Source organism: Leucoraja erinacea, chromosome 5, assembly GCF_028641065.1.
Source record: "Leucoraja erinacea ecotype New England chromosome 5, Leri_hhj_1, whole genome shotgun sequence".
In the NCBI taxonomy this organism is placed as follows: Eukaryota; Metazoa; Chordata; class Chondrichthyes; order Rajiformes; family Rajidae; genus Leucoraja; species Leucoraja erinaceus.
In genome coordinates, this window is record NC_073381.1 from 29,571,497 (window position 1) to 29,695,890 (window position 124,394).

General features: G+C 41.8%; 2 protein-coding genes across 2 annotated transcripts; one reads left to right on the forward strand and one right to left on the reverse strand.

Annotated features, from left to right (window-relative positions):
• Positions 1-17,320: 17,320 nt before the first annotated feature.
• nol10 (nucleolar protein 10) lies at positions 17,321-74,021 on the reverse strand. Its single transcript, XM_055635307.1, is given in 22 exon segments — positions 17,321-17,832; positions 25,490-25,549; positions 25,551-25,593; positions 29,805-30,037; positions 31,259-31,432; positions 33,389-33,475; positions 35,948-36,046; positions 36,311-36,390; positions 38,457-38,583; positions 38,825-38,877; positions 48,951-49,017; positions 51,521-51,670; positions 52,528-52,606; positions 55,885-55,970; positions 57,459-57,519; positions 59,603-59,668; positions 60,703-60,839; positions 61,016-61,053; positions 61,763-61,840; positions 62,756-62,854; positions 67,343-67,388; positions 73,832-74,021. Coding segments are annotated over 22 exon segments (2,049 nt in total). The 5' UTR covers positions 73,898-74,021; the 3' UTR covers positions 17,321-17,712.
• A 91-nt stretch (positions 74,022-74,112) lies between these two features.
• Positions 74,113-116,519, forward strand: LOC129697088 (V-type proton ATPase subunit C 1-B-like). Its single transcript, XM_055635308.1, has 13 exons — positions 74,113-74,413; positions 75,181-75,350; positions 75,679-75,746; positions 76,862-76,947; positions 88,680-88,774; positions 91,525-91,616; positions 94,337-94,435; positions 94,534-94,602; positions 97,600-97,692; positions 103,738-103,831; positions 104,453-104,550; positions 106,948-107,077; positions 114,895-116,519. Exons 2-13 carry the CDS (start codon positions 75,222-75,224, stop codon positions 114,988-114,990), a joined length of 1,149 nt encoding a protein of 382 aa, XP_055491283.1. The 5' UTR covers positions 74,113-74,413; positions 75,181-75,221; the 3' UTR covers positions 114,991-116,519.
• Positions 116,520-124,394: the final 7,875 nt, after the last annotated feature.

The following is a 124,394-nucleotide window of genomic DNA, read 5'->3' on the forward strand; positions in this document are numbered from 1 at the left end:
GGAGCCTTGTGTTTCTATCTCCACATATGCTACCTGAACTCCAGGGTATTTATGCCATTTTTTGTTTTCACTTCAGGTTTCTAGAATCTTCAGATTTGTTTTGCTTCAAATATAAATGTTCCAGATGGTTCTAACCCCTTACAGACTCAAAGGGTCTAACACCTATTCTCAAGCAGTCACTAGGGACAACTGAAAAACATTGGGGCCCTATTTTCTATTTTCCCAGATATTTTAGGTGTCAGGGAGCCACAAGATAGTCATGGTATTAAACTTGCCTTTAGTGCAAGACCCAAGCTTGGCAAATGTATGCAGCTACACTCTGGACATCAGTTCCCTGGGAAGAAATGAGCATGTGGTTAAATTAGCACTTAATTTTCACTGAAGAACTGAATGCCAACTTGTGGCTAGGGCTTCATGTAAGCAACCTTTTCCACCAAATTAAGCAATTGACAGTGAATTTTACAAGTGCTACTTAAAGCCAAGCTCAGCTTTCAGCTTGTTCACCGTTAGCAATCCACCGAGGGCACTGGATTTCCGGGACAAGTCTTTGATTACTTTGATTTCTTTTCTGAGGCAGTGTTAAGTGCAGATGGAGCCAAGTGGTTTTTGACAGATTCCCAGTTTCAGAAGATAAAATCTGGTGATCATTAGAAACTGGCCATAACATCCACCTATTGTGCCAGAGAACAAAGGAGATTGGGATTGAATTCAGAAAGCAAAGCGGTAGACGCGCCCCATTGACGGTGGCAATGTAGAAAGTGCCAAGTGTTTAGGAATAAACATCACTAGCAATTTGTTGTGGACCAGCTACATTAAACCTATGGCCAAGAAAGTACATCAATGCCTCTTCTTCTTTAGAAGGCATAGTTCAGCATGTCCCTAACAACCCTCACCAACCTCTACTGATTATCGGGATGGATCACAGTATTAGTAAACATGGTAAATCTTAGAGAGGAGACATAAATAAATGCAAATGTGGGAATCGTGCATAGAACACAAACTGCTGGAGTAATTCAGTCGGCCAGACAGCGTTTCTGGAGAATGTGGATAGGTCACAAGTAACTGCAGAAGCTGGAATCTTGCACAGAACACAACCTTAAGATGTTTAGTCACATTTATCTAAACAAAATTCAAAACTGTCATACGTGCAATGGCCAGTGATAAAGATGCTATGATATCTATGATTAAATGCAGGTTATGTTGTTGATTTGTAAAAGCGTTCACTACAATATTATTTTTACAATTTAAAATTACCAGGAAGAGCTGTCCTGCTTCGACCTTCCTATTTTAGAATAGTTGAACGTTAAAACTTTAGGTTGAAATGACTTTATCAGCACAATATATTTTCCATTACTGACTTCAATAGGTTTTTAGCAAAAGGAAGGCCAAGAATGTAGAAAATACTATTCATTCACTGGGCAGATTTCTCCATCCCCTTTGTGCCAATCTGCCTTAATAGAAAATTAGCATAAACTGTAGGCAGTATATTTTCTTTTTTGTTCACCCACTGTCAGTTTTCCAGTCCACTGTCAGTCTTAATTCTCATTTCAGTTACTACAGTTCAATTACAGACCGCAAAAGACCAGCATTTATGGAACCAATGGCCAATGTTTTCCAACCCCTCTCCCCCGGTATTTATAACACTCCTGGATTGAGCAAGCACACATCTTTTTAAAGAAAGATACTCTGACTAAATCAGGGAAACAACGTCAAATTTAATCAACTCCGTGGTTATTGTCCTGGATATTGAGTTTGTAACTTAGATAATTTAAAAAATCCACAAACAAGTTCCTCATATAAACTTTGCAAGCTTTACGAATCAAATATCCATCCATAATTAACATTTCTTGATGTTTTTCCATTTAATATTTCAAGTAATACAAGATATTTTTTAAATGGCATAAAATGTAGGCACATGTACACAACCTAGTCGGTTTTAAAAAACACTGGTGATGGAGAACTTCTTTCAAAAGCAATAATCCTCCCACTCTTTTTGTGCATCTGAATTCAATCCCAATCTCCTTTGTTTTACGGAGCACAAGTGTTTGAGAATGATCATAGAGGATGATTTGTCACCTATCCCCACTGATTGTGGTCTGTTACTCAGGAAGTCGAGGATCCAGTTACCGAGGGGAGTACTATGTCCAAGTTCCATGAGTTTGGAGATGAGTTTGGTTGGAATAATGGTATTGAAAACAAAGCTGTAGTCAATAAATACAAGTCTTACATTGTTTTTTATCCAGCTGTTCCAGCGATACGTGTTGGGCCAGAGAGATGGCATCAGCCTTGGACCGGTTGTGGCAGTAGGTGAACTGCAGTGGGTCAAGGTTGCTTGATAGAAGTTAATATCTGCTATAACTAGCCTCTCAAAGCACTTCACGATGGTGAATGTCAAGGCCACTTGACTAGTTATTAAGGCATGAGATCTTGCCTTTCTTTGGCACCATCTTTTTTGGCAACAAGTACATCAAGTTTTCATAGTCTGAAGAACAAAGATGACAACAAGCGATTCAATACAATTTCAATAGCTATGATGGTGTTGTTCGCGGTGACAGTATGCTGTGTCCGACACAAAACCTCTGAATATTCAAAGCACCTTTGCTGGGCCAGAATAATTTAAATGGATGGTCAAAAAGCTTCTAAGATAACATGGACAACCAAAACTGGTAGATACAAGGTGACTCTCTGGATTAACAAATATCCCAGTTATTCACAGAGCAAATATGCCCATGACCAAAAGTGACAAAATAAATCTGGTCTGGAAGCTTTCTTGATCTTTGATGGTGCAAAATAACTTAGATGAAGTTGTTTGCTGCCTGGTTTGATGTAACAAATGAACATAGCCTGGCATAGAAATACAGCAGCACGGTGGCACAGCTGGTAGAGCCGCTGGCTCATTGCCCCAGAAACCCGGGTTTGATCCTGACCTTGGGTGCTGTCTGTATGCAGTTTGCACATTTTCCAGTGGGTCCCCAGTTTCCTCCCCGTTCCTAAGACATGCGAGTTTGAGGGTTAACTGGCCTCTGTAAATTGTCCTAGTGTGCAGGAAGTGGATACGAAATGGAATGACATAAAACTACTACTGTGAACGTGTGATTGAAGGTCGACGTGGATTCGTTGGCTCAAACAACCCATTTCATGCTTATCTTTCAATCAATCAAAAGCCCCATTGTGTAACATTTGGCCGATACATACAAGAACGTCACATGATCAAGTTCAACAACTCCACTCTGATTCTCCTGCCACCCACCTACACCACAGTTAAGTTGGATTAACCAATTAACCTACCAACAAATCTTTGAGATGTGGGAGGAAACTGGGTTAGCTAGAGGAAATCTACATGGCAAAGGCTTGCACACACCACACGCACAGCATGGAGGTCAAAACCCATCATTGGAGCTGTGTGGCAGCAGCACTAACTCACAGCATCTATTGATCGTGCATTGGAGTCATTTTTATGATTTTACTTTAACATTTTTTCCAGCCTGAAGGGTTCTCCATCCACCGTATGGACCATACACTGGCATCTGGGAAAGGGAAAGGAGGGGGCGTCTGCCTCATGGTCAACTCTGCATGGTGCTCAGACGTGGCAGTCCTGTCCAACTCCTGCTCTCCACACCTCAAACATCTGGTGGTGAAATGCCGTCCTTTCTACCTACTAAGGGAATTCACCTCCATCATCCTGACCGCGGTCTACATCCCACCCCAGGCAGACAACCGTCTGGCACTGGAGGAGCTGCACGCTGTGGTCAACAAACACCAGACGTCTTACCCCGAGGTATATACCACCATTGCTGGGGACTTCAATAAGGCAAACCTCAAGAAATCGCTCTTTAACGTCCACCAACATGTCTCCTGATGCACCAGAGGACCTTGGTAAGGCCATCAAAAAGGCCAAAAGGGACTTCTGCTCCAAACTGGAGGATGAGACAGATGTTCGGCAGCTGTGGTGGGGCCTGAATGCAATCACCTCCTACACAAGGCGAAATCAGGAGGCAGCTCGATTGTCGGCGAAACATCACTCCTTGACGAGCTCAATGCGTTTTACGCACGCTTTGATAGGGAGAACACTGATGTGCCTTCCCGAGCCCCCATTCGGTATTTCAGTCACAGTCACAGAGGCCGACGTCAGGAAATCCTTCAGAGGGGTGAACCCTCGAAAAGCGCCTGGACCTGATGGTATACCCGGTCGTGTTCTAAAACCCTGTGCGGACCAACTGGCTGGATTTTTACGGCTGGGGTTTCAACCTCTCACTTCTGAGGTCTGAGGTCCCCACATGCTTTAAAAGGGCATCAATTATACCAGTGCCCAAGAAGAGCAAGGTGACGTGCCTCAATGACTATCGACCAGTGGCACTAACGTCTTTGGTGATGAAGTGCTTTGAGAGGTTGATCATGGCGCAAATCAACTCCTACCTCGACAAAAACCTGGACCCACTGCAGTTCCCTTACCGCCACAACAGATCAACAGTGGATGCGATCTCGCTGGCCCTCCACTCCACTCTGGAACACTTGGACAAAAAAACAAACTCATATGCCAGGCTGTTATTCATTGATTACAGCTCAGCATTTAATACATCATCCCCTCCAAGCTGGTTACCAAACTTACAGAACTGGGTATCTGCGCATCCCTCTGTAATTGGATCCTCGACGATGCAGTATAATGTGGACAAATGTGAGGTTGTCCATTTTGGTGGCAAAAACAGGAAAGCAGACTATTATCTAAATGGTGGCCGACTAGGAAAAGGGGAGATACAGCGAGACCTGGGTATCATGGTACACCTGTCATTTAAAGTAGGCATGCAGGTGCAGCAGGCCGTGAAGAAAGCGAATGGTATGTTAGCTTTCATAGCAAAAGGATTTGAGTATAGGAGCAGGGAGGTTCTACTGCAGTTGTACAGGGTCTTGGTGAGACCACACCTGGAGTATTGCGTACAGTTTTGGTCTCCAAATCTGAGGAAGGACATTATTGCTATAGAGGGAGTGCAGAGAAGGTTCACCAGACTGATTCATGGGATGTCAGGACTGTCTTATGAAGAAAGACTGGATAGACTTGGTTTATACTCTCTAGAATTTAGGAGATTGAGAGGGGATCTTATAGAAACTTACAAAATTCTTAAGGGGTTGGACAGGCTAGATGCAGGAAGATTGCTCCCGATGTTAGGGAAGTCCAGGACAAGGTGTCACAGCTTAAGGATAAGGGGGAAATCCTTTAAAACCGAGATGAGAAGAACCTTTTTCACACAGAGAGTGGTGAATCTCTGGAACTCTCTGCCGCAGAGGGTAGTCGAGGCCAGTTCATTGGCTATATCTAAGAGGGAGTTAGATGTGGCCCTTGTGGCTAAGGGGATCAGAGGGTATGGAGAGAAGGCAGGTACAGGATACTGAGTTGGATGATCAGCCATGATCATATTGAATGGCGGTGCAGGCTCGAAGGGCCGAATGGCCTACTCCTGCACCTAATTTCTATGTTTCCTCATTCACAGACCACAGTCTGTTTGTATTGGTGGAAATGTGTCAGCCTCGATAACAATCAGCACGGGATATTAAATATTAAGAAAGCACATCAGCGCCTCTACTTCGTGGCTTGGTTCGGTAACTTGAGCGCTCTGGAGCGGAAAAGACTGCAAAAAGTAAACACTGTCCAGTCCACCATCGGCTCTGACCTCCCTTCCATCGAGGGGATCTATCGCAGTCACTGCCTCAAAAAGGCTGGCAATATCATCAAGGACCCACACCATCCTGGCCACACACTCATCTCCCCGCTGCCTTCAGGTAGAAAGTACAGTAGCCTGAAGACTGCAACGACCAGGTTCAGGAAAAGCTACTTCCCCACAGCCATCAGGCTATTAAACCTGGCTCGGACAAAACTCTGAACATTAATAGCCCATTAACTGTTTATTTGCACTTTATCAGTTTATTTATTCATGTGTGTATTTAAATATATAATGGTATATGGACACACTGATCTGTTCTGTAGTCATGCCTACTATGTTCTGTTGTGCTGAAGCAAAGCAAGAATTTCATTGTCCTATCAGGGACACGTGACAATAAACACTCTTGAATTTTGAATCTTGAAGTTATCAACCTATTTTCTATACAATTCCTCTACCAGCTGCCTCAAATCCCATGCCCTTCTGTACCTCATCAAAGCAACCATTTTACCATGTGAGAGTATATAATGTAGTCTATGAAAAATGCTGACAGTGTACATCTCAATGGTTCAATTGTTTGTTATTGTCACATATGCACAGCAGTGAAATTCTTTTGCACAACCCACACCAGTTTGGCACTGTTTCCAAAGAAAAAGTCCAAACTCCAGGACTTCCCATATGCTTGGAAGCACTGGAGCGCCCTCGATCCAGGGAAGTACCAGGCTGATGCCAGCCTGTGACCCAAAATCCCTCTCGTTGCCGAATCACCTCTATCCCAGGGGGTGTGGGCTGCGACCGAACTTGAAGGCGCTGGAGGCAATACCCATGTCCATTTCCTACCAGTCCACTCCTCGCGTCTATCACCACCAGCGGATCACTATTCGACTCTCTGGTCTTTGGGGCTTCCGAGCTTCCCCTGCAGGCAGTGGCCATCCGGGCCCTTTCTGCATAGCAGCCCACCATGCCTTTCTTCTCATTGGCCGCTGGGTCCATTCTTGCCATCAGTGGCCGCTGGGTCTTTGTTATCGTCGACCACGGGGTCTGTCCTTGTTCTTGGTCGGCTGCCAGGTCCTCTCTTTTCCTCCGAGAGGGCACGAGCATCGTCTGTTGGCATCTCTTGTATCTCGTATAAAATACCCGTCTCCATTTATATTGTCTTTGGCACAGAATATTTTTCCTTGTTTAAAAAACATATCGTGCATCACATAAAAAACAGCAAAGTTTGAAATGGTTATAGTTTATACTGCAGTGCAAATTTAAGATTAGATGATTGAGCAGGACCAAAAGAGGGCCTGTTCTTTTATGTTTCAGAGGGAGCCGAGAAAATATCTTCTGGAAAGATCCGGTCCTACTGCCATGTTGCTGAAAGAACAATTTTACAAAAGGCTTCTGTGCATGACCTGAAATGATCTTGTGTTTGGAGTCGTTTATCCAAGTACGAAGTTTGTACTACACTAATTATATTTCAGTATGTATAATCCAGAGGATCAACAAGTGAACATGTGTTGTCTCAGATTTCAGTTCATGCTCAATTCATAAATATAATCACATGTTCGTGACTTTTTATGAACCATTAGAATTTTGTGGATGCAGTTTTTTGACTTGCATGGTTTGTAACGGGATCATTTGATGACAAAATCTTTAGGATACTTTTAATACAATAGTCATTAAACATGTGACAAAATGCTAAAGGCTAATTACAGAACAGAGAGGCCAATAACTCCAGGATGAATTACAGCAAGTCATTTGTTTTCAGATCACAAGTTTTAGATGAATTGCTTTTAGTTTGAGTTCAAGTTAAGTTTAACTGAAGATAATTTATTATAATTATGAATGAAAAAATGAATTAATGTTTTTTTTTCAAAACATGCAAAGGTTTTAAAGCAGATTTTCATCATTATAATTTTGGCTATCTGAGCAAGTAAAGGAGGCAAAAAACATTCAAAACCATCAAGGCCACGGAATCAGTTATTTTGGGAAGATGGAAGGAAACACTGTGTGTACTCTGGTACTAAATACTGCTGTTTAAAAGTAAAGTTTTAGCCTGCAATTACCAATTTCTAATTACAGTATGATTTGAATATTTCTGGAACTCTTAAAATGGAAGCTTATGTTTTTAGCCCTGGCGCACTGATTAAGAGTAATTCTCTGAGCACGGTAAATGTAGTCTGCACAGATACTTTTCTACTGAAGTATGCAGTGCAGTGATTGACCAGTATCATGTTTCAGTGTGGCTCAAAGACCAAGAGACTGAAGAAGCTGCAGCAGGGATTCCCATGTCGAAAAGCCCAGAATTCTGGAGGAATTCGAGTTTCACTGTACCTTCATTGGCACATGTGACAATAATCTGACCTTTGAACCCTTTGAATTGCTCAAAGTATTCAAAATAATTTAATAACTATAGACAATAGGTGCAGGAGTAGGCCATTCGGCCCTTCGAGCCAGCACCACCATTCACTGTGATCATGGCTGATCATCCACAATCAGTACCCCGTTCCTGCCTTCTCCCCATATCTTTAAGAGCTCTATCTCTCTCTTGAAAGCATCCAGAGAATTGGCCTCTGCTGCCTTTCGAGGCAGAGAATTCCACAGATTCACAACCCTCTGTGTGAAAATGTTTTTCCTCATCTCAGTTCTAAATGAGCATTCCCCTTATTCTTAAACTGTGGCTCCTGGTTCTGGACTCAGGAACATCTTTCCTTCCTCTAGCGTGTCCAAACCCTTAATAACCTTATGTTTCAATTAGATCGCGTCTCATCCTTCTAAATTCCAGAGTATACAAGCCCAGCCGCTCCATTCTATCAACATATGACAGTCCCGCCATACTGGGAATTAACCTTGTGAATCTACGCTGCACTCACTCAATAACAAAATGTCCTTCAAATTTGGAGACCAAAACTGCACACAATACTCCTGGGGTGGCCCTATACAACTGCAGAAGGACTGGCAATAGTCCATATACAGGCATAAAGTATTTTTTTATCTACAGTAAATGCCCATTTCCCTCACTGCAACTGGAAAGCAATCTTTTCTCCTCAAATTGCTGATATGTGCACAAATCTTAATGTCTTCCAGTGTTCCCAGTTAGTTGCCATATCCTGATCGTTAAATTGCAAAACTACACAAAATAAACAAAATACGATAAATTCTGAAAATTTGAAATAGAAATATTAAATGCAAATTATACAATATTGTATAACAAAAAAACAAAAGGACGCAAAGTGCTGGAATAACGCAGGTCAGGCAAAATCCCTGGAGAACATGGATAGGTGAGTTTAAAAGAGATAAGGAAAAATGAGGCAGCATATCAGGAAAAAGAACAAATTAGTGCTGTAACTGACTAGCTGCTTGTCCATTAAATAGATTAGCACTGTTGCAATCTCCTGACAGATGTATGGAATTCCCCAATGGCAGGGAAATCCCCAACCTCAATGGATCACACTTACAGTGAATAGAGTACCAGGAAACACTGGAGAGGCCTCCATTGTGTCCAAAAACAAGGTCAATGGGGTGGCCTGCAACTAACCCTGAAGCGCAGGGAACTATAAACCCCCAACCCCCTACACCTAACATTCTACAGGCCCAAGTACATTCCCTAGAAAATAAAGTTCTGGACTTAAGGGCTTTATCAAAGAGAGACGAGGGAATGCCATTTGCTCGGTTTCACAGAGACATGACTCACACCCAGCTCCCCAGACCCCGAACAAAGGTTTCTCTATTCATCACATGGATAAAATGGCAGCGTCGGGGAAAGGGAGAGCCAGTGGCATCTGCCTCATGGTCAACTCTTCGTGCTGCTCAGACGTAGAGGTCCTGTCCAACTCCTGCCCTCCGCATCTGTAAGTCCTGGTGATGAAGTGCCACCCCTTCTACCTTCCAAGGAAATTCACCTCTATCATTATAAACGCGGTCTACATTCCACCCCAGGCAGACGTTCATCTAGCCCTGGATGGGTTGCACGCTGTGGTCAACAAATACCAGACGGCATACCCAAACACCTTTCCTATCAAAGCCAGAGACTTCAACAAGGCTTACAATCACTTCCAAACTACCATTTGTCCATGTCCTGCAGCACCAGAGGATCAAGCACCATCACAGATACTTATCCCTCTGTCCCTCACGCTCACTTTGGGAAATCCGACAACCTAGCTGTGCTCATTCACCCTGCATATAGGGAGTGACTGAAGTGCGCATCCCAGTGGTGAGGACTGCACAGAGCAGGTCAGTGGAGACAGAGGATCAACTCCGGGACTGCTTGGAGTCGGTCGACAATCACAATAATACTTTATAAGCCAAGTATGTTTTGCAACATACGAGGAATTTCATTTGCCAAGTCAGTCGTACAAATAAAAAGTACCACGTTTTAACATAAACATCCATCCCAGTGACCCTCCACATTCCTCACTGTGATGGAAGGCGAAAAAAAAGTTCAATGTCTTCCCTTTGCTCTCCAGCGGTCGGGTGCCTCGAGTTCTCCGTTGACGTGATGATCTTGACTCCCGTGGGCCAGCGGTGAGTCCTCCGCGTCGAGGCGATCAGCTCTTGCATTGGGAGGGGGATGTCAGCTCCCCAGCTCCGGACAATCGAACCCCGCATCGGGAATGGTCGAACCTTCAGCGACATTGGAGCTCCTGACATCCACGGCCTCTCCCGAGACTGCGAGTTCTCGATGTTAAGTACATGCCTCCGCGGTGGGGCCCAAGGTCAGTGCAAGGCGGCCTCCAGCTCTATCGATGGTAGGCCGCAAAGCAACCTGAGAATGCGATCCAAAAATTAATCACATCTCTGGTAAGGTAAGAAACTGAGAAAAAAGTCCCCCCTCCCCACACATAAAACAAACCGGAGAACATTTACACAGAATTTTAACACACTAAAAATGAAAAATCCCCCCTAAAAATCAGACTGTTGGCGGGGCTGCCAATTGTGCAATCATATTTAGCGATGTTCAAGGACTTGTCAATGGACCTGAATGAATATGCCACAGTCGTTACCGATTTCTAATGGGATTACAAAATCAGTCACAGATGCTGGTGTCAGAAGATCCTTCAGGTATACCTGGTTGTGTTCCCAAAACCTATTTGCCTACTGTCATAATAGATCAACGGGGGATGCAATCTCACTGGCTCTCTACTCTGCACTAGACCACTTGGTCAATAAAAAACACATACATCGGACTGTTGTTCATAGAATACAACTCAGCATTCAATACTATCACCCCCTTCAAACTTGTTACCAAGCTTGAAGAACTGGGTCTTTGTGCATCCCTTTGCAACAGGATCCTTGACTTCCTCAGCAATAGAACACAATTGGTACAAATTGGCCATAACTCTTCCTCCTTGATAACCATTAGCAGACTGCCACCTCAAGGCTGCGTGCTCAGTTCTCTGCTCTAATGTAACCAGACACAGTTCCAACTCCATCTTTAAATTTGCCAATGACACAACCATTGTTGGATGAATTACAGAATCATTCAGAATATAGGATTGAGATTGATCGGATGATTGAAAGGTGCCAGAACAACAACCTAGCTCTCAACATCAGTAAAATCAAGAAGCTGATTGGTGACTTTAGAAGGGGAAGACGGAGGAGCCACAAAACTATTTTCATCAATGGGTCAGTGATGGAGGATGTCAACAACTTCAAGGTCCTGGCATGCATTTCTCTGAAGATCTGTTCTGGACTCAAAGGGGCCAGGTGATAGCTCTGGCAGATAAAATTAAAGAGAATGCAATTATATTTTATGTACATTAAGAGAAAAAGGGTAACTAGAGAGATAATAGTCCTCCTCAGAAGCCAAAATGGTAATCTATGTGTGGAGCTACAGGTGATGAACAAGGTCCTCAATGAGAATTTCTCCTCTGTTTTTACTGTAGAGAGAAACATGAAGGCTAGTTAACTTGGGACAGTTAATGGAGATGTCTTGAGGACAATGTGCTTACAGTGGAGGAGATATTGGATGTCCTAGGGTAGACAAAGGTAGATAAATCTCCAAGCCTGATCATATATATCCAAGGATGTTGTGGAAAGCTAGACAGGAAATTGTAGGAGCCCTGGCGGGGATGTATGAATCATTGTTAGATACAGGTGAAGTGTGAGATGACTGGCGGTGGCTAATGTTGTCCCTGCATTTAAGAAATGGCTACGAAAAAGCCTGGGAACTATAGATCAATAAGCCTAACATCTGTGGGAGGCAAGTTACTGGAGAGGATTCTATGGGATAAGATATATATGCATTTGGATACAGGGGCTGATTAGATTGTCAGCATGTGTTTATATGTGGGAGTGTGTCGTATGAATTCGATTGAGATTTTTGAAGACGTAACCAATACAATTGTATGGACCTTAGCAATTCCTTTGATAAAGTTCCACATTGTAGGCTCTTCTGGCATTCTGGAGGAATGTACAAGGCATGATTAGCAAATTTACAGGTGATGCTAAAGTTGGTGGTTTTGTACACAGCAGGCTGCCAGATGAGGTAGTTGAAGCAGGTACTATAACATAATATTAAAAAGCCTCTTGGACAGGTACATGAATAGGAAAGTTTTGTGCGGGCAAATGGGTCCAGCTTAGTTGGGGCATCTTGGTCAGCATGGATGCATTGGGCCAAAGGGCCTCTTTCTGTGCAATTCGTGGAAAAATCAGAAATTGAATTATCCAGTGCTCAGTATTATGATCGATTATAGTGCTCTTCCCACCATTTGAAGCCAAGTACAGTTACATCAGTATGGAATAAAGATTAAAATCCAGATGTCTTCCTCACTAAGGTTAATTGCCTTACTCAGTCAGCTAACAGGGAAGACACTATCAGTACATTTTCAACATCAAACTTCATCTCAAGATATATTTGGCTACATTAAATACTGTCACATCAACTTGGAACAATCGCACTTTCTTTTAAACTATGTTCTTTCTGATGCAGCTTGATACATTTGGCCCAATTTCAGTTTTCCAGACCTTGCTCTGCACATATTATACATTGTGTAAAATGATCAGAACCTGTGTTCCAAGATTAATACCTAGTATCGTCTCTAATCCTATTTGCAACTTTGTCTTTATTACATTGGTAAACTCGAAGAGATGTTATTTGTGCACTATAGTCATGCAGAGTTGCAAGGTCATTTAGTTTTGCAACACTGTCAAAATATAACAGCATTATAAACTCCTTCATCTGCCCAACTGGTTCCAGAGATTTATTTACAGGAGCAGCGTCACTGTCTTTAGTTAGTCCCTTTTTGGGCATAAATACAGCACTGAATGAATAAAGCACCATAGGCATTTGTTTTTATCTGACAAAATAGAGTATTATTTTTTTCACCTATTTCCAGCGACTAATCTGCTGTTCCATTAATCCTCTTCCTAATGAACATCTCTCCCATATATGCTGAAGCTAATAACCACTTTCTGCTCTTGCTACTCATCTTCAAACCTGCTACCATCATTCATATTTTCACAAAAGCAACCCTTGAAGCTTGCATCCTTGCAATTCCACCCCCTGCCTCACTTTCCTTTCCCAAGCCTTTAGAATTTGTGCTCGTATTTTGTTGGGACGTCCTTGTTTGAATTCCTTCAATCAGAATTCAGCCCCAGTTACAGTGTTGAAACACTACTTGCCATGACCACTATTTAGAACCTGCGCTGTTGGACTCACATCCTTCGCGACCTGTCAGCGGCCCTTGCGTTAACAAAGGCTAGGCCTCCAGTATATGTGTATATATAAATAAAAGAGGGACTGTCAAAGACTAGACAGCAACGCTTTAGAATGAGAGACAAATTTTAAAGATGTGCTGGGCAAGTATTTTTACACAGAATGGAGCCTGCTGTCGGAGGTGATTGCAGAAATAAATACAATCGTGGAATTTAGAGGCTTTTAGATAATCACATGGATATGCAGGAATATCGATCATGTGCAGGGAATGGAGATTAATTAAATTTGGCATCATGTTCGGCAGACATGGTGGGCTGAATGGCTTGTTCCAGTCCTGTACTTTTCTATGTTCCTGGTTTGCATGGCAACTCTGACAGCAGTTTTCAACTGGCATAACCTCAGCTCCCTGCAGCTTTGCTAGCTACAAAAGTTGGTGATTGATTTTTACCAGTTTTTAAATATTTTTCTCCAATAGACCTATTGTTTCAAAACAAATATGCAATGAATGTTTTACTGGGATGCAGAAGGCTAGTCTTCAGCAAGATTTTGCTTTACTACTGGATTATATGCAAACACTGTTGTTTAAACAGAAAGTTCCAGCATTTCCATTGAGTATCAGCTAGTGATACTCAATGGAATCCAGTATCAGTTTCCTCATGTACACTGATAACAGCAAGCTCCACCTACTTGACTGCAAATAAATTGCTTGAAAATATTCAGTAATGGAAGAGCAGAAACTTCCTAGCAGTGATTGAGAAGAAATCAAAGCCATTCTTTTCAGCCCTTGCCAAAAGCTCTATTTCTCTATAATCATTGAATTTCATGTTTGGATATCTAAAACCATTGATTAAATTCAGCCCAGATCTCCCAGTGATTATTACAGCCTATTTCTGTCTCTAATATATTTTCTGATTCCCACCATGCTTCTGCTCACCTGCTGCTGAAGTGTTATCCAGGCCTCTGTACCTACAGGTTATTTTTCCAAAGTACTTCCGGCCAATGTCCTTTGTTCTACAGAGACATAAGAGACAAGATGCTGGAATCTTGAAGAGAAAAAAAAGTGCTGGTTGTTGCATGCTATCCAGTCAGCAGAAAGACTATACATGATTGCAATCAAGCCGCCCCCAGTGTACTGATTCTGGATAAAGGGAATAGCAGGGATTTTGTTCAGCATGGCGCTTACACTGGTTAAATAAAGTATTGACTTCAATGCTTCATGTTTTGTTTCTCTTTAGGTCTCATCTCTTTTAGTTTCATAAATATGTTACATGCCCTCCTTTCACTTTGCTTTATTGAACATCCACTGTACCATCACCTGCAAAGGCCCAAGCTTTGGATATGTCCAAGCCTCTCTGCTTTATCCCTTCATTAAGACAGGCTTCAAAATCTTTTTTTAATCATGGTTTTGGTCATCAGCCTTAATATCCGACATGACTTTGAGTCAATCTGAGTAAACCAATACTCCTGTGAAGCACTCTGGAATTTTTTATCACTGCATAAACACAAATTCTGATCATGTTGAAAACATTTTTGTTCCAATCTTGACACGGATTCGGTGCAACGATACGTTCAATCATAACATTCTTGGAAACAAGGATTTACCCAAGGTTTTTTAAAAACATAGTTCAAATATGCGTGTAGAAAACTTGCCCCACACGTTAAACTGTATGTTCTAGTTTTTTATATTTCTATCCTGGGGAAAAAAGGTTCTGACTGTCTACCCTATTCATGCCTCTCATCATTTCATAAGTTCATGCACCAGCTAATTGATTTTTTTTACCTCTCATCCATACTTCATATACTCTTTAGCTTTCGGGCCAGACTTTTTCTTTAATAAATCCAAGGGTATCCACATACTTTTTTTCTTTGATGCATTTGCTTCCTCCATAATTGTGTGTCTGTCTGTGTGTGTGTCTGTGTGTGTGTGTCTGGCATGATCCCCGACCCATCCTTCTCAACGCTTGTGCAGCCCAGGCCGTGCTGACCCGGGCCAGGCTCCCCACACGCTGTAAAAGGAACTCTTTCTCCCCCCTCCCCCCCAGCGGCGCTGTCCTTTTACAGCCGCTTCCCATTTTACAGCCACTTCCCATCAGTTGCCAGCAATGAGGGATAGACTTGGCTATCCTTCAGTACAGCAACATCGTTCTTGAGTTTAAGAGTTTAGTCGTTCCAGGTGCGACAGAGGTTTACCTGCATCTCTTCCAACCTCATCTATTGCGTCCGCTGCTCTAGATGCCAGCAGATCTATATCGGTGAGACCAAGCGGAGGTTGGGCGATCGTTTCGCCGAACACCTCCGCTCGGTCCGCAATAACCAAGCTGACCTCCCGGTGGCTCAGCACTTCAACTCCCCCTCCCACTCCGCCTCTCTGTCCTGGGTCTCCTCCATGGCCACAGCGAGCAGCACCGGAAATTGGAGGAACAGCACCTCATATTCCGTTTGGGGAGTCTACACCCCCGGGGCATGAACATCGAATTCTCCCAATTCTGTTAGTCCTTGCTGTCTCCTCCCCTTCCTCAGCTCCCCTACTATCTCCTCCCACCCTCCAGCCTTCTGGCTACTCCTCTTTTTCCCTTTCTTGTCCCGACCCACCCCCACCCCCGATCAGTCTGAAGAAGGGTTTCGGCCTGAAACGTTGCCTATTTCCTTCGCTCCATAGATGCTGCTGCACCCGCTGAGTTTCTCCAGCTTTTCTGTGTAACATCGTTCTTGACGTTGCTTTACTGAGGGATAGCCAAGTCTATCTTTCTTGGCTCACAACCTAACCTTCGGCCTCCAAGATGCAAGTATATTTTCGTGCCTTATTTTTGGGTAGAAAATAGTGTCTTCATTGCCGGGAAATATGATATATATTAGAGCCACATCTTCCTTTTTGTTGGACACAAAACATGTTTTGTTATTTGCTATTAGGATCACATCTCTTACATCTCTTTCTACAATGAAAATTTTAATGAATGTCGTTTCCTGCTCATCCTAAACGGAAAAATCTCATTGCACCGTTTTAAATTTCCACCCCTTTTATATACACACAGTTTGTTTGAGGTTAATGAAAATGCGTGTGGCATCGGTGGTCAATGTCAAGGCCTCTTCCCCAGGAAAAGGGAGGGGTGAAAATTAAAAACAATGTGATTTATTTAAATTGGGGCTGTCCTGATAGGGGAGAATGTTACAGCTGCACTTAGAGAGGATATCCCAGTGACACTACATTGGTAGAGGCCAGAAATAGGAAAATTGTAATTACTCTGATGAGGGTCTCCCAAAAACCAATGGGAGACCGAGGAACACATACACAGGCAGATTATGGAAAGATCTAAAAGCAATGGCGTTGTCTCAGGGGACTTTAATTTCCCCAACATATGGACCCCTTTAGTACTAGAGGTCTAGATGGGGTAGAATTTTATAGGTGGTTCTAGGAGGTACGTAGATATTCCAACATGGGAAAGGGCCATACGAGACCATGTTTTGGGAAAATAGCTGGTCAGGTGATTGGTTTTTCAGTGGAGGGGAACATTTTTGGAAGGTGTCAAGATAATTATCCTTAAAGACTGGAGAACAGTGAAAAGTACTACATTGGAGAAAGACTAATTACAACAATATTAGGCAAGAGCTGGGGAGAGATTGGGAGCAGGTATTATTGGGCAAGCATACATCTGACATGTGGGCGTTGCTTAAAGCCCAGCCTTTGCAGTGACAGTGGCCAAAACTGGAAGAGCAGTGAGCTTGGGTGACGCTTTTATATCTATGAAGCTGACAGGAAGCCCTCACCATCCTCCCGTTGCAAAACACAGGACATGTCTATTCAGGAAACGGGACCACCCATTGTGAACTGTTTACGCAAATACAAGATGACATAACTACATTATGTAACCTTTACCCAAGTCGGGGAGTATCATGAAGTTTCTACATGACTGCAGAAACACTCCAGACGTGACAGTTTTTTTAAAGACAGGAACATTTCATGTAGTCTAATACTTGGCAACTAATCTAGAACAGTCCCTATATTTATATACAAAGAAATTCCTTTCCATATCACAAATTCAATTGTTTAATTAAGAATAAAGCTAAATTATGAAAGACCATTTACAATTAGCTCGTAGAAAATGCTGATTTAGAGGTAAAACAGGTGCTGCTGAATAATCACTTGGACATAATATTTTGAATTTTTGTTAAGAGTATCTTGGTATGTTCTGATAAATATACGTGGTATTTAGTCTGTACACAGAAAATGAGATGCAAAAATACAAATTTCCAAGGTCCCACACCAAGTTCTTTCAAGTTGTCTGAAGCTGCAGATGGCACGTTCATACTCGCTACGAGCAGCCTTCAATGTTTCTTTCCATTTTACCGATGATGCTTTCAATGCAGTTTTAAAAATGCGTCACTGATGGAAATAAAACAGAAACATTCCTGTTTTTAGAAGGATGACTTTCTTTTCAAAGCTTTGCCTCGGAGGTGTTCTGCTGAACGTCTCAGTCGTCTTCTTTCTTCATGATGTTGCTTCTCAGCATCTTGTCGCTTCTTTTGCTGTTCAGACTGTGAAGGAAAGTTTGAGAAATTTAAAGAACTTGCACTTCCACAGCCCCCGCGGAAAGGCATTTTAAATCACATGATACAACAATAAGAGCAACAGAAAGGGAAAAATCAAGAGGATTTACACTGGGGCAACCAGAGGCATATATACATTTGTGAGGTTCTTGACAACATTTGGGAAAGCTAAGCTTTTATGGGGACAGAACTACAGTGATCAAGTAAGTGACCTCCAAAGATGAACAGCATGCAAAGCAAAATATTGTGCTTGCCAGGAATCTGAAAGAATAACAGAAAATGCTAGAAATATTCAACACATCCAGCAGCATCTATAGCAAAAGTAACAAGAGTTAATGTTTCAGCAGCTAGTAACATTTACAAGTTCCTGACATTATAACTTAGCATTTTGTATTGTTACACTCTTGTTGTATAGGATATAACACTAAATACAAAATTTCAGCAGTGTTTTGGAAACACTGACTGGAAGGCGTTTGCAGCCCAGGCCACCCTTGACTCTCACACGGACATTGATTCCTACACATCCTCTGTTCTGGACTTTATAAACTCCACCATCAATAGTGTCACCTCCCTCAAACAGGTGCCCATATACCCGAATCAGAAGCCATGGATGAACAGCGAGGTCAGGCTACTGCTGAAAGCACGGGACACCGCTTTCAGGTCAGGCGATGCTCGAGCCTACAGTTCATCCAGGGCTAACCTGAAGAGGGGCATCAGGAAGGCCAAGCACTGCCATAAGCTCAGGATTGAGGAGCACTTCAACAACAACTCCGACCCCCGACGCATGTGGCAAGGCATCCAGGCCATCACGGACTACAGACCCTCCAACATCACCCCCACATCCAGCGACGCCTCCTTCCTTGAGGAGCTTAATCACTTCTATGGCCGCTTCGACAGGGACAATCTAGAGACAGCCATCAAGGCTGTGCTACCTGCCGATCACCAACCCCTCACACTCACCCCCTGCGACGTGTACGTGGCACTGAGTAGGACTAATGCACGTAAGGCTGCTGGCCCTGACGGCATCCCCGGGCGCGTGCTCAGGGCCTGTGCTGCGCAGCTGACAGACGTCTGGACTGACATCTTCAACCTGTCACTTGCCCAAGCAGTTGTCCCCACTTGCCTTAAAGCCACCTCCATCGTGCCAGTGCCAAAACACTCCACTGCGGCAAGCCTCAACGACTTCTGCCCAGTTGCACTTACCCCCATCATCACCAAGTGCTTCGAGAGGCTGGTCCTGGCACACCTCAAAAGCTGCCTACCCCCCACACTGGATCCCTATCAGTTTGCCTACCGCAAGAACAGGAGTACGGAGGATGCCATCTCAACGGCACTTCACTCCGCCCTCTCCCACCTCGACAACAGAGACACTTATGTAAGAATGCTGTTCATCGATTACAGCTCAGCATTCAACACCATTATTCCATCAAAACTGATCACCAAACTCGGCAACCTGGGCATCGACCCCTCCCTCTGCAACTGGATACTGGACTTTCTAACCAACAGACCCCAGTCTGTGAGGTTAGACAAGCATACCTCTTCAACCCTCACCCTGAACACCGGCGTTCCTCAGGACTGTGTGCTGAGCCCCCTCCTCTACTCCCTCTTCACCTATGACTGCACACCTGTACATGGTACTAACACCATCATCAAGTATGCAGATGATACAACGGTGATTGGCCTCATCAGCAACAATGATGAGCTGGCCTACAGGGAGGAGGTCCAGCACTTAGCAGCATGGTGCGCTGACAACAACCTGGCCCTTAACTCCAAGAAGACCAAGGAGCTCATTGTAGACTTCAGGAAGTCCAGAGGCGGCACGCATACCCCCATCCACATTAACGGGACGGAGGTGGAACGTGTTTCTAGCTTCAGGTTCCTGGGAGTCAACATCTCCAATGACCTCTCTTGGACCCACAATACCTCTACTCTGATCAAGAAGGCTCATCAACGTCTCTTCTTCCTGAGGAGACTGAAGAAGGTCCATCTGTCTCCTCAGATCCTGGTGAACTTCTACCGCTGCACCATCGAGAGCATCCTTACCAACTGCATCACAGTATGGTATGGCAACTGCTCTGTCTCCGACCGGAAGGCATTGCAGAGGGTGGTGAAAATTGCCCAACGCATCACCGGTTCCACGCTCCCCTCCATTGAGTCTGTCCAAAGCAAGCGCTGTCTGCGGAGGGCGCTCAGCATCGCCAAGGACTGCTCTCACCCCAACCATGGACTGTTTACCCTCCTACCATCCGGGAGGCGCTACAGGTCTCTCCGTTGCCGAACCAGCAGGTCGAGGAACAGCTTCTTTCCGGCGGCTGTCACTCTACTCAACAACGTACCTCGGTGACTGCCAATCACCCCCCCCCCCGGACACGGACTTATATTTTTTTTAATTCAAATCGTTTGCTATGTCGCTCTTCAAGGGAGATGCTAAATGCATTTCGTTGTCTCTGTACTGTACACTGACAATGACAATTAAATTGAATCTGAATCTGAATTCTGTTTTTTTTATATTCAACCATGTCCAGATATATATAATATATAAAAAGGCATATATATATATATATATATATATATATAAATAAAAATATATATATTTATATATATATATAAATATAAATAAATATAAATATAATGTGTATATATATATATATGTGTGCGTGTGTGTGTGTGTATATGTATATATATATATATATATATATATATATATATATATAGAGAGAGAGAGAGAGAGAGAGAGAGAGAGAGAGAGAGAGAGATATATATATATATATATGTATGTGTTGCTTCTCCGTTGAAGACTTTGGAAATAAACTGCACTTCCACAATTTCTGCTGCTGAAAATGTAACTTTTTCCAACCAGACTCCCTTTCTAATTTGTTAAAGCAGTTATTATTTTTTTGCTTTTTCATTGCCAAACTGTTAAAGACATATTTTGTCAACAAGATTTCACCAAGAACTCGAATATAAATAGCTCCTTCAAAAGAGCAGCTATAATTTCATAGAAACATAGAAAATTGGTGCAGGAGGCCATTCGGCCCTTCGAGCCAGCACCACCATTCATTGTGGTCATGGCTGAATGTCCCCAATCATTAACCCGTGCCTGCCTTCTCCCCATATCCCTTGATACCACCAGCCCCTAGACCTCTATCTAACTCTCTCTTAAATCCATCCAGTGATTTGGCTTCCACTGCCCTCTGTGGCATCTAATGACAATTAAATACTTTGACTCTTAAATTGGAAAACATCCCTGGAATAAGAAATTTCAATTTTTTTTTTGTTGGTCACACTGCAAAGCTGGAACTTATCTATATGCAAGAAGAAAGCCAAAATGAAATTGAATCAAATCCCTATATTTATATACAACTTAAATTTCAGGTTGTTCTTTTGAGAAAATGAAAATATTTGACATGCATTCTCTTTTGTGCTTTCAATATTGCCTGAAGCTAGTCAAACAAAAGTTATTTTCGCTTTGAAATCACCTCAAACTGCAATGATAACTTATTTTCTCTTTTCAAACCTTGACAAAAACAATTGGATTTGGCAACACAAATTTGACATTTGTTTAAAACAGGCTTTTAATCATCTTCCAATTATTCTCAATCTTGATACTTATCATCCATAATATTTTTCAAATAGTTTATTACAGAAGATTGCTTTAACTTCATGTTTATGCTCACAGTTAAAAAATCTACTCAAGAATAAAACATTTTCTTCTTTGTTGTAGAATGCCAGCACCAATTGCTAAACAAGCTGCAAATCTTCAACTCCATACTGTACGGTAAATTCTTAAAACATTTCCCATTGGACACCCCATTTCCATATTATCTATTAATGTTATACTGATCTGATGATATACGCCATATCTCTTCCAATTACCTTCTCAAATGAGAAGTAACAGCAACTCTGAAATGACAATAGACAATACGTGCAGGAGTAGGCCATTCGGCCCTTCGGCCCTTCGAGCTGCTCCATTTTCTCAGCATATCAGTCCCGCCATCCCGGGAATTAACCTTGTAAACCTACGCTGCACTCCCTCAATAGCAAGAATGTCCTTCCTCAAATTAGGGGACCAAAACTGCACACAATACTCCAGGTGTGGTCTCACTAGGGCTCTGTACAACTGCAGGAGGACCTCTTTGCTCCTATATTCGATTCCTCTTGTTATGAAGGCCAACATGCCATTCGCTTTTTCATTGCCTGCTGTACCTGCATGTTTACTTTCCTAGACTGATGTACAAGGACCCCCAGATCCCGTTGTACTTCCCCTTTTCCCAACTTGACGCCATTTAGATAGTAATCTGCCTTCCTGTTTTTGCTACCAAAGTGGATAACCTCACATTTATCCACATTAAACTTCATCTGCCTTGCATCTGCCAACTCCCCCAACCTGTCCAAGTCACCCTGCATTCTCATAGCATCCTCCTCACAGTTCACACTGCCACCCAGCTTTGTGTAATCTGCAAATTTGCTAATGTTACTTTGAATCTCTTCATCTAAATCATTGATGTATATTGTAAATAGCTGTATCCCAGCACCGAGCCTTGCATGGTCTGGGAATTTCTTATTTAGGTTTGCTTTCAAAGCCTGGGCCGTAATCTTGCAGGCTACTTATCTGTTTGTGTACCTTAATCAATCTCCCTTTCAAAATTTGAGATAATCTCCAAGGGAGATATGAAAGATCACAAATGCCCTGTCTGCTCTGCCAGGAACAGTGACTAGGAACTTGCATTGTACAGGGCTTTTATTAATTGCTGCACTGAATCAAAATTATAAACACGCGACTCATACTTATCTAGAAGTCATCAAAACTCACAGAGCCTCATGTAAGCAAAAAGCAGGTTTAGAAGGATATGGGCCAAACGCAGGTAGTGGGACTAATGTAGATGGGGCACATTGGTCGGCGTGGGCAGGTTGGGCCCTTCAGGCACTACATATCCACGACGACCAAGATGCCCCATCCCGCTAGACCCACTTGCCTGCGCTTGGCTCATATCGCAAGTTCACAAGCTATAGGAGTAGAATTAGGCCATTCGGCCCATTGAGTCTACTCCGCCATGCAATCATGGCTGCTCTCTGCCTCCTAATCCCATTTTCCCGACTTCTCCCCATAACCATTGACACCCATTCTAATCAAGAATTTGTCTCTCTGCCTTAAAAATATCCACTGACTTGGCCTCCACAGCCTTCTGTGGCAATAAGTTCCACAGATTAACTATCCTCTGACAAAAGTAGTTCCTCCTCACCTCTTTTCTAAAAGAGCACCCTTTAATTCTGAGGCTACGACCTCTGGCCCTAGACTCTCCCACCAGTTGAAACATCCTTTCCACATCCACTCTATCTATGCCATTCATTATTCTATGTTTCAATGAGGTCCCCCCTCAATCTTCTAAACTCAAGCGGTTCTCATTGAATTCTTTCCTATCCAATAGAAATCTTTCCTATCCATGTGCCTGTCCAAATATCTTTCAAATGCTCTTAAAATATTTGCTCAACCAGCTCCTCTGGCAGCTCATGCCGTATGCCCACGACCCTGTGTGAAAAAGTTGCCGCTCAGGCTCCTCTTAAATCTTTCCCCTCATACCGTAAACCCATGTCCCCTGGTTCTCGTTTCCCCAACCACGATTAAAAGACTCTGTATTTACCCTATCTATTCCTCTCGTGACTTTATACACTTCTATAAATTCACCGCTCAGCCTCCTGCACTCCGAGGAATTAAGTCCTAGCGTGCTCAACCTCTCCCTATAGCTCAAACCCTCTAGTCCTGGCAACAATCTCATAAATTTTCTCTGAACTCTTCAGTTTAACAAATTCCTTCCAGTGACAAAAACTGAACACAATACCCCAAATGCACCTCACCATCTTGTACAACTGTAACATAACATCGGAACTTCTATACTCTATACACTGACTGATGAAGGCCAACGTATCAAAAGCCTTCTATACTACCCTATTACTTGATGGCACTTTCAGAGAGCTATTTACCTGCACTCCTAGATCTCTCTTCCCTACAACACTCCCCAGGGTCCTTACTGTTCACTGAAAAAATCTTCCTTGGTTTAACTTCCAAAAATGCAGCACCTTGCACTTATCTGCATTAAACTGCATTGGCCATTCCAAAGTCCACCTGCCCAGCTGATCATGATCGTGCTGTAATTTATGATAAGCATCTTCGCTATTTATGGTACTACAGGTGCACAACCTTTTATCCGAAATTCCAAATAACGAAAAGCTCCGAATAGCGGACATTTTTTCGGTCCTTGAAGACGTTCACTGAGGGCGGCCCGCAGACGTGACAGCGGAACCTCCGGTTGGTCCTCGAAGAAAGGGGAACTAAATCCCCATTCATAAAAGAGAAGGTGAGGGTATATTGCGCAGGAGGGTTAATAATTGACTATCTGCTGCTGCCTGCCCGCTGAGTTAAAAAGTTCCCACAGTAGACTCACGATACACAGTGTATCGTGAGTCTTGCGTGGGAACTTTTTAACTCAGCGGGCAGGCAGCAGCAGATTGTCGCTCCCTTCAATTTCACCCCACCTACACCCCTCTGCTTCCCGGCCATGTGTGTGACCCCTTCCCTCCCCAGCTCCCCGCCCATTGCACCGGCGCGGGGGCTTTGCACTGTCTTCACGTCGGCGATGCCAGCAGGTCAGTGCCAGTCACCGGAGACGTCAGGACCAACGGGACACCGATCCGCAGGCCCACTGCAAGCACGGAGATCCCAGAGACCCACAGCCAGCAGCAGCCCAGCCCCGTTCCAACTCCTTGGAAAACTGCAAACTGGCCGGAGAGGTCAGGACCACCAGAAGCCGCTCCCCGATGGGCCGCTACGGCGACAAGTGGCAGTTCGCCCACAGCCCGAGCTGTGCCCCCTCATCGGGACACCGACCGCCAGGCCCACTGCAAGCACGGAGATCCCGGATCAGCAACTCCAGCCCAGCCCCGCTCCAACTCCAGAGGAACACGCTCCCCGTAGGGGCAGAAGCTGATGGTGTGCAAGGTACGTCTTGTTCTTGGGGTGGCGCAGCTCGGGCTGTGGGCGAACTGCCACTTGTCGCCGTAGCCTGGAGTTGGAGGGGGGGGGGGTATTGTGCTGTTTGATCGCCCCCTGCTATCCCAGGGACAGGGAGACACAGCGGCTTTTGAGAATGGTGGCCAATCACTTCCAAAGTTCTGCCCACACAGTCAGTACACCTCTCCTACACTTGTCTCCCGCACTAAGATCATCTCGCAGAGAATGATCCCAGTCTAACCCTCCCTATTCTCTCCTATTCTGCAAGAAAAAACTACACTGAAGACTCAAACTCGCGATCGAGTAACTGCCGGGATCGAGGCGCAAACTCGCGACCTTGCGGATATGAGCCGAGCACTCTACCACTGAGCCAGCCGTTAAAATCTACGCAAAAAATTTTCCATTCTGAAAGCCGATAAATTCCGAATTACGAAAAGTGTCTGGTCCCAAGGCTTTCGGATAAAAGGTTGTGCACCTGTACTGAGTTTAGTGTTATCCATAAGCTTGGTAATCATGCGTTATATACTCAACCAAATACAAATTTCCAATAATCTCAAGATTTTATATCTACTCACTATTACTTTATCTTTCTATAAATATTCAAATCTTACTGTGAGCATTGTAGAATTTGCTTACCTTTTTAAGGGCAAATGTTAACTGTTTACTGCCTACAGTGGTATTAGACAAATGAAGTGTTTCCAGACTTTTCTTCCTGCTTCAGACGATCTTCAAGCGTTGTCCTGTACAATATAAAATACAAAAATAAAGATATAATGAAAGGTTTTTCTAATCGCCAGATATTGTTACAGGACCTTGTGCTGTTAACAAGGCTATCAATAATTCCACAACTTTAATTTCCTCTGGGTAGATACTGGTTTCTTAAATTGCTGCAGTCCTTTGTGAAGCTACTCCTGCTGTGCAGTTTGATACAATTGACTGCCTTTCAGAACAATTTCAGACAATAGCTATGAGCCTGGGATCATATGCAGTCCAAAAGTGGTAAAAACTTTGTTTTAAAAAAGATTGGTACTTCATCCAGTTACTGATATCGGGTTTCTACACAAAATTCATATAAATAACTATTCAAAATAAAATCCCCCCAGTTAATAATAATATTAGTTCCGAGTTCAGGGATTATAAACTGCAATGTGTAGTTTAGCTATAATGAAGTTGATGAGCAGTTTAATAGCACGTTCTCATATTCCCTGAATGCATCCAAGTTTTTGTCATTACACTATCCGGTCTGAAAACAGTGGTTCATTCACAAAAAGACTATTACTTTAAAAAATGACTTATCAGCAGTATAGTCAACAAGGAAAATAATCCACATGGTATTGACCAAAAATTCACAAGTGCATAGTTCCTGTGGGCATAATTGAAGTCTGAGAATAAAACCCATTGTAAACAAAGACTTGACGTAGCAAATATGCAAAAAAATTGTGATTTTAATAGTTCATGTTACAAACTTCAAACTACAAGAATAAATGTTCTTAAAGCAATATCTTTCAAATTCACAGTATTCGCAAGTCAATAAATTAACTTGATGTCTTATGTTATGAAGCAAATTGGCATCTGGTTTTCCTTGGCAAGGGCTAATGACCAGGAAAGAGATAAGAACAAGTCAAGATCTTTAACACTGCTTGAACAAATACATGCTAAAATTTAACGCTCATTAAAAGATAACCTCTGACAAAACAAGTCACCTCAGTACTAACTAACCAACATAATTGTATGTTCAAGGTCAAAGAAGAATATCTATAACTTCAGTACAGAAACAATTCTAGTAACTGAGCAAAGCTGATATTCAGTTCCCAGTAAAGAGTTCTCAAATGTAAATTTTAAATCAATACAAGTAGAATTCTTGCCGACATGTCCCATATTTGGGTATGGGGAAATTAACGGAGTAATGACATGCCTCGTAGGACAAGGTTAGGCTTTAAATTATCCAGTATTTCCTTTTTTATTTCAGATTTTCAGCTTATGGGTTTTCAAATCTAATTTTCTTTGGGAAAGTACCAGAATCTTGCACATCCTCTCTTAAATCTGGACCACAAATCATTACATACTCTGTATAATACACTCTTATTGCCATATCTGAGTTACTGTGCGGAGATATGGGGTAACACCTGCAAAACCAACTACAGCCGTTATGCACATTACAAAAAAGAGCAATAAGAATCATCACTAACGTTGGATATCTTGAACATACCAATTTATTATTCTTAAAGTCACATACACTGAAGTTCACCGATCTGGTTAAATTTAAGACTAAATATCAATCATGTACAAAGCAAGAAATAATTTACTTCCAGGAAATATACAAAAACTGTTTATGGAAAGACAGGGTGGGTATAATTTGAGAGGGAAACTTAATTTAAAGAAAAACTCAATGTCAGAACAACTCTTAAAAGTATGTGCATAGCAATCTGCGGGGTGAATTTGTGGAATGGTTTGGGACAGGGGATAAAACTTAGCACAAACATAATTCAGTTTAAAAAGATGTACAAAAACACTTTTTTAAAAGTATATTGGGATGAGAATAGGCGATTGTGAGTGGGATATTTGTTATACTGATTGTATTGGGAAGGGTGATTATAGGGTGATGGGTTGTATATATGACTAAGAGATACTGTATAGTACATGAGGGTGTTTTATTTTTTCTCTCTCTTTTTTTGTTTGGCTTTATAAATATTTGATTAGTGTATGCATGTAAATACATATGGAAATAGGTGTTTATAGCTGCTAAATTTGTATAAGAATTATAAGTAGTTGAATAAGGGGTGGGAATCAATAAGCTGTGGCTTCTTCCTGCTCCTTTTCTGACATACAATTCATTTATTTATAAATATTGTTTATGACACTATAAATATTCTTGTTTTGTTTTTTTTGTTTTTGTATGCTGTTTCATACTTGCTTTTTTAGTTTTGATCTGTTCGAAATAAAGGATTTGTTATTATTATTAAATCCCCTTGCCCTGGAGTCCTTCATAGAAACATAGAAACATAGAAATTAGGTGCAGGAGTAGGCCATTCGGCCCTTCGAGCCTGCACCGCCATTCAATATGATCATGGCTGATCATCCAACTCAGTATCCCGTACCTGCCTTCTCTCCATACCCCCTGATCCCCTTAGCCACAAGGGCCACATCTAACTCCCTCTTTAAATATAGCCAATGAAGTGGCCTCAACTACCCTCTGTGGCAGAGAGTTCCAGAGATTCACCACTCTCTGCGTGAAAAAAGTTCTTCTCATCTCGGTTTTAAAGGATTTCCCCTTTATCCTTAAGCTGTGACCCCTTGTCCTGGACTTCCCTAACATCGGGAACAATCTTCCTGCATCTAGCCTGTCCAACCCCTTAAGAATTTTGTAAGTTTCTATAAGATCCCCTCTCAATCTTCTAAATTCTAGAGAGTATAAACCAAGTCTATCCAGTCTTTCTTCATAAGACAGTCCTGACATCCCAGGAATCAGTCTGGTGAACCGTCTCTGCACTCCCTCTATGGCAATAATGTCCTTCCTCAGATTTGGAGACCAAAACTGTACGCAATACTCCAGGTGTGGTCTCACCAAGACCCTGTACAACTGCAGTAGAACCTCTCTGCTCCTATACTCAAATCCTTTTGCAATGAAAGCTAACATACCATTCGCTTTCTTTACTGCCTGCTGCACCTGCATGCCTACCTTCAATGACTTCATGCCTACCATGACACCCAGGTCTCGCTGCATCTCCCCCTTTCCCCAATCGGCCACCATTTAGATAATAGTCTGCTTTCCTGTTTTTGCCACCAAAATGGATAACCTCACATTTATCCACATTATACTGCATCTGCCAAACATTTGCCCACTCACCCAGCCTATCCAAGTCACCCTGCAGTCTCCTAGCATCCTCCTCACAGCTAACACTGCCCCCCAGCTTAGTGTCATCCGCAAACTTGGAGATATTGCCTTCAATTCCCTCATCCAGATCATTAATATATATTGTAAATAGCTGGGGTCCCAGTACTGAGCCTTGGGGTACCCCACTAGTCACTGCCTGCCATTGTGAAAAGGACCCGTTTACTCCTACTCTTTGCTTCCTGTTTGCCAGCCAGTTCTCTATCCACATCAATACTGAACCCCCAATGCCTTGTGCTTTAAGTTTGTATACTATTTTTTTATGTGGGACCTTGTCGAAAGCCTTCTGGAAGTCCAGATACACCACATCCACTGGTTCTCCCCTATCCACGCTACTAGTTACATCCTCGAAAAATTCTATAAGATTCGTCAGACATGATTTACCTTTCGTAAATCCATGCTGACTTTGTCCAATGATTTCACCACTTTCCAAATGTGCTGCTATCCCATCTTTAATAACTGACTCTAGCAGTTTCCCCACTACCGATGTTAGACTAACTGGTCTGTAATTCCCCATTTTCTCTCTCCCTCCCTTCTTAAAAAGTGGGGTTACGTTTGCTACCCGCCAATCTTCAGGAACTACTCCAGAATCTAAAGAGTTTTGAAAGATTATTACTAATGCATCCACTATTTCTGGAGCTATTTCTGGAGCTACTTCCTTAAGTACTCTGGGATGCAGCCTATCTGGCCCTGGGGATTTATCGGCCTTTAATCCATTCAATTACCCAACACCACTTCCCGGCTAACCTGGATTTCACTCAATTCCTCCAACTCCTTTGACCCGCGGTCCCCTGCTATTTCCGGCAAATTATTTATGTCTTCCTTAGTGAAGACGGAACCAAGTTCAACAATTACACGTTTGAATCCACCCTACCAATTTCTTTCAAAGTTCTAAACCTTTAATATTCAAGCAAGTAATACCAATAAAGCACCTACTATCTCCTCAAATCTAACCCTTGGAGCACTTGTAAACTTCTACCAAATCTCATAAACCCACTATTAGGGAAACTAGTACTACGTACATGAAAATATGTTTAGTGAAACAGAGCCATCACTTACTTGAGCAGTTTTTGTTTATGGGCAGCATCTTGAAAACTTCTGAACTCTTCTCCAGCTTTGATCTCGAAGAATTTGGGTTTTGGACGACTTTGTTGATTTCTTTCCATTAACCTCAACTTTTCTTCTTTGCGCAGGAGTTTGTGCTGTTTTTGGACCTCTTCAACCCAGCCTCGATCATCATCAGAACTTTCCGAGCTCTCTGCATCACTAGGTTTTCCTTCCAATTCTTCTTCCTTTGGACCACAATGGTACAATTGTATTAATATCTGAAGATGCTGAAGACAATTATTTTTGTGCCTTGAATAATTGGCAGAATTATTTTAATTGTGAATAATTTGAATGACGGAGGGCACACAATGGCATTCAATATAGGTCATTGCGCTTCCAGATTTATCGTTAATATATATCTGTGTTTATATCTGGAAGATAAATGATCCCAGTGCTCAGTCTTTGAAATGCTTTTCCTTGAACGGGGAGTGGAAAGTGGCGAGTCTTTGAATAAGTTAAGGGCAGAGGTTAATAGATCCATGATAAGAGGGTAAAAGGTTACTACTGTTAATTGGGAATGTGTTGTTAAGGTTACAACAGACTTGAATGACTCCGTGGCCTCATTAAGTGTTCTTCATTCAAACATCTGTGATTGTATTTCTGTATCGGGAATTCTGCATAAAGATTTCTCTACCCTTTTCCAAAAAATCCCAGATTTTTTGGTCCTCCTTTAGACGGGGCATCTTGGTCAGCATGGATGAGTTGGCCGAAAGCCCAGTTTCCATGCTGTATGACTCTATGATAGGTTAAGAACTGATGATAGACACGAAATGCTGGAGTAACTCAGAGGGACAGGCAGCATTTCTGGAGAGAAGGAATGGGTGACATATTGAGTTGAGCCACTTCTTCAGATCGGATTAATTGCTTTCACACTCTCTACCTCCATTTTAAATTTGATCCAATGTAAAATCTGCATCTTTGAAAATCAAATGAGATTTTAAATCGTCTGTTGCCCGACTTAATCTTATCGATTACATAAAACCATTGATTGAACATACAACCAAATACGTTGTATTTGTATAGCAAGAATATTGTTTTTAATTAATATGAATGCCTGGAATTGTATGTGCAGCAACTTGCAATCTCAGCAAAAATTAAAACAGATGTCAAAACTTGGAAGTGATTGCCAAGTTGCTTTATTTAAACCCATATATTCATACTATTTTATGAATGATAGGACAGATAAGGACTAAAACAATTTATTGCACCCTCTTTGTGCTTTTAGAAACCCATTGTTGATTTCACCCAATTATGACTCGCTACAAGTTCTTTTTACAAACAAAACCATTATGCCAGCCGATTGCTATCATGCAGTTCCTAACACCACAACCATGAAAATGCTTATTTTTCACCACTTTTAAACTTTTCAACCCAAGATATTGTCTTTGTTTTAATCAATATATTACCTGTCCAGTCTCTATCTGCTCTTGTAGTCGCTTAAGTTTCTTCTTTCTTTTTTCTGAGGCTTTGGACACAATTGGATTGATAAGCCTGAATTCTTCACTAGCTTCATCCACTTGAAAGTCAGGATTTTCAAACATTACCTTGAATCGCTCATCTCGCAAAATGTTGGGTAAATTCTGACATAAAACAAGAAGAAAATTTACAGAATTTTACATAGCAGGCATGACAGAGCACATTTTTAGTATGTGTTAAAAGTATATTTTAGTGTTCCTTGGTTTGTTTTATGTGGCGGGTGAGGGAGGAGGGGTTGGGGAAACTTTTTTTCCAATCTCTTACCTTGACGGAGATGCAATTTTTTCCCGTATGGTATCTCCATCTCCACTGCGGCCTAACATCCGGCCTTTCCTGGAAACCGACCCGGCGCTCCAAGCCGTGGGAGTATATGGGACTTTAATATCGCGGAGCTTGCGATCCCTTTGCCGGGGATCGAAGCTCCAACTGCAGGGCCTGTGGACTTTAACATTGTGAAGCCCGTGGTCTCTGGTAAGAAGAGGCCGACTCGGGAGCTCCATGCCGCGGAGAGTTTCAACCACCCTGACGCAGGAGTTTCGATCACCCTGACGGGGGCATCGATCGCTGGCTGCGGGTGTTTTGATCGCCCCGACTGTGGATGGTTTGTCTGCCCCGACCGCGGGGGAACAAAGAGTAAGAAGATTGAACTTTATTACCTTCCATCACAGTGAGGAATGTGGAATCCACTGTGATGGATGTTTGTTAACTTTTATGTGGTTGTGTCTTGTTGCTTTTCGTATGGCTGCAAGGTAACTCAAATTTCACTGTTCCTTAATTGGTACATGTGACAATAAACTGACCTTGAAACCTTGAAATACATATTTAATTATCCAAGACAACGTAACATGCATCCTCTGGAAATCAAATACACTGCAACTGTTGGTTCCCTTTTATCCACCCTGTTTGTTACATCCTCAAAGAATTCCAGCAGATTTGGCAAACACAACTTCCCTTTTATAAAGCCATGCTGACAGTGCCAGAATGTCATGATATTTTCTCAGTGTGCCGTCAGTACCTCCTTAGTAATGGATTCTAGCATTTGCCCTGTGGAATGTTCCCATTGTTTTTCTGATTTAATATCAAGGATTTGGATGAGAATGTACAAGGTATGATTAGTAAGTTGCCGATGAGACTAAAGTAGGGGATAATGTAGACAGCGACATGTCAAAAACATTATCCTGATCAACTCTTCAAGTAGGCTGAGGAATGGCAGATGGAGTTTAATGCAATAAGTGTGTGTATTGCATTTTGGGAAGTCAAACCAGGGCAAGACCTTCATAGAGAACAGTAAGGACCTTGTGGAGTGTTTTAGAGCAGAGGGATATAGGAGTAGAGGTACATAGATTGCTGAAAATTGTGTCACAGTGTGGTACAGAAAGCTTTTGGCACATTGGCCTTCGTCAGGGTATTGAGTGTATATTACAGTTGTACAAGACATTGGTCAGGCCAGATTTAGAATACTGTGTTCAGTTGTGGTCACTTTGCTGTAGAAAGGATGTCATTAAGCTGGAAAGAGTGCAAAGATTTATGAGAATGTTGCCTATACTCGAGTGCCTGAGCTATAGTGAGAGGTTGGGCAAGCTAGGACTTTATTTCTTGAAGTGCAGGAGGTGATCTAATAGAGTATAAAATCCATGAGGGGAATAGATAATGCAAATACACCAAGTGATTTTATACAGAATAGAGAAATCAAAAACCAGAGGACATATATTTTATTAATCCTCTGTGAGAGGACTTTCGTGAGAGGAGCAAGATTAAATAAGAACCCGAGGGGCATTCTTTTTACTCAGAGGGCTGTGGGTATATGGAATGAGCTTCCAGAGTTTAGAGGGAAATGGGACAAACAGAAGCAAATTAATAGTTTAGATGGGACATCTTGGTCACCATGGACAAGCTGTGTCAAAGGGCCTGTTTTCATGCTGTACAATTCTATTCAAGAAAATCCATGGAAAATGATAAATTCCTTTCTGCCATACATAGAGACATTATAAACCAAACCTTTCCACCAATATTTATCAGTCAGATCGTACAATAATTAATTGCATCAAGGTAACTGTTACCTTTCCCTTCTTTTTCTTTTGTACTTGATCTTCTTTTTCTTCTTCAATAAACTTCAACGCTAACTCTTTGTTTACTCTTGGCAATTTCTGTACATAGGAATATTAAGTAAGCATTAATACAATATTGCAAATACATTGCCCAAAAATTAAAAATAAATCTCTCTTTATGGTTAACGATTGAACGCTCTCCGTTATTTCAGTTTTGGGAAACTTCGTAGAGAAAAGCATCAAGGTTGAATGTGCCTGAAAATACTGTTTGAACGCAAGCACCAAATCTGCCAAGTTATTTAAAAATGACAATTCATTACTAAACCGTTCAAAATGATTTGAAACCAGAAAGCATTTTTCAGTTGTGACCCATTTGAACTTTTATTATTAATTTAATTATAAGAAAAAAAAAAAATCACAATTTACCCCAAACGGCTTTCTAGAGCAATATTTTAAAAAAAGTTTGACGTAGAGAGAGTACACCAAGAGCCATCATCACTATTGTTTATTTGGCTTTACTTTAAAATCTACCACATTGAGATTGAACTGAGCAGGGTGGCACAGTGGTGCAGTAGTAGAGCTGTTGCCTACAGCACCAGAACCCAGGTTCGATCCTGACTACGGGTGCTGTCGGCATGGAATTTTTACGTTCTCCCTGTGACCGCATAGATTTTCCCATGGAGTTCCGGTTTCCCCTCACATCCTAAAGACATGCAGGTTTGTAGGTTAATTGGCTTCTGTAAAATTGCCCCAAGCAGGCAGATTGCGAAACTGGGATAACATAGAACTAGTGTATGGGTGATCATTTGTTGACGCGGTCTCTTTGGGCCTGTTTCCACGCTGTATCTCTAAACTGAACGTTGTTAAATATCAATTTCAACATTATGGGCAGCACAGTGGCACAGCTGTAGAGCTGCTGCTTCACAGAACCAGAGACCCACATTCAATCTTGACTACAGTTGCTGCCTGTGCAGAGTTTGTCAGATCTCACTGTGAACGCATGGTTTTTCTCTGGGCGTTCCAGTTTCGTCCCACAGTCCAAAGACGTGCAGGTCTTCTGTAGGTTAATCGGCTTCTGCAAATTCCCGCTTGTGTGTAGGATGCAAAAATGGGATGACATGGAACTAGTGCAGAGACGGTTCACCAGACTGATTCCTGGGATGTCAGGACTGTCTTATGAAGAAAGACTGGATAGACTTGGTTTATACCCTCTAGATCTATAAGATCCCCTCTCAATCTCTTTAGGAGATTGAGAGGGGATCTTATAGAAACTTACAAAATTCTTAAGGGGTTGGACAGGCTAGATGCAGGAAGATTGTTCCCGATGTTAGGGAAGTCCAGGACAAGGGGTCACAGCTTAAGGATAAGGGGGAAATCCTTTAAAACTGAGATGAGAAGAACTTTTTTCACACAGAGAGTGGTGAATCTCTGGAACTCTCTGCCACAGACGGTAGTTGAGGCCAGTTCATTGGCTATATTTAAGAGGGAGTTAGATGTGGCCCTTGTGGCTAAGGGGATCAGGGGGTATGGAGAGAAGGCAGGTACGGGATACCGAGTTGGATGATCAGCCATGATCATATTGAATGGCGGTGCAGGCTCAAAGGGCCGAATGGCCTACTCCTGCACCTAAATTTCTATGTTTCTAGTGTGTGGGTGATCAACGGTCAGCATGGACCAAGTGGGCCGAGGGGCTAATTTCACACACATTTGCTTCATTGTTTTCAAGCCTATCACATTTTGTGCATTGGATTGTAAGAAACAGGAGCAAGCCATATCACCCTTTCAGCCAGTTCCACAATTCAAGATCCTCTTCCACAGAGCATCACTCATTTCATATCTCTGAATTCCCTTATTACCTAAAAATCCATCAAACTCAGTTCTGTTTGAACAAAATTAAGCTTTCACAGACATCCAGGCCAAGTGAAACTTCTCATTTTTGAATGGCCTATCTTTATTCTGAAACAATGCCCTCTGATCTTACTTTCCTCAATCAAGAGGATTTTGAAGAATTTGATGGGATATCTTCTTATTCCTCTTAACTATAAAGAATACAGTTTTGGTTTACACAATCTTCTGGCAAATCTGTAACCCCAACAACCGGACTAGTAAATCTTTCTCATATTTCCTCTATTGGCAGTATATCCATTTTAGGCAAGAAGCCAAAACTGTACGTAATACTGCATGCGTGGTCCATTTAGACTTGAACAAATGCAAAAAGATTATTTACTTCCGTACTCAAATTTGTTTGTAAGGGCCAATGTATTATTTGCTTTCTTAATCTCTTTCTGCTGCACCTGGATGTCGGTCTTCAATGACGTGTGCCAGCACATCTAGCTCCCTTTGAATATACAAACCACCCAGTCTATCACCATTTCTGTTACGTGCAAAGTTGATAACTTACGTTTTTGATAGCACCATAATTAAACAAGATTAAGGAGTGCAAGAAGGGCAAATATAATTCACGGTTTCTAATGATGAGCATAAAAGCACGGGCATTACAGAGCAACTCTTATTAAAACTAAATAAACATGCTGTACTATTTCCCATTTACACCAAGCAGTATCCTCTTACCTGCACTTGGACTCTCTGAGTACGCGTTTCCTCTATTTTCTGTCTGATCTTATCTTTTCGGTATTCCTCATAAGCAAATGGATTTGTCATAGTTTTCACCTTTTAAATTACACAAATTCATGAATTAGCAACACCCTTTCGAAAATTGTATCAAAGTTTATATTTAAATACGCCAATTCAACCTGGATTTAATCAAACTATTTTTTTTTTTTTAAAGTTTACAACTCAAGTTATTTATATGTAGTAAAGGCACATATTTAGTGTTAGAAGAAAACAAAAGCAAGGGCAGTGCATTTAAAGAATCTTCAAACATAAATTTAGGGACTCAATCCTAAAAACAACTTCCCCAGCATATTTGAATACCTTGTGATATAGTCGAATGTCCAAAAAGAATCCATGCATGTATGCCCGAAGTAGTGCGGTGCCGATAAGGTGATCAAGACCTACAGTAAAAAGTTACAGAATAGAACTCTTGTAATTTTTGCTAAAAGTATCATACATGGCTTACACATTTTTTTGATAATTATTATTACTCTCCCAAAATCTTTGTCTTTTTAATAAAATCTAGTAAGCATCTTCAATGTACTGATAAAATCACTGGATTTTCTTAATCCTCTTTCAAACCTCCAGGATAAACTGGATTTCCACTTCAATTTTGCAGTTCACTGTCTGGATTCTTATTTACTCAAAGTGAACCACTGCCATTTATAACTCTCCTCAGTTATGGTTTAGTTTGTTCTTGTTCAGGCTCAAAGATTATCTGCACTGATTTCCCACTAACAGACTGTGTCCGGTGGAGACCGTATGGGTGTCAAACATCAACAATTTCTGATGCTAACAAATGAGGCACGTTGGCTGGTGTTTTTGGAGATAAAATTACTCCAAATATCACCAGCATAGCCTGTGTTTTCCGTCAGAATACATATCCACCATAGAGATTACATGCTTTACATTTGACCTTTGGAGGTCTTTGGATCTTATGCATAAAATCTAATGCATTGAAAATGACGCTCACTTCCTTAAAATCTTCAGGTCACTTGCTTTGGTAAAACCAGGCAATGCAAAACCTCGAGTGCATTAAAATCAAAAATAATTTTCCTCAAATGCCATCCATTACCAAGATCCCTTACTACAATCTCTGCAGCATTAACCTTTAAACTCACCTCAATGATATTGCATTCGAAAACCTTACTTCACCAGCCCCTTTTCAGAGGCCTCATGATCCTCACCATCCTCTTCCTTTTAACTACAAAGCATCTTAATTATACATTCTGCTGTAATAGAAGTATATACAGGCAGCCACCGGGTTACTTCGTGGTGCTGCTCCTGAGAAATGTTAGTAAGCTGATTTTACCCGATGTCAGAAACATCTATTCTCTATAGTAAACGTTTTTGTAACACTTTATATTTGTTACAATTCTTCCATTTCATTGAATAATCACCATAACACTTCTTGTAAATAAACCAATGGAATATATTGTTTCTCGGCATTAATGAATAAGAAAAAACATTTTATTCATATTACTAGCTTGAAAAATGTTTCAAAAATGTATGGCAGAATTTGCATAAAGTTGTATTTCCGCAAGTCATATCATTTGTAACCCAGGAGTCCCCCCCGCATATCATAGCCACATTGATCAGTATCAGCCATTGGTCTCCAAGCACATCTTTAATATCCTCACAATTGTCCTTTTCTTTAGGTTCCCCCACTGCTTAGCAGCAAACGGCATTTTGTAACCTTCAACTTCAGCACTGCTGCTTTTACCTCTTTCCAGGCTTTATGGATTTTTGCTTCCTTACCTTTGTGGAAAAGACGTAATCATCTTTTCATCAAGCTCGTATTCAACCATCCTGTTATGATTCAAGACATTTCAATGGTTTTCCCTCCTGATCCATGATCCTTCCATCAGTGAGGAATGTGGAGGAGTCACTGTGGTGGATGTTTATGTTAAAATGTATTTTGTGTGTTCCGATGCTTTTTATTTGTATGACTGACTTGGCAAATGAAATTCCTCATATGTTGCAAAATATACTTAGCTAATAAATTATTATTGTGATTGTATATGGGTCCATGCGTAGAGTATTCGAGTAAGTACATGTAGCTGGAGTACGTGGCGCACCTCACATATTAACCCTCAACCACTGAGGATACATGAGGATTCTCTTCTGTGTTCCATATAATTATTTTATTCAAAATATCATATATATGTATACAAATCTGTATTTAGTTTACTTTAATTTTTTTTTAAATTTTCCATCTGGTAACTTGTGAGTGTACAGATTTAGAATTAGATATGAATGAATTAACCCGATTTTAATGAAATAAACATCAGCTTTTAAGTTTAAGACTGAAGGCCAAAGTCTCAATTACTTGTGAAATCCTGTCAGGGCTATTCAAAGATCTGAATGGATATTACAAAGTACAAGCTTGATAAGGTTGCATGCTTTTTGGTGCAATTCATTTCTTAAATGAGTCATCCTGGTCAAATGAATCACTAATATAACTTACCTAGGTTTTCTAGATCCTTTTTGGTTACAAATTTATAATCATCATACACTGTAGATTCTGGGTTTTCTTCCAGCTCCTCTGTCAAGTTATCCAGGAATGAACACCAACGAGGTGCAGGCCCCAAAGTCTATGTTCCAATCAAAAACTAATGTTAATTGTTAAACAATAAATAGCAACGTTAAAAAAAAGCTTTTGTTGTCATTATTAAAGCATGAAACCACTACATTATTATTAAGCATAAAAGCACAATTATTAAGCATAAAACCACTACATTAGCGAGATAGGGAGGGTGAGAGGACAAGAGCAAAACAAAAACGACAGTTGTTTTTCTGAATTGCTCTTGGAAAAGTTGGAAATATTGTACTTACAGGAACATAGAATGTATTTATCTTGGGCGATTCATTAGCCAGAAAGAACATTCCTAAGATAGTAAAATATGCAATTCATTAATTCAAGATATATCCAGGTAAATACAGTACAATTTTATTTTTTCCACAAAATAGCTTGCATAAATGATTGACGAACCCCTTCAGTATTGACGTTGCATTTTCTTAAACCTCCATCACATCAAAAATATAGATACAATGAGTCTACGACTATGTGTAATATACTTGCAATGTTTAAAAAAGAACTTTACAATGGAAAAGCTTTACTTTAATAAACTCTTAATTTGATACAAGTTACTTGTATCTTTTAAGATAAAATACAACTTTATTTATCCCAGGAGGGAAATTGGTCTGCCAACATCAGTTTGAAGAAGCTTTTCGGCCCGAAACGTTGCCTATTTCCTTCGCTCCATAGATGCTGCTGTACCCGCTGAGTTTCTCCAGCACTTTTGTCTACCTTTGGTCTGCCAACAGTCATAAAACACAAGATACATAAAACACGAAAACAAAGTGACGAGTGGAAAGTTCAAGATTGGATATGTGCGAAGATTGGGGGGGGGGGGGGTCAGTCTACCCCACTACAGAAGGGGGAGGATTTATAGTTTAATAGCCACAGGGGAAAAAATATATCCTGTGGCCAATTATGCTGCATCTTGGTATTACCAGACTGTTGCTGGTGCTCCTCAGGTTAACCAATGTGTCATGGAGGGGGTGAGCTGTATTGTCCAAGATGCTCTGCAGTTTGAGGAGCTTCCTCCCCACCAAGACCATCTCCAATGGATCTACCTCCACCCCCAGGACAGAGCCGGCCTTCCTGATGAGCTTATTAATTCTGTTGGCATCCGCGGCCCTTGTCCTGCTACCCCAGCGCACGACAGCGAAGGATGGCACTGGCCACCACTAATTGATAGAACATCTGCAGCATCTTACTGCAGACTTTTAAAGAGCGGAGCCTCCTCTGAAAGTATAGACAGCTCTGTCCCTTCTTATACAGCGCCTCAACGTTCCTGGACCAGGGAACTTCCAAGGAAAGGCATTTGCTTTATATTTTATTGTTCATAGCACAATTCAGATGAGATAAGTGTGTCTTGTATCCAAGGAATACTAGAAGTCATCACTTTATATGTGAATAGGCGCAGATAAAACTTGCCATATTGTGATACAGAGAACAAAATGAAATATGCAAACAGAGAGATTGCCCGGAGTTTGGAAGCTTTAAGTATTTTTTAATGGACATAAAACTTGAAAGTCTAGTAGCTGCTGAGGAAAGTTTAAGTGTTTGAACATGTTTTAAATACTTATATAAAAAATAACAACATAGCTGATGTTTGGCGAATAGCAAACCCAAGTGGAAGGGAATATTCATTTTACTCATCAGTTCATAAAACTTATTCACGAATTGACTATTTCTTATTGGATACAAAATTAATCCCGTATACGAATAAACCATCATATCGTAATAGTATTATTTCCGATCATTCACGATTGACTTTTATACTGAAAATTGAGGGAATGCCGGGTATAAAACCTTTTTGGAGATTCAACGCACAAATATTAAATAACCCACAGGGTTATGAGTATATAAAAGAACAAACAGACATTTTTTTCGAGATAAATGACACGGGTATTTCTGCACCGCTATTATGGGAAATCTTTAAGGCATACATTCGCGGCGTCATAATCTCTTACCAAAGTTTTCAAAATAAAGAAAATAAAAGAGAACTTCAGCGGATAGAACAGGAAATAAAATTACTAGAATTGGACAATGCAACTGACCCAACCATAGATAAACATAATAAGATAACCTTATTGAAATATAAAATCAATAGAATACTATCGGCAAGAGTAATAAGATTATTCCAAATTACAAAACAAGCACACTTCGAATTTGGGGATAAGACACATAAATGACTTGCGAGGCAACTGAAGCAACAAGAAAAGGAAAAAACTATCACTAAAATTAAATCGGATAAGGGTGAGTTTCTAACACTGCCAAAGGATATTAATAAGAGGTTTGCCCAATTTTATCATAATTTATATACATCTAAAATAAATACAGATGTTAGTAAAATTACAATTTTTTTAGGTAATTGTAATCTCCCAAAATTGGATAATTTAGAACAAGAGGAATTAGGAGCCCGGATTACTAATGAAGAAATAAAACAAATAATAAACTCACTGAAAAATGGGAAGACCCCAGGACCAGATAGTTTTAGTAATGAATTTTATAAACGATTTCAGGAGTCAATTGTACCAAGATCACTCAATTTATACACGCAGGCTTATACCGAAAATAAACTACCAGAAACTCTAGCAGAATCAACAATAACGCTTATACCAAAAAAAGATAAAGATTTAGATGAACCGGGTTCTTATAGAGCTATTTCACTTCTAAATACGGATCAGAACATTTTAGCAAAGATTCTAGCTAGAAGACTGAATAATTATATTAACAATTTAATAAATACGGATCAAACGGGATTTATACCCAAAAGACAATCATTTAATAATGTGAGAAGGCTTCATATAATGTACTCTCACAATGAGGACAATGAAGATATTTCAGTTGTTACGCTGGATGCAGAGAAGGCATTTGATCAGGTAGAATGGCAGTATTTATACAAGGTACACCAAAAATTTAATACGGGAGAGAATTTTATTAGATGGGTTAAACTACTTTACGATAAACCTACGGCAAGAATATTAACTAACAATATGCTATCTCAAAAATGTTACTTATCAAGGGGTAATAGGCAGGGTTGTGCCTTATCACCATTGCTATTTGCCCTTATGATAGAACCGCTGGCCGAAAGGATTAGAAATCACCCGAATATTCACGGATATAACACTAAGGACTCAAAGAATAAAATTTCATTATACACTGATGATATTCTTTTATGCATTACTAATACACAAATGAGCATACCCACCTTATCAACACTAATTGAGGAATTCGGCTCTTTTTCAGGTTATAGAATAAATTGGAACAAAAGCGAAATGATGTCTTTAAAACCACAGGATTTACTAAAATTCCCCATCAAAATTGCAACAGAAAAATTCAAGTATCTGGGTATTCAAATTATGAGAAGACACAAATCATTATTTAGTGCCAATTTTATGCCACTATTAAATAAACTGAATGATATGATTAAATTTTGGAAAACGCTCCCGCTCTCATTGATAGGAAGAATTAACGATATAAAAATGACTTTCTTATCACAATTAATATATTTGTTTCAAGCGATCCCAATATATATTCCTAAATACTTTTTCAAAAAACTAGATTCTACTATCACTAATTTTATATGGGATTACAGAGCACACAGACCTCAACGAAAGAATTTGTGTAAACCTAAAAAAGTTGGGGGTTTATCATTACCTAACTTCATGTATTACTACTGGGCAGTGCACATTAAGAACATAATGTACTGGTTGGATAGTTCCACTCAGCAGTTGGAGTGGATAAGAATGGAGAAAGAGGAGTGCTATCCGTACGATATAGGAACGATCTTGCTCTCACCGATAAAATTGAATAGTATAATATATAAGAAGAATCCAATTATTCACAATATAATAAGAATTTGGAAACAAATAAAAGTATCCTTGAAATTAAATAATCTATCAGTACTAACCCCACTATTGAACAACCCCGTATTCAAACCATCTCTCATCGACAAAACATATCAACAATGGGATAGACTGGGGATTAGGAAAGTAGGAGATATGTATGAATTGGGCAAACTGTTATCATTTCAACATTTAAAATTAAAATTTAAACTGAAGGATAATCAATATTTTAAATATATACAGATATGTGACTTTATGAAGAAATATACACATAGACTTCAAACTATATTTTTAGACCCTTTAGAAGAAGCAATGAATATTAAGGCTGATTCACAAAAACTAATATCATACTTTTATAATAATATATTAAATAGAGAATTACCCTCAACAGAAGCACTAAGAGAAGATTGGGAACATGAGCTAATGATAAAGATCTCGAAGGATAGATGGGAAAAGTATCTGATGAACACACATAATTGTTCCATTAATGCAAGACTATTTAATTCAATTCAAATTATTACATAGACTATATTATTCAAAAACGAGGTTGAATAAATTTTACCCAAACGTCTCTCCCAGATGCGAAAATGTTTGTTTCAAAACGCTAATATAACACATTCATTTGTAGGATGTACAAAGTTGAATACATTTTGGAGCGAAATATTTGATATATTTATAAAGCTTTTCAAGTCAAGAATAGAACCTAAAACGGAATGGATTATATTTGGTATAATAGTAGAAGATATCAATTTAAATAAAGACCAAAACTTTTTTTTTTTAAATTATGGGTTAATAATTGGAAAGAAATTGATACTTAAATTTTGGAAAAATACAGCTATACCAACTGTTAAAATGTGGATTAGGAATATGATGGACACAGCACGCCTTGAAGAAATGAGACTCTGATTAATAGATAAATATGACCAATTCTTAAGGAGTTGGTCTCCTTTCATCGACTTTTTGGAATCATGTGATGCAGCGGTACCGTAAAGATTGCTGATTTCAGTTCATGCCGTGGATAGATCTACATCTCCGAATAAAGATTTGAAAATTTCTCTTTTAAGGGGCCTTCTCTCCTATTTCTACTTTCCACTTTTTCTTTTATATATATATACACACACTTCACGTTTTTCTATTCTCTACCATCTATTTTTCCCCTTTCCATTGTTTTCTTTTTCTTGTCTTGCTCACTTCCTTTTCAAAACATAAAACTAGAGGTTGTACATAGAATGGATTACGGTATGACATAGTTGGCACCTAAAATTAGGTTCCACTGTATTGTTTTGTACTGTGTTAACTTCTAATAAAATAAACAAATAAAAAATAAAAAAATTTAAAAAAGCACATGTTTTTTAATACAAAAAGTGACTAGTTGAATGCAGAATTTTAGATATTGGTATAGCTGTTCTTTTTTTATTACAACTCCTGAATAGAATCTTAAATAAAATGACTTGTTAAGAGCTCATGATGTTTTGTAAGCTTTTAAATGATTTGTGGAATATGTTGAGTTAGTGAATGGGAAAATGCATAAACCTTTTTTTTTACATGGTTCGGCTTAGGAATTCCTGAATTGCCACCAGCATTTAAATTGCTAGATTGTGCTAAATTGTCTTTATGGACAGCTATCTGGTCTAATTCAGTTCTCAAAAGGAGAAAATATCTAGTTTTACAATTACCGGGGCAAATAAAAAATTCCTCCAAGCTCAAAGGAACAAATGGGCCTTTCATCATCTCAAAAAAATACAAGATCCAATGATCACCAACATCTAAATGGCATGCATTATATAATACAAACTGTAAGATCTGAGCAATTATTAAAGCATTGTAATCAGACTGGCTCTACTAACAGAAGACAATAAGACACGAATGAATGAATGGCAGGAATCTCCAAATGAAAAAAAGTCAGGAGCTACTTTAGATGCTTAAAGATCAAGTCAAATGGCCCAGAGCAAGACCCAGGACTTTTAAAAAGAGACGTGAATGAATTACTTCAGAGGAAGAGGATAGAGATAGCGTTGCATTTGCACACATTATACTTGGTCACATGGAGTTTTAATCCTGTGATGTATGTATTAGTCACAGATTGTGTTAATTATACTGGTTTCATTCATGTACCTCAAATACATGCCATTGGTGTATTTAAAAAAAAAGACAGTGCTGAATGACAATAAAGCGGAACTGTACACCACAGGCCCTTCAGCCCACGATATCCATGTTGACCATGAAACAGTTTTAATTTAATCTCACCTGCCTGTACATGGTCCATATCCCTTCATCCCCTACTTGTCCACATATTTCTCCAAATGTCATAGAGTCATACAGCATGGAAACAGGTCCTTTGGCCCAATTTGGCCACACGGACCAACATGTCCCAGCTACACTAGTCCCACCTGCCCACATTTGGTCCACATCCCTCCAAACATGTCCTATTCATGTACCTGTCTAACAGTTTCTTAAACGTTGGGATAGTCCCAACCTCAACTACCTCGTCTGGCAGCTTGTTCCATACACCCACCACCCTTTGTGTGAAAAAGTTACCCTTCAGATTCCTATTAAATCTTTTCCCAGTAACCGTACACCTGTGTCCTCTGGTCCTCGATTCCCCTACTCTGGGCAAGACTGCATCTATCTATTCCTCTCATGATTTTATACACATCTATAAGATCATCACTCAACCTCCTGCACTCCAAGGAATAGAGTCCTAGCCTACTCAACCTCTCCCTATAGCTCAGACCCTCTAGTCCTGGCCATATCCTTGTAAATCATCACTGTACCCTTTCCAGCTTGACAACATAATTTCTATAACATGGTGCCCAGAACTGAACACAATATTCTAAATGCAGCCTCACCACCATCTTATACAACTGCAACATGACCTCCCAACTTCTATACACAATACTGATGAAGGCGAATGTTCCAAAAGCTTTTTTGATCACCCCATCTACCTGTGACACCACCTTCAAGGTGCCGTGCACCTGTACTCCTAGAACTCTCTGCGCCACAACACTCCCCAGAGGCCTACCTTTCACTGTGTAGGTCCTGCCCAGGTTAGATTTCCCAAAATGCAACACCTCACATTTCTCTGTATTAAATTCCATCAACCATTCCTCAGCCCACCTGTCCAATCGTTCAAGATCCTGCTGCAATTTTTCACAACCACCTTCACCATCTGCAAGACCACCCACTTTTGTATCATCAGCAAACGTGCTAATCTTGCCATGTATGTTTCTTCCAAATCATTGATATAGATGACAAACAGTAACGGGCCCAGCACGGAACCCAGAGGCACATTACTAGTCACAGGCCTCCAGTCAGAGAAGCAACCTTCCACCATCACCCTCTGCTTCCTTCCATGAAGCCAATTTTCTATCCATCTCTCCTTGGATCCCATGCGATCTAATCTTCCAGAGCAGCCAACCATGCAAAACCTTGTCAAATGCTTTGCTGAAGTCCATATATACAACATCTACAGCTCTGCCCTCAACGACTTTCTTGGTCACGTCTTCAGAAAACTCAGATATGAAAACTCAGACAAGGAACTGCAGATGCTGGTTAACAAAAAAAGACACAAAGTGCTGAAGTAACTCAGTGGGTCAGGCAGCATCTCTGGAGATTTGCCCAAGCAGTTTTATTGCTGATATTCTCCAATCCAGGCAATATCCTGAACTTCTTTTGCACCCTCTCGAAAGAATCGACATCCTTCCTGTAAAGCGACATCCAGATCTGCACATGATAGTCAAAACATGGCCGCACCTACTTTTCGACCCAATGCCTCGTCCGATAAAGGCAAATAAAGTGTATGCCTTGTTGGGGATTATTCAGGGGTTATAAAATGTCAAAGTAGCAGCCATTATTTCAAAATAAGAACCAATCTTCAGAATATTAATCTAATGTATAATGAAAGCAGAAATCAGTTTGAATTTCAAAGGATAACTTTGCAAACAGACATGTTGTCTACAAAGACAACAGAATATGTTAATTGGGCATATATCAATCCAGAAATCTGTCATTTGGCCCATAAAACATGGCCATAGGCACACTTGTCTCAATAATCAGTGCATTCAAGAAAGTCAGCTTTCAGACCATCCATTTGAATTGCTGCTTCCCAGCAAAGGTCTTTGAATATTCTGTGGCTGCTACAATATGCCCTCATTATCAATAAGTTACTTGTCTATACGCAAAATGTGAGAGTATATCCTTGGAAACAAACGTTTTAAAACATATGTAAACTTGATGTACTTTGAATTTGGGAGATTCCACCAAGAGGAATGACAAATCACCGAAGTTATATGCATTGTAATAACATGCACAATGTTGATTATGCTATCAAGATATCCGTGCAATCAATAAATCTATGAAAGGAAAAAGTGACACTTTGTGTGGCATATGAGAAGTACTTTTTTGAATTCAATTAATCTTGTTTATTCAGTCAGGACATTGTATAGCCAATGAAGAAAATTAATGAAACCTGATGTTTTTCAAATGTCAATGGAATTCAGTACCAAGTATAAGAAAAAGAAAAATCATTTAAGTTTGACAATATGTCTATCCTCCTTAGAGTTCAAAAATGCCTGATTAATAGTGATTAGCATCATAAGGTGCTTAAAAGTTAGTGAGATTAAAATCTTTAAGAAATACAGAATACTCCACTTTCTGACTGCAAGTGTTTATATTTGTGGGATTAAATAATTAAAGTATTTTCATCCTGCATTTCACCCATCTATGATTTTTGTATTCCTCTAATGTACATGCAGGACATGGTCTAGATAAGAAAAATAAAAAAATAAATGGATAGGGACTGAAATTGATACAACTGATTTATCAGATCTAAAAGTAGGCCGCTCATGCAGATAATTTACTTCAGGTGATTTATGTAGGCCGTTCATGCGGACAATTTACTACAGAAAGATGGTGTTCTTACCCAATTAATGGGAATAATTCCAAAATACATTAATTTTCTCTGCAGAAGATACTGCAGAAGTCAGATACAGGATACTGAGTTGGATGATCAGCCATGATCATATTGAATGGCGGTGCAGACTCGAAGGGCCGAATGGCCCACTCCTGCACCTATTTTCTATGTTTCAAGAATGCATCTTGTGCTAATTTTAATTTTAGAGATACTGTGTGAAAACAAAAGCTTTTGCCCACCGAGTTCTTGCTCATCTATACACTAGTTCTATCCTACACACCATGGGCAAAGAAGCCAATAAACCTATCAACCTGCACATTTTTCTAGCTTGGGGAAGAAGAGGAAATCCACCTGGTCACAGGGAGAACATGCAAACACCGTACAGACAATCATCCATAGTCAGATCAAACCCAGGTCCCTGGCACTGGAAGGCAGCCACTCTACCGCTGCGCCACTGTGCCGCATGCTTTCTTAATTCCAAATTCTGGGGGTGGTTTGGATGGAAAGTAATGAGTGAACCAAGGAGCCAGAGGAAGCAATCTTTGCAGAAGGCAGAAAGGGGTGGGGGTGGCAAGATAGGACTCGTGGGGTGAATGGTAGGGATCAGGAGATCTCTTCCAGAGGAGAAGCAGGTGAGGGATACATCTATGACTGCAAGTGAAGAAATCCACATTTACTAAAAAAAGAGGACACCTTGGATGTCCTAGAATGAAAAGCATCATCTTGGGGGCAGATGCAGCAGAGATGGAGAAATTGAGAAGAGAGGATAACATCTTTGCAAGAGGCAAGATGGGAGAAGGTATAGTCCAGATAAGAGTGAAAGTCATTGGGTTTGTAGTAGATATCAATCGATAGTTTGTGCCTTGTGATAGCGATAGAGAGATTAAGAAAATGGAGAGGTTACAAAGATTGTTCAAGTGAATTTGGAGACAGGGTGGAAGTCAGTGGTAAAGTTAATGAAATCAACGAGTTCTGCAATGGTGCGAGAGGTTGTCCCAATGCATTGTCGAAGCAATGGACAAAGGGTTGGGGGATGGTGCCAGTATACGTTTGAAGCAAGGCCTGTTCGACATCTATCTATACATAACTGAAACTCTGATCTTGTTTAGTCTAGTAATCAATAAAAAGGCAGGCATAACTGGGACCCATGTGAATGCCCATGGTTATATCTTTAACTTGAAGGAATTGAGAATAGTCAAAAAAACATTGTTGAGGATGAGGATAAGTTCTGTCAGGCAGAAGAGAGTGTTAGTAGAGGGAAATAGATTGGGTCTCTGTTCAAGGGAGAACCAGAAGGCCTTCCTGGTGGGGGAAGGGGGTTTAAAGGGGCTAGACTTCCATGGTAAATATGAGGCAATGGAGGCATAGGAATTGAAAGTTATTGAAGAGTTGGAAGGGTGGGCGAGGAGATGTCTCGGATGTAATTCCATGGGGTAGGCAGTTAAGAACTTTGTATCTCCAAAATTATATGATCAGTTAACATGACACTGTACTCCCAATTAGAATCATTGACAGCCTGAAGCATCTGTGTCCATTTCAAGACACACTGAACATTCAGTGCCTTTCTAGGAGATACCAAAATAATAAAATGGATCTTGAAAATATACATGTAAATGATTTTGGACTTACCCGAGTTGGGATAAAGGCAAAGGTCATTGATTTCATTCGGTAATTCAATTGAAGTGAACATTTTCCCCTGTAAAAATGACAAATTTGGTCACTAAAATATGAATACATCTTGCCATCTCTCCTTTCACCAAGTTCGTTCTACACTGCCTCTCTGCATTTCACACTAATCACCACCCACCCATACATTGATTTTAATCACGTTATCTTCAACGTTGTTATATTGCTGCCAGAAATGATGGCGAGTATGTATATTTGACAGGATCCAGTTCCACAGCAGAACTATGAGATTCAAAGAAACTATGAGATTCAAAGAAGAGGAAGTACTGACTTTTGAGAAATATAAAAGTGGATAAGTCTCCAGGTCCGAACAGGATATTCCCTAGGACATTGAGGGAAGTTAGTGTAGAAATAGCAGGGGCTATGACAGAAATATTTCAAATGTCATTAGAAACAGGAATAGTGCCGGAGGATTGGCGTACTGCGCATGTTGTTCCATTGTTTAAAAAGGGGTCTAAGAGTAAACCTAGCAATTATAGACCTGTTAGTTTGACTTTAGTGGTGGGCAAATTAATGAAAAAGATACTTAGAGGTAATATATATAAGCATCTGGATAAACAGGGTCTGATTAGGAACAGTCAGCATGGATTTGTGCCTGGAAGGTCATGTTTGACTAACTTCTTGAATTTTTTGAAGAGGTTACTCGAGAAATTGATGAGGGTAAAGCAGTGGATGTTGTATATATGGACTTCAGTAAGGCCTTTGACAAGGTTCCTCACGGAAGGTTGGTTAAGAAGGTTCAATTGTTGGGTATTAATGGTGGAGTAGCAAGATGGATTCAACAGTGGCTGAATGGGAGATGCCAATGAGTAATGGTGGATGGTTGTTTGTCAGGTTGGAGGCCAGTGACTAGTGGGGTGCCACAGGGATCTGTGTTGGGTCCACTGTTGTTTGTCATGTACATCAATGATCTGGATGATGGTGTGGTAAATTGGATTAGTAAGTATGCAGATGATACTAAGATAGGTGGGGTTGTGGATAATGAAGTAGATTTTCAAAGTCTACAGAGAGATTTATGCCAGTTGGAAGAGTGGGCTGAAAGATGGCAGATGGAGTTTAATGCTGATAAGTGTGAGGTGCTACATCTTGGCAGGACAAATCAAAATAGGACGTACATGGTAAATGGCAGGGAATTGAAGAATGCAGGTGAACAGAGGGATCTGGGAAAACTGAAAGTGGAATCTCATGAAGATAGGGTGGTAAAGAAAGCTTTTGGTGTGCTGGCCTTTATAAATCAGAGCATTGAGTATAGAAGTTGGGATGTAATGTTAAAATTGTACAAGGCATTGGTGAGGCCAATTCTGGAGTATGGTGTATAATTTTGGTCGCCTAATTATAGGAAGGATGTCAACAAAATAGAGAGAGTACAGAGGAGATTTACTAGAATGTTGCCTGGGTTTCAGCAACTAAGTTACAGAGAAAGGTTGAACAAGTTAGGGCTTTATTCTTTGGAGCGCAGAAGGTTAAGGGGGGGACTTGATAGAGGTCTTTAAAATGATGAGAGGGATAGACAGAGTTGACGTGGATAAGCTTTTCCCCACTGAGAGTAGGGAAGATTCAAACGAGGGGACATGACTTGAGAATTAAGGGACAGAAGTTTAGGGGTAACATAAGGAGGAACTTCTTTACTCAGAGAGTGGTGGCTGTGTGGAATGAGCTTCCAGTGAAGGTGGTGGAGGCAGGTTCGTTTTTATCATTTAAAAATAAATTGGATAGTTATATGGACGGGAAAGGAATGGAGGGTTATGGTCCGAGCGCAGGTATATTAATGGAAAAAGAAAGGGCAACCAAGGGCGATTTAACCAAGGTATTTAACTCAAACAGATTTCTCTGCACAATGCAATGACATTGCCGGGAGCAGAGTTCCTACATGGCAGGAGATGACTGCAGCCCCACAGAATCTATTCCGCCAATCTGCAAAACACTTCTTCATATATACACAGGCTGTCCATGAATTGGATGTCTGTAAGCTGGAGAGGTCCTGTACAAGAAGTTACCACAAGGCAATATCCCATAAAGCTCTTAAGCAACATCCCATAAAGCCATTACATATGATGCATTCCTGTCTTCTCACATCCCTAGAAATGAGAGTTTGCAGCAGCTCATACAATCGAAGACAGTCTACAGTAGGACATATCACAGGAACACAACCAAAAATATATACAAAAGTACCTACCACGGGGGACCTTGTCCATTTAGACAACATAATCACCTTCCTTTTTAATAATAACCAAAACTTATACCAATTTGAAGACATCCATGTTTTAAAATTGATTTTTAGATCATGCAGATATTTGCCAGAGCAAACTGTTAGTTATTAAAATCACAAATGCAACTTAAATTTCTGTTTTAAGACCTCAGATACTCAGTGGCTTATACACATACAACAATACAAAAAATGCATCTCATATAATCCTGGCATGCAAATATCAAACAAGTTACTACTTGAAGTGGGTTTCTGTGATAGTGGAGAGAACACTATGTAGTTTATATTGAAAATATTAGTTACCTACCGTATTCTGATTCCACATTTTTACAATCCTGGAATCTGCCGAAATGACCAAATCTAATAGATCCTGGAATTCGATAGATTTAATAGGTAGCCCATAGTGATGGTCCTTGACGAACAGTGGACGATTTGAACGAAGATCATACAATAGAACCTTTAATTGAATTTTTTAAAAAGGCATGAAGTTTGATTCATAGGAATTGGTGAACAATGAACTGCTTTACATTATTTTTATGTGAAAATCAAGTTCACATATGCAAAAGAGATACATTCTCATTATAGATGGTAAGCAACCACAAAATGGGACTTCATGATGCTACAAGAAGTCCAGAATCCTAGACAATAATTACATAGAAATGTAGGATTATATAATACAGGAACAGGCCTTCAGTTCAACTAGATTTTTAAAATAATCACAACTTGGAAACTTCATGTTACCATAAAGCCAGATAATCTTGCCATTTTTTAGAGAAAAAATTTAGTTAGAGAAAAAAATAATTTGACAATAAAAGCAACCCAATGAAAAATAATTGGATGCACAGGTGGAGCAATTTATACTCCTCCCTCACAGTTCCAGGGATTTGGATGTGCTCCAAGTAGTATCTGTGAGGGGAATTCACATGACCATGCAAGTTTCTTAACCAGATGGGCCAGTTTCTTTTCATGTCCAAAAGAAGCACTGTAGTTTAATTGGCTTCTACAAGTTGCTTCGTAGTACCAAAAGAACCAAAGGGGAGTTAGGCACAAGAGTGAGAATAAGTCGCAGATGAAATATGGGAAAGGAATCAGACTATTGCGATTGTTCTGCTAGACAGGCATTGGACCATTAGGCTGAATGATTTCTTGCTGTGCTATAACAAGTAGAAAAATTAGAGAAATGTCAAAAACAATTAGTCTCAATGTAATTTCATATACATTACCATAAGAATAAACCTAATTAACTTTTCTTTAAGAAATAACACAGCATCTAATGAATAGAATCAGCAGAAAGGACTTAATAGAGATACACACCTGACCCGTGGTAGTGCCGACAGCCATATGTAATGCTCCCTTAAACTTCAAAGCAGAAATAGAAGGCAAGCCATCAATCCTATAATTAAAAATACATAAAGTATAAATTGGGCAGATTATACATTTGGATAAAATCTGCCATGTTTCTAAAATGTGAAAAGCCGAACTACACTTTCTGCCTCGACCAGTGCTGTTTTATGTGCCATGGCCCTCGGAAGTACTTTTTAAAAAAAAATGTAGAACAGTGAACAGGCATATTTTCATAATTTTTTAATCATTGTTGCAACAAATTAGGAAGCTTCAAACGGAAAAATAATCAAGCTGCTTGATTGGGTCGTGGGATAGCTCCGAAATTTGAAAACATACTGACCCATCCTAATTTTTTTTTAATTGTTTAAATTCTGGAACTACTATTGAAAAATAATAATTAGCCGTAGCTAGGGACATCAAACATCCATCCTCTCCCCCTCAAGTTCAAGAGAGTATTACCATGTATCCCAGATAGGACAATGACATTCTTGCTTTGCTTCAGCACAACAGAATACTGTAGGCATAAATAAATACAGAACTGATCAGTGTGTACATATACCATTGAATATACCACTGAATATACCCACACACACACATAAAAAAGCTTATAAAGTGAAATAGGCTATTAAAGTTCAGATTTTTGTTTGTTGAGTTTAATGGTCTGATGGCTGTGGGGAAGAAGCTGTTCCTGAACCTGGATGTTGCAGATTTCATGCTTGTGTACCTTCTACCTGAAGGCAGCGGAGAGATGAGTATGTGGTCAGGCCGTGTGTGTCCTTAATGATGCCGTCAGCCTTTTTGAGGCAGCGACTGTGATAGATCCCCTCCATGGTAGGGAGGTCAGAGCCGGTGAAGGGCTGGGCAGTGTTTATAACTTTTTGCAGTCTTTTCCGCTCCTGGGCGCACAAGTTGCCGAACCAAACCACGATGCAATCGGTCAGCATGATCTATACTGTGCACCCTCCCCCAAATCGACTGCCTGCACTATCACATAATCCAGCCTCCCCTCCAATCAACTCCATCTAGAGTTCACACTGCTGAGGGAAAGCAACATAATCAAGGACCATTTACCTCCCAGTCATTCCCTCTCCTCCCCTCTCCTGTTGGGCAGACAATACAAAAACTTGGAAACACATACCACCAGGTCTGGAACCGCTTCTTTCCTGCTACTATCAGACTCCTGAACAGTCCTCTCACAAGTTAAGCATGTGGTCTCAATCTCCCAATCTACCGCAAAGCAGCCCTTGCAGTTTTTTTAAATCTGCACGTAATAAATGAGTACTTTGTATCAGTGGCCATCAAGGAGAAGGAAATGGAGAATAGTGAGATCAGGACGATGTATGCTGATAACCTAGGGCATGATGATATCAGGAGGTGGTGGTTGGTGTTGGATCTTTTAAAGAACATTTGGGCAGATAAATCCATGAGGCTTAATGGGATCGATCTTTCAACAGATATAGACAAGAGAGGAGATTACTGGAGGATTTGGGAGAAATCTTTGCATCCTTTTCAGCCGCAGGAGAGTCCCTAACGCATTAGGGAATAGCCAATGATGTTCTTTAGCAGCACTGATGTACACAGGGGCCTTGAGGTGCAAGTCCATAACTCCCTGAATGTGGAAACACAAGTAGATAGACTGGTAAAGGTGTATGGTATTTATGAGGGAACTGCAGATGCTGGAGAATCGAAGGTTACACAAAAAAGCTGGAGAAACTCAGCGGGTGCAGCAGCATCTATGGAGCGAAGGAAATAGGCAACGTTTCGGGCCGAAACCCTTCTTCAGACGGACCTTCAGAAAGGTGTATGGTATCCTTGCCTTCATTGGACAAGGCATTTACAAGAGTCAAGAAGTCATGTGGTAGCTTTATAGGAATTCGATTAGGCTGCATCTGGGACACTTTATGCAGTACTGGTAGCCCCAGTACAGGAAGGATTGTGGAGATTTTGGAGAGGATGCAGAAAATGTCTACCAGAATGCTGCTTGGATTAGAGGGTATTAGCAACAAGGAGAGCTTGGTAAACTTAGTTTTCTCTGGAGTGTCGGATTCCGAGGGGAGACCTGATAGAAGTATATAAAATTATTAGAACCATAGAACATTTATCCCAGGGGGGAAATGCTAAAGACCAGAGGCCATAGCTATAAAATGAAAAGGACAAAGTTTAAAGAAGATATACTGGGCAGAGAGTGGTGGGGGCCTGGAATGCACTGCCAGGGGTGGTAGTAGAAGTAGGTACGACATTTAGGAGCCTTTCAGATGGATACATGGATATGCAGGGAATAGAGGAATATGAATCACTTGCAGGCATAGGAGAATAGTTTAAATGTGTATCTTTTTTGGCACAAAATTGTGGGCTGACAGATCTGTTCATGTAATGTACTGTTCTGCGTTCTTTGTAACAGGTAATAGGGACAAACCAGGCAAACGTCTTGCAGAGCACCTGTGCTCCACCCACATTGATCATTCTGAGCATCTGGTCTGTTCTTGGCCTTCTCCATTGCGATGGTGAGGACAAACGCAAGCTAGAGCAACCATATCCATCTGCTCATCATTCCTCCGTTACCTGGTTCCACCCATCACCTACCAGCCTCTATCTCACCACTTCATTTCCCCACCTGCCACTGAGGCCAAACACAAACTAGGTGAACATCAGCTATCCTTCATCCCCATCTCATCTGGTTCCGCCCATGACTTACCAGCTTTTGCACCCCTCACTACGTATTAGCTATCATCCCTCTCTGAAATGACAACTATCTGTTTTGACTCCACAGTTGCTGTTCGACCTGTTGATTTATCCTGCATTTATGTTTTGCATCCTCTACCCAAGGTCTATATCTTTAAATCAGTCAGTTAGCCGATCGCAACAATATATTTTATTAATATTGGCTAACCTCCAATTCTGCTACATAAAAGTCAAGGTCAAGTATTATGTACACGTTACCAAAATTAGCATATGGGATAACCTGATCTAGCAAACAAGGAAAAAAAACACAATACTGTGGGAGAAAATTTAGATGGTAAAGAGGACAGTCCAAGATTAATCATTAGTTTACGTAGAGCTTTTTCCAGTGATAAAATTGTTATATCTGCACGCCCCCTTTTGGTTGCCAGAATTCTCCTGTTTTTGCAATTCATCTGACTGGATCATTGTTGCAAAATATGCAAATCAGCTGAAAGGCAAACATTTTCCACTATTCATCTGAAGCTGTCACCTTAATTTAACTCAGTGCTTCATATTTTGCAGTTACAGTGGCACCTACATGTTCTTTTGATACTTTAAGATAACTCATTTTTATATTCAATAGATGCATTGTATTATATTTCTTACTCTGTATCAGTAGTCACACTACTTAGGGCACAGTCAAGCATTCCTACTCGATTTCTTGTTCGGGGATCCCAGCACTCTACTTTACCCTACAATTGGCAAAATAACATGTAAAATATTAATTATTTATCCATTTGCACCATTTTATAAATTTGCAGCATCCTTTCCAGTTCAATGTTCAGCGAAATTATGAAAATTTGTAGATTATAACTGCTCTGAAAATAATATTTTTACTATGTGTATTTGAAAGAAATATTTTATAAGCAGTTTCAAACTGCTATAGGAACCTATAAGCCACAAAAATCACACAACTATCTGATTAGCTTTAAGAGCCAGAGATCAATACTGAGTTGTCCATTTAACAAAGAGGTGAAGCATCTCTCAGATTAACACTTTGGAGCTCTTTAACAATGAGCAATGGATCTAGACTCATGAAAAATGCTGAAAATACATTGGTGCATAAATTCTTGATAATAAAGAAATGGTAATTCACTGTGTGTGATTGGAAATTAAAGCTGAGGTAATGATCAAATCAGCCATATCTTATGGAATGAAGGAGATGGCTCAAGTGGCCAACTCCTGCTCCTAATTGGCATGTACCTTCACTAGTATAATTCCAAATATTTTCTAAAAGCAAAGGATTAGCCTGGAGTTGCTACTTTTTTCACCATTAATCGTGCACAATGAAATTTCATAAATACTAATTTAAGTGACAGGTACAGAGATTGTTGAATTGGTCAGAACAAGGTATGCTTCCACTTCAATTTACATAGTCTCAAGAATACTGGCCTTGAGGAAGTAACACAGGCTTTGAGATGAATGTTCATGGTCACAAAATACAGTAATTACTCTCTTAACTACATTGTTTCATGCTTTGGCCTTATTTTTGTTCTAAAAAATAACTCTTCCATCTTGAAGGCTGTGGTCAGTTTGCTCATCCCTCTTCAACCTAGTACAAGGGATCTTCAATGCCATATTCTGATCTGCCATTTGGTTTAATTCTACACAGCCTTCTATACTTGAAAACCAAACAAATCTATAATAATTACCCCAAAATGTACTACAGCCTCCATGAACAAAGTGCTTTGAAAACTCTCTCTCATCTCAATGTTTAGACTCTAGCTCAGTGACCCGGAGCTGAAGCTGCGACTGCATCCACTGGCTGCTGATGTGGCTGCTATGGATCACAGTTGTATCCACAATATATCCACATGCTATATCCACATTAAATTACCTGCCCTGCGATGATTGTCCAATTACTAATTATATATTTTTTTGTGCATTTACATCCACTTAGCAATATCCACCTCACAAATGGCCTTAAATTTCACTTGCCATTCACGTCAGGTTTGAATGCTATCTGAGATTGGCACTTACTGCTTCATTATCCAGAAAATCAAATCTGAAAAGATGCCGACCCGAAATGTCACCTCTCAAACTTGCCCAGAGAAGCTACCTGCTCCACTAGTTACTCCAGCACTTTGTGACCTTTTTAAGTAATAATTTTGTATAGCATTACATATTGTTTTAAGCATCTGAGATTATATAATTAAAATAAAGTTCATTTTTTATATTACCTCAGTTGACCCAGTCGCAAACAGGTAGTGTGCAGGGTTAATATCACAAACATTGTTCTGGCTGAGAAAATAAAATTGTTAACATTATTATTTTTTTTTTAAATCACATCTTGCTACAAACACATACAACACAATCAGATTCATATTAGAATATGCAACATATTTTAAAAAAATTACACTATGGTCCTCCTCAAAATCTGTTGCACAGAGCATATATCCAGTTTGATTTTTGTTCAGAGTATATTTCTTTTCAACTACAACCCAAGCACTAACTCAAACTAAGTTTACTTAGCAACCTTGCTTTGTAAATATAACATAAGGCTTCCTTTTTTTTTACCTTCTAATGATTATCCTAGTTTTCTTGGAAAAATGCTAACCTGTCCAGTCTATAATTCCATACCAATCTTAACAATGCAAAAGCTTTGAAAAGGCATTTCTGCCTATCAGATCCCATTCCTTACTGGTGCATAATTTATTTATTTTTAAAAATAATATGGATTACTAAATTCTTTAGTGAATGTTCACCTCTTGCCTTGGTTTCAATATTAGTTACAGGTTCCATCTATACTGGAATTTTGCAATAAAAAGATGCCCTCCTTAACGGGACAATAGCTCCACCCAATGGTAGACTGAAAATAAACACACCCACATTGAAACCTCCATGGTTACATAAATACATAGAATAGATACATAGAAATTAGGTGCAGGAGTAGGCCATTCAATATGATCGTGGCTGATCATCCAACTCAGTATCCCGTACCTGCCTTCTCTCCATACCCCCTGATCCCTTTAGCCACAAGGGCCACATCTAACTCCCTCTTAAATATAGCCAATGAACTGACCTCAACTACCCTCTGTGGCAGAGAGTTCCAGAGATTCACCACTCTCTGTGTGAATTTATTGTTCTAAAAGAAAATTGATCTGTATTTTAAACAAAAGACCTGAATCACCACAACACATTTATTTGCCTGTACCTTGACCCTTCTCAGTTCCTACAATTAGCCATATATTTAAAATCGTCAGCCAATTACTCAAATTGGAATTTTGGTGCTCTTTGTGTGTGCAACTCATTCAAAACTCCACTTAAAACTCTGAAGAAGGATCTTGACCCGAAACGTCACCCATTCCTTCTCTCCAGAGATGCTGCCTGTCCCACCAAGTTCCTCCAGCTTTTTGTGTCTATCTCCACTTATATCCTAATCTTTAATTCATGGATTTCAAAATCCCTTATGTCTTTTAATAGTTTCACCCTATCCAACCTTGTTTACACATAAATTATTGCTAATCCAACTCTATAATCTATGTTTTGAATTTTGCACCAACCCCATTTTGACCAGTACTGGTATATCATCACCTTATATTGTACAAAAAAACTCCTTAATTCCAGAAGTGGCGGCGCTGCCCTGCAGCTGCGGCCTGCCTGCAGTCCGTTTGTTTTTTCTTTTTTTTGTTTTATTTTGTCCCATTGTTTCAGTTTATTTTAGTTGTGTATGTGTGGGGGGGGGTGGGAGAAACTTGTTTTGGTCTCTTCCTTCGGGGGGGGGATGCGACCTTTTCTTGTCATATCCCCCGTCTCCGTCTGCGCTGAGGCCTAATGGCGGAGCTGGCAGCCTCCAACTGGGACCGACCTCAAGGCTCCGGAGGCAGAGCCATGACTTACCAACATCGCCAGGTTGGTGACCGGTTCTCCAGAGCTCCTGCAACTACAGCTTCGTCCGCTGGACTGGAGGGTTGCAGCTTCGACCACACCGGGCCACGGAGTTTGAACCGGCCCGTTCGCGGAGCTCGGATTCGGCCGCGGGACTTGGGAGAGGGAGAACAAGGAGGAAAGAGACAAGGACTTTAAGACTCTTGCTTTCCATCACAGTGAGGAGGGCCTGGTAGGCTCACTGTGGTGGATGTTAAATCTGTGTTTATTGTGTGTTTTGTTATTTTATTCTATGTTATGAGTGCAAGGCACAAAATTTCGTTCAGACTGAAAAGTCTGAATGACAATAAAGGATACTTTACTTTAAAATCACTTCCCCCTTTCTCACTAACTACTGACCTTGGCTTTCTCACATCAGTGTTGAGTCCAATAATGGTTGACTTCAGAAAAGATAGATAATATTTTTTAAGATAATATGTTCAATTAAAATACTTACGAAGCTTCTGTCTGCAGGGAATTTAAGAACCGTCCTTGCTCCAAATTTAATCTGTAGACTTCAGAACTGTAGTGAACAATAGTAAATGCACAACAGAATGCAAGTGTAAATGATAAATCACTAAAGCCTTTAATTCATCTTTGTCAGCATCAATTTCCCTGCACGGATGCTTTGTTTTCCATTCATATACTGCTCAGTCAATTCTTTACAATTCACTTATGACTCATTGTAACTCCATCAAGTAGTTCATAAGATCATAAGTGATACAAGTAGAATTAGGCCATTTGGCTCATTAAGTCTACTCAGCAATTCAATCATGCTGACAATCTCTCCCTCCTAATCCCATTCTCCTGCCTTCTCCCAATAACCTCCGACACCTGTAGTTAATTCTATATCCAGAAGTCTGTCAAATCTAGCAGTGAATGCTCATCATACAAATGTGATATTCTGCAATCATTATAGTCGTAATGTCATTAAGAAAATCCAGTTGGTCTTTATCTAAAGCATATGGCAAAACACTTCTTAATACCTTTTGCATATAATAATGTACTAAAGTCTGTTGACAATCAAATCACCAATGGAAAATGATGGGGCTTAGGATAGTGTTGTTTAAGAGTCTTCTAGATGGGAACATAGACCGGCAAGGAATGGAGGGATATAGATCATGTGCAAGTAAAGCAGATTAATTTAACCGCAGCATGTTCGCCATGGACATTGTGGGGCGAAGGATCCGCTCCTGTGCTGTACTATTCTATGTATAATACAAGATATCACATTGAAACAAACCACTAAAGTTATGAAATCTGAATTTTTGAAATGTAACATTATTTAAAAACATGCCATTGAAACAGAATTTCAACGTTGAAAACCTAAAAACAGGTCCTTGACCTGCAACGCTGAGATTTTCTCTAGGGCAAAAAGTTTACAGAAAAGATCAATGTTTTCTGATAACAGTACATTCAACATTTTGGCTAAATTTTAAAAATAAGTTTTCTTAAACATCCCAAATTGTGTCCATGTTATATAAACATTCATATTATCTAGTGATAACATAAACTAAGATTCATATATGCATTTAAAAAACAATTGCATTTGCACACCTTGCTCCTACAAAATAGAGATCGCATGATGGATAATGGTAAGAGAAGTCTCTACCAAACTTGGGGATGCGCGTCCTATAATAGTGTCCATGCTGTGAATGAAACTCTACGTAACGGTCGCAATGCAGAAAAACCAGCTGTGAAAAACAGAAAAGGCAACTGTTAAAATGAGAACAGAAGTTATTTGGAAATATAAATATATATTTGAAGTGCTTGGAGAAGTCTCTCAAGAACATTACAGCTTTAGAAAAATGTAAGCTTTCAAATCCTCAGAAAATTATGCAAAAATTTTTAAATGAAATGGGATACATACCTTTGAATAATCATCTGATAAAATTTCAAATGTGACGACTGTAAAAGAAATTAACAAAATCTCAGTAAATCTCTAAAAGACATTGGCAAGTAAATAAACATTCTAGGTTCATAAAAAGTAATTCAATCGACACTGAAATTTTGACCTTGAAATAAAAAATGTAGAGTCTCTTACCAATTTCAAAACCAAACAAAAAAATTTCAGAAGCTGCAAAATTTGTCTCCGAAATTAATGTTGGTAATTTGCCAGGCTGCCATCAAAAAGAAAACCCAGGTCACATTTCTGTGCTGAATGACTAATAACGGAAGATTACAAATATAATGCAATCTCTGGTGACCACGCTGCAAGGTGTTCTAACAAATATGTAACCATGTAGCGCAACCCAAACGTTAAAAGCAGAGAACCGATTATGTTTTAAAAATCACTCAATATATTTTCTGAATATCTTAATTGAATGTTGTGCAATCAGGATGCTGGGACTGGTAAGTTAATTGACGTAAAGTTGCTTTTGATGGAGAAGTTATAGGCGTAGGTGGAAGGTGTAGACCACAACACCACCATTTAGGAGCTAAATGTTAGTCCCTCGATAGTTCTGTTTTTACTCTAAATACCATTTGAACATCTCTCCTGTGCTAACCAGCCTAAACTATCTCCAAATGCTTTTCAATCATCACCCTGCACTCACCAGCCTAATCTATTTATGTTTAATTATGTAATACAAAGATGAGAGTGATCTTTCTCCCCAACCTTCTGAATCTAAGCAGCGTTCAAACTTCATTGACAACTGGTAGGTATCGTAGCATCGAATCCGTGGCTTGTATGTCCCTTCAAAGACAAGTAAATAATTCATATTAGAAAATAGAAAGCATTACATTCATTCAAAATAATACATTTCTCCAAAATCAGCAAATCAAAAGATGAATTTCTTCAGAATTATTTCAATATTTCTTACATCATTTGCAACTTTCATTTTCAAGCCTGGAAATTAATTCCAGCTGAAGTCCAAAGAATAAGGTGTGTATACAGCTTCAACTTCACTAATATCAAAAAGGATTTCTAACCTCATCCAAATGAAAACACCAGAAGCTCTTATTTATCATAATTTAAACATGATATGTATATTATCCTCTCTTGCGATATTATATGTACCATGGCTGATATTACAGCTACAGATATATTTACTTACTATATTAAAAAGGTAGCTATCCGGCTTATCAAGTCTACCAGCTCTCAGTACAATCCCATTCCATTATTTATTTTCTGGAATTTCATTCTCTCTCATATACCCATCAATGCTCCCTTCATTTTCCTACGCCACACCTTCGCCGAGGAAGATGTACAGTTGTGGATTAACCTACCAACCTACTGGATACGCAAGTACTTGACCAACTGGAACCATGGCAGAGCTTTTTAATCTGCCAGTATTGTTCATTGTCTAATTATTCTTCTTTGCTACTGCCACAAATTAGTTGTCCCTCAGAAGTCAGGGATAAATAAGCTAATTCATGGGAATTTGTTGGTTTGTTATCTTTAAAAGGAAATAGTCATTCAATATTGGTCAAAACAGTGTGTACATTAAAAGAGAAAAAAAAATTGTTCTACCTCACCAGAAGACAAAGCAAGAAAGCAATTTAAATGGCCATTCGTTCTTTTGGAAACCAGGTTGACAGAATACATTGAAAAACAAGAATGAAACAAAAAGACAATAATAATTCATATTTTTAAAATCATTTAACTTACCAGTTGCAATAATATACTGGCCATCTCGCGAAACTTTAATTTTGGTACTAACTGCAGGCATTTCAAAATCCTGGATAAGTTCAATTCTTCGACGTACATCTAAAAGATCATAAATAATGTTTATTGCTCCCCAATATCAATCAGCTAACACCCACGCAGCAGTACCTTCTACAAAAAGTTATATCATACTGGACAATATTGCTAAAAAAAGCTCCAAGCCATTTCTTTTGCGTGGTTCATGTAGACTTGGTGAGCCCTAGGGGCCATTTATTTCCAATATATCTTGGAGGATAGTGCTAGCGTGTGAAGTGCTCGCTGGTCTGCGCGGACTCGGTGGGCAGAAGGGCCCGTTTCCACACTGTATCGCTAAATTAAACATAACCACAGTTCATAAGATCATAAGGGATAGGAGCAGAAAATTTTGCTTTTAAAAGTGTGATAGTGATAGTTCAAGGTAAGTATGTTCCTGTTAGTATGAAGCATAATACAAATAGGAGTAAAAATGGCACCAACAATTGAGGTCCTGATCAGGAAAAAGGAGCATGTGTCAAGTATAGACATCAAGTGTATGCCCGAAGGAGTATAAGGAATTGAGGAACATACTTAAGAAGTAAATCAGGAGGGCATAAAGATAGCTCTGACAAGAAATGATTAAGAAGAATCCAAAAAGGTTTTATGTATATCAAGGGAAAAAGGGTAACTGGAGAGAGAATAAGGACCCCCAGAAATCAGTTGTTTGTGTGTGGAGCCGCAGACAATGGGCAAGGTCCTCTGTTTTTATCACAGAGAAAGATGTGAAGACAAACGACAGTTTGGGAAAGTTAATGTTGATGTATTTAGGGCAGTACGGTTGGAGTTGATTTGCGCCATGATCAACCTCTCAAAGCACTTCATCACCACAGGCGTTAGTGCCACTGGTCGATAGTCATTGAGGCACGTCACCTTACTCTTCTTGGACACTGGTATAATTGATGCCCTTTTAAAGCAGGTGGAAACCTCAGAAGTGAGAGGTTGAAAATGTCCGTAAAAACTCCAGCCAGTTGGTCCGCACAGGTTTTTAGAACACGACCGGGTATACCATCAGGTCCAGGCGCTTTTCGAGGGTTCACCCCTCTGAAGGATTTCCTGACGTCAGCCTCTGTGACCGAGACTGAAATATCATCACAGCACATCAGTGTTCTCCCTATCAAAGCGTGCATAAAACGCATTGAGCTCGTCAGGGAGTGATGTTTCGCCAACATTCGAGCTGCCTCCTGATTTCGCCTTCAGATTCAGATTCAGATTCAGATTCAATTTTAATTGTCATTGTCAGTGTACAGTACAGAGACAACGAAATGCATTTAGCATCTCCTTTGAAGAGCGACATAGCAAACAATTTTGAATTAAAAAAATAAATAATAAGTGTCCGGGGGGGGGGGGGGGATTGGCAGTCACCGAGGTACGTTGTTTAGTAGAGTGACAGCGGCCGGAAAGAAGCTGTTCCTCGACCTGCTGGTTCGGCAACGGAGAGACCTGTAGCGCCTCCCGGATGGTAGGAGGGTAAACAGTCCATGGTTGGGGTGAGAGCAGTCCTTGGCGATGCTGAGCGCCCTCCGCAGACAGCGCTTGCTTTGGACAGACTCAATGGAGGGGAGCGTGGAACCGGTGATGCGTTGGGCAATTTTCACCACCCTCTGCAATGCCTTCCGGTCGGAGACAGAGCAGTTGCCATACCATACTGTGATGCAGTTGGTAAGGATGCTCTCGATGGTGCAGCGGTAGAAGTTCACCAGGATCTGAGGAGACAAGAGAGGTCATCGGAGATGTTGACTCCCAGGAACCTGAAGCTAGAAACACGTTCCACCTCCGTCCCGTTAATGTGGATGGGGGTGTGCGTGCCGCCTCTGGACTTCCTGAAGTCTACAATGAGCTCCTTGGTCTTCTTGGAGTTAAGGGCCAGGTTGTTGTCAGCGCACCATGCTGCTAAGTGCTGGACCTCCTCCCTGTAGGCCAGCTCATCGTTGTTGCTGATGAGGCCAATCACCGTTGTATCATCTGCATACTTGATGATGGTGTTAGTACCATGTACAGGTGTGCAGTCATAGGTGAAGAGGGAGTAGAGGAGGGGGCTCAGCACACAGCCCTGAGGAACGCCGGTGTTCAGAGTGAGGGTTGAAGAGGTGTGCTTGTCTAACCTCACAGACTGGGGTCTGTTGGTTAGAAAGTCCAGTATCCAGTTGCAGAGGGAGGGGTCGATGCCCAGGTTACCGAGTTTGGTGATCAGTTTTGATGGAATAATGGTGTTGAATGCTGAGCTGTAATCGATGAACAGCATTGTAGGAGGTGATTGCATTCAGGCCCCGCCGCAGCTACCGAACATCTGTCTCATCCTCCAGTTTGGAGCAGAAGTCCCTTTTGGCCTTTTTGATGGCCTTACCAAGGTCGTATCTGGACTTCTTGTAGACCACTGTATCATCAGACATGAATGCCCGGTGTCTGGTCATCAGAAGAGTGTGGATCTCAAACTTCATCCAAGGTTTCTGATTGGGAAACGCTCGGAAGGTTTTTGTAGGGATGCAGTCCTCCACACATTTATTTATGAAGTCTGTAACGACTGTGGCGTATTTGTTCAAGTCCGTTGCCGAGTCCTTAAACATTTCCCAGTCTACAGACTCCAAACAGTCCAGGAGTTGTTCCTCTGCCCCTCCCCCGACCAGCTCTGTACTGTCCTCACCTCTGGGAGTGCGCCCTTTAATTGCTGCCTGAAGGCAGGAAGAAGCAGCACCGCGGTATGGTCGGATTTACCGAAGTGAAGACGAGGGATAGAGCGATAGGCATTCTTGATGGTGGTGTAGCAGTGGTCAAGGGTGTTTGGTCCTCTGGTGCAGCAGGAGACATGTTGGTGGAAGTTAGAGAGTGATTTCTTGAGGTTTGCCTTATTGAAGTCCCCAGCAATGGTGGTAAATGACTTGGGGTAAGACGTCTGGTGTTTGTTGACCATGGCTTGCAGCTCCTCCAGTGCCAGACAGACATCTGCCTGGGGTGGGATGTTGACCGCATCAGAGTGGAGGTGAATTCCCTTGGGAGGTAGAAGGGACGGCACTTCACCGCCAGATGTTCGAGGTGTGGTGAACAGGAGTTGGAGTTTATGTCATTAATAACCTCAAGAAAATATTAAGTCTACGTGAACCTGCTTCAGTTTCCTGGGTCCAACTCAGAGAGAAGTCTCCCCCCTTTCCAGGGTTAATCGCTCCACTGCATTATGAAGTCGACAGTGAACCCCATGGGCAATCACTACCAAAGTGTCTGCCCACAGTCAGTACACCTCTCCTACACTTGTCTCCCGTACTAAGTCACCCCAACCCCCCCTCCCCCTACCCCACTTTTCCCTCCCAACTCAAGTCCCGTCCCGACCCCCTGGGAAACTGAAGGGAGCGACAATCAACTGCCACGGATACAAATAATGTCATACACAAGAAAGGGCAGATGCTGGTTGACAAAAAGTGAACACAGTACTGGAGTAACACAAAGACGTAGCAGAATTTTGGAAACGTCATCCTTCTCTCCAGAGATGCTGCCTGTCCCGCTGAGTTAAAGAGTGCCCACAGTAGACTCACGAGTCACTACGGTAAACTCACGGGCTACTACGTTTTTACAACGAGTTTAAAAGTTTAAAATTTTTACTTCAAGAGTAAATTTGACTCGTGGAAATCTTTCATCATGTTGAAAGATTTTCAAGAGTTAACAAGTTTCACGAGTACCTGCCGTTAGCGTTACGAGTCGCTAAGTTACGTCCACGAGTTCCGACGTTCCCGCTACGTTAATTCTACGTGATTACCACAAGTTTGATTTGTTTTAAACTCGGGATCACTTGTGGGTGGACTCGCACCGTGAGACAGGGGTTTAACATTAAGTTTTGCACCTTGAAAGCTATCATGCCAAGTAAAAATTGTGGCTCTGTGTAACCCCCACTGATCCGAGATTTATCGAATCTGCCAAACATGTGGTAGGGCCACCACTGCGGGCCTCTGAGAGGAGTCGAATGGTACGGGAATGGTCCACCCAGGCTGTCAAGAGTCCAAAATACCAGCGTGGAAGTTGGCCTCGGACACTGGCCATGGGAACTGATCCACCGGCTCTGGTCGAGCCAGAGTTCCAGAGCACCGGCTGCAGGGGGAAAATTTGGCCAGCTGATTGGAAATCCCAATCGGGGCGAGAGCAGCTGCCTCACCCATCATAGGCACCACATTTTCAGTAGGACTTCCGGGGGGGGGGGGGGGGGGGGGAATTACATGTGCGCGTTCATAATTTTGTCCAGATGTGCAGGACCATCAATAATCAGGAAAATCGGTAGTGTATCTGCTGTCACTCCTCTGTGGCCCAGACTTTCCACTTGAATATCCCAACATAAACACTTCAAAATGAAACATTATCAACCCACCACAGAGCAAGGAAGTTAAGGCTTAGTCCCAAATTGTTATCCTAACCTCGATCCAGCTCTCTACCATGGAAGTAGATATAAACACAGCAATTTGTAAATTGAAAAAAGCAATTAAAAAATGATTTAATGGGCAATGCTTAAAAATTTGGCTTGCATCGTATACTCACCCACATCATTCTTCTGCAATGCTCTCTTTTTTCTATCCGAAAGCCACTAAAAGGAAAATAAACATTTATTAAAATCCAAATTGTAGTTCTAATTTAGACATTAGATATTTGGATGGATTGATGATAATCATCTGACCTTACATAACACCACAGAATTTAAATTATTAATTTTCAGAAACAAAGAAAACTAAAGGCCTGTCCCATTGTGGGGACCTAATATGCGAGTTTAGAAGAGTTTAGGAGAGTTTAAAAAAGTGTCATGGTCTTGTTGTATCGCCGAAGTAGACGACCTCCTTTGACAATGTAGAGAACCCCCTATGAATATGTAGTAGACCTCCTTCGACGATGCAGAAGACCTCCTTCGACTAGGTTGAAGACTAGCTTCGACTAACTTTGGGAATATTGGACGCCGAATATACCTTCGACTATACTAACACTATCTACGACTACCTTTGATTACCTACGAATAACATGCCGACCTACTACAACCTACTTTGACTAAACCTACGAGTAAAAACATTTTTTTGGATTTGGCGTTTTGTGAGAGTGGTTGGATCCCAGCTTCAGCTCAGCCAATGTCGGCCACATTATCCGGACAGGCGGCGGGGGAACAGGAGCTGATGTGAAGCATCAGCAATCCTAATCTGCCGCCGCTGAGCAGCGGGGTCGAGGAGGCAGCGCTCGTCCCGGGGAGTAAATGTGTCAGTTCATCCAGCGGCGAGCTGAGAGGCACCAGCTAACATGGGCTGCTCAACTGTCGGGCGCTGCCTCCTCGATCCCGGGATCCAACAACTCTCACAAAACGCTGGTGTACGACAAGGGCAGTAAAAACACTCCGTTCACTCAACGCAAACTTTAGGTCATTTGTTCCTTGCGCCCGCAGAATTCTCCAGCACGGTCGAGACGAGGGGGTTCTGAAGTTGCATTCTCTCGATTGAGGACATTTTCTCGACTCTCCTTGAAGCAACGAGCCATGGCTTTACCAGTGGTTGGCTGTCTAACTGAAACCTCTCTCCTCCACCTCTCACCGTATCCCACTCGCATCTGCCCCCTCCCTCTCTCGCCGTTATACCCCGCTCTCCACCATTAACAGGCACCCCGTTCGCCCTTTTAAAAAGAATTCTCGAATGACTGTTGCCAAATCCCATGATTCCATGCGTTTTTCAGAATAATGAACTGGCTTATTACTCTGCCCCAATATCATGCGATGCTCCACTGGCTATCCACAGAATCTACAAACAAAATATGCTCAGCAGTATTTTCTTTTGACTATGCACCCGTGGATAGAGATATTCTGCTATACTACAAGCACTGTATAAATCAATGCTATTGCTTCATAACTGCCAGTATAAAGTTAAGAGTCACAGTGTGAAAACAGGCCTTCAGCCGACCAAGTCAGTGTCAACCTCATCACCCATTTTAACCAAACTCATTTTATTCTCTTTACATTCCCAATCAATTCTCCCATATTCTACTACTTACCACTATCAAGATCGAATCAACAGGAGGTAACTCACAATCAGATGGAGAATGTGCAAACTCCAATTAGGCATCACCCTAGATTCCCGTCAAACACAGCTGAGGCATTGGAGCTGAGGCAGCAGCCTGACCAGCTGCAACATATTTTTGCATTGTAGATACTTACAAATTCTGCACTCTACTTCTTTTCTCTTCGCACTACCTATTGTACTCGTGTATGATTTTTCAGTAATACCGCACCATGAACATTGATTTCTCTAACTTCAAGTAGCCCTTGCTTTCCCTCTCTCTATCCCCGCCCCCTTCCCAGTTCTCAGACCAGTCTTACCATCTCAGACTACATTTTATCTGTTTGCTTTGTTGTTACCTTCTCCCAACTAACAATGATCTATTCTATATTTTCCTAGATATCATTCCCTCTGTCCTGTTTTCACACATTACTTCCTTATCTATGCACCGCCCACTCCGCTGACATCAGTCTGAAGAAGGGCTTCGGCCCGACACATAGGCTACTTGAAATAACTGATAATTTATTTTACAGTATATCTTGTTGTCACTTCTAATATGCCGATGAAGCTGCAGCAAGAAAAAAAATGTTACTTTTTTGTTACAGCAAGGAATAAAATGTCTGAAGAAGGGTTTCGGCACGAAACGTTGCCTATTTCTTTCGCTCCATAGATGCTGCTGCACCCGCTGAGTTTCTCCAGCATTTTTGTGTACCTTCGATTTCCCAGCATCTGCAGTTCCTTCTTAAACAGGATATGTAAACATACTATTGTAAACCATATAATAAACAAGAAAAAAAGTTCAGTGCGTGTGTGTGTATAAACATATAAAACACACACATAAAAACAAGCAAAAAGACGGTGCAAAAAGACAAAACTAATCTCCCCAAGTTTATATAGTTCATACAGTCATAAGGAATAGGAGAATTAGGCCATTCGGTCCATCAAGCCTACTCCGCCATTCAATCATGATTCTCCCCATAACTTCTGACACCTGTACTAATCAAGAATCTATCTATCTATCTCTGCCGTAAAAATATTCATTGACTTGGCCTCCACACTGTACCCATAGATGGAGATTGGGGCATAATCCCCCTTCTGGGACCTCCTGAAGTCGATAATCAGCTCCTTAGTCTTGGAGGTGTTTAGTGACAAGTTGTTATGTGAGCACCAGTTCGCCAGGTTCTGCATCTCTGCTCTGTAGTTTGTTGATCAGCCCGATCACAGTTGTGTCATCTGCAAACTTGACGATGGTGTTGGTGTCGAATGCAGGAACAGTCGTGTGTGAAGAGGGAGTAGAGCATGGGGCTCAGTACACAGCCCTGTGGTGTGCCGGTGTTCAGGGTGATAGTGGAGGACAGGTGCGGGCCCAGTCTCACTGCCTGTGGTCGCTCCATCAGAAAATTCAGGATCCAATCGCATATCAGCGAGCTGAGGCCTAGCTGGTGGAGTTTGGTGGTGAGCTTGGTGGGATGACCGTATTGAAGGCAGAGCTATAGTCTATGAAGAGCATCCTCACATACGTGCCCTGTCTTTCCAGGTGAGTCAGGACAGTGTGAAGAGCCAGAGAGATGGCATCCTCTGTGGATCTATTTGCCCTGTATGCAAATTGATGAGAGTCTAGTGAGGCAGGGATGCTGGATTTGAAGTGGGAGAGAACCTCCTCATCTCCTTACTAAAAGACGTCCTTTAATTCTGAGGCTATGACCTCATCCAAGACCCTCCCACTAGTGGAAACTCTCCACAAACACTCTATCCAAGCCTTTCACTATTCTGTATGTTTCAATGAGGTCCCACCTCATTCTTCTAAACTTCAGTGAGTACAGGCCCAGTGCCGACAAAAGCTCATCATAGATTAACCTACTCATACCTGGGATCATTCTTGTAAATCTCCTCTGGACCCTCTCCAGAGCCAGCACATCCTTCCTCAGATATGGTGCCCAAAATTGCTCACAATATTCCAAATGTAGCCTTACCAGCGCCTCAACATTACACCGCTGTTTTAGTATACAAGCCCTCTTGAAATAAATCCTAGCATTGAGTTTACTTTTTTTACTTCCGATTCAACTTGTGGATTATCCTTTTGGGAATCCTGCACCAGCATACTGCACAAGTCCCTTTACACCTCCAATTTCTGGATTCTCACCCCATTTAGACAATAAGTTCAGAGCTTATTTGAAGGTTGTAGTGTTAAATAGCTTGTAGGGAAGAAGCTGTTCCTGAACCTGCACGTTAGTTTTCAGGCTCCTTCCCGATGGCAGGAGTGAAATGAGGGTGTGGCCAGGGTGGTGTGGGTCTCTGATGATGCTGGCTGCCTTTGAAGCAGCGACTCCTGTAAATCCCTTTGATGGTGGGGAGGTCAGAACCAGTGATGGACTGGACAGTGTTCACCATTCTTTGCAGTCTTCTTCGCTCCAGGGCGTTCAAGTTGCCAAACAAGGCTGTGATGCAACCAGTCAATATGCTCTCTACTGTACACCCGTAGAAGTTCAAGAGAGTCCTCTCTGACATACCAAATCGCTGCAATCTTTTCAGGTAGAGGTGTTGATGGATCAGTGTGCTGACTCCAGGAAAGATCTACAGACATAGGCAATCGCAGGAATTTGAAGCTTTTGACTCTCTCCATCAGCCTGTCGATATAAATGGGTTTGTGGTTCCTCGTCCTTACAAAGTCCACAATCAGTACCTTGGTCTTACTTACATTGAGAACCAGATTGTCATGCTGGCACCATTTGGTCAGTCAATCAATTTCACTTCTATACTCTGGCATATCATCATCTGTAATTCATCCAACAACAGTGCTGTCATCAGCGAACTTGAAGATGGAGTTTGTACTGTGTCCGGCTACACAGTCATGAGTATTGAGCTAGTAGAGCAGGGGGCTGAGCACACAGCCTTGAGATGCTCCAGTACTGATGATTATTGTGGAAGTGTTGCTATCAATTTGAACAGACTGTGGTCTGTTGATGAGGAAATCGAGGATCCAGTTACAAAGGGGTGCACAAAGACCAACATCTGCAGTTCTTTCCCACACAATTTTAGATCCAATTTTCCAACATGCCTTGGATCTCATGGGCTCTAACTTTCTGGACCAGTTTGCCCTGTACGATCTTGTCAGGTGCTTTACTGACATCCATGCAGACTAAATCAAACGCGCTGTCCTAATCGTGGACTTAAGTAATCGTCATACAGGATCTCCTCCTAACAAAGCCAGGTTAACGATAGTTGATTAATCTCCGACTGTCCAAGTGCCGAGCACTGGTACCCCTCGGGATTTCTCCCCATAACAAGTCAAGTCAAGTTTATTTGTCACATACACATACGAGATGTGCAGTGAAATGAAAGTGACAATGCCTGCGGATTGTGTAAAAAACTACAGAACAGAAAAGTACAGAATCAGTATTTACACATTAAAAAAAGCCCCAGCAATTTCAAAAAGATACAACACAATGATAAATTGGTACAGTAAATTCTGCAGTTTTGCAGTTGTACAGAGCCCTAGTGAGACCACACCTGGAGTATTGTGTGCAGTTTTGATCCCCTAATTTGAGGAAGGACATTCTTGCTATTGAGGGAGTGCAGCGTAGGTTTACAAGGTTAATTCCCAGGGTGGCGGGACTGTCATATCCTGAGAGAATGGAGTAGCTGGGCTTGTACACTCTGGAGTTTAGAAGGATGCGAGGGGATCTCATTGAAACATATAAGATTGTTAAGGGCTTGGACACAGTAGAGGCAGGAAACATGTTCCCGATGTTGGGGGAGTCCAGAACCAAGGGCCACAGTTTAAGAATAAGGAGTAAGCCATTTAGAACAGAGGCGAGTTCTCTGGATGCTTTCAAGATAGAGCTAGATAGGGTTCTTAAAAATAGCGGAGTCAGGGGATACGGGGAGAAAGCAGGAACGGGGTACTGATTGGGGATGATCAGCCATGATCACATTGATGAGCGGTGCTGGCTCGAAGGGCCGAATGGCCTACTCCTGCACCTATTGTCTAAATTAGTCCCTGGTGAAATATGAGTTTACAGTCCTAATAGCCTGTGGGAAGAAACTCTGTCTCATCCTCTGTTTTCACAGCATGATAGCAGAGGCGTTTGCCTGACCGTAGCAGCTGGAACAGTCCGTTGCTGGGGTGGTAGTGGTTCCCCATAATGTTGCTGGATCTGGATCTTCACCTTCTGATGTATAGTTCCTGCAGGGGGGAGAGTGTAGTTCCCATAGTGCGTTCAGCCAAACGCACTACCCTCTGCAGAGCCTTCTTGTCCTGGGCAGAGCAGTTCCCAAACCAGATTGTGATATTGCCGGACAAGATGCTTTCCACAGCCCCTGAGTAGAAGCACTGAAGGATCCTCAGAGAGACTCTGAATTTCCTCGGCTGCCTGAGGTGGTAAAGGCGCTGCCTTGCCTTACTCACCAGTGCGGCAGCGTGTGATGTTCATGTCAGATCCTCTGTGATGTGGACTCCCAGGCATGTAAAGCTGCTCACCCTGTCCTCAGTAGCCCCATTTATCTCCAGTGGCGTGTACGTCCTCGGATGTTGTGCCCTTCTAAAGTCCTTCTAACCTCCTTACCTCTGACCTGGGACACAAGCCTGCAGTTACCTGGCCAATTGCTGATTAGTTGAAGCATCTCTGCCCTCGTACCCACTGAATGATGAGAGGCCGCGCGCACCGGGGGCCATGCACAGCGCTGGCGGAGACCGTGCCCATAGGGGGGCAGGCGCGGAGCTCCCCTGTAGACTGGCTCCGGCACGGCCCGGCCTTGCTCTGACGGGGCCGAGTGACCCTTCATCACGGGCCGAGCGACCCTTCATCACGGGCCGAGCCAACGACAGCGCGGGACGAGAGATAGCACAGGCTGAGCCGAGCCGAGCCCATCGACTGACAACATGGGCCGGACCCATCGACCCACATCCCAGGCCGGGCCCAACGACCATCGGCACGAGCTGATCCGCGCGCCAGCCCCAGCCCCGGCTGCCGCGAGCACGAGCGCGAGCGCGAGCACGCACCTCGGGCAGGGACCTGCCGTAGCTCAGGTTGTAGATCTTGACGTCGTTCACGCTGGAGACCTGCATCACGCAGCCGTTGGCCGCGGCCTTGGCCGCCCGCTGATCAGCGCCTCGAGCTTCTCCCCCACGAGCTGCACCCGCACCGTCGCGATCCCGCCACCCAACACTCCAAAGCCGGCAGGAAGTGGCTCTATGCAAATAGTGCGGGTGCCTGCCAATGGGAAGAAGGCTGGGGGGCGGGGATTAATAGGGGGCGTGGTCTCGACCTTCCTCCGCCGAGTGTACAGCGCAGCCGCTTCTGCGCAGAGGGAGTGGAACCGTGGGCTCTTCACCTGTAACACTTCGCGCTGTATCCAAGTGCTCGGGGTCCAGAGAGCGAAAGGCACCAAGGAACTAGTGGGACCACAGGCGAGGGGTTCTCGCTGGCACAATCCACCCGCTCAGTAATAAACCAAAGGCTATTCTTTCAGAGCTGATCAACGAATTTAGTTACTTAATGAAATGAAGAAAGAATTCGCAAGTTTGAGAGGCTAAAGTATTTTTTTTTAAATCCTACGGCATTGTCAAATCCAGTAATCTGAGGTAATATGAATGACGTTTCTTTTTATTTCATAATTCAGTAATTTTTATTTGTATGCAATACCGCAGGTGGGTTGTAGCAGGGGGCTGCATCAACCTGGCTGTTTTTCACACGCGTCGATAGCGAATAGCCAAGTTCTTAAACACAAGCAAATTATTAAAAGAAAAAAAAAAGATATAAATTACATACAAAGAACAAGAATTGCGAAAGGTGGATCTGATCTGGCAGGCTACAACCACGAAAGTACAGTACATTATTTATTTCGTTTCTATAAAGATATGATTGTTCCTATAATGAGAAACAGGAGATAAGTTTTGTGGAGTTTTCGAATTTATTATATGTAGTGCAACTCTGCTAATAGTACTATAAAAGGAATCGTTTATACCAGTGAATATATTTTACATGCACCTGTATTTTTTCCCTGTAACTTTTAAATGCCGAAACACTGTATTGTTTCCTTAATAGTTAATATATTGACGGTATATTTAATAGTAATAAATTGACGGAAAGGACACTTGGTCTCATGGGCATATTATTACTGACTTGACAAGCCGAGGTAGGCACATTCACGAGACAAGCTTTGGCTAAAAATATTCCTCTTACTAATGCCGGTGCTGATTGTAAGATATCTTCAATTGAAATCCGTAGACCGTATCGTAATTCGAGTTAATGCCAAACAATTAACTTCATTTTGACGCTGACTAGCGAATGTTTAATGACTTTGAGGTTTATTCGCCTTGTCAAGATTTCTACTGTATTTTGTACTCAGGTGCAGTAAAGACCTTGGGCTCCAGAGTGTCACGGGACAACATGAGCGAGTACTGGTTAATTTCGGCTCCTGTGGATAAATCAAACCAACAAATATGGGAACGAATGAACACTGTGACCGAAAAAGCCAATTTATCGAATAACTTTAAATTCCCGATCCCAGAACTCAAGGTAGTTTCAGATGCTACTCGGAAGCCGACTCGAAACAACCTTTTCAGTGATGATATTTTAGCTGAAAGTTTAGGCATTGAGGATTCTATCTTTTAGAAAATATGATAATGTTGGGATAGGGATGCAGTTTGCCAACAGTTCAATATCTCGATGGAGGAGCTCGGTTGATTTGACCTTTCCGTAACGTTATTTTCAATTGCAATTATTAGGATATAAATCCTTGATTTTTATTTCTCAATTAATTCCAGCTATGTTCGAGTTGAGATTTTCATTGCTTCAAATAGTTTTATGATAAGCCATCAACGCCCGGATTCATTTTTTTCCCTAGGTGGGGACATTGGATTCATTGGTTGGCCTCTCGGATGAACTAGGAAAGCTTGATACGTTTGTTGAAGGGTAAAACACGCATTGTTTACTGTATACAAACGCGTTAAAGCGAATTTGAATAATCCGTGGTTATTCTCCTGATGCACATTTAACTCGGCTGAAGCAGATTTATCCAAACTGTTGCTACATATAACAACAAAGATCTGCAAGGCTCTGGTTTCATCTGAGGTTGAGATACAGAACAGCTCGCAGTCCAGCAGTCAAGGTGACCTGAAGAAGAAACAAATAAACAGATAATAATAGCAATTAAAAGAGCAAGCGATTTTACAATCTGCTGCCTTTCTAATGACAAAATGGTTCTCAAATATGGGGTAAAAACTCTTTAGGATCATTTTGACCATAGTTTGTTGTTAACTGCATCAAAATGTCTTAAATATAACACAAAATAAATGAAAATACTTATTTATCAAAGTACAATAAGTTTATTTATCATCCTGTTTAATTGTTGCCCTGAGGAAAAGGATGAACAAGTTTGATTTTATTCATTGCAAACAAAATAATTTGTTTTACATTTTGCTTTTGGGTCAGTTACTTATTAAAACACTCTGATCATTCCTGTAAATGTTTGGATCAACTTAGGCAACATAATAGTGGGTTACGACCCCCTCTTTGACTCAAATTACAAAACGTGGATAGTTACAGTTAATTAAGATTGGAGAATTCAATGGTCATACTGTTGGGTTGTAAGCTACCCAAGTGGAAAATTGAGGTGCTAAGGTCCAATCGGGATTTCAACAGCAGGGGTCGTTTGAAATATATTTAATATAATTTAAACAATTGGATACTTTAAAATTAAATAAAGAAATAGCATTTTCTAAACCTGATATGATTTTATTACAAAAATGCACTTCTTACTCGCTTTATATTTATTTCAGAATTAATACATTTTAAATTATACTTGGAGACTGGGTGATGCGGCAAATTAATACACATGTGAACAGAACGGAGAACAACATTAAAGTGCCAGATTATGTCTATGTAGCACATTGCATATCAAATTTATTACAGCTGTTTTCAATGACACCTAGAATTCCTTGGAGATCTATTTTTGCATTAATTAAAATGTTATCATATTTACAGTTGGTTACTTAGAGCTGTTTCTACTCATTTATGTTTGATTCTAGCATTGTGAAGAAGCTGGCACAATATACAGCAGATATTATGGAGGATTCCAAGGATAAAGCTCAAGAAAATCTGTTGGCCAGTGGAGGTGAGTTGTATAGCTCCAGAAATAGTGGATGCATTAGTAATAATCTTTCAAAACTCTTTAGATTCTGGAGTAGTTCCTGAGGATTGGCGGGTAGCAAACGTAACCCCACTTTATAAGAAGGGAGGGAGAGAGAAAATGGGGAATTACAGACCAGTTAATCTAACATCGGTAGTGGGGAAACTGCTAGTCAGTTATTAAAGATGGGATAGCAGCACATTTGGAAAGTGGTGAAATCATTGGACAAAGTCAGCATGGATTTACGAAAGGTAAATCATGTCTGACGAATCTTATAGAATTTTTCGAGGATGTAACTAGTAGCGTGGATAGGGGAGGACCAGTGGATGTGGTGTATCTGGACTTCCAGAAGGCTTTTGACAAGGTCCCACATAAGAGATTAGTATACAAACTTAAAGCACACGGCATTGGGGGTTCAGTATTGATGTGGATAGAGAACTGGCTGGCAAACAGGAAGCAAAGAGTAGGAGTAAACGGGTCCTTTTCACAATGGCAGGCAGTGACTAGTGGGGTACCGCAAGGCACAGTGCTGGGACCCCAGCTATTTACAATATATATTAATGTTCTGGATGAGGGAATTGAAGTCAATATCTTCAAGTTTGCGGATGACACTAAGCTGGGGGGCAGTGTTAGCTGTGAGGAGGATGCTAGGAGACTGCACGGTGACTTGGATAGGCTGGGTGAGTGGGCAAATGTTTGGCAGATGCAGTATAATGTGGATAAATGTGAGGTTACCATTTTGGTGGCAAAAACGGGAAAGCAGACTATTATCTAAATGGTGGCCGATTGGGAAAGGGGGAGATGCAGCGAGACCTGGGTGTCATGGTACACCAGTCATTGAAGGTAGGCATGCAGGTGCAGCAGGCAGTAAAGAAAGTGAATGGTATGTTAGCTTTCATTGCAAAAGGATTTGAGTATAGGAGCAGGGATGTTCTACTGCAGTTGTACATGGTCTTGGTGAGACCACACCTGGAGTATTGCGTACAGTTTTGGTCTCCAAATCTGAGGAAGGACATTATTGCCATAGAGTGCAGAGAAGGTTCACCAGACTGATTCCTGGGATGTCAGGACTGTCTTATGAAGAAAGACTGGATAGACTTGGTTTATACTCTCTAGAATTTAGGAGATTGAGAGGGGATCTTATAGAAACTTACAACATTCTTAAGGGGTTGGACAGGCTAGATGCAGGAAGATTGCTCCCGATGTTGGGGAAGTCCAGGACAAGGGGTCACAGCTTAAGGATAAGGGGGAAATCCTTTAAAACCGAGATGAGAAGAACTTTTTTCACACGGAGAGTGGTGAATCTCTGGAACTCACTGCCACGGAGGGTAGTTGAGGCCAGTTCATTGGCTATATTTAAGAGGGAGTTATATGTGGCCCTTGTGGCTAGGGGGATCAGGGGGTATGGAGAGAAGGCAGGTACGGGATACTGAGTTGGATTATCAGCCATGATCATATTGAATGGCGGTGCAGGCTCGAAGGGCCGAATGGCCTACTCCTGCACCTAATTTCTATGTTTCTATGTATAAAGCATGCAACAGTGTGCATTCACAGGGTGACATTTACACAATAAATTGGTGCTATGCATAATTTGATAACCAACACCTTTAAATTATTTTTTTGCTTCCTACTGTAATCATGTATTTAAGACCTAACTCGTATTTCTAAAGTATATCATCAAGTTAGTGCACTTTATTTATTTCAGTCAGTACTCATTTAGATAAAGAAATGTATAGATCTGACATTTATGCTGCTGTACATAATGTTTAGATGTGGTCTACCAATTAACATTTAATTGGTGAAGAAACTTGATAAGATGAAATTAAATATCAATTTTAAAACAATTGGAAATAGACAATTGACATTAGACATTGGGTGCAGTAGTAGGCTATTCGGCCCTTCGAGCCAGCACTGCCATTCAATGTGATCATGGCTGATCATTCCCAATCAGTACTCTGTTCCTGCCTTCTCCCCATACCCCTTGACTCCGCTATCTTTAAGAGCTCTATCTAGCTCTCTCGTGAAAGCATCCAGAGAAACGGCCTTGACTGCCCTGTGAGGCAGAGAATTCCACAGACTCACAACTCTCTGTGAGAAAAAGTGTTGCCTCTTCTCCGTTCTAAATGGCTTACCCCTTATTCTTAAACTGTGGCCCATGGTTCTGGACTCCCCCAACATCGGGAACATGTTTCCTGCCAGGGGCGGAAATCCCAGATGGGGGCTAGGGGGGACACGTCCCCCCCCCTCTGTTTTGAGAGGTGGGGGTCGATCCCCCATTTTTTGTAATCCCGATTTTAAAACCCGGTGAAATCTCCGCTTTCCCGCGAGGCATTGGGGGTGGGACTGATGATCGAGGGCGGCGATTGGACGAGAGAGACATCTGTCAGCAGGCAATGGGGGCGGGACATGATGATTCAACGCGATCATTGGAGGAGGGAGGTGTCAGTCAGAGGCGGAAGTGGGGGGGGGGGGGGGGGGGGAGTGGGACTGAGGATAGAGTGCGGTCATTGGAGGAGGGAAATCTCTCGAGGCACTTCCCTCGCAAGGCAGCTCCCTCACTGCCGCTCCCCTAGAGCAGCCTTGCTTATATTGGCTGATAAATTGCCTAATTTGCCAATTTGCATTCCTCAGTTTTGAACTGTTTTTCCCCTCTGACTCGCCTTTCCCATGGGTTTTAGCCAATAAGCTCTTCTTCCTGCTTCTCTTTGATTGCTGTTTCTCCGAGATCCACGTAATCACTGGGCCATGCAACATGATCTTATATTTTCTTATGGCACTGGAAGAAACCGTTGAGTCAATGAGATTCACACAGCAAACTCAGTGCCATTCCTCCACAGTAATTCCTACCAATTTTCCACCAGCCCCACCTACACCAGGAGTAATTCTCAGTAACCAATTAACCTATCAGCCCCTATGAAAAGAAACTGGAAAACTTGGTAATATACACAGGTTCACCTGGAGAAACTGTAAATTCCACATGGGTAAGACCACTGGTCAAGGTCTAAGCCAGGTTGCTGTTGCTATGATTCAGCAGCTCTAACTGCTGCATCACCATGCCACCGATGCAAGGAATCGGTGAGGAACATTCTATAAATTACAGAACTGGAAATGGAACTTGTAAAATTGCAAAGGAGTGGAATGCCATTTTAATAGATATTATTATGGCTAATTGACAAAATTTTCAACATTGTGAACGAGGACACCAGCATTAAGAATAAACCCCATGGCAGCAGAGAAGCACAACAGTTGGTGACTCAAATTCAGCCACCCAGATACCATCCTGCTCTTGTGCATTGTGGAGTTTTTATGGCCTCGCTGTCACCAGATGCGCCTTCTTCCATATTCCAAAGATGTGTTGTTTGTTAGGTTATTTTGTTACTGAAAATTATCCCTAATATTGGTAAATAATAGAATATCAGAGTGAAGTTTATGGCATGTGTGAGTTCTCCTGCCTTCTCCGTAAAACCTTTGACACCCTTACTAATCAAGAATCTGTTAATCTCTGCTTTAAAAAATACCCAGTGATTTGGGCACCACAGCCATCTGAGGCAGTGAATGCCACAGATTCACCACCCTTTGACTAAAGAAATGCATCCTCATCTCCTTTCTAAAAGTACATCCTTTTATCAACCTTTTATTCTGAGTCTGTGCCCTCTCATTCTACACTCTCCAGCTAGTGGAAACCTCTCTACATCCACTCTATCCAAGCCTTGCACTGTTTGTTAAGTTTTAAGGTCTTCCCCTCATCCTTCTAAACAGTAGCAAGGGGGAAAAAGGGCATGGTAAGGATCCTTGATGATAGATGCTGCCTTATTGAGTCGGGGCCTTATGCAGATGCTGTCAGTAGTGGGACTTAGTTCACATAACTAATAGTTATAGATATTGCTTTACCTCGAATGCCAGTTGAAAATTGGATATAATTTGCCTCATTTCTATGGCTATATTAGTGTTTCACATTCCTTAAAGATCTGGTGTATTGCTCTGGATATGCAAGCATTATGCTCAATGTGATCTTTTGTAGTTGTGCCTGAAAATATATAGTACTGCTATGAGTTTTATTCTATTTCACTGCAACCAATGTGATTTTGTGAGCTGCACGTTGGCCTTTTATTCATAATCTAAAACTGACGCAAGAGTTTTCCATGCCTGATCACATGGTCATAGCGACACGTGGAATGAATACTGGGACCCTCTAACCCTGCACCAAAGGTGCAGCGAACAACACCCATGCAAGTTTATTTGAAGTGTGCCAATTTCTGTGAATAGAAATTCCAATATCTCTTACCATGTTCTCACTATGATCACATTTTAGCCATACATTGTTGGCTGCTTAAGGCAATTGGGACAACATAAGATTGGAAAAGTTTCTATAAAAACAAAATCTTAGAGGTCAGCAATTAGTTCAGCACAAGACCAGTCTAAGGTGATAAAAGGATGTCAGGAATGTTGATGTACTGGGAAGGAGAGGAGAAGGGTGGTTCAGATGAAATATTCTCTACACCAGTTCTTCTGTAATAGTTCTAATACTTAATGGTACTGATGATCAATGCCATTGGTAAAATTCTTCATTTTCTGTAGGGCTGGTGGTGTCAAGGGTTGATCCCTCTGTATAGTGAAGCAGTGGACCACCAGAAATGAGGAATCATAGTCTGGAATATTTCTGAGATTTCCTGAATGGCCAGCAAAAATAATTTGATAACAGGATGGTATGCATGGCAAGTTGTGTATTTGTGCTTGGACTCCTGTCAGGGAACATTAGGCTTGTTGATAAAATATCCCTTGATAAGTGACCAGACTTTTTGAATTAGCCGCTTTGTTGAAATAAAGACAATCCAGCAGAATGACACTTTGAAGATGAATTAAACGCAATTCACATCAGGAAATGATGCACAGACTTGTATCCAAAAACAAGCAGCAGAAATGAGAAGTGGCACCACTTTCAATTGTTGTTCATGGTGTGCACACTATATGGGAGCACACACAAAGTGCAGTCTATAACATCCCTTTATGGTAATCTGCAAAAGTACAAAATCAAAAATACTGTCTGTTATCATGCTTTGATTTACCTTGCCATCAGGAATACGATGCATACTGTTTCCTCAGTGAGCTTCATGTGACATGGAATTTCATTGCACCGTGCCGTACTTGACAACAAACTAATGTCATCTAATGTTGAGAAAGTCTCAGTGACCTCACTGATTCAGCCTGGTTGTTGATGCCTACTCTGCAGCCTAGTTATCTATCTTCTATTATTATATAAAACTCTCGTGCCATCCGACCGGCTGCCGTCCGGGTGCCTTTCTGCCTTTTGATTCGTTCCATCGTGTGATGTCACAATGCCCAATGCTCGCAGATGTCCAATCGGAATGGCCGATGCTCGCAGATGTCCAATCGGAATGGATCCATTTACATGTATGGCTGCCGGCTGCATTTCTTCCTTTGATTTCTTGCCACGCCGAATACAGACGCACAATCGCCGAGATCTTTTCTATTTCAGTAGAGATTTCACTTTTCTTTCTAACTATCCGCTCCTCATTACATTTCGTCTTGTTTAAGTACACGTTTTTAATCAAATCCTTCTTCCCCCCCACCCCCCAATATTTCAAAAATAAACTGGCTTCTCACCCATAGAAGCAGTCATTTGGGTAGACATTTCACTTTTCATTCCAACTATCCAATCCTCATTAGATTTCGTTATGTTTATGTCCACATTTTTCATTAAATCCTTCTCCCCCCCCCCCCCCCCCCCCCCCCCCCAACTCACTCATTTTGCCGCCTCCTGCTGGCCAGCGACCATAACGGCTTCTGGCTCCCGCATCTCGCCTCAAAGACACCATTTAAAACCAGCCACACTGCTCATTCCTGAGCCGCTTGAGCTGGAGGACCACGTCTCCCGTGGGGGCTACGGGTAGGGAACGGCTGCGTTGGGGGAGCAGACCCAACGGATCTGCCCTTGGTCTAGTTATATATTAAAACTGTGTGGCTGCCGCCTGCCGTCCGGCTGCCTTTCTGCCTTTTGATTTGTTCCATCGTGTGATGTCACAATGCCAAATACACTCCTTCCTATCAGCTTCCAACACACCTCAAAACAAGGTTGCAAGACAGGAACACTCTGAACTTTTCACCGCAATGGGATATCACAGCAAGTGCTTCAACAGGAGGGGGAGGGCCAATCGGTATTGCAATTGGAACTGCTGCAGCAGGCAGGGGAGGTGAAATTGGAATTTTTTTTTAATCCACTGCTGAGGGAGGCAGGGGAGTGCTGGAATCTTACATTTGGGAACGGGTTCAGTTCCGTTGGAGGAGACGGGTGCATGGTGGAATATTGGGTTGGGGGATCACACCTTTGGGGGCAGCAGACCCAACGGGTCTGCACTTGGTCTAGTAACTTTTACAAGTGTAAAAACCAGGGTCAACGAAGACTGGCTTCCTAGACCTGGTGCAAAGCACCTGTTAACATTGCAGCAAATGACATAATTAGTTGAGCTTTCCAAGTGAACTATAAACATCCTCTCAGTAAAACAAAGGAGCAAGAAATGGCAGTTTAGAACTGGTGCAAGTACAACCACATCTGTGCTATTTCTGACCTTTCTCCTAACATGTCCAGTTCTAATAGTTATAGACAACACTTCCAATTTTCTAACAGGATTCCAGAAGTATATATCACGTATTTTAATAGTACAAAGTAGTTGCTTTGTGGGTTTACTTTTCATTTCCAATTGACCATGAAAACATCCCTGGAATTGTCTCAACTAGGACAGTTACATAAAATATTCCATTTATTAATTACTTTTCTTACAATGTGTGAATCTGAACCCATATTGACATTAACTTTTTCTTTATCGTGTAATAGAAGACAAAATTGCAGAGGTATTCACAGAGCCCACTTGCCATTCTTTGTATTTCAAAAGATCCTTTTAATAGTTTGACAACAATTAGTGACCTCAGCTGAATGTTCTGCCATTTGTAGAAATCGGACATCTCCTCCAGTTACTTTGAATGAACTCCGCATTGTTTCATGGTTCTTATCAATGGTGCAGATCCACCACCTGCAGGACTTACCTTGGCATTGAACACAATGCATTCCTTTCTTAACTAAGTATGCATAATTCATCCCAGACTTTCTTGGTACATAAGACAGCAATGAAGTTATGTTATCTTTGTTATTCATGCTTCTTCAAACTTTGATTCTGCTTCAAATTTTAATTGCGCAATACTCTTAAACCTGTTCTGCCCAGTTATAAAAGTCTTCCATTTTAGTTTTATAACATACTAGACCAAGTGCAGACCCATTGGGTCTGTTCCCCCAATGTGCGATTGTGTGGGGTGGGGGGGGAGGCGGCATGCAGCGTCACACACACTAACTATCTCCCCCCCACCGCACTCATGCTAATTACCCCCATGATATTCTATTAATTTGCTCCTTTTACCCCACTAACCAAACTATCTACTGAGAGAGAGAAGGTGCAGAGAGAGAACAGAGACGAGAGAGAGACACAGAGAGAGGGGCAAGAGGGATAGGGGGGGTGGGGAGGTTGAGAAGAGGGAGGGGGGGGAGGGGGGAAAGGTGGGGGAAGAGGGGTGAGAGTGAAGGGGAAAGAGGGGGTGCTGAGAGGGGGGTGAGGTGGGGGAAGAGAGGGTGAGAGTGAAGGGGGGACAGAGAGGGGGTGCTGAGAGGGGGGGGTGAGGTGGGGAGCAGGGAGAGAGGGTAGGGGGGGGGGGTTTAGGGGAGGGTGGGGGAGGGGATGGAGTGGAGAGAGAGAGGGGGGAGAGAGGGTGTGCTGAGAGGGGTGAGGGGGAGGGTGGAGGGAAGGGGGTAGGGGTGTGTGGGGGGGGGGGGGGGTTTAGGGGAGGGGAGGGTGGGGAGGGGATGGAGGGGATGGAGGGGAGGGGATAAAAAGAGGGGGAGAGGGAGAGGAGGGGATAAAAAGAGGGGGAGAGGGAGAGGAGGGGATAAAAAGAAGGGGAGAGGAGGGGAGAGAGGTAGGGGGGAGAGAGGGAGGGGAGAGAGGAGGGGGGGTGAGGGAGAGTGGGGGGGAGAGTGAGAGAGAAAGGGAGAGAGACGGGGGTAGAGAAAGAGAGAGGTGGGGAGAGAGAGAGAGAAAGTGCCTTTTTACTTCAACCCAAACAATCATTTGCAGGCAGTGCTTTTTTACTTCCAACTAACCATATATTCATTTTCAAACCATATTATGGGTACTCACAGCTGTGGAGACATTTGTTCAGTGTCATTCAGAGCTCTGATTGAGGCACACCACTTGCAGAGACTGATTGAGACACACCACCTCCTGGTTTTATAGTCCCTCCCCCTCCCTCCAGCAGGGGCAGCAGAGAGAATGGGGAATGTTGTAAAAACATTAATATCTCTGTCATATTTCATCAACGGGAAAAATCCTCGGCACATATGCGGCGGAGGGGGGCTCTGAGCGAGGTGGCCAAATATGACGGCCGTAGTTGGCGGCGTTCTCTCAGAAATCGCAGCACAGATCGCCAAAACCGGTCAAGAACAGAGTTTTAGTAATATAGGTAAGCTTTCGAGGTAGACTTCTGGAGAGTGCTGGAGGAACTCAGCAAGTCAGGCAGCATCTGGGGAGGGAATGGACAGGTGACATTTTGAGTCGGAGCCCTACCTCAGATGTAAGTAGCCCTCTCGCTCATTGTCCTTAAATAACCTCCGAATTGCAATTGAATTAGCCTCACAATCTTTATCAAGATATTGTCTATCTCTAATATCAAAGTGCCACAAATGCCAGAAGTCCAAAACTAAGTATAAAATGCTGACATCAGCACTCCCTGGAGCCAATCAATCATTCCCGTGGGTGGAGAGAGGGGGGGGGGGGGGCGGCGGCAGTCGGTGCTTCCTGGAGCCAATGAATACTCAACTTTTGAGATGCCATTGTGACATCACTGGAAGCTGCTAGAAAAGTCTCGCTCTCACGATCAATTATTATTCTCAAAGTTGGATTTTTTAAACCTTTAAATATCAATACCTTGTGAAATATAACATCAAATGTGAAGGAAACGTGATTAAATTGATGACGGAAAAAAGCTGAGTACGTTTCTGCAAAAAAAATTTGTGCTACCGTGTAGTTTTGGCGAAAATACACACACACACGGTGTGCAGTGAGGTCAATGGCTGGCGAGGCACTAGCTTCCACCCCATCCTAACTTAGTTGTGTGTGTGTTAGTTGTCTGTGTGAGATGCGTGTGTGTTAAGTTATGTGTGTGTGCACCATGTGCGTTAGTTATGTTGGCTGTGTGTGATGTGTCTGGGAGGAAAGGGGAGGAAGGAGATAAGGGAGGGAAGTAGAGAAAGGAGGGAGGAAAGGAGAGAAAGAAGGAGAGAAGAGAAAAGAGAGAGAGAAGAAGTAGAGGGGAAGAAGGGGAAGGGGAGGGAGGGAGAGGCCCTGTGGCAGGAGTGGATGCCGGGGTCCCGAGCCAAGAGTAGATTACTCCAGCATAGGGCCCAATTGGGAGCTCTCAGCGGCCCAGAGCCTCCGAATCAGCCGCTACAAATCAACGAATCAACCAAAGATACTAGAGGAGTATTTTTGGAATCAACCTACTAATCAGCGCCACCCGCGGCTGGAAAATCAGCGCTGCCGCTGTTGAAGCTAGCTAAGGTGGAGGGAGAGCGAGGCAGCATTAATTACGTGAGCCTACGTAATTGACGCACGCTCTCCCTCCACTGGGCTTAAGACACACCCCCTTGTGAGGCAGACGTGATCGCTATCTTCCCTGGAGTTTTTACATAGCAGTTTCATGATGAGATCAGCGAGCACAAATTTAATATATATATCTGTGAAATAAGTTACCTGGACTATGGAAGGTAAAGACGTGCAATGAAGGGATCTACAAACATTACATTGGTGACACACATAGAGATAGTGACAGGCACACGCTTATTGCCCACGCTCCATGCAGTTTCTGAGGGGTTGTGGAATCAGAGGGGAGGCTCAGTTTGTCGCTGCCTCACCCCTCATCTCTCCCTGTATTTGCAGCGGAGCTGCGAAAATTTGGCGATTTTGACTATTAAAAAAATGATTAGATTCATATAGAAATTACATTTATAGATCAGTGGAAATATCATTATGTTTATTTTATTTTATTGTTATTTTTCTTTACCTTTCTTAACAGCTATTTTCATGGGGAGTATGACAGGTGAGGCTCTGCCTCACCTGCCTCCCCTGACCGCATGTCCCTGGCGCATACACACACACACACACACAGAAACAAGACGAGACTTTTAATAGTATACTAGACGAAGTGGGACCCGTTGGGCCCCGTTCCCCCAACGCAATAATCCACCACTCATCCGTTCTCCCAACGCAACCCATTTTACCACTCGACCGTTTCCCCAACGTAACCAGTTCCCCCAATGCAATATTCCACCACTCACTCAGAACCCCCACGGGGGGTCTGGTCCCCACAACGCAACGCTTTCCCCAACGTAAGATTCTACCACTCACCCGTTGGTTCCCTGTCACATGGGGGGGCCTGGTCACCCAACGCAACCTGTTCCCCAACGTAAGATTCCACCATTCACCCGTTCCCCCAACGCAACCTGTTCCCCCAATGTTATTTCAACCACTCACCCATAGCCCCCAACTGTGCAGGTTGGATCATTTTTTTTCACCCTCCCTCATTTTAAACTTTAAAAAATATTCAATTGCACTGTGATGTAGGTGCCACCGACATATTATTTAAATCTTTAAATGTTAATAACTTGTGAAATATAACATAAAATCTGAAGGAAACTTGATCAGATTGACGATGGGAAAATGCTGAGTAAGGTTGGGCAAAAATGTTAGCACTACCATGGACCGTCTTCTGCAGATTCCCTGCTTTCTCAATACATCTGCCTTTCCACCTACCTTGGTATCATCTGAAAACTTGGCCACAAAGTCATCAATTCCATCGTCCAGATCATTAACATACAATATGAAAAGTAGTGGATCCCTTTGACTTTGTAGTTAGAAATGAGGATCCATGCTACTCAGTAAAATGCAGATATAAAGAACGCTGAGCAAAACACAAAGTGCTTGAGGAACTCAATGGATCAGGCAGCATCTGTGGAGGGAATAGATAGGTGACGCTTTGGGTGGAGACCCTCCTTCAATCTGAAAAGGGACAATCTGAAGATGGGTCAGACTGAAGAAAGTTCCCAACCCAAAACTTCACCTGCTCATTCCCTCCACAGATACTGCCTCTCACACTGAGTTCCTCCAGCACTTTTTGTTTTGCTCTGTACTAGTCAGGCCTGGTTGAGCTTTAAGTGGGTTGTTCTGATGTAAATATACACTCATAAATCATTTAGAATATGGGGTGGAGGGGGGTGATAGCAGCAAGACCCTCTTCGTTATCACAATTGAGACCAAGCAAAAAGTTGAGATCAATATTACAAGTTTTGGAAACCTACCAATTTTTTTTTTCACATTTAAAACATTAAGAACCGGTTATACCATGCATTAATTTACCTCTTCCATTCTGTGTTAAATTAATTTAAAAAAAGGGGAGTAACAATGAAGCAGCTAAGCAGACAGTGGCTATAATATCATGATGCATGAATGTATATATTTTTTAATTTGGTGAATAATAATTGTTTTTTGGGTTGTATTTATTTGTGGCACTATAGTGATGTTTGAATTGCTGTATAAATGAAGGAACAACAATCACATCACTAATTTCATTGTTGTTTTGCTTTGTTTTATCTTTAGTTGATCTTCATAGATATGTGACACATTTTCAGTGGGATATGGCTAAATATCCTATAAAACAGTCACTTCAAAACATAACAGAAGTCATTACCAAGGTGAGATTTGGTATTGATTGACATTTATAAATACTGATTTGTGAAATGTTAGTAATAAGTCCATATAAATCAAATTTCTTAACAAGTTTTACATCAGAAATTGTGTACAAGACATGCAATTCAGGGCATCAGTTCTTATTTGTTGATATGTGATACTTTCGCTCAATACTGAAATCATACGTACAATGACAAGCAAATGGGTATGTGACAGCAACGGAAAAACGTGGAATATGTCACTACCCAGTATTGGAAAAACCCCCAATTAGGGTGTATGAGTAGTGCCAATCTTCTGCTACCCATGTATGCATCAATCAAAATTGAATGATGTATCCATAACTAAATGTAATTATAAATATTTTGGCAATATTAATTGTCATGACACAGTTGAATACTCTTGGACACTAGAGCCATCAAGTCTTGTCCCCTCCCATTGTCATAACTCTTAGCCATTTCTCCCATTTTTTGTACAGCTCCTGCATGCTATTTTGTTTTTGAAATCTTTAATACAATTAATTTTGTGTTCTTCCATTCCTCTGTGAATATTTCTGACTTCCAGTTGCTTGCTCATTCTGCGTTGTATTCTGTTCCATCCATTCGCCTCGCTATTTGTGTCATTTATGTGCTAATTCAGTTTTGTCTGTTGTTCTTCACTGCCTCTGCTTAGCTTCACTGGTCTCCCCCTCAATCTATCTCTGTCCATAACATAATCTAGATATTTAACTTGCAGCCATTCAGTCATCAGTCCTGTCGTCAGCTGTAAGGTTTTAATTTTATATTTGGGTATTTTTGCTATTAGCTAGATCCACCATGTCAGCAAGAAAAGCTACACAAATGTGGCAACAGAAATTAAATCGTTTTTCTATTCATTTGTTGATTCATTTGTGTATATTGTGCCTGCTTTCTGCACTGTTTTATTGATTTTCTCATGGCAGGTACTTTAGTCATTACTTCATTGGTACCGAATGCTCCTTTCTTTTTTAAAGTCCTATGGTTCCAATAATTAATTTCATTGCATTGTTTGGATTTGTTATTAATTCATGTGATGCTGAGTTCTCCTACAATGTGTTAATTTGAAAGTGCCTACTGAACAACAATGCAATTGATTTGGTGGTAGTTTTATTACTAGTTTTAATTGGCTGACCCCTACGCTGTTTTGGTTATTTGTAACCTATTGTTTTGAGTGGTCAATCATGCATTAGTTTGTCTGGGTTGAACTTTCCAGTAAGGAGTTAAAAAAACATACTTTGTGCTATTTAAATTCTGAACTTTTCGCATGTTAATCTTTAATTTGCTTGCTATTATTGTGGCAGCTTTCTTTACAATTCTTTTGGGTTTTCACCGATTGCATTCAATACTAAGCAGCTCTTAACTCTCCTGCGCCATGTCACAGAAAATCAATGAGTTACCTTTTAGAAAATGCCACAAATTTGCTAACCTTCAGAACAAGGAACTGCAGATACTGGTTTACATAAAAAGACAGTGCTGGAATAGCTCAGTGGGTCAGGCAACATATCTTCAGGACATAGACAGGTGACGATTGTAAGGAGGAGAAAGACGCTTGGCAAGTGACATGTGGATACAGGTGAGGTGGGGGTGGGGGGGGGGGGGGGGGGGGGGGGGGGGGGGGGTGTGATTGGCAGATTTTATGGATGAAGACCAAAACTGAAAAGACATGGTGTGAGATATGAAGTTGATAGGAAGCATGAAATATGAAGACACAGGCATCCAAATCTGAAGCATCCATTTCTATCCTAATCTTATCTCACACTTTTTGTCTTTTGATCACTGGCCTTTGACCAATTATCAACCCCCCCCAATCCCTCACTTGTATCCACCTATCACTTGCCAGGCTTTGTCCACCCCACCTCTCTTTCAGCTTTCAACCCCCCCCCTCCGCTCCGCTACTACAAATATGCTGAAGAAGCTTCTCAACCCGAAACATCACAGAGATGCTGCCTGGCCCGCTATGGTAGAACATAGAACATAGAATATAGAACAGTACAGCACAAGAACAGGCCTTTTGGCCCACAGTGTCTGTATCGAACATGATGTCACGATCATCTCTTATCTACCTGGCCATGATCCATTTCCCTCCATTCCATATGCCTATCCAAAGGACTCTTAATTGCCACAAAAATATCTGCCTCAATCACCACATCCAGCTTCGCGTTCCAGGCACTCGCCACTCTCTGTGTAAAAAAAAACTTGTCCGGGGGCCATTGCAGCAGGCACAGCCTGGCAGTAAAGTTCGGTAGGTCTGTCTACTTTAACTAAAATCCATTATAAAGAGGTCCGTAAAAATGAAGGTTTATTGTATTTGCCAATAGGACTAAAATGGATGCCAGGAGGTTACCTTGGAAGAAAACTGCTTTATTGCTATGAAATATTTCATAATATCAATCACCATATTCATGCATCTGTCTCCGTCACTAATCTTAATTTTCCTGCCAATCTTAATTTTGCTTCATTTTTAATGGATGTGGATAATGCCCAAGTCAAATGAAACAAAAGGTGCAAAGTTTTCCACAAAATCTGGATTATATGCTGTGATTGTGTTTTTCATATAATTAGAACAATGTTGGCCTATATCTCTTTCTGACTGAAATTATATCAGTTTGCATACTACAAACTGGTTTACCATCTAATTCTTCTATGCACTTAATGTATTTAAAAATCATAACATAAAATATGATTTAAAAATAATTGCACAATAGAAAAAAAATGACCATTCATTATGTTCTTCTTTTCAGCAAATTTCACAGATTGATACTGACTTAAAGTCTCGGGCAATGACGTATAACAACACAAAGGGAAACCTACAAAATCTGGAAAGAAAAGCAGTGTATGTAAACTGATGCCATTTCTTAATAAATCTGTACGCTGTGGACAACCCAGATGTCTGGATAATAATAAACCACAAATGCATTTTTTGTTATTGCAAACTCTTGAGATTGGGAAATATCAATGTATCTCAAAACTTCTTCTTGTGGGTGGATGTAGGCAGTTTGCCAAATTATATATATTAAACCTAAAACTGGAAAGAAACGTTGCAGAACATATAAACTGATTGAATCAACACTTTCATCACTCTTCTTTACGTTAAAGTAGGAAATTAATCTTACCTCAGTTAAAAAGTTCTTAATGTGTTCAAAATATATTTTGAGATATATCAACGTTTGCTTTGAAGAAAATTATTGCTAATTTTCACAATACTGCAGGGTACTATTTTAATTAGAATTGTATTTCTCAGTTATCATTTTTTAACATTCCTCAATTCTAATTATTTGACTGAATATTCTACATATTTCAACATATATTAACATATTTTAGTTAAAAATAAACTCTTGACTCAACTCTGGACTTGATAACAGTCCAATTTTCATTTATATATGCAAGTGGATGATTGGTTCAGTGTGGAATTCTAATTTGATCTTGATCTGCGATATGAAATTTTAGAAAGAGTCAAGAGTGTTTTATTGTCATACGTCCCAGATAGAACAATGACATTTTTACTGTAAATAATTTGATAAATGAGAGAGAGAAAAAAGTTCAGTGTGTGTGTATACACATACTCACAGATATATGGGGGAGCGGCCTGCGGCATCACACACACACACACCCCCCACACACACACACACACACACGAAGGGAAGGGAGTGGTGAGGGGGGGGGGGGGGGGGGGGGGGGGGAAAGGGAGGTGGAGGGGGGGGGGGGGGGAGGGAGAGAGGGGGGGGGGGAGAGAGGGATGGGGGGGAGAGAGGAGGAGGGGAGCCGGGTGAGCGGGCTGCAAAAAGCGAGCAGGCAACGTCATTCGCAGCGTGTGAACACAACGTGCAGCCATTGTGACGTCATCACGTCATCAGCCAAAGCTAGCCGAATTTCTAAGTTATTTGAAATTTTTGAACATTTTGATTAATAACTGGTGAAATAATGCATGGATATTTCAGATAAGGCGATTTTTGACTTCACGGGATAAAACTACAGGAATATGTTAAAAATTTTACCATTAGAGCGTAGTTTTTTTTAGCAGTATCATTATGCACACACGCACACGCACACTCACACTCACACAATCAGAGTTTTAATAGAAGACAAACACATACACACATAGTCAAAAAACAAACAAACAATAATAGTGCTATAATAATAGTCTATTGTAGCTCGGGGCTTATTTGAGGTTGTAGTGTTTAGTAGCCTGATGGCTGTAGGGAAGAAGCTGTTCGTGAACCTGGACTTTACAGTTTTCAGGCTCCTGTACCTTCTTCTTCGATGGCAGTGATGAGATGAGTGTGTGGCCAGGATGGTGTGGGCCTCTGATGATGCTGGCTGCCTTTTTGAAGCAGCGACTCCGATAAATCCCTTCGATGGTGGGTAGGTCACAGCCGGTGATGGACTGGGCAGTGTTCACAACTTTTTGCAGTCTTTTTCACTCCTGGACGTTCAAGTTGCCGAACCAGGCCATGATGCAACCAGTCAATATGCTCTTTACTGTGCACCTGTAGAAGTTCAAGAAAATCCTATTTGACAAACTGAATCTCCGTAATCTTCTCAGGAAGTAGAGGCGCTGATGAGCTTTCTTTATAATTGCATCAGTGTGCTGGGTCCAGGAAAGATTAAATTAATTACCTAAAATAGTAGAATTCAATGTTCGTACCATTGGTTGTAGGTTATGCAAGTGGAATATGAGGTGCTGTTCCTCCAGTTTGTGTGTGGCCTAACTCTGATAATGGAGGAGGCCCAGAACAGAAAGGTCAGTGTGGGAGGTAGACAAAAATGCTGGAGAAACTCAGCGGGTGCGGCAGCATCTATGGAGCGAAGGAAATAGGCAACGTTTTGGGTCCAAACCCTTCTTCAGACTGATGTTAGGGTAGGGGGGAAGGGGGGGGGGGGGGAGCGGAAGAGGTACGGGTGGAGACAGAGGGCTGAGGGAGAGCTGAGATGGGGAGGAGAAAGTAAGGACTACCTGAAATTAGAGAAGTCAATGATCATACCGCTGGGGTGCAAACTGCCCACGCAAAATATGAGGCGCTGCTCCTCCAATTTACAGTGGTCCTCACTCTGGCCATGGAGGAGGCCCAGGACAGAAAGTTCGGATTCGGAATAGAAGGCGGAGTTGAAGTGCAAAGTCACCGGGAGATCAGGTTGGTTATTGCGAACCGAGCGGAGGTGTTCGGTGAAGTGATCGCCAAGCCTATGCTTGGTCTCACTCTTCCTCTCTCCGAACTCCTCAAAGTCAGTGTGGGAATGAGATGAGGAGTTAAAATGTTTAGCAACCGGGAAATCCTTGGCGGGCTGAGCACAAGAGTTTGGCAAAACGGACACTGAGTCTATGCTTGGTCTCGTCGATGTAAAGCGGGTCACATCGGGAACACCAAATGCAGTAAATGAGGCTAGAGGGAGTCCAGTTATTTTGTTACCCAAAGAAGTTTACAGTTAAAGTCAATGTGATTAAATTAGTAAATTTTGTTGTACTGTGCAGAGATATCAAACAAGCAAACTGCACTGATTTTTGTACCTTGCATTCACTACATCTTTTCTGATTTTATCCTTTTGTTTTTCCAGGGGTAGTCTTTTGACCCGTACCTTAGCAGACATTGTAAATAAGGAAGACTTTGTGTTAGATTCAGAATATCTCACAACTCTTCTGGCATTTGTCCCCAAGTAAGTTCCCTGCACGGTTGGAGATGTTGAGTTTTAATGGTTCTATTTAAATGCTTTTACAACCGGTTACTATTTATATTGTTTTCATTATTCATAAGGTCCAATTATGTTTCCTGGCAAAAGACATATGAATCTCTGTCTGACATGGTGGTTCCTCGATCAACCAAGTAAGGATAATTTCCAAAAGCTAAAAGATTTGTAGCTTAATGAAGTTTATTTATTCTGTTTCAACTGAATGATAATTTATAATGTGGAGAGGGAGTGGTAGTATAGTGTTGTGACTATACTGTACATCTTGCAACACTGTTTGTTCAGACATTCTGTGAAATTTAATGTGGGGCTTCTTTCAAAATTGTAGATTTCAATTGTATATCTGGTTGACTGGGAGGCAAAACTTAAGAAATGTGGCACTAGGCCACAGCTAGGAAATGCAGAGGAGAAATGGATAATAGCTTGGAGATAAAACTAAAGGAGAGATTGATGACCCAGAATGAGTGGAGATCAAAAGGAGACATGATTAGAAATATGGGAGATGGGGAAAGAGGATCCTGGGATTGGGGAGGCTGGGACTGAAAAGGATTTGACCGGGTGGGGAGTGGGAAATATGGAGGATGATTGAGCAGAAATTAGGCCAAGAGAGGAGATCAGGAAGGAATTCACAAGATAATCAAGAAGTTGGAAGGTGTTGGGGAAAATCCAGCAGAAATGGAAGAACATTTGGACGCCTGTAAGTCTGTGGGGGATTAGGCTTCTCAGCCAGCTATACTGTACATAGGCCTGGAAGATAAATGGGCTGCTAATTGTGAAGGGGTGGATGATCCAGCCCAGTGGAGGAGGGCTACTCTATGGTCAGTAATATTTAAAAAAAATCAAGGGTCAATATTATTTTGTCAGTAAATGTGCAATTGGATATTTTCACAAATGAGCATGGAATTATTTACTGGGCTTTGACTTAGTGAGGAGGCTTAAGATGGCCAGAGAACCAGTAAAGTCAAGGATATGGAGGTTAAGTCCTAGATGATTCCAGAGTTGGATGAATATCTATTATCTCCACATTCCACCCATAAGCAGGCCAAACAGTGGCTGAGAGATTATTCTACTGCAAGGAGCCACAACTGGATTCCCTGACACTGGGAGGCCATGGGGGCTGTGAGGGCTGTTGGCAATCAGAAGAGAGGCAAGGTTGACAATAGGGCAGGCAGCATTCAGTTGAAAGATCTGGTTGGTGTGGATAGGTGCTTGTTGTAGTTGGATATTGGGTTGTACAAGCTAGAGGTTGTAATTGCTGAGAGAACAAATGTTTCCTTGATGGGCTTAGTGTACCAGGCGTGCTGAAAGAGTTGCTTATCCTAATGTATGGCTATGTTTAATAGGGATTGCGGAGAAGATTGAAAAGGAATTGACAGAGTGGGGAATCATGAGGATGGGCAGAGCAGAAATAAGGAGTTTGGAGAATGATCGAGAGGTTTGAGGGTGTTGGGAGGAGGCAGCTGATATTTGTCACATCAATTATGTCATTATTCAACAACTTTGGTACAACACATGTGACAGCAGATTATATTTGTTCAAATAACAGAAATTCACCCATAAAGCATTCACAAATCACAACTCCAAATTTGGAGATACGGAATAACATTTGTTCTAATGGGATGTGTGAATAAATTAACACAAATGTTTTCCCAACTTGCATTTGTTCACACATGCATAAATTATGTGGCTTTATGTTATGGAAAATCAAGACTGACCATTTCCTAGGTAATGCATCCCCTGCCCCCCCTCCAGTAACACAGGGATCAAGTAACTAGTCCCCACCTTCCTTATGGGTCAAAATCCTTGAACACCCTCTCCAACAAGAGTGTAGGTATACCCAACATCTCCAGGATAGTTCAAGAAGGCAGCTCACCACCAACCACCTTCTCAAGGGAAATTAGAGACGGGCAATTAAATGCTGGCTCAACCTGCAAAGCCCACATCCAGTGAATGAACCATTGGAAAATTAATCACCTGCCATTGGCATTGTGCCATGTCTAATATTTAAAGCATTCCTCAACCCTACGTTATACATTTTGTCATGAGAAGCCATGGGTGGGTAATGAGGGAGTTAAAATCAAGCCATATAAAGCATTGTAAAAATAACTGGGTTATATGCAAGGTCATTTTTATAATAATCCTGTGTTTTTTTTAACATAATTATGAAAAGCTTCCTGTACTATATTCACATACTGTATATCTCTCAAAAAAGGAAAAACAAAGGACGAAAAAATATTTTAATTGAAAATCGGTTACTGTTAATCATTGACTAGAAGTAATTTGTCTTTTCTTAATTATTACTTCACTTCTAATCTAAATGGTACAAGTGCACTCTGCAAGGCAGCTAGACGTATACTTCACTCTGCTAATTATTGCTGGTGGTAAAGAAACATCAATGTGATTGTTAGGTTAACTATTGGGGGTAATCAATTCAAGTTTATGGTACGAGTGCAGGCAGGTTGGACTAAGAGGAAAAAAATTTGTTCAGCATGGACTTGTAGGGCCGAGATGGCCTGTTTCCGTGCTGTAATTGTTATATGGTTTATTGGGGGGGGATCTTAATCCACATTGTAAAATAGCACTTGATAATGCTTTCTGTTATTTACTTATTATGTGGGAATTCATAATAACCATTTTATTTTTTATTTTGGAAGTATGAATAAAGGACACATTTCCTGAACTGTGACTTATTTATGCACATGGAAGGTACCCTGTATAGGAATAATTAACTGTGACTGTTGTATAGCAATGCACACTTCAGAACCAAGTCAGAGCATAGGAGTGGAATTTTACCTTCATGCATTATAAGCAGATGGAAAATTCCAGCACAATTGGATGTATGTGCAGTATTTTGTATGTACTTACACATTCTAATAATTTTAATCAGTAGAAGTGTTTGACTTTAACTTTCATTGAATCAACAATTAAAATCATTTTAATTACAACTCTTAAAAACAGTTGTTTCTAACAATAATGCACAACACCTTGCAAAATAATACTGAAGCTAATGACACACACTGTCGTTGATGTGAATGATTCGGTGAGTTTAGGTAAAGCACAGCTAAGTTAAGTGATATTACCCATAAATTTAATCAAAACTATGAAAAAAAAAAACAACACATTTTTGTATACAGGATGATCATTGAAGATATGGAGGGTGCCCTCTTTACAGTAACTCTCTTCAAAAAATATGTGGATGAATTCAAAACCAGAGCCAGAGAAAACAAGTAAGTTTTGAAAGTCATAGAGTATATTTAAGTATTTTAAAATAGAACATAGAACAGTTCAGCACAGGAATGAGTCCTTCAGCCCACAATGTATGCACCGAACATGATGTCAGAGATAGACACAAAATGTAGGTGTAACTCAGCGGGGCAGGCAGTATCTCTGGAGAGAGGGAATGGGTGACTGATCAGTCTGAAGAAGGGTCTTGACCTGAAAAGTCACCCATTCCTTCTCTCCAGAGATGCTGCCGGCTCCACTGAATTACTCCAGCATTTTGTCTTGTGTGTATCTTCGATTCTGCAGTTCCTTCCTACACATGATGTAAAGTTAAACTGATCTCATCTGCTTTACATGATGCATATCCATCTATTCCCTACACTTCTTGTGCCTATCTAAAAGCCTATTAAACTCCACTATTGTATCTACCTCCACCATCATTGCTGGTAATGCGTTCCAGGCTACCACTAATCTCTGTACAAAACTTGCTCCACACATCTCCATTACATTTTCCCCCTTTCACCTTATGCCTTCTAGTGGTGGACATTTCCACCCTAGAAAAAAGGTTCTGATCGTCCAACCTATCTATGCCGCTCATAATTTAAACTATACATAACTGAAACTCTGATCTTGTTATCTTCCAGTTTGCGCGGTCTTTCTATTTGTGTAAAAACGGTTTGCGATAGCGCTACGATTTTTCGCCAGTTCACTCACTGTTCTCCTGTGCTGCGGGTACACTAAATTTTGTGTTGAATGTTGTAAAAGTTAGCAAGATTTTAAAAATCTTAAAAAACGCGCGTGCGAAGATCGATCTCTTCTCCTGCCAGTCAGCATTGCGTGGATTAGTCTCTTCCCCTGTCACTCCCCGGGACGGTCCGCCCCTTCCTGCGCCATCGCTTCTTTACTGGAGCTGAGGATGGCCGGCGGAGGTTTCCAACCGTGCACAATTTTCGGAGGGACCCGAAGCAGCCCAGCGTCGGAGGTCCTGCCCAGCCCAGCTCAGTGTGGGAAACACAGCCCAGAGTCGGAGATGTCGCTGATGTCACCAAACGCAGAGCCCGGCGGAGGAGAACGACCAGCGACCAGCGCCCGCTGTGAGTCTCCATCGCACTGCCAATTCCAGCCACTCCCCCTCTGGTCCCCCTCGCTGGCTCCTCCCCCTCCCCCCATGATGCCCCTCTCCCCCATGGCTCTTCCCCGTCTTTTCTCCGAGCTCAACCCCCCCCATCCCCCTGCGCACACACCCCCTTCTCCCCCCCCACAAGACACCCATCCACACACACAACCCCCCCCCCCGCTAGCGCACACAACAACCCCCCCCCGCGCGCAGACAACCCCCCGCGCACCCCCCCCCCCCCCGCGCACCCCACAACCCCCCCCCGCACCTACAACCCCCCCCCCCCCCCCTCCCCATAATTTCCAAAATACACTATATTTTTAACTACTTTTATATCTCTGTGGTTAATGCACTTTTTGGGTTCCAGATGTGAAAAACATGAGCACAATTACTTTTGTCCAATCCATAAGAAGCATGTTCAGAAACCTCATAAATGGCATTCTCACCAACTTACCAATTAACTTTACTGCTCTGCCCGCTGTCAGAAAATAGGAGCTGCGATTTTAAATTTAAATTAGCAAATTATTTGTTTGAGCAAAATGCATTAAAAAGGATTAGTGGTATTGCAATTACTGTTTCAATTAGAAATTCAGCACCAATAATAATTAAATGGCATTAGATATTGAGGCTGGGGAATGGGGATTTGAGTAGGGATGGATCAACCAAAGAATGTAATTATACCTTTCAAAATGAAATTATTCTATTACGACAAGTGACAAAGTCACATTTTCTGTAGTCTAATTTATCTTGCCAACAATTGTACATTATCTATTACAATCCCATATCCCATAATTAACAAGCTAAATTTCAAGTTTTGTGTTGGTGGTGAGAGCCACAGTGGGATGCATGTGTTTAGTATGCTGGTATAAATCCAAATGTCGCTGGCTAGCAAATCTTACAAAGAGGGGAGCCAAGTGCGAAAGCTTGCCCCTAACCTCTGCATCATCAAGAGTCCCCAGTGCCTTCTTTTGCATACAGTTTTGGTCTCCAAATCTGAGGAAGGACATTATTGCCATAGAGGGAGTGCAGAGAAGGTTCACCAGACTGATTCCTGGGATGTCAGGACTGTCTTATGAAGAAAGACTGGATAGACTTGGTTTATACTCTCTAGAATTTAGGAGACTGAGAGGGGATCTTATAGAAACTTACAAAATTCTTAAGGGGTTGGACAGGCTAGATGCAGGAAGATTGTTCCCGATGTTGGGGAAGTCCAGGACATGGGGTCACAGCTTAAGGATAAGGGGGAAATCCTTTAGAACCGAGATGAGAAGAACTTTTTTCACACATAGAGTGGTGAATCTCTGGAACTCTCTTCCGCAGAGGGTAGTCGAGGCCAGTTCATTGGCTATATTTAAGAGGGAGTTAGATGTGGCCCTTGTGGCTAAGGGGATCAGAGGGTATGGAGAGAAGGCAGGTACGGGATACTGAGTTGGATGATCAGCCATGATCATATTGAATGGCGGTGCAGGCTCGAAGGGCCGAATGGCCTACTCCTGCACTTAATTTCTATGTTTCTTGTGGTGGCAACACACGTAACTGAGACCACCTAATACAGTCCTTCCATGAGAATATGCAGGGTACAATGCAATTTTATGGAGCTACAGTGCATTCAGAAAGTATTCAGACCCCTTCATTTTTTCCACGTTTTGTTACGTCACAGCTTTATTCTAAAATGGATTAAATTCTTTTTTTTTAAATCATCAATCTATACACAATACCCCATAATAAAAAAATGAAAACAGGTGTTTAGAAATTTTTGCGAATAATTAAAAAGAAATAATTGAAATATCACATTTACATAAGTATTCAGACCCTTTACTCGGTATTTTGTTAAGGCACCTTTGGCAGCGATTATAGCCTCAAGTCTTCTTGGGTATGACGCTACAAGCTTGGCATACCTGTATTTGGGTAATTTCTCCCATTCTTCTCTGCAGATCCTCTCAAGCTCTGTTTGGATGGGGAGCGTCGATGCACAGATATTTTCATGTCACTCCAGAGATGTTCGATTGAGTTCAAGTCCAGGCTCTAGCTGGGCCACTCAAGGACATTCACAGACTTGTCACTAAGCCACTCATGCGTTGTCTTGGCTGTGTGCTTAGGGTCATTGTCCTGTTGGAAGGTGAACCTCTGCCCCAGTCTGAGGTCCTGAATGCTCTGGATCAGGTTTTCATCAAGGATCTCTCTGTACTTTGCTCCGTTCATCTTTCCCTTGATCCTGACTAGTCTCCCAGTTCCTGCTGCTGAAAAACATCCCTACGGCATGATGCTGCCACCACCATGCTTCACCGTAGGTATGGCATTTGCCAGGTGATGAGCGGTGCCAGACGTGATACTTGGCATTCAGGACAAAGAGTTCAATCTTGGTTTCATCAGACTAGCGAATCTTGTTTAGGTGCCTTTTGGCAAACTCCAAGCGGGCTGCATGTGCCTTTTACTGAGGAGTGGCTTCCGTCTGGCCACTCTAACATAAAGGCCTGATTGGAGGAGTGCTGCAGATATAGATGTCCTTCTGGAAGTTTCTCCCATCTCCACAGAGGAACTCTGGAGCTCTGTCAGAATGACCATCGGGTTCTTGGTCACCTCCCTGAACAAGGCCCTTCTCCCACGATTGCTTGGTTTGGCCAGGCGGTGGTTTCAAAGTCCTTCCATTTACGAATACTTTCTGAATGCACTGTACATCATAGTTTCCCCATGAGACATTGAGTGAAGCAAGGATATGTCCTATCTGCTCTTCTGTTCTTTGCCTTCCCGACAGACATGAATAGAGTGTACCTTCACACCAAAAGTGACAGGAAGCTCTTCAATCTAGCACGATTGAAAGCCAAGATGAAGATGTGAAGTGTGCTTATAAGGGAACTCCTGTACGCTGATGATGCTGCACCCATCATCCAAATGGAAAAATATGTTGGGCTGATGGATAGACTGTCTGATGCTTGCAACTTTTATCAACTGACATTAAGAAGACTATTGTCATGGGTCAGGGAAATCAACTCTCCCTGAAATCACCTTAAACACCAATCCACTGGAATATGCCAACAAATTCACCTACTTAGAAGCCACGGTGACTGATAGCCTCCATGTGGATAAGGAAATCAATTCACACATAGATGAGTCTGCAACCACTTTTGGGATGCTAACTGGGTATGGAAGAACGGGAAACTCATAGTCAAGATCAAGATAACTGTATTCAAATTGTGCACCTGGAGCACATTACTTTACAACAATGAGGCTTGGGCAAATTGAATAATTTTCATTTCCACTGTCTTCATCGCATGCTGGGAGTTTCTTGAAAGGACAGAATCACTAAAGAATCTGTCCACTCCCTGATCGACATGCCTAGCATCCCTGCAATCCTCAAGCAGAAGTGTCTCCGCTGGCTTGGACATGTACAAAGGATTGAAAATGGACGCATCCCAAAGATGTGCTGAATGGGAGGTCGCCAATGCCTGAAGGGCAAGAGAAAGACCAAAGCTTTGCTACAAGGATGTAATTTTAAAAAGATATGAACAATTTTAACATTGGTGATGACAACTGGGAAGCAGCTGCTGAGGACTTATGTATGTGCCCAAATTATTGACCTGAAACGCATATGTGAGCAAGCAAGAGAGGAATAGATCGGGTAGACGCACAGAGTCTCTTGCCCAGAGTAGGGGAATCGAGGACCAGAGGACACAGGTTCAAGGTGAAGGGGAAAAGATTTAATAGGAATCTGAGTTGGTAACTTTTTCACACAAAGGGCGGTGGGTGTATGGAACAGGCTTCCAGAGGAGATAGTTGAGGCTGGGACTATCCCAACGTTTCAGAAACAGTTGGGCAGGTACATGGATAGGACAGGTTTGGAGGGATATGGACCGAACACAGGCAGGTGGGGCTTGTGCAGCTGGGACATGTTGGCCTGTGTGGGCAAGTTGGGCCGAAGGGCCTGTTTCCTCACTATATCACTCTACGACTCTATGATTTAGGTGAAGAAAGGATATCCATGTGGGTATGAAGCACCACAATAGGATGCGGTACAAGACCTTGGAGGCAGAGCGCCAACGTCAAAAAATGGTCAGCAGCAACAATTCAATGGCCAGGGACAACTTCACATATCAAGGAAAGGCCTAGTCAGCCACAGTCATTATTAAGTGTGTAGGAAGGAACTGCTAATGCTGGTCGGGCAGAGACCCTTTTTCAGACTTCTTTAATCAATATTAATATCATGTTATCCATGTAATTTTTTTTGTGGCAGTAAATAAGTATATCCTCCATTTTAGTCCTTTAGAAATCTTCAATTACTATGTGCTTTCATGAAACCATTGAAAACATTTTATTTAGACTCCCTGTCTGCGATTATTAATGATGGTCAGGTTTGTCTAGAGTAGACTTAAAACAATCGGAAAAAACAATCATGTAAGGAACAGATTTACTCGAGGGATTTCCATTTCTAAAGTTGCCTCAGTCTATCTACTTTTCAAAGTGCTTAAGATGGCCTGAAAGTCCAGAATCCCAGTAATAACTTCTGGTGAAACTCTGTGATTGTGGTGCTATTGCAGGATATAATTCTTCTTTAAAAGTATTTATTTTTATGAACGGTCATAATCTGATGAAAAATGAGCCACAAGAATCTTATTGTCAATCCATCCCCACCACCTGGGTAGCATTTCATCCATTAATACATAACACTATTGACTGGCATTCCACTGAAACTGCCAGAATGGAATTAGTTATGTCCTTTATATATTTTGCCTTGACGTTGGAATGAAAATCAGGCAAACTATATAAAGGACATAACTAATTTCATTCTGGCACTTTCAGTGCAATGCCAGTCAATAGTGTGATGTATTAATGGATAAAATGCTGCCCAGGTGGTGGGGATGGATTGACAATTAGATTCTTGTGAACTCAACTACAAATATCAGCAGAGTTTTAATACAAAACTGTTCTATGCTAGGTTTCTGGTGCGAGAATTTAACTATAGCGAAGAGGAATTGCATGCTGAAAAGGAGGAAATGACACGACTAAGTGCAGACAAGAAACAACAGTATGTGAGTATTTTATTCCTACAATTAAATCCTTTTAAATGTTATATATTGACACTTACTATAGAAACGTTGAAATGCTAAAGTTCGTAAAATACAATGCGTTAATTTAAAACCAAATATCATCAAATTACATGCAAGTAAAATAAGCTCCAACACTGTATAAACCACGTGATAAATGCCATGGGTACAGATTAGCATAGAATAAATGGAAATGGTACTAAGCTCAAACCGATCTGTATTAGAAAGTGGATTGATTTGGATTGGGAACATACCTCAGAGTCAAGATATTCATAACTGGTTATGATATAGTTCCTTTGGTTCAGGGGCTTTCCCAAACTCACGAGAAAGACAGACTATACGAGGCAGACTAAACAGAATTTTCAGACTATACAAAAGAGGCACACACACAACATTATTAATCTTCATCCTTTATCTGAACTATTGTACCTGATGAACTGATCCACAGTATAAGGATATGATGGTTACAGAGGCAAAGTATGAGTAAATGTTTTCTGTTGTACGAAGCAGCATAAAATCAAAATAACAATTGTGACCAAACTATTTTTAGTTTCAATAAAGTGTGATTACCTGAATTAATTTATTTTACACCACCTTCATTTTCAGGGTCCCTTGCTGCGTTGGCTAAAGGTTAATTTTAGTGAAGCGTATATTGCCTGGATCCACATAAAGGCTTTAAGAGTTTTTGTTGAATCTGTTCTTCGGTAAGTAATAATTTTTCTCCCTAGAAATCACTGAAAAAACTTCTAGTTATACATGACCAGCAAAGCTTGGAAATTATTTGTTCTATTCACCAGTGATTGAACAATCATTTATTTAATTTTGAGGCAGAAGATGTTTACCAGAACGCTGCCTGGATTAGAGTATTAACCATAAGGAGAGATTGGACAGAATTGGATTGTTTTCTCTGGAGGCTGAGGGGAGATCTGATAAAAGTGTATAGAATCATCAGAGGCAGAGATAGGGTAGGCAGTCAGAACCTTTTTCCTCGGGGTGCAAATGTCAAAGACTGGAGTTTTTGTTTTATGTAGAGTGGTGGGTGGTACCTGGAATGTGCTGCCAGGGATGGTAGTGGAAGCAGATATGATAGTGGTGTTTAAGAGGCTTTTAGATCGGCACATGGATAAGCAGGGAATTGAGCGACATGGATCATATGCGGGCAGATGAGATTAGGTTATTGAGCTTCATGTTTGGCACAGACACTGAGCCGAAGGGCCTGTTCCTGGTCTGTACGTTTTATGTTATATGTTAATGTCAGTGAATGTTAATATCCAGAGTACTCTGGGTGTGGCTTGAGTTGCAGAGGGGTAATATTTGAATGTGGGAGCATTTGCACTGAAGGCAGATCTACTGTTATAAACTCAGCTCTTTGAGGATACACATCATCAGTTTACAGTATCCTAAATCCCATGGTAAAGCTTGTCATCTGTTTTAGGGATACTTCCATCACCCTACTGGTGGTTGCGAAACACTTTTATCTTTTGAGTTTTTAGAAGGTTAGTACCAGGGAGATCAGGAATATTTATTAGTTTGAAATGCCAAAAATTGCAATTGCTGGAAATTTGAAATGAAAATTGAAAATATGGGAGATACTCAGCTGGTTAGGCAGCGTCAAGAAACGAGAAACAAAATTAGTATTTCAGGTCAATTAGAACTTTATTAGTACTGGTAAGTGAGAAAATCAGTGTGCCTGTAGTTGTAGAAAGGAGGAGGTTTGAGAGAACTACTGAATGAGTCTGCAAAAGGGTCCTGATCCAAAAATGTGCCTGCCCATTTCTTCCACAGATGCTGCCAGACCTGCTGAGTTACTTTGTGATTTACTAGAGGATGTTATATGATGAGCAGCAGATTGTCCAGGTGACACAATTGTTTTGGGTGCCATCGAAAAGTGGGAAATTAATCTTTGTTACTCGCAGCTGATCTATCTGGCTGATTGAAAATAGAGGGCAGTAGAATAATAACTCCACCACACCCCCTTGTGGTATGGTTGAATTCTGATCACAGCCTGATTTAACTGGTATCATAGCCTTAGCTATCTAGTTGTAGCTTGCTTTTCTTTCTCTGTCTGTAGAAAAGAGATGGGTTATCACTTGAAATGGAAGAGTTCAAATTCATACTGATGGGCTGTAAGCAACCCAAGTAGAATATGATGTGCAGTTGTTCCAGTGTTTGTGTGTGTGTGTGGCCTCACTTAGCAATAGAGGAAGCCATGGACAGACAGGTAGGTATGGGAATGGGAAGGAGAATTAAAATGGTAAGCAACCAGAAGATCCAGCAGGCTCCTTGCGGACAGAGTGCGAGTATTCAGAGAAACAGTTGCCTAGTGTATGATTGGTGATGTAAAGGAGGCCACATCGGGAGAACCAAATTCAATCAACAGGTTTGGAGGAGGTGCAACTGAATCTCTGTCAGTTGGGGTCCATGGATAGTTGGGGTCCTTGGATAGAGGTGGGAGAGGAGGCAGACGGGTTGGGAGGAAAGGGATGAGCTATCAAGGAGTTATGGAGAGAGAGTAATCTCTGTGGAAAGTGGAGGGTACAGGGAGATGTGACTGGTGATGGGATCATGCTGAAGGCGGAGGAAATGTCAGAGAATTATGTGTTGGATATGGAGGCAAATGCTCAGCAGACCAGATACCATCTGTGGAGAGAGAAGAGCTAATACTCCTGAGTCTTTGATCAGCAATGTCATTTAGATGAAAAGATTATTTCACTTATCTTGCAAAATTGTCCAAATGGGAACCTGTATGCAGTGCTCGTCCTTGCATTCATAAATCAACCAATGCTTCTGGCTGATGACTTTTTGTCAGCACTTACAAAAATTAGAAGCGTGTCAGATTTTAAGGATATATGGATTCACGGAAAGGGAGGGAGTAAAGAAATGAATTAACATAGTTGGTTAAAGATGAAAAATTGACTCAATTTTGTAATTATCAAAAACAAATTGCCTGGGGTTAATTTGGAGCTTGAACCTCAGTTGAGAGCTGAATTTGATTTGATATTTTTCAGGTTTTCTTTCAGAAAACATGGAAAGATCTCGACACCTCTTTACTGCTTCCAGTGATTAATATATTGCTCCATATACAATTGGATTTTTTTCAGATATGGGCTTCCAGTTAACTTCCAGGCCATGCTTCTTCAGCCAAATAAGAAAACCATGAAACGATTACGCGATGTGCTCAATGCACTTTTTAAACACCTAGATGAAGTTGCTGCTGCAAGCACCATTGATGTAAGTGTATACAATGATGAGCCCATATTAGAGCCCTTTTGTATGCTCAATTGCATGAGGAAACTTGAGCCTTGTCTGCAGGCAGAACTCTGCCAGTACCCCAGTTCTTTCATTTCCCTGCTCAGCACCCCTCTGCTTTGTTGATCTGAGTGTCTTTGGAGGAAATTTGAGTGTTTGCAAATCTTAGTCATCAAGTTCTAATTTTGTTCTTGATGTTCTTAGACTTAGACTTACTTAGACTTAGACTTGGATCCTTTATTTATCATTCAGACCTTTCGGTCTGAACGAAATGTCATTGCCTGCAGCCATACATGTAGTAATAAACAACAAAACACACAATAAACACAAATTAACATCGACCACAGTGAGTTCACCAGGCACGTCCTCACTGTGATGGAGGCAAAAATCTTAGGGTTACTGTCTCTTCCCTCCTCTTTTCCCTCTGCGCTGAGGCGATACCCCACCGGGTGATGGTAAGTCAGTTCCGCGGCTCACCGAGCTCCGCGAACGGGCCGGTTCAGCTCCGCGGCCCGGGGTGGTCGAAGCCGCCACCCTCCAGTACAGCGGACGCAGCTGTTGCCGCGGGAGCTCCGGAAAATAGGCACCAGCCTGTGACCTGCGAGCTCCCGACGATGTCGTCCACTGGCCTGCGGCCGAGCCCCAGATTCAGGCCGCTGCTGCCAGAACGCCGCCTCAGCTACCGGGGCACCGTCTCAGCCCCGCGCCGGGCCGCCTCAGCCACCGGAATGCCGTCCCAGCCCCGAGCCGGGCCGCCCTCACGGGAGCGCCGTCCCAGCCTCGAGTCATGCTGTTGCCACCGGAGCGTCTCAGCCCCGAGTCGTGCCGCTGCCACCGGAGCATCTCAGCCAGCACCGTCCCAGCCCTGCGCCGGACCTCCCTCACCGGAGCGCCGAGTCGTGCCGCTGCCACTGGAGCGCCCGAACGCCGCCACAGCTCGAAGACGGCCAGCGTTGGTGAGTCCTGGCTGGCTCTACCTCCAGAGCCTCGAGGTCGGTCGCAGGTTCGAGGCCGCCAGCTCCGCCATTAGGCCTCAGCACAGACGGAGGCAGAGAAGGGGGATACAACAAGAAAAAGTCGCATTCCCCCCAAGAGAGAGACAGAAAGCCTTGTTTCAGCCCCCCCACACACATAACACAACCTAATAACCAAAAATTTAACTAAACAAGACAAAAAAAACAAGACAAAAAAGTAAAAACAGACGGACTGCAGGCGAGCCGCAGCTGTTCAACAGCGCCGCCACTGATTATACATCCCAGTATTCTATTAATATTTTTAATCACGTTACAGCATTCTTTAGTCATTGAAAGTCTACAATATTACCTTTACAATCCTTAATGGTCAGAAATGAAGACAGAAATATTAGAAACATGCAACAGATCAAGCTTTACTAAGAATTAGTTGTTCATCTTTAAATTCCTTGGATTTACTCGGATCTCTGATTTTTCCAGTCGTGAAGGCAATTTATTTGGAGAATCGTCATGTCACCTGCAGTAATCTAAACTCTAAATATTTATGGCCAAAGTTCAGAATAACTTTCCAGATATGAGTTCCAGACTGACAATATTTTTCCCCATCCCAACTAAAGGCATTACTTGCTCTGTTTGCAATATAAAGCAGTCGCAGTTCAGATGTCTGAAGGAAGCACCAGCACAAGATCATTTATTAAAGACAGAAATGTCCTTCAAACGGGAACAGTAAATACTGATTGAAGTCTTTACAATTACATGATTCGGATGGTCTTTGTGCTCACTCGGGTCACAGTTCTAAGTGGTTGAATGTGGAAGCATGTACAGAATGTGTGCTAAGACTTAATTTGGGCAAATGCTGAACACTATAACTGGTGACAATCAAGAATTTACTCCATGTCTCATTTTCTGTCCTCTGTTCAATATTGCTCCCAAGCTCTTGCCACAGTTTCTGTTCTATATTTGTGATCACTCTGTACAAGGTTCTAATGTCTCTATAGGTAAGTAGATAATGATAAAGCATGAAGAGCACTGCAGAGAGTTAACAAGGAGATTTATTTGTACAAGAAGATGCAAAACAGATTTACTATTCATTTGAGCTGTCAAAGGGCAATTTCACCCTCAACATTCAAATCATTAAGCTGTGAAGGCCAAGTCAATGGGTATTTTTAAAGCAGAGATAGATAGATTCTTGATTAGTATGGGTGTCAGGGGTTATGGGGAGAAGGCAGGGAAATGGGGTTAAGAGGGAGAGATGGATTAGCCATGATTGAATGACGGAGTAGACTTGATGTGCCGAATGGCCCAATTCTGCTCCTATCACTTATGACTTTATGATAGGGATCGGCAGCCTACGGCCCACAGGCCGGATCTTGCCCATAACCCAAAATCATTCGGCGCACAGGCGTTTTTTTTTTCCACTTGGTTTCCGCGACCTGGGAACTGCAATGTGTCCCGGGGCACGTAGGCGACTTGGGCACTACAGCCAGTCCTGGGGCAAGCGAGCCAACCTGGGCACTACAGCCACTCCCAGGGCAGGCGAGCTGACCTGGGAACTGCAGCTAGTCCCGGGGAAGCGAGATGATCTGGGAATTGCAGCCAGTCCTGGGGCACGCGAGGGACCTGGTAACTGCAGAAAACTAATTGAAAAACAGGTGAAAACTAATGAGAAAAACAACACCAAGTGTCACACTGTGGCGATAGATGTGGCCCGCCATCCGCTCACAGACATGGGTCCTGGCCCCTGTGCAGAACAAGGTTTAAGACATTCAAACATTCTCAACATTCAAAAATGGAGGAAGGTCAGAAATAATAAATTGTATTCTGAGGCCAAAAAGTAACGATTTTAAATCATGATAAATCTAAAAGTAAGCACCTTTTTAAAAATAAAAAAAAATAAAAAAAAGAATGAATGACATTTTAAAATTACTTGGAGGTTTATGCACTCCAGTAATTTCAACATAAAAAGATCTTCATGCAGATGGCTCAGCAGTGACATCCAGTGGCAGCATCTTACAATTATCTGCAGGTTGACAAGATCTTAGTTTCCTCTGATTACCAACTGGTGGGAGACCCTATGACTTTCTGTATAAAAGGGGGCCTGGAAATGTCTCTTTTTTTTTCTCAAGAAAAGGAGACAACTCTGTCATCATGCTAACATTTCTTCCCCATATCCTCTTTCCCTTTCCTCAATTCATGGTAGACAATGTATTGCCTTTCTGTGTGCATGAGGCAGGGTAGTGTGCAATATGTAGCAATGTTACAAAATTTTGAGATTTTAAAAATCAAGTCTGCAATTTGCCCCATCACATAAAGCATAAAAAGAAGTTTAATTTGACACCTAATTCACTTTCATATCTTCAGTATTAAAAATGTTATGGCCGTTTTCATACCTGGAAATTAGCATCTCGTTCCCTATTGCTTTTCCATTGACTTAACACAAAAGTTGTGATCAAGGACTGTCAAATGGCCATAACTTTATTAAAAATTAAGACAACTGAAAGACATTTTCAGTTATTATAGATTGAAGCATTCTGAAACAAATATTAAACACTTACTTGGATGACTTGAAATTAAAGCATATAATTAGTTAGTTACCCAATTGTAGCTAATTCCAAAATTCAATTACTAGATCTAAACATCTATCCATTTCTTAAGAAAAGATTTACATTTTTAAATAGCCTAAATGTCCAAATAACATTCACACAAGAATTCCCAATATAACATTATTTTAAAATCTCATTGTCATCAATTTATAGGCCAAAAGGAAGGAATTTAGTGTTTAATTGCTGTAAATTAATGGCCATTTAAATGCGAGTGGAATTTTGTGGAACGCTCTGGTTTGGAACGTTGCGGTTGCAGTGCATTTGAACACCATGTCGGCATGAAAAATACTGCCGGTTCGGATGGGCTCCAAGTCACCTTCTTGCAACTTAAAATTTTGATTAAAGGCATCTTAAGAAGTACTTTTTTATGTTAAAATAAACAGCCTACCTTGCCTTGTCCCCTACGTGAGATCCGTCCCGTTGTCGGCATTCACGGCTTTAGAAGATAATTTTTAATTTACTCTAACAATAAAATGATCCAGCACTAATTTTAATAAACTTAATAAAACGGCAGTCGAAGCGACTTTTCTTTAGCAACTAAACAGCCTAACCGAGATCGATTTGAATAGGCTGCAGAAAAATCGCATTTTAAACCCGCCCCCCTCTCAAAGGTGCCAAAGTCGCGCACACGGGTAGTGACAGATCTGCAGCGCCGCTGAAGGTAAGTTTTGTAACATACCTACAATATGTCCAACAAGGCATTTTTGCCCATTTTCTAGTACAAATGAAATGCTCTCCAATCATGTCCTGCACTTGCAAAAATTGGGAACTTTACAGAAAGATACAGTGATAGGATGCAAAAACTAGTTATGTCTTATAGAAAAGTAAATAGACAGCAGTAGTCAGAAGAAAGTTTAAAATTATATTACCATTGCTACACTGATGAACTAAATACCATCATGAGTGCTACAATATAAATCGGCATCTGCAGTTGCTTGTTTCTGCAAATATTAGGGTTTTCTGCATTTCATTTGTGTAATTTTTGAAATTTACAGCCCACTAAGAAAATGGTCCATCCAATATCTTATCCCAGTTCAAGGAACCTTCAATGTGAGAGCCACATTAACTATTAAATTAACACATAATTTATTATTCCTGAATTATGTTAATTTACAGAGTGTCTCACATAACTAGTAAGCTTGTATAATGATACTCCTTTTACAAAAAAAAACAGAAATATATATAATTCCAAGGCACCTATGCAAGTAAACCTCTTAAGAGTGCAACTGTGCAAACTTTTATAGGCATGTAAACTTTGCCCACTGCTTCTCATCTCATCCACCTCGCCTTAATCCCTCATACATGTAGTTCTCCTTTCACTCCTCTTCCCCCACCTCCTGCCTCTACATAACCAACTCCATTCAGCCCTTACACTCTTTCTCTGGGCACACTGCTAATGATCTGTCCATGTTCCAATCTTAAGCTACAGATGCTGACCATACACAGTTGCATGCCCTCAATTCTGGCCTCCAGTTGCATGTGTAACCCTGTTCTGCTTGATGCCAAAATCACACATTTGGCCCCGGCTCTACCCATCACCTGCACATGCTGCTGTCCGAGGTATTGTATGACTACACACACCTGGTCACATTCCAACCCCAGTGGCACTCCTCCATCTTCCCTGCTATGCTCCATCCACATGCTGGCCTCCATTCCCTGCCATTTTCTGACCCCAACTCATAATCCTGGTTATATTCTGACTGCACATTCAACCCCATTCCCCACCGTGCTTTGCCTACACACCTGGTCTCTGTCCTATTGTGCCCCATGCACACACTTGTCGAATTCCTGGCTAAACTCCATCTGCATATTTGTCCCAGGTCTGGGTCACGATTCAATCCCAGAATCATGTTTCCAGTCATGCTCCTGCTCCAGGCTCCCAGTCAAACACCTTGTCCTGTTCCAGTCATGCTCTATCTGCAAAATTGTACAGCCTTGCAATGGTGTGCACAGACTTACACACATACAGTCCAGTTTCTCCAAAGCCATCTATTTTTCTATGTTTGAAAGAAAATTCTTCCAGGCTAAGAATTTACCTGTTACAGAGATAATTTTGAAGTTTTTTTCTATAATACAAAAAACACATTATCAATACTGATTGTTACGGAGTAAAATTTCCTGCTTATCGGGATGGTAATAGTGGGACCTGAGAGTGCATTTGACCATTAATGAAGAGGATAAGGATTGTTCCATGTACTCCCCAGAAAGGAAGGCATAACTTTGGCATACAAGTTGAGTCAGGCTAGGTCTCATGCATTTTCTACACCCTTCTACACCCTTTTTGTTTGTTTTCCCCCCTCCCTTCTTTCAAATGTCCTAATTAATGTATCAGCTAGATACCTTCATCAACAGTTCACCAAGTCAATCATGGCTCCATCCTCACAAATATATTACTGTTGGCTTATCCACCCTTATAGGGGGGGATTTTATAGAAACTTACAAAATTCTTAAGAGGTTGGACAGGCTAGATGCAGGAAGAGTGTTCCCGATGTTGGGGAAGTCCAGAACAAGGGGTCACAGTTTGAGGATAAGGGGGAAATCTTTTAGGACCGAGATGAGGAAAACATTTTTCACACAGAGAGTGGTGAATCTCTGGAATTCTCTGCCACAGAAGGTAGTTGCGGCCAGTTCATTGGCTATATAAGAGGGAGTTAGATGTGGCCCTTGTGGCTAAAGGGATCAGGGGGTATGGAGAGAAGGCAGGTACAGAATACTGAGTTGGATGATCAGCCATGATGATATTGAATGGCGGTGCAGGCTCGAAGGGCCAAATGGCCTGCCTACTCCTGCACCTATTTTCTATGTTTCTATGTCTACACTCATTTCACTGCAATGGAAAACAAACTTGTTTTCTCTCTTTCCTGATTCTGATGACAAGTCTTTGACTGAAACATTATCTCTATTTCTCTTTAAAAAAATGTTTTATTTTAATTGCTGGAATTGCCGATCATACTGCACCTTTGAATTTGTTGGGCAACGGTTTGAAACTATAACTTTGATTCTCTCTCTGGAATTGCTGTTTGCAGCATGTTCTGTTCAGAGATAGAACTGCAGGTGACACTGATTGAGGAGTGGGTACATTCAGAATTGATCAAGAGACCTGATTGAGAGGAGTACACTGATCCTGGAAGATTATAAATCTGGAAGAAATTAAATAAATATGGAAGCGATGAAGGGATTTGAAAACAAGGAAGAGAAATTTAAAACTGAATTGGTGCTAAACTAGGTCAGCAAATATGAAAAAGTTATTGCTGAGGCCCAACTTCAGGGACTTAACTGTACTAGCAACTCCAAGTCTTCGTGGCTTGGAGTTTGGAACCTGTTATACATTAAAACCAATCTACAGCCAAATGATCCCAAGTTATTGCTTGCCCTCCTATTGCTTGACATTGCATACCGAAAGAATCATGGAGATCAGTCTAAATAGTCTGATCAATTCATGGCAGCTAACAATAAACATAAGAATGCTAAATTCTTTGGCCAAAGTAGTAAAATACATAATCTAATCACCGATTCACACAAAAACATTCATGCTCTGGAAACAGTCCACAAAAGAACATTGAATCACATTCTAATTTTAACCCAGACTATTTTGACCACTAGCCCAAATTGAATAACATGCTGTCACCTAACTGAATCTAGTATCAATAACATGCTATCGAGAGTATAAGCTTGAAATATTTCAAGTAATTTACTTTGCTAGATCTTTTCAGTGCATTTATCTGGAAATGTAGGCCACAGACACTGACTTCATGAAGGAAAGTCCAAACACCATAAGAGTTTGAATGACATAATCGCAACTTTTAAATCTTAACAAGACTTTTATCTTCCTTGGGCAAGGGCTTCGTAAGTTGACTTAAGTACACTTAGCGGCTTTGAAGAGGAGTGTAAAAAATGTAAACTTGTAAAATTACTTCACATTAAACTGCTGCAATAGCACTTTGATTCAGAAATGATGGAGGAATAATCTTAAAAAGTTCTTCCATAAAGTATCATCAATATCTGGAAATAAGATAAAGAAAGTAGAGGTAATGTCAGGAACATTTAATGGCTTCTATGAATTGGAGATGTGGTGGTGGTGGTGCCTTTCTGAAAGAATGAGCTAAATAGTTTTAAAATACATTAACACTTATCAAGTAACCTATCAAGTAACACTTAAAACAGATAAATTTAGCTATTATTATAATACTGTTCCTAACCTTGTTGCATTTCATTTTTATTATAGGCCAACGTGGATATCCCTGGACTGAATGTCAACCAACAGGATTACTACGCCTATGTCTACTTCAAGATTGACATTGACTTATTTAACTTCAAGTAAAGCTTCGGCAATAATGTGAAAAATAGGAGTTGCTTGATTTTATGTTTGGAATATTATATATATATACATATACATGAACATAACATATGGAAATGGATCATGGTAATTTTTTTAAGAATGTTTATCTGAACAAATAATATTAAGATATAATGCTGGTTAAGATTATATAGAAAATATTTAATGATAAAATTTGCACAACATTTGTTAGAACATTGTGTCTGATAATCAATAAAATCTAATTGCGTAGATTACATTCATTTCGTAAAACATAAGGTTTTATTTAAATTTCATGAATTTATTCAAAATGTAAGTAATTTTGTATCATTTGTTATAGTTTTGTGGATTTTATTTTACTTAAAATATTTGCCTATGTCCACAACACTGAATTTGTCTTTTTTGATTAAGAAGTTTAAATCGTGTCCTAATCTTACTTCATTTAAAATAAATTGAACTCCCTCTTATAGCTGATCAATGATCCCTAAAGCCATCCTTGTTGTTTTTCTTTAAATCTCTCAAATTTGCTTTGACTTTAGATCAACGTCATAATCATAAACCTATACAAAGTCTAGCTATTTTATTAACGATTGATTTCCAGATCCAGATAACAGTGGTTATTTGTAAACTTTTTTATATATACAGGTACTTGAAAGACTTTCACTCTTAGCTATCTCATCTGAAGAGCTTCCAGAACCTCCTTGATTTATTTCCTCAGTCCAAGTAATGGATCTAGAAGTACCTGTATTGGTGTTGTTATATTATTGTCACATGTAACGAGATAATGAAAAACTTTCTTACTATCCAGTCAAAACATGCTATACATGAGTACAATCAAGCCATGTACAAGTACAACAGGTGATGCAATGAGAAAAATACCTGTGCAGATTATACTTGCAATGTTATAGCTACAGAAAAGGTGCAGATATAAAATGTTGCAATGTTATAGCTACAGAAAAGATGCAGATATAAAAATTGCAAGGTTCCCAATGAGGTAGGTTGGGAGATCAAACTACACCTATAGCTTATGAGAGGACCTTTTAGTTATCTGATAATAGTGGGGAAGGAACTATTCCTGAATCCGGTGGTACATGGTTTCAAGCTTTTATATCTGCTGCCCATTACGAGGGGAGAAGAGGGAATGACCATGGTGTAAATGGTTCTTAATTATTAATTTCCTGAGGCAACGCAAAGTGTAGATAGTGGTAGGAGCAGAGGCTGGACTGGGTTTGTGGAAGAAAATATGAAAATCCTTTCTTACTTAATATGATCGGAATTGAACAAGGTGTGGCGTCACCTGATGGTCAGACCACTGTCGAACCCTCGTCAATGGTTATGATGACTGTCACATGACGTCATGGGTTAAGGGGAGTGTCCTGCTACATCAGCATATCTTACCTTGAGATCACCAGTCAACAGGTAGCCGAGCATGAGTCAACACCCTTGCTCAGCAGCAGCAGCAATGACTCAATACGTTAGGGTCAACATGTATGTCAAACTTATGTCACTGAATAAAGTAACCGTTTGATCACAAAGTTTGGACTCGCTACATTGGTGACCCGCGACGGTTCTCCCAAGGCACGCAGCAGACCGCCCACCTCTACAGTGGTGACGATGTCTGCAACAGCCCAGCCCTGCTGAACAACGCTGCCGCCAACCCTACCATAATGTATGCCGCTGACAGCCACCTCAACGCGCTCCTATGACTGGTCTCGGCATTCGCAAGCCGCCCGGGTCGATGGGCGCGATCCGGGCCTTGTTTGACGGCCGCCAATCTCTCCCGCAAGACATGCCCGGAGCCGACCACCGGGGATGAGAGGCCGTGGCTGCCGCCGCTCCCCCACCAGCTGCTGCAGGAGCTGCGAGTATATCAGCTCCCCACCCCCAGCATCAGGGGCACCGCCGGCCCTGGGAGCGGGGAGAAAGTGGGCCCGCCCGTCACCCTGCTGGCCGCTGTCAAGGCCTAGCCTCCCGATTGAGCGGGCCTACCTGGGGCGGCTGCCCGAAGACGTCCTTCTGCTTCTCGCCGGTGTGGATTTTGACGATCCCCGGCCATTGACTGGCCATCCGGTTGAGCAGTGGTCAGCCCAACAGCAGGGTATAGTCTCGGCCAGTCATGCATCGGTGGTCCCGCGACGGATTCCCTGGCAGCTTCCCCACAGTCCGCGTCCGACCAGGCCTACGCAATGCGCTGACAGTGCCCGCGGGTCTGTGGTCCAGACTCATGGCCGGAGGCACACAACCCGTTGCAGCAGCCGCCCTCGACCGTGCTTGCGCACCTTCTGGTAGAAGGTGAGCACGCTCTATCCCTTTTCGCCTGTGGGTTTACGAGTTTTTGCTGCTGTGTTTCATTGGCCTACTCGTTTTCCTTCGTCCGGTTCTGGGGGGAGCATCCTGTGGTGTCGCCTGATGGTCAGACCACTTGCTGTCGAACCCTCGTCAGTGGTTACGAGGACTGTCACGTGACGTAATGGGTTAAGGGGAGTGTCCTGCTACATCACCTTGAGATCACCAGTCAACAGGTTGCTGAGCATGAGTCAACACCCTTGTTCAGCAGCAACAGTAATGACTCAATATGTTAGAGAGTCCCAACACACATGTATGTCAAACATATCACACTGAATAAAGTAACCATTTGATCACAAATTTTGGACTCGCTACAAAGGTAACGAAAGGGTGTGCGAATGTGGCAATTGGCATCTCTCGTTGACCAGGTGCAGAAGAGGTTCGTGGGAATCGGCAAAATAAGATCAGACACATTACCTCTTGTATGGGAATGTGTTGAATGGTGAATGTAAACATTACAAAATTAGGACAGAGATAAGGAAGTTAGAGTGCTGGATTACAATAGTGGATGGAATGTCAAGTTGGGTAGACCACCTGTGCCCCCTACTGCTAGTAGCATAGAAATGTTGCAGTAAATGGGGGGCTTATGATTGGCTTGGAGAGGGGATGGTGGTGCGGTCCACCTGAAAGGTGAGATAGAATAAGGTCAAGATGCCCTCGTATGATGTTTGACTTGTATTAACCATCGGTTATTGAATAAGATTAACACAGATAAAAAGTATGTTATGATCAATGATAGTAGTAGAAAGTATATTTTCGTATAGTTGTACCTAACAAAAATTAAAAGTTGTTTACTGCACAGTATAACTGTTGGCTAATTATGCTGTGAAGTCAGAGAACTGGTGAGAAGTTAACTGCTGCCATCTCTCCATGATATCATGCAATAAAGTCTCTTGAAGCAAACCTGCAATGTCTCCGCTTTTAATTTTCCTTTAATTTCACTCTAAATTAATTTATTCCACAGGGTTGCATCCACAACACTCTGCAATTTCTTGTGATCTTGAGAAGAGCTGTTGCTAACCATGTTGTGATGAAACACTGTGTTTCGTTTTGGAATCAGATGTCAGGCATGCAAACTATGTGGTCATCGGAACCAATTGAAGAAGTTGGCCTGAAAGAAGATGCTGACAGTAGTTTGCTTAAACCCCCTTTTCACGGTGCGACTTGACGCAAGAGGTAACCAGAGTTTGACGTTGTGGGAACCTCGTGCGGTAACAGTACGGCATTCGTGGACCACCGTGGCGCTAACGGCAGGTAATCGTGTACCTTGGGTACTCGGGAGAAAATTCAAACATGTTTGAATTTGTCCAAGAGTGACTTGTGCACTTGTGGTTGAGCATTGCAACATTTTATGAACGAAGTGTCCCGTGAGATATCCGTAGTAACTCTTGCGGTCACCGTGGGAACTCCTGCGAACGGTGAACCCGGAAGTTGGATAGAGTGAATCCAGCCAGTTTGCTATTTACATACAAATCTAATAAAACTAGCTAACAAGCATTTCATTAATGTCAGCGTGTCTCTTTTTGTCTGAAAGCAGTTTCTAACTGGAGGAACTCCGCGGGCCAGGCAGCATCTACGGAGGGAAATTGACAGGCGAGCCATTCCTCAGGCTACTTATCTCTCTACCCCCCCAACTCCCACCCACACACACAAATGCTGGAGAAACTCAGCGGGTGCAGCAGCATCTATGGAACGAAGGAAATAGGCAACGTTTCGGCCCGAAAAGTTGCTTATTTCTTGTGTATGTTTCGGAAGGAACAGCAGATGCCGGTTTAAAGAGAATGAGTTCGACGGCAGGCAGCATCTTTGGGGAGAAGGAATGGGTGACATTTCGGGTCGAGACGCTTCTGATATGCTGCTTGTCCCGCTGAGCTACATGTTGTGTCTATCTTCGTTTTAATCCAGCATCTGCAGTTGCTTCCTGGCCGAACCCGATTGAAAGATGAGAGGCTGGGCGATAGAAATCATTAAATGAATTAAATAACTAGATACCTGTCTAATCGTATCTACGGGATTGAACAGGCTAGATGGAGGAAGAATGTTCCCGATGTTGGGGGAGTCCAGAACCAGGGTCCTAGTTTTACAGTCTACCGTGGGAACTCTTTAATTACAGCGGGAAACCTTCAGTTTCCCAGGGGGTCGGGACAGGACTGGAGTTGGGAGGGAAAGGTGGGGGAGTCGAGGGAGAGGAGGGGGAGACAGATGGGGGTGACTTCATTTACTGGCGGTGGGTGTCTGTCACTGAAACAGGCAGGTAAGATTTCGCATCCACCTTGTGTGTGCCTCTCTCTCTCTCTCTCTCTCTCTCTCCCTCCCTCCCTCTCACACAGGCATGAATGGAGGAACTCCGCGGGCCAGGCAGCATTTACGGAGGGAAATGGACAGGCGACCCATTCTTCAGGCTGCCTTATTATGTCTCTCCCCTCCCCCCCCCCCCCCAACTCCCACCCACACACGCGAATGCTGGAGAAACTCCGCGGGTGCAGCAGCATCTATGGAGCGAAGGAAATAGACAACGTTTCGGCCCCGCTGCACCCGCTGAGTTTCTCCAGCATTCAGACTGAAAGTTTCACCTCTCAGTAGATCATAAAATAACACAATCATCACGGTCAATGTGAGATACAGTGTTTATTCATATTTGACAAAATAAAAAGACGACTTCTTGCACATATTGAGAGAAGGTGCATCACACCAAACAACATTTGTCTAAAAAAACACAGATTATTCTTCAGCTCATTAAAGAGCTCGGGTGAAAAAAACGAATATAGTGTGTGACAACAAAGTAACATCATTTGTGCCACGTGATTAACTACACTACAGTCCACGATGTTCATTCGGGAAAGATCGGGAGACGGACAAGTCACTCGCACAAATGACAGAATTGCCGAGTACCGTGGGAACTCTTTACTCTACCCCCGTTATATCGTGTGATATCGTGCTAGACCACGACCACTCCACTCTGGCTACATCTTGCGTCAAGTCGCCCCGTGAAAACGAGCCATTATCTTGCCAGTGGTGTTAAAGGATATTAAAGGTTAAATATTATATTATATGCCATTTATTGTCACTATATATGTACAATGAGATTAAAAGCAGCTCGTACTCAGTGCATACATATAATTTAGTACAAAAAACAAGAAACACAAAACAAAACAAAAGGGAGAGGGGGGGGATAGGTGCACAATTCTGCAGCGCTATATACATATTTATAAAGGCAAAATGGTGAAGGATGAATAGGTAGTATTCTTAGGCAGATGTTTAAAGATTATATTAAATATTAAAAATGTTTTTTAATAAATGTTAAAAATTACAGTTTCAATACACATTACAGTTCCAAATTTCAGTACGTGGATATAATAGATGGAAGTCCGGGTGTTGGGCTGTGAAGTCAGTGCATGTGTGAATTAAGAGTAGTTATGACTTTCGGAAAACAACTATTCCCAACTATTTGTCCTAGATTTGATGCACCTATAGCGCCTTCCAGAGGGCAGCAGGTCGAACAGTCCAAACGCAGGATGGGAGCTGTCCTTGATGATATTCTTTGCCCTGCTAAGGCAGCGGGAGGTGTAAATATCCATCAGGGAGGGGAGAGGGCAACCAATGATCTTCTGTCCTAGTTACCCTCTGAAGCCTCTCCCTGTCCGCCATGGTGCAGCTGCCGTGCCATGCTGTAATGCAGTATGTCAGCAGGCTCTCGATGGACGAGCGGTAGAAGGTCAGCAGCAGGTTAGAGTCCAGGTCTTGCACACCGCTCTCTCCCATCTGGACAGCCAGAAGGGGGGCTACGTGAGGATGCTGTTCATAGACTACAGTTCAGCCTTCAACACGACAGTCCCCACCAGACTGGCCGGGAAGCTACTGGAATTGGGTCTCAACACCTCCCTGTGTGCCTGGGTCCTGGACTTTCTCACCGCCAGGCCCCAGGTAGTCAAGATGGGAGGGAATACATCAAAGTCCCTCACCCTGAGCACAGGATCGCCCCAGGGTTGCGTCCTCAGCCCCCTATTGTACTCCCTGTACACACATGACTGTGTGGCTAGGTTCAGCTCCAATTCAATAATTAAGTTTACTGATGACACTGTGGTGGTGGGCCTGATCTCAGACAATGATGAGAAGGCCTACCGGGAGGAGGTGGCTGATCTAGCACTCTGGTGCCAGGAGAACAGCCTCCTCTTGAACATCAAAAAAACGAAGGAGCTGATCATGGACTTTAGGAGGGCACATCATCCGAGGACGTACACTCCATTGAGTATAAATGGGGATCCTGTGGATAGGGTGAACTGTTTTTAAATATCTGGGAGTCCACATCTCTGAGGATATGACATGGTCATCACACGCCTCAGCACTGGTGAGTAAGGCAAGGCAGCGCCTTTACCACCTCAGGCAATTGAGGAAATTCAGAGTGTCTCCGAGGATCCTACAGTGCTTCTACGCAGCGGCGGTGGAAAGCATCTTGTCCGGGAACATTACCATCTGGTTCAGGAATTGCTCTGCCAAGGACAAGAAGGCTATGCAGAGAGTAGTGCGTTCGGCCGAACGCACTATGGGAACTTCACTCACCCCCCTGCAGGAACTATACAACAGGAGGTGCAACTCCAGAGCAAACAAAATCATGAGAGACCTCTTCCACCCCTGCAACGGACTGTTCCAGCCGCTACGGTCAGGCAAACGCCTCCGTTGCCATGCAGTGAGAACGGAGAGGTTGAGAAGGAGTTTCTTCCCAGAGGCAATTCGGACTGTAAACGCCTTTCTCACCAGGGACTAACTCTACAGAACGTTTTTCCTTCTATTATTTATTATGTAAAAGAATATGTGTGTTATGATTGTGTTTATAATTTGTTTGGTTGTTTTGTTGTTTGTCTGTTGCACAAAAGTCCGCGAGCATTGCCACTTTCATTTCACTGCACATCAGGTATGTGTATGTGACAAATAAACTTGACTTGACTTGAGGTTGTGCTTCCTGAGAACCCTCAGGAAGTGCAGCCGCTGCTGAGCCTTCTTGATGACCGCTGTCGTGTTTTCTGTCCAGGAGATATCAGCAGAGATAAGGACGCCGAGAAACCGGAAGGTGTTGACCCTCTCCACACCCTCGCCGTTGATATGTAAAGGAGGGAACATTGATAATTCTCCAATTCTTTGTGTAGCCTGTCATGTCGTCCATGTCTGATGATAATGGAGGGCATGAATTATTGCTGTCAGGTAGACCATAAACTTTGTGCCTGGTTTTAGGTTTTGATCTTCAAACAGTTTTCCTCAAACAACTAACGATTGTTCTGGAACATTAAAGAGGGCGTGTATTTATTAAGAGGTGCCTGCCGAGATATGGGAGATGGTCATATTTTCCAGAGTTTTCTTGTGGACTTCTATTGCTGCGGGTGGTGTTGTAGAATGGGGCTGGTTGGGAGAGGAGTTGATTTTGTAGATGTTAAATGAAAGGTCCACTCTCTGTTATACTAAAGCAAACAAATTGACAATGATTTGTAGGTTGGTTTCCATCATGTACATATGCCAGCAATGGAGGGCATCTACCACACACGGTGCCTCAGGAAGGCCATCAGCATCCATAAAGACTCCTCACACCCTTATAACGGACTGTTCGAACTACTTCCCTCCGGCAGACGTTACAAGGCCTTCTACACCCGAACCTCCAGACTCAGAAACAGCTTTATTCCCAGAGCTATAGCGGCTCTGAACCGGCCCTGCTGAGTGCCCCCCCCCTGGACTGTCTCTCTCGGTTGGTCACGTCACACAGCTTATTTATTTATTTTACTTTTCTTTTTTACATCGGTTGGAAGCTGCATACTAAATCTCGTTGCACTGATGTGCAATGACAATAAAAGATATTATTATTATTATTATTGCCTGTGAACTGCAGCTTGAGTGAAACTTTGTGGTCTTCGTTTTGGAGTGGTTTAACATTTTGCCTTTTGTTCTGTAGATTATGGTCTAATTATGCAACCTCCTCTTCTGATGTATCTCCATTTACATGCAATTCGGTTGTTCCTATGTTCAGGCATGCCATTTACTGGTGAACGACACAAAGTGCATGTATCCATACATAATTAAATCAAAAATAATCATGACAGCCTGCAATTTCATTAGACACATAGCAGCAATCTTTGTATTAAGTTAGAGGTAGAACATGAATGATTGCTTCGAAGGGATAGGGTACTTACTTGCAACCCAGGCTTTCACTTGCAACATAGGCATCAATAGTGCAATTGTCAATGAAGAGGTATGTGAAGGAAGGCCAGTTTGTTGGGAACTGTACTTAAGGGTGGACTATCTGCTGCCCTCTTTGATATTTACTGCTGAATCATAAGTCTGAGCTAGACCAGATGTGGGCTGATATGCAGAAAGGTAGCCAGAGTTTTTGTCAGCGAATGCTTATGTACTCTGTTCTTCCCTTGCACATTGGGTGTGAACAATGAGAATTCTGATCAATATAGTCTTTGACAACATCCTAAGCAATAGAGCCCTTGGGCATTTAAATGAATTGTCAGGCACATTTCCAATGGTCCAGTATCTGCACAATTTTCTGATGGTGGGCCAGAGGGTTGTAGGCCAGTGTCTCCTTCAAAAAAAACAAGCTGGAACAAGTGTTAATCACAGTCTCATAACTTTATTTGATTCCAGCACTGCCATTGCAACTGGTCTGGATGTCTTTATCTTGATGCTCAAGCAAGGTATGCAAGTGACTTACGGATTGATTTGGCTACTATAATCTGGCTTCAGGAGTAACCCTGGCATTTCAGGTACTATGTACAGACACCTGTTGCACTCTTGTTCTAGCAGATGGATGTATCCCGAGGCCTGGCCTGAGTGTGAAAATTCCCATACATCATTACTCTCCTTGTCAGACAGGTGGGCCATCACCTGCCATAATTTCCACTCATCTTGGCTTTGGTGCTTTGAGGGTATTGAAATATTACTAGAAAGCAGACAATACTTGACAGGATGGATATGTCAATTAGAAGTTTTAGGTCAGTTTAAAAGTCTTACAATTATTTCAGGAGATTCTGTTGGGGAAATATGCAGCCATTTAAAAAACTGGCAAATATTTG

Coding starts and splice junctions, on each gene's coding strand:
- LOC129697088 (XM_055635308.1), top strand. CDS start 75,222: ATGAGCGAGTACTGGTTAATTTCGGCTCCTGTGGATAAATCAAACCAA. Junction 88,775..91,524: donor TAACAGAAGTCATTACCAAG/GTGAGATTTGGT, acceptor TCTTCTTTTCAG/CAAATTTCACAGATTGATAC. Junction 94,436..94,533: donor CTTCTGGCATTTGTCCCCAA/GTAAGTTCCCTG, acceptor ATTATTCATAAG/GTCCAATTATGTTTCCTGGC.